Source organism: Tenrec ecaudatus, chromosome 2 (assembly GCF_050624435.1).
Source record: "Tenrec ecaudatus isolate mTenEca1 chromosome 2, mTenEca1.hap1, whole genome shotgun sequence".
NCBI classification, from domain to species: Eukaryota; Metazoa; Chordata; class Mammalia; order Afrosoricida; family Tenrecidae; genus Tenrec; species Tenrec ecaudatus.
In genome coordinates this window covers 197,982,201-198,125,993 of record NC_134531.1, presented here as the reverse complement: position 1 = coordinate 198,125,993, position 143,793 = coordinate 197,982,201, and the positions used below count along the sequence as shown (strand labels likewise).

Genomic DNA, 143,793 nt, shown 5'->3' with positions numbered 1-143,793 from the left:
ACACAGTCCCACAGTTACTTGCTACTGTTGTGGAATCGGCCACCCCAGTGAAAGTTGGTACCTTCCCAAAATGGGCTGGCACCCACAGGTTGACAACCGCTGCTCTCAATGAAGAGGAGTTTCTCTTCAGGTTTATTTCAGCACATTGTTAGATGCACAGTTCCTTTTGGTCTTGTTCATAGTGGCCATCAAGTGGTTTTCAGCTCATCGCAACTCTGTGCACAATATAATGAAACGAAGCCCCATCCTGTTCCATCCTCACAGTGGTCTTTGCTTGAGTTCATGGTTGCCACCACTTTGCTATTCCATCTTGTACAGGCTGCATCTCTTTGGTTTCCCTTGTACTCTACCAAATATTCTGCCTCCTTCTAGGGCAGCGGTTTTCAACCTTGTTAAAGGCAAGACCCTTTCATAAAATTCCTCTTTTACTGGTGACCCCCAATCGTGAAATTATATTCATTGCTATGTCATAACGGTTATTTTGCTACTGTTATGCACAGGGCCACCCCAGTGAGAGGGTTGTTCGACCACCCAAAGAGGTCTGGCCCAAAGGTTAAGAACCGCTGCTCTGAACTAATAGGAGTTTCTCTTAATGTCTTCTCCAGCATATTGTTAGAAGCACTATCCGCTGTTTTTTGCCCTTTGTTCTGATGAGTGGTTTTGACTCTTAGCAACTCTCTGCCCAATATAATGAGAGGTTGCCTCTGCTAGGGCCATCCTCACTGTGGGGCATTTACTTCCACTCATTGTTGCAGCCACTGTGCTAATCCACCTTCTTGGACCTTCCTCTCCTCTGCTTACTTCTACTGGAAATAGATTTCATTCTGCTTTTAGGGCAGGGGTTCTCAACCTTGCTACTGCCACAAACCTCTTATGCCATTCCTCACATTGAGGGTATCCCCAAATCCTAAAATTGTTTTCATTGCTATTTCATCACTGTAATTTTGCTACTGTGGTGAATTTGGCCACCCATGTGTAAGGTGGTCCCTTCTCCCAAAGGGTTTGGAACGCACAGGTTGAGAACCGCTGCTCTAAATGAAGGGAAGATTTCTCTTAAGACATAGTTCAGCACATGGTTAGATGCACAATTCCTGTCCTTCCTGTTGTCGGGTGCCCTCGAATGGTCTTCGGGTAATAGCAACCGTGTGCACAACATAATGGAACGAAGCACCATCCTGTTCCCTCATCACAGTGGGTCCTTTGCTTGTGCTCATTGTTGCAGGCATGAGGCAATTCCATCTTTTCAGGGCTGCCTCTCTTATGCAGCCATTCAATTGTAACAACATGTCTTTCTTTCTCTAGGGCAGCAGTTCTCAACCTGCTTAATGCTACGACTTTCATAACTTATGTGGTGGTGAGCACACAGTCCCACAGTTACTTGCTACTGTTGTGGACTGGGCCACCCCAGTGAAAGTTGGTACCTTCCCAAAATGGGCTGGCACCCACAGGTTGACAACCGCTGCTCTCAATGAAGAGGAGTTTCCCTTCAGGTCTATTTCAGCACATTGTTAGATGCACAGTTCCTTTTGGTCTTGTTCATAGTGGCCATCAAGTGGTTTTCAGCTCATCGCAACTCTGTGCACAATATAATGAAACGAAGCCCCATCCTGTTCCATCCTCACAGTGGTCTTTGCTTGAGTTCATGGTTGCCACCACTTTGCTATTCCATCTTATACAGGCTGCATCTCTTTGGTTTCCTTTCTACTCTACCAAATATTCTGCCTCCTTCTAGGGCAGCGGTTTTCAACCTTGTTAAAGGCACGACCCTTTCATAAAATTCCTCTTTTACTGGTGACCCCCAATCGTGAAATTATATTCATTGCTATGTCATAACGGTAATTTTGCTACTGTTACGCACAGGGCCACCCCAGTGAGAGGGTTGTTCGACCACCCAAAGAGGTCTGGCCCAAAGGTTAAGAACCGCTGCTCTGAACTAATAGGAGTTTCTCTTAATGTCTTCTCCAGCATATTGTTAGAAGCACTATCCGCTGTTTTTTGCCCTTTGTTCTGATGAGTGGTTTTGACTCTTAGCAATTCTCTGCCCAATATAATGAGAGGTTGCCTCTGCTAGGGCCATCCTCACTGTGGGGCATTTACTTCCACTCATTGTTGCAGCCACTGTGCTAATCCACCTTCTTGGGCCTTCCTCTCCTCTGCTTACTTCTACTGGAAATAGATTTCATTCTGCTTTTAGGGCAGGGGTTCTCAACCTTGCTACTGCCACAAACCTTTTATGCCATTCCTCACATTGAGGGTATCCCCAAATCCTAAAATTGTTTTCATTGCTATTTCATCACTGTAATTTTGCTACTGTGGTGAATTTGGCCACCCATGTGTAAGGTGGTCCCTTCTCCCAAAGGGTTTGGAACGCACAGGTTGAGAACCGCTGCTCTAAATGAAGGGAAGATTTCTCTTAAGACATAATTCAGCTCATGATTAGATGCACAATTCCTGTCCTTCCTGTTGTCGGGTGCCCTCGAATGGTCTTCGGGTAATAGCAACCGTGTGCACAACATAATGGAACGAAGCACCATCCTGTTCCCTCATCACAGTGGGTCCTTTGCTTGTGCTCATTGTTGCAGGCATGAGGCAATTCCATCTTTTCAGGGCTGCCTCTCTTATGCAGCCATTCAATTGTAACAACATGTCTTTCTTTCTCTAGGGCAGCAGTTCTCAACCTGCTTAATGCCACGACTTTCATAACTTATGTGGTGGTGAGCACACAGTCCCACAGTTACTTGCTACTGTTGTGGAATGGGCCACCCCAGTGAAAGTTGGTACCTTCCCAAAATGGGCTGGCACCCACAGGTTGACAACCGCAGCTCTCAATGAAGAGGAGTTTCTCTTCAGGTCTATTTCAGCACATTGTTAGATGCACAGTTCCTTTTGGTCTTGTTCATAGTGGCCATCAAGTGGTTTTCAGCTCATCGCAACTCTGTGCACAATATAATGAAACGAAGCCCCATCCTATTCCATCCTCACAGTGGTCTTTGCTTGAGTTCATGGTTGCCACAACTTTGCTATTCCATCTTGTGCGGGCTGCATCTCTTTGGTTTCCCTTGTACTCTACCAAATATTCTGCCTCCTTCTAGGGCAGCGGTTTTCAACCTTGTTAAAGGCACGACCCTTTCATAAAATTCCTCTTTTACTGGTGACCCCCAATCGTGAAATTATATTCATTGCTATGTCATAACGGTAATTTTGCTACTGTTATGCACAGGGCCACCCCAGTGAGAGGGTTGTTCGACCACCCAAAGAGGTCTGGCCCAAAGGTTAAGAACCGCTGCTCTGAACTAATAGGAGTTTCTCTTAATGTCTTCTCCAGCATATTGTTAGAAGCACTCTCCGCTGTTTTTTGCCCTTTGTTCTGATGAGTGGTTTTGACTCTTAGCAATTCTCTGCCCAATATAATGAGAGGTTGCCTCTGCTAGGGCCATCCTCACTGTGGGGCATTTACTTCCACTCATTGTTGCAGCCACTGTGCTAATCCACCTTCTTGGGCCTTCCTCTCCTCTGCTTACTTCTACTGGAAATAGATTTCATTCTGCTTTTAGGGCAGGGGTTCTCAACCTTGCTACTGCCACAAACCTTTTATGCCATTCCTCACATTGAGGGTATCCCCAAATCCTAAAATTGTTTTCATTGCTATTTCATCACTGTAATTTTGCTACTGTGGTGAATTTGGCCACCCATGTGTAAGGTGGTCCCTTCTCCCAAAGGGTTTGGAACGCACAGGTTGAGAACCGCTGCTCTAAATGAAGGGAAGATTTCTCTTAAGACATAATTCAGCTCATGATTAGATGCACAATTCCTGTCCTTCCTGTTGTCGGGTGCCCTCGAATGGTCTTCGGGTAATAGCAACCGTGTGCACAACATAATGGAACGAAGCACCATCCTGTTCCCTCATCACAGTGGGTCCTTTGCTTGTGCTCATTGTTGCAGGCATGAGGCAATTCCATCTTTTCAGGGCTGCCTCTCTTATGCAGCCATTCAATTGTAACAACATGTCTTTCTTTCTCTAGGGCAGCAGTTCTCAACCTGCTTAATGCCACGACTTTCATAACTTATGTGGTGGTGAGCACACAGTCCCACAGTTACTTGCTACTGTTGTGGAATGGGCCACCCCAGTGAAAGTTGGTACCTTCCCAAAATGGGCTGGCACCCACAGGTTGACAACCGCAGCTCTCAATGAAGAGGAGTTTCTCTTCAGGTCTATTTCAGCACATTGTTAGATGCACAGTTCCTTTTGGTCTTGTTCATAGTGGCCATCAAGTGGTTTTCAGCTCATCGCAACTCTGTGCACAATATAATGAAACGAAGCCCCATCCTATTCCATCCTCACAGTGGTCTTTGCTTGAGTTCATGGTTGCCACAACTTTGCTATTCCATCTTGTGCGGGCTGCATCTCTTTGGTTTCCCTTGTACTCTACCAAATATTCTGCCTCCTTCTAGGGCAGCGGTTTTCAACCTTGTTAAAGGCACGACCCTTTCATAAAATTCCTCTTTTACTGGTGACCCCCAATCGTGAAATTATATTCATTGCTATGTCATAACGGTAATTTTGCTACTGTTATGCACAGGGCCACCCCAGTGAGAGGGTTGTTCGACCACCCAAAGAGGTCTGGCCCAAAGGTTAAGAACCGCTGCTCTGAACTAATAGGAGTTTCTCTTAATGTCTTCTCCAGCATATTGTTAGAAGCACTCTCCGCTGTTTTTTGCCCTTTGTTCTGATGAGTGGTTTTGACTCTTAGCAACTCTGCCCAATATAATGAGAGGTTGCCTCTGCTAGGGCCATCCTCACTGTGGGGCATTTACTTCCACTCATTGTTGCAGCCACTGTGCTAATCCACCTTCTTGGGCCTTCCTCTCCTCTGCTTACTTCTACTGGAAATAGATTTCATTCTGCTTTTAGGGCAGGGGTTCTCAACCTTGCTACTGCCACAAACCTCTTATGCCATTCCTCACATTGAGGGTATCCCCAAATCCTAAAATTGTTTTCATTGCTATTTCATCACTGTAATTTTGCTACTGTGGTGAATTTGGCCACCCATGTGTAAGGTGGTCCCTTCTCCCAAAGGGTTTGGAACGCACAGGTTGAGAACCGCTGCTCTAAATGAAGGGAAGATTTCTCTTAAGACATAGTTCAGCACATGGTTAGATGCACAATTCCTGTCCTTCCTGTTGTCCGGTGCCCTCGAATGGTCTTCGGGTAATAGCAACCGTGTGCACAACATAATGGAACGAAGCACCATCCTGTTCCCTCATCACAGTGGGTCCTTTGCTTGTGCTCATTGTTGCAGGCATGAGGCAATTCCATCTTTTCAGGACTGCCTCTCTTATGCAGCCATTCAATTGTAACAACATGTCTTTCTTTCTCTAGGGCAGCAGTTCTCAACCTGCTTAATGCCACGACTTTCATAACTTATGTGGTGGTGAGCACACAGTCCCACAGTTACTTGCTACTGTTGTGGACTGGGCCACCCCAGTGAAAGTTGGTACCTTCCCAAAATGGGCTGGCACCCACAGGTTGACAACCGCTGCTCTCAATGAAGAGGAGTTTCCCTTCAGGTCTATTTCAGCACATTGTTAGATGCACAGTTCCTTTTGGTCTTGTTCATAGTGGCCATCAAGTGGTTTTCAGCTCATCGCAACTCTGTGCACAATATAATGAAACGAAGCCCCATCCTGTTCCATCCTCACAGTGGTCTTTGCTTGAGTTCATGGTTGCCACCACTTTGCTATTCCATCTTATACAGGCTGCATCTCTTTGGTTTCCTTTCTACTCTACCAAATATTCTGCCTCCTTCTAGGGCAGCGGTTTTCAACCTTGTTAAAGGCACGACCCTTTCATAAAATTCCTCTTTTACTGGTGACCCCCAATCGTGAAATTATATTCATTGCTATGTCATAACGGTAATTTTGCTACTGTTATGCACAGGGCCACCCCAGTGAGAGGGTTGTTCGACCACCCAAAGAGGTCTGGCCCAAAGGTTAAGAACCGCTGCTCTGAACTAATAGGAGTTTCTCTTAATGTCTTCTCCAGCATATTGTTAGAAGCACTATCCGCTGTTTTTTGCCCTTTGTTCTGATGAGTGGTTTTGACTCTTAGCAATTCTCTGCCCAATATAATGAGAGGTTGCCTCTGCTAGGGCCATCCTCACTGTGGGGCATTTACTTCCACTCATTGTTGCAGCCACTGTGCTAATCCACCTTCTTGGGCCTTCCTCTCCTCTGCTTACTTCTACTGGAAATAGATTTCATTCTGCTTTTAGGGCAGGGGTTCTCAACCTTGCTACTGCCACAAACCTTTTATGCCATTCCTCACATTGAGGGTATCCCCAAATCCTAAAATTGTTTTCATTGCTATTTCATCACTGTAATTTTGCTACTGTGGTGAATTTGGCCACCCATGTGTAAGGTGGTCCCTTCTCCCAAAGGGTTTGGAACGCACAGGTTGAGAACCGCTGCTCTAAATGAAGGGAAGATTTCTCTTAAGACATAATTCAGCTCATGATTAGATGCACAATTCCTGTCCTTCCTGTTGTCGGGTGCCCTCGAATGGTCTTCGGGTAATAGCAACCGTGTGCACAACATAATGGAACGAAGCACCATCCTGTTCCCTCATCACAGTGGGTCCTTTGCTTGTGCTCATTGTTGCAGGCATGAGGCAATTCCATCTTTTCAGGGCTGCCTCTCTTATGCAGCCATTCAATTGTAACAACATGTCTTTCTTTCTCTAGGGCAGCAGTTCTCAACCTGCTTAATGCCACGACTTTCATAACTTATGTGGTGGTGAGCACACAGTCCCACAGTTACTTGCTACTGTTGTGGAATCGGCCACCCCAGTGAAAGTTGGTACCTTCCCAAAATGGGCTGGCACCCACAGGTTGACAACCGCTGCTCTCAATGAAGAGGAGTTTCTCTTCAGGTCTATTTCAGCACATTGTTAGATGCACAGTTCCTTTTGGTCTTGTTCATAGTGGCCATCAAGTGGTTTTCAGCTCATGGCAACTCTGTGCACAATATAATGAAACGAAGCCCCATCCTGTTCCATCCTCACAGTGGTCTTTGCTTGAGTTCATGGTTGCCACCACTTTGCTATTCCATCTTGTACAGGCTGCATCTCTTTGGTTTCCCCTGTACTCTACCAAATATTCTGCCTCCTTCTAGGGCAGCGGTTTTCAACCTTGATAAAGGCAAGACCCTTTCATAAAATTCCTCTTTTACTGGTGACCCCCAATCGTGAAATTATATTCATTGCTATGTCATAACGGTAATTTTGCTACTGTTATGCACAGGGCCACCCCAGTGAGAGGGTTGTTCGACCACCCAAAGAGGTCTGGCCCAAAGGTTAAGAACCGCTGCTCTGAACTAATAGGAGTTTCTCTTAATGTCTTCTCCAGCATATTGTTAGAAGCACTATCCGCTGTTTTTTGCCCTTTGTTCTGATGAGTGGTTTTGACTCTTAGCAACTCTCTGCCCAATATAATGAGAGGTTGCCTCTGCTAGGGCCATCCTCACTGTGGGGCATTTACTTCCACTCATTGTTGCAGCCACTGTGCTAATCCACCTTCTGGGCCTTCCTCTCCTCTGCTTACTTCTACTGGAAATAGATTTCATTCTGCTTTTAGGGCAGGGGTTCTCAACCTTGCTACTGCCACAAACCTTTTATGCCATTCCTCACATTGAGGGTATCCCCAAATCCTAAAATTGTTTTTATTGCTATTTCATCACTGTAATTTTGCTACTGTGGTGAATTTGGCCACCCATGTGTAAGGTGGTCCCTTCTCCCAAAGGGTTTGGAACGCACAGGTTGAGAACCGCTGCTCTAAATGAAGGGAAGATTTCTCTTAAGACATAGTTCAGCACATGGTTAGATGCACAATTCCTGTCCTTCCTGTTGTCGGGTGCCCTCGAATGGTCTTCGGGTAATAGCAACCGTGTGCACAACATAATGGAACGAAGCACCATCCTGTTCCCTCATCACAGTGGGTCCTTTGCTTGTGCTCATTGTTGCAGGCATGAGGCAATTCCATCTTTTCAGGGCTGCCTCTCTTATGCAGCCATTCAATTGTAACAACATGTCTTTCTTTCTCTAGGGCAGCAGTTCTCAACCTGCTTAATGCCACGACTTTTATAACTTATGTGGTTGTGAGCACACAGTCCCACAGTTACTTGCTACTGTTGTGGAATCGTCCACCCCAGTGAAAGTTGGTACCTTCCCAAAATGGGCTGACACCCACAGGTTGACAACCGCTGCTCTCAATGAAGAGGAGTTTCCCTTCAGGTCTATTTCAGCACATTGTTAGATGCACAGTTCCTTTTGGTCTTGTTCATAGTGGCCATCAAGTGGTTTTCAGCTCATCGCAACTCTGTGCACAATATAATGAAACGAAGCCCCATCCTATTCCATCCTCACAGTGGTCTTTGCTTGAGTTCATGGTTGCCACAACTTTGCTATTCCATCTTGTGCGGGCTGCATCTCTTTGGTTTCCCTTGTACTCTACCAAATATTCTGCCTCCTTCTAGGGCAGCGGTTTTCAACCTTGTTAAAGGCACGACCCTTTCATAAAATTCCTCTTTTACTGGTGACCCCCAATCGTGAAATTATATTCATTGCTATGTCATAACGGTAATTTTGCTACTGTTATGCACAGGGCCACCCCAGTGAGAGGGTTGTTCGACCACCCAAAGAGGTCTGGCCCAAAGGTTAAGAACCGCTGCTCTGAACTAATAGGAGTTTCTCTTAATGTCTTCTCCAGCATATTGTTAGAAGCACTATCCGCTGTTTTTTGCCCTTTGTTCTGATGAGTGGTTTTGACTCTTAGCAACTCTCTGCCCAATATAATGAGAGGTTGCCTCTGCTAGGGCCATCCTCACTGTGGGGCATTTACTTCAACTCATTGTTGCAGCCACTGTGCTAATCCACCTTCTGGGCCTTCCTCTCCTCTGCTTACTTCTACTGGAAATAGATTTCATTCTGCTTTTAGGGCAGGGGTTCTCAACCTTGCTACTGCCACAAACCTTTTATGCCATTCCTCACATTGAGGGTATCCCCAAATCCTAAAATTGTTTTCATTGCTATTTCATCACTGTAATTTTGCTACTGTGGTGAATTTGGCCACCCATGTGTAAGGTGGTCCCTTCTCCCAAAGGGTTTGGAACGCACAGGTTGAGAACCGCTGCTCTAAATGAAGGGAAGATTTCTCTTAAGACATATTTCAGCACATGGTTAGATGCACAATTCCTGTCCTTCCTGTTGTCGGGTGCCCTCGAATGGTCTTCGGGTAATAGCAACTGTGTGCACAACATAATGGAACGAAGCACCATCCTGTTCCCTCATCACAGTGGGTCCTTTGCTTGTGCTCATTGTTGCAGGCATGAGGCAATTCCATCTTTTCAGGGCTGCCTCTCTTATGCAGCCATTCAATTGTAACAACATGTCTTTCTTTCTCTAGGGCAGCAGTTCTCAACCTGCTTAGTGCCACGACTTTCATAACTTATGTGGTGGTGAGCACACAGTCCCACAGTTACTTGCTACTGTTGTGGAATCGGCCACCCCAGTGAAAGTTGGTACCTTCCCAAAATGGGCTGGCACCCACAGGTTGACAACCGCTGCTCTCAATGAAGAGGAGTTTCTCTTCAGGTCTATTTCAGCACATTGTTAGATGCACAGTTCCTTTTGGTCTTGTTCATAGTGGCCATCAAGTGGTTTTCAGCTCATCGCAACTCTGTGCACAATATAATGAAACGAAGCCCCATCCTGTTCCATCCTCACAGTGGTCTTTGCTTGAGTTCATGGTTGCCACCACTTTGCTATTCCATCTTATACAGGCTGCATCTCTTTGGTTTCCTTTCTACTCTACCAAATATTCTGCCTCCTTCTAGGGCAGCGGTTTTCAACCTTGTTAAAGGCACGACCCTTTCATAAAATTCCTCTTTTACTGGTGACCCCCAATCGTGAAATTATATTCATTGCTATGTCATAACGGTAATTTTGCTACTGTTATGCACAGGGCCACCCCAGTGAGAGGGTTGTTCGACCACCCAAAGAGGTCTGGCCCAAAGGTTAAGAACCGCTGCTCTGAACTAATAGGAGTTTCTCTTAATGTCTTCTCCAGCATATTGTTAGAAGCACTATCCGCTGTTTTTTGCCCTTTGTTCTGATGAGTGGTTTTGACTCTTAGCAACTCTCTGCCCAATATAATGAGAGGTTGCCTCTGCTAGGGCCATCCTCACTGTGGGGCATTTACTTCCACTCATTGTTGCAGCCACTGTGCTAATCCACCTTCTTGGGCCTTCCTCTCCTCTGCTTACTTCTACTGGAAATAGATTTCATTCTGCTTTTAGGGCAGGGGTTCTCAACCTTGCTACTGCCACAAACCTTTTATGCCATTCCTCACATTGAGGGTATCCCCAAATCCTAAAATTGTTTTCATTGCTATTTCATCACTGTAATTTTGCTACTGTGGTGAATTTGGCCACCCATGTGTAAGGTGGTCCCTTCTCCCAAAGGGTTTGGAACGCACAGGTTGAGAACCGCTGCTCTAAATGAAGGGAAGATTTCTCTTAAGACATATTTCAGCACATGGTTAGATGCACAATTCCTGTCCTTCCTGTTGTCGGGTGCCCTCGAATGGTCTTCGGGTAATAGCAACCGTGTGCACAACATAATGGAACGAAGCACCATCCTGTTCCCTCATCACAGTGGGTCCTTTGCTTGTGCTCATTGTTGCAGGCATGAGGCAATTCCATCTTTTCAGGGCTGCCTCTCTTATGCAGCCATTCAATTGTAACAACATGTCTTTCTTTCTCTAGGGCAGCAGTTCTCAACCTGCTTAATGCCACGACTTTCATAACTTATGTGGTGGTGAGCACACAGTCCCACAGTTACTTGCTACTGTTGTGGAATGGGCCACTCCAGTGAAAGTTGGTACCTTCCCAAAATGGGCTGGCACCCACAGGTTGACAACCGCAGCTCTCAATGAAGAGGAGTTTCTCTTCAGGTCTATTTCAGCACATTGTTAGATGCACAGTTCCTTTTGGTCTTGTTCATAGTGGCCATCAAGTGGTTTTCAGCTCATCGCAACTCTGTGCACAATATAATGAAACGAAGCCCCATCCTATTCCATCCTCACAGTGGTCTTTGCTTGAGTTCATGGTTGCCACAACTTTGCTATTCCATCTTGTGCGGGCTGCATCTCTTTGGTTTCCCTTGTACTCTACCAAATATTCTGCCTCCTTCTAGGGCAGCGGTTTTCAACCTTGTTAAAGGCACGACCCTTTCATAAAATTCCTCTTTTACTGGAGACCCCCAATCGTGAAATTATATTCATTGCTATGTCATAACGGTAATTTTGCTACTGTTATGCACAGGGCCACCCCAGTGAGAGGGTTGTTCGACCACCCAAAGAGGTCTGGCCCAAAGTTTAAGAACCGCTGCTCTGAACTAATAGGAGTTTCTCTTAATGTCTTCTCCAGCATATTGTTAGAAGCACTATCCGCTGTTTTTTGCCCTTTGTTCTGATGAGTGGTTTTGACTCTTAGCAACTCTCTGCCCAATATAATGAGAGGTTGCCTCTGCTAGGGCCATCCTCACTGTGGGGCATTTACTTCCACTCATTGTTGCAGCCACTGTGCTAATCCACCTTCTGGGCCTTCCTCTCCTCTGCTTACTTCTACTGGAAATAGATTTCATTCTGCTTTTAGGGCAGGGGTTCTCAACCTTGCTACTGCCACAAACCTTTTATGCCATTCCTCACATTGAGGGTATCCCCAAATCCTAAAATTGTTTTCATTGCTATTTCATCACTGTAATTTTGCTACTGTGGTGAATTTGGCCACCCATGTGTAAGGTGGTCCCTTCTCCCAAAGGGTTTGGAACGCACAGGTTGAGAACCGCTGCTCTAAATGAAGGGAAGATTTCTCTTAAGACATATTTCAGCACATGGTTAGATGCACAATTCCTGTCCTTCCTGTTGTCGGGTGCCCTCGAATGGTCTTCGGGTAATAGCAACCGTGTGCACAACATAATGGAACGAAGCACCATCCTGTTCCCTCATCACAGTGGGTCCTTTGCTTGTGCTCATTGTTGCAGGCATGAGGCAATTCCATCTTTTCAGGGCTGCCTCTCTTATGCAGCCATTCAATTGTAACAACATGTCTTTCTTTCTCTAGGGCAGCAGTTCTCAACCTGCTTAGTGCCACGACTTTCATAACTTATGTGGTGGTGAGCACACAGTCCCACAGTTACTTGCTACTGTTGTGGAATCGGCCACCCCAGTGAAAGTTGGTACCTTCCCAAAATGGGCTGGCACCCACAGGTTGACAACCGCTGCTCTCAATGAAGAGGAGTTTCTCTTCAGGTCTATTTCAGCACATTGTTAGATGCACAGTTCCTTTTGGTCTTGTTCATAGTGGCCATCAAGTGGTTTTCAGCTCATCGCAACTCTGTGCACAATATAATGAAACGAAGCCCCATCCTGTTCCATCCTCACAGTGGTCTTTGCTTGAGTTCATGGTTGCCACCACTTTGCTATTCCATCTTATACAGGCTGCATCTCTTTGGTTTCCTTTCTACTCTACCAAATATTCTGCCTCCTTCTAGGGCAGCGGTTTTCAACCTTGTTAAAGGCACGACCCTTTCATAAAATTCCTCTTTTACTGGTGACCCCCAATCGTGAAATTATATTCATTGCTATGTCATAACGGTAATTTTGCTACTGTTATGCACAGGGCCACCCCAGTGAGAGGGTTGTTCGACCACCCAAAGAGGTCTGGCCCAAAGGTTAAGAACCGCTGCTCTGAACTAATAGGAGTTTCTCTTAATGTCTTCTCCAGCATATTGTTAGAAGCACTATCCGCTGTTTTTTGCCCTTTGTTCTGATGAGTGGTTTTGACTCTTAGCAACTCTCTGCCCAATATAATGAGAGGTTGCCTCTGCTAGGGCCATCCTCACTGTGGGGCATTTACTTCCACTCATTGTTGCAGCCACTGTGCTAATCCACCTTCTTGGGCCTTCCTCTCCTCTGCTTACTTCTACTGGAAATAGATTTCATTCTGCTTTTAGGGCAGGGGTTCTCAACCTTGCTACTGCCACAAACCTTTTATGCCATTCCTCACATTGAGGGTATCCCCAAATCCTAAAATTGTTTTCATTGCTATTTCATCACTGTAATTTTGCTACTGTGGTGAATTTGGCCACCCATGTGTAAGGTGGTCCCTTCTCCCAAAGGGTTTGGAACGCACAGGTTGAGAACCGCTGCTCTAAATGAAGGGAAGATTTCTCTTAAGACATATTTCAGCACATGGTTAGATGCACAATTCCTGTCCTTCCTGTTGTCGGGTGCCCTCGAATGGTCTTCGGGTAATAGCAACTGTGTGCACAACATAATGGAACGAAGCACCATCCTGTTCCCTCATCACAGTGGGTCCTTTGCTTGTGCTCATTGTTGCAGGCATGAGGCAATTCCATCTTTTCAGGGCTGCCTCTCTTATGCAGCCATTCAATTGTAACAACATGTCTTTCTTTCTCTAGGGCAGCAGTTCTCAACCTGCTTAGTGCCACGACTTTCATAACTTATGTGGTGGTGAGCACACAGTCCCACAGTTACTTGCTACTGTTGTGGAATCGGCCACCCCAGTGAAAGTTGGTACCTTCCCAAAATGGGCTGGCACCCACAGGTTGACAACCGCTGCTCTCAATGAAGAGGAGTTTCTCTTCAGGTCTATTTCAGCACATTGTTAGATGCACAGTTCCTTTTGGTCTTGTTCATAGTGGCCATCAAGTGGTTTTCAGCTCATCGCAACTCTGTGCACAATATAATGAAACGAAGCCCCATCCTGTTCCATCCTCACAGTGGTCTTTGCTTGAGTTCATGGTTGCCACCACTTTGCTATTCCATCTTATACAGGCTGCATCTCTTTGGTTTCCTTTCTACTCTACCAAATATTCTGCCTCCTTCTAGGGCAGCGGTTTTCAACCTTGTTAAAGGCACGACCCTTTCATAATATTCCTCTTTTACTGGTGACCCCCAATCGTGAAATTATATTCATTGCTATGTCATAACGGTAATTTTGCTACTGTTATGCACAGGGCCACCCCAGTGAGAGGGTTGTTCGACCACCCAAAGAGGTCTGGCCCAAAGGTTAAGAACCGCTGCTCTGAACTAATAGGAGTTTCTCTTAATGTCTTCTCCAGCATATTGTTAGAAGCACTATCCGCTGTTTTTTGCCCTTTGTTCTGATGAGTGGTTTTGACTCTTAGCAACTCTCTGCCCAATATAATGAGAGGTTGCCTCTGCTAGGGCCATCCTCACTGTGGGGCATTTACTTCCACTCATTGTTGCAGCCACTGTGCTAATCCACCTTCTTGGGCCTTCCTCTCCTCTGCTTACTTCTACTGGAAATAGATTTCATTCTGCTTTTAGGGCAGGGGTTCTCAACCTTGCTACTGCCACAAACCTTTTATGCCATTCCTCACATTGAGGGTATCCCCAAATCCTAAAATTGTTTTCATTGCTATTTCATCACTGTAATTTTGCTACTGTGGTGAATTTGGCCACCCATGTGTAAGGTGGTCCCTTCTCCCAAAGGGTTTGGAACGCACAGGTTGAGAACCGCTGCTCTAAATGAAGGGAAGATTTCTCTTAAGACATATTTCAGCACATGGTTAGATGCACAATTCCTGTCCTTCCTGTTGTCGGGTGCCCTCGAATGGTCTTCGGGTAATAGCAACCGTGTGCACAACATAATGGAACGAAGCACCATCCTGTTCCCTCATCACAGTGGGTCCTTTGCTTGTGCTCATTGTTGCAGGCATGAGGCAATTCCATCTTTTCAGGGCTGCCTCTCTTATGCAGCCATTCAATTGTAACAACATGTCTTTCTTTCTCTAGGGCAGCAGTTCTCAACCTGCTTAGTGCCACGACTTTCATAACTTATGTGGTGGTGAGCACACAGTCCCACAGTTACTTGCTACTGTTGTGGAATCGGCCACCCCAGTGAAAGTTGGTACCTTCCCAAAATGGGCTGGCACCCACAGGTTGACAACCGCTGCTCTCAATGAAGAGGAGTTTCTCTTCAGGTCTATTTCAGCACATTGTTAGATGCACAGTTCCTTTTGGTCTTGTTCATAGTGGCCATCAAGTGGTTTTCAGCTCATCGCAACTCTGTGCACAATATAATGAAACGAAGCCCCATCCTGTTCCATCCTCACAGTGGTCTTTGCTTGAGTTCATGGTTGCCACCACTTTGCTATTCCATCTTATACAGGCTGCATCTCTTTGGTTTCCTTTCTACTCTACCAAATATTCTGCCTCCTTCTAGGGCAGCGGTTTTCAACCTTGTTAAAGGCACGACCCTTTCATAAAATTCCTCTTTTACTGGTGACCCCCAATCGTGAAATTATATTCATTGCTATGTCATAACGGTAATTTTGCTACTGTTATGCACAGGGCCACCCCAGTGAGAGGGTTGTTCGACCACCCAAAGAGGTCTGGCCCAAAGGTTAAGAACCGCTGCTCTGAACTAATAGGAGTTTCTCTTAATGTCTTCTCCAGCATATTGTTAGAAGCACTATCCGCTGTTTTTTGCCCTTTGTTCTGATGAGTGGTTTTGACTCTTAGCAACTCTCTGCCCAATATAATGAGAGGTTGCCTCTGCTAGGGCCATCCTCACTGTGGGGCATTTACTTCCACTCATTGTTGCAGCCACTGTGCTAATCCACCTTCTTGGGCCTTCCTCTCCTCTGCTTACTTCTACTGGAAATAGATTTCATTCTGCTTTTAGGGCAGGGGTTCTCAACCTTGCTACTGCCACAAACCTTTTATGCCATTCCTCACATTGAGGGTATCCCCAAATCCTAAAATTGTTTTCATTGCTATTTCATCACTGTAATTTTGCTACTGTGGTGAATTTGGCCACCCATGTGTAAGGTGGTCCCTTCTCCCAAAGGGTTTGGAACGCACAGGTTGAGAACCGCTGCTCTAAATGAAGGGAAGATTTCTCTTAAGACATAATTCAGCTCATGATTAGATGCACAATTCCTGTCCTTCCTGTTGTCGGGTGCCCTCGAATGGTCTTCGGGTAATAGCAACCGTGTGCACAACATAATGGAACGAAGCACCATCCTGTTCCCTCATCACAGTGGGTCCTTTGCTTGTGCTCATTGTTGCAGGCATGAGGCAATTCCATCTTTTCAGGGCTGCCTCTCTTATGCAGCCATTCAATTGTAACAACATGTCTTTCTTTCTCTAGGGCAGCAGTTCTCAACCTGCTTAATGCCACGACTTTCATAACTTATGTGGTGGTGAGCACACAGTCCCACAGTTACTTGCTACTGTTGTGGAATGGGCCACTCCAGTGAAAGTTGGTACCTTCCCAAAATGGGCTGGCACCCACAGGTTGACAACCGCAGCTCTCAATGAAGAGGAGTTTCTCTTGAGGTCTATTTCAGCACATTGTTAGATGCACAGTTCCTTTTGGTCTTGTTCATAGTGGCCATCAAGTGGTTTTCAGCTCATCGCAACTCTGTGCACAATATAATGAAACGAAGCCCCATCCTATTCCATCCTCACAGTGGTCTTTGCTTGAGTTCATGGTTGCCACAACTTTGCTATTCCATCTTGTGCGGGCTGCATCTCTTTGGTTTCCCTTGTACTCTACCAAATATTCTGCCTCCTTCTAGGGCAGCGGTTTTTAACCTTGTTAAAGGCACGACCCTTTCATAAAATTCCTCTTTTACTGGTGACCCCCAATCGTGAAATTATATTCATTGCTATGTCATAACGGTAATTTTGCTACTGTTATGCACAGGGCCACCCCAGTGAGAGGGTTGTTCGACCACCCAAAGAGGTCTGGCCCAAAGGTTAAGAACCGCTGCTCTGAACTAATAGGAGTTTCTCTTAATGTCTTCTCCAGCATATTGTTAGAAGCACTATCCGCTGTTTTTTGCCCTTTGTTCTGATGAGTGGTTTTGACTCTTAGCAACTCTCTGCCCAATATAATGAGAGGTTGCCTCTGCTAGGGCCATCCTCACTGTGGGGCATTTACTTCCACTCATTGTTGCAGCCACTGTGCTAATCCACCTTCTTGGACCTTCCTCTCCTCTGCTTACTTCTACTGGAAATAGATTTCATTCTGCTTTTAGGGCAGGGGTACTCAACCTTGCTACTGCCACAAACCTTTTATGCCATTCCTCACATTGAGGGTATCCCCAAATCCTAAAATTGTTTTCATTGCTATTTCATCACTGTAATTTTGCTACTGTGGTGAATTTGGCCACCCATGTGTAAGGTGGTCCCTTCTCCCAAAGGGTTTGGAACGCACAGGTTGAGAACCGCTGCTCTAAATGAAGGGAAGATTTCTCTTAAGACATAGTTCAGCACATGGTTAGATGCACAATTCCTGTCCTTCCTGTTGTCGGGTGCCCTCGAATGGTCTTCGGGTAATAGCAACTGTGTGCACAACATAATGGAACGAAGCACCATCCTGTTCCCTCATCACAGTGGGTCCTTTGCTTGTGCTCATTGTTGCAGGCATGAGGCAATTCCATCTTTGCAGGGCTGCCTCTCTTATGCAGCCATTCAATTGTAACAACATGTCTTTCTTTCTCTAGGGCAGCAGTTCTCAACCTGCTTAATGCCACGACTTTTATAACTTATGTGGTGGTGAGCACACAGTCCCACAGTTACTTGCTACTGTTGTGGAATCGGCCACCCCAGTGAAAGTTGGTACCTTCCCAAAATGGGCTGGCACCCACAGGTTGACAACCGCTGCTCTCAATGAAGAGGAGTTTCTCTTCAGGTTTATTTCAGCACATTGTTAGATGCACAGTTCCTTTTGGTCTTGTTCATAGTGGCCATCAAGTGGTTTTCAGCTCATCGCAACTCTGTGCACAATATAATGAAACGAAGCCCCATCCTGTTCCATCCTCACAGTGGTCTTTGCTTGAGTTCATGGTTGCCACCACTTTGCTATTCCATCTTGTACAGGCTGCATCTCTTTGGTTTCCCTTGAACTCTACCAAATATTCTGCCTCCTTCTAGGGCAGCGGTTTTCAACCTTGTTAAAGGCAAGACCCTTTCATAAAATTCCTCTTTTACTGGTGACCCCCAATCGTGAAATTATATTCATTGCTATGTCATAACGGTAATTTTGCTACTGTTATGCACAGGGCCACCCCAGTGAGAGGGTTGTTCGACCACCCAAAGAGGTCTGGCCCAAAGGTTAAGAACCGCTGCTCTGAACTAATAGGAGTTTCTCTTAATGTCTTCTCCAGCATATTGTTAGAAGCACTATCCGCTGTTTTTTGCCCTTTGTTCTGATGAGTGGTTTTGACTCTTAGCAACTCTCTGCCCAATATAATGAGAGGTTGCCTCTGCTAGGGCCATCCTCACTGTGGGGCATTTACTTCCACTCATTGTTGCAGCCACTGTGCTAATCCACCTTCTTGGACCTTCCTCTCCTCTGCTTACTTCTACTGGAAATAGATTTCATTCTGCTTTTAGGGCAGGGGTTCTCAACCTTGCTACTGCCACAAACCTCTTATGCCATTCCTCACATTGAGGGTATCCCCAAATCCTAAAATTGTTTTCATTGCTATTTCATCACTGTAATTTTGCTACTGTGGTGAATTTGGCCACCCATGTGTAAGGTGGTCCCTTCTCCCAAAGGGTTTGGAACGCACAGGTTGAGAACCGCTGCTCTAAATGAAGGGAAGATTTCTCTTAAGACATAGTTCAGCACATGGTTAGATGCACAATTCCTGTCCTTCCTGTTGTCGGGTGCCCTCGAATGGTCTTCGGGTAATAGCAACCGTGTGCACAACATAATGGAACGAAGCACCATCCTGTTCCCTCATCACAGTGGGTCCTTTGCTTGTGCTCATTGTTGCAGGCATTTGGCAATTCCATCTTTTCACGGCTGCCTCTCTTATGCAGCCATTCAATTGTAACAACATGTCTTTCTTTCTCTAGGGCAGCAGTTCTCAACCTGCTTAATGCCACGACTTTCATAACTTATGTGGTGGTGAGCACACAGTCCCACAGTTACTTGCTACTGTTGTGGAATCGGCCACCCCAGTGAAAGTTGGTACCTTCCCAAAATGGGCTGGCACCCACAGGTTGACAACCGCTGCTCTCAATGAAGAGGAGTTTCCCTTCAGGTCTATTTCAGCACATTGTTAGATGCACAGTTCCTTTTGGTCTTGTTCATAGTTGCCATCAAGTGGTTTTCAGCTCATCGCAACTCTGTGCACAATATAATGAAACGAAGCCCCATCCTGTTCCATCCTCACAGTGGTCTTTGCTTGAGTTCATGGTTGCCACCACTTTGCTATTCCATCTTGTACAGGCTGCATCTCTTTGGTTTCCTTTCTACTCTACCAAATATTCTGCCTCCATCTAGGGCAGCGGTTTTCAACCTTGTTAAAGGCACGACCCTTTCATAAAATTCCTCTTTTACTGGTGACCCCCAATCGTGAAATTATATTCATTGCTATGTCATAACGGTAATTTTGCTACTGTTATGCACAGGGCCACCCCAGTGAGAGGGTTGTTCGACCACCCAAAGAGGTCTGGCCCAAAGGTTAAGAACCGCTGCTCTGAACTAATAGGAGTTTCTCTTAATGTCTTCTCCAGCATATTGTTAGAAGCACTATCCGCTGTTTTTTGCCCTTTGTTCTGATGAGTGGTTTTGACTCTTAGCAACTCTCTGCCCAATATAATGAGAGGTTGCCTCTGCTAGGGCCATCCTCACTGTGGGGCATTTACTTCCACTCATTGTTGCAGCCACTGTGCTAATCCACCTTCTTGGGCCTTCCTCTCCTCTGCTTACTTCTACTGGAAATAGATTTCATTCTGCTTTTAGGGCAGGGGTTCTCAACCTTGCTACTGCCACAAACCTTTTATGCCATTCCTCACATTGAGGGTATCCCCAAATCCTAAAATTGTTTTCATTGCTATTTCATCACTGTAATTTTGCTACTGTGGTGAATTTGGCCACCCATGTGTAAGGTGGTCCCTTCTCCCAAAGGGTTTGGAACGCACAGGTTGAGAACCGCTGCTCTAAATGAAGGGAAGATTTCTCTTAAGACATAATTCAGCTCATGATTAGATGCACAATTCCTGTCCTTCCTGTTGTCGGGTGCCCTCGAATGGTCTTCGGGTAATAGCAACCGTGTGCACAACATAATGGAACGAAGCACCATCCTGTTCCCTCATCACAGTGGGTCCTTTGCTTGTGCTCATTGTTGCAGGCATGAGGCAATTCCATCTTTTCAGGGCTGCCTCTCTTATGCAGCCATTCAATTGTAACAACATGTCTTTCTTTCTCTAGGGCAGCAGTTCTCAACCTGCTTAATGCCACGACTTTCATAACTTATGTGGTGGTGAGCACACAGTCCCACAGTTACTTGCTACTGTTGTGGAATGGGCCACCCCAGTGAAAGTTGGTACCTTCCCAAAATGGGCTGGCACCCACAGGTTGACAACCGCAGCTCTCAATGAAGAGGAGTTTCTCTTCAGGTCTATTTCAGCACATTGTTAGATGCACAGTTCCTTTTGGTCTTGTTCATAGTGGCCATCAAGTGGTTTTCAGCTCATCGCAACTCTGTGCACAATATAATGAAACGAAGCCCCATCCTATTCCATCCTCACAGTGGTCTTTGCTTGAGTTCATGGTTGCCACAACTTTGCTATTCCATCTTGTGCGGGCTGCATCTCTTTGGTTTCCCTTCTACTCTACCAAATATTCTGCCTCCTTCTAGGGCAGCGGTTTTCAACCTTGTTAAAGGCACGACCCTTTCATAAAATTCCTCTTTTACTGGTGACCCCCAATCGTGAAATTATATTCATTGCTATGTCAATACGGTAATTTTGCTACTGTTATGCACAGGGCCACCCCAGTGAGAGGGTTGTTCGACCACCCAAAGAGGTCTGGCCCAAAGGTTAAGAACCGCTGCTCTGAACTAATAGGAGTTTCTCTTAATGTCTTCTCCAGCATATTGTTAGAAGCACTATCCGCTGTTTTTTGCCCTTTGTTCTGATGAGTGGTTTTGACTCTTAGCAACTCTCTGCCCAATATAATGAGAGGTTGCCTCTGCTAGGGCCATCCTCACTGTGGGGCATTTACTTCCACTCATTGTTGCAGCCACTGTGCTAATCCACCTTCTTGGACTTTCCTCTCCTCTGCTTACTTCTACTGGAAATAGATTTCATTCTGCTTTTAGGGCAGGGGTTCTCAACCTTGCTACTGCCACAAACCTTTTATGCCATTCCTCACATTGAGGGTATCCCCAAATCCTAAAATTGTTTTCATTGCTATTTCATCACTGTAATTTTGCTACTGTGGTGAATTTGGCCACCCATGTGTATGGTGGTCCCTTCTCCCAAAGGGTTTGGAACGCACAGGTTGAGAACCGCTGCTCTAAATGAAGGGATGATTTCTCTTAAGACATAGTTCAGCACATGGTTAGATGCACAATTCCTGTCCTTCCTGTTGTCGGGTGCCCTCGAATGGTCTTCGGGTAATTGCAACCGTGTGCACAACATAATGGAACGAAGCACCATCCTGTTCCCTCATCACAGTGGGTCCTTTGCTTGTGCTCATTGTTGCAGGCATGAGGCAATTCCAGCTTTTCAGGGCTGCCTCTCTTATGCAGCCATTCAATTGTAACAACATGTCTTTCTTTCTCTAGGGCAGCAGTTCTCAACCTGCTTAATGCCACGACTTTCATAACTTATGTGGTGGTGATCACACAGTCCCACAGTTACTTGCTACTGTTGTGGAATGGGCCACCCCAGTGAAAGTTGGTACCTTCCCAAAATGGGCTGGCACCCACAGGTTGACAACCGCTGCTCTCAATGAAGAGGAGTTTCCCTTCAGGTCTATTTCAGCACATTGTTAGATGCACAGTTCCTTTTGGTCTTGTTCATAGTTGCCATCAAGTGGTTTTCAGCTCATCGCAACTCTGTGCACAATATAATGAAACGAAGCCCCATCCTGTTCCATCCTCACAGTGGTCTTTGCTTGAGTTCATGGTTGCCACCACTTTGCTATTCCATCTTATACAGGCTGCATCTCTTTGGTTTCCTTTCTACTCTACCAAATATTCTGCCTCCTTCTAGGGCAGCGGTTTTCAACCTTGTTAAAGGCACGACCCTTTCATAAAATTCCTCTTTTACTGGTGACCCCCAATCGTGAAATTATATTCATTGCTATGTCATAACGGTAATTTTGCTACTGTTATGCACAGGGCCACCCCAGTGAGAGGGATGTTCGACCACCCAAAGAGGTCTGGCCCAAAGGTTAAGAACCGCTGCTCTGAACTAATAGGAGTTTCTCTTAATGTCTTCTCCAGCATATTGTTAGAAGCACTATCCGCTGTTTTTTGCCCTTTGTTCTGATGAGTGGTTTTGACTCTTAGCAACTCTCTGCCCAATATAATGAGAGGTTGCCTCTGCTAGGGCCATCCTCAATGTGGGGCATTTACTTCCACTCATTGTTGCAGCCACTGTGCTAATCCACCTCTTGGGCCTTCCTCTCCTCTGCTTACTTCTACTGGAAATAGATTTCATTCTGCTTTTAGGGCAGGGGTTCTCAACCTTGCTACTGCCACAAACCTTTTATGCCATTCCTCACATTGAGGGTATCCCCAAATCCTAAAATTGTTTTCATTGCTATTTCATCACTGTAATTTTGCTACTGTGGTGAATTTGGCCACCCATGTGTAAGGTGGTCCCTTCTCCCAAAGGGTTTGGAACGCACAGGTTGAGAACCGCTGCTCTAAATGAAGGGAAGATTTCTCTTAAGACATAATTCAGCTCATGATTAGATGCACAATTCCTGTCCTTCCTGTTGTCGGGTGCCCTCGAATGGTCTTCGGGTAATAGCAACCGTGTGCACAACATAATGGAACGAAGCACCATCCTGTTCCCTCATCACAGTGGGTCCTTTGCTTGTGCTCATTGTTGCAGGCATGAGGCAATTCCATCTTTTCAGGGCTGCCTCTCTTATGCAGCCATTCAATTGTAACAACATGTCTTTCTTTCTCTAGGGCAGCAGTTCTCAACCTGCTTAATGCCACGACTTTCATAACTTATGTGGTGGTGAGCACACAGTCCCACAGTTACTTGCTACTGTTGTGGAATCGGCCACCCCAGTGAAAGTTGGTACCTTCCCAAAATGGGCTGGCACCCACAGGTTGACAACCGCAGCTCTCAATGAAGAGGAGTTTCTCTTCAGGTCTATTTCAGCACATTGTTAGATGCACAGTTCCTTTTGGTCTTGTTCATAGTGGCCATCAAGTGGTTTTCAGCTCATCGCAACTCTGTGCACAATATAATGAAACGAAGCCCCATCCTATTCCATCCTCACAGTGGTCTTTGCTTGAGTTCATGGTTGCCACAACTTTGCTATTCCATCTAGTGCGGGCTGCATCTCTTTGGTTTCCCTTGTACTCTACCAAATATTCTGCCTCCTTCTAGGGCAGCGGTTTTCAACCTTGTTAAAGGCACGACCCTTTCATAAAATTCCTCTTTTACTGGTGACCCCCAATCGTGAAATTATATTCATTGCTATGTCATAACGGTAATTTTGCTACTGTTATGCACAGGGCCACCCCAGTGAGAGGGTTGTTCGACCACCCAAAGAGGTCTGGCCCAAAGGTTAAGAACCGCTGCTCTGAACTAATAGGAGTTTCTCTTAATGTCTTCTCCAGCATATTGTTAGAAGCACTCTCCGCTGTTTTTTGCCCTTTGTTCTGATGAGTGGTTTTGACTCTTAGCAACTCTCTGCCCAATATAATGAGAGGTTGCCTCTGCTAGGGCCATCCTCACTGTGGGGCATTTACTTCCACTCATTGTTGCAGCCACTGTGCTAATCCACCTTCTTGGACCTTCCTCTCCTCTGCTTACTTCTACTGGAAATAGATTTCATTCTGCTTTTAGGGCAGGGGTACTCAACCTTGCTACTGCCACAAACCTTTTATGCCATTCCTCACATTGAGGGTATCCCCAAATCCTAAAATTGTTTTCATTGCTATTTCATCACTGTAATTTTGCTACTGTGGTGAATTTGGCCACCCATGTGTAAGGTGGTCTCTCCTCCCAAAGGGTTTGGAACGCACAGGTTGAGAACCGCTGCTCTAAATGAAGGGAAGATTTCTCTTAAGACATAGTTCAGCACATGGTTAGATGCACAATTCCTGTCCTTCCTGTTGTCGGGTGCCCTCGAATGGTCTTCGGGTAATAGCAACCGTGTGCACAACATAATGGAACGAAGCACCATCCTGTTCCCTCATCACAGTGGGTCCTTTGCTTGTGCTCATTGTTGCAGGCATGAGGCAATTCCATCTTTTCAGGGCTGCCTCTCTTATGCAGCCATTCAATTGTAACAACATGTCTTTCTTTCTCTAGGGCAGCAGTTCTCAACCTGCTTAATGCCACGACTTTTATAACTTATGTGGTGGTGAGCACACAGTTACTTGCTACTGTTGTGGAATCGGCCACCCCAGTGAAAGTTGGTACCTTCCCAAAATGGGCTGGCACCCACAGGTTGACAACCGCTGCTCTCAATGAAGAGGAGTTTCTCTTCAGGTCTATTTCAGCACATTGTTAGATGCACAGTTCCTTTTGGTCTTGTTCATAGTGGCCATCAAGTGGTTTTCAGCTCATCGCAACTCTGTGCACAATATAATGAAACGAAGCCCCATCCTATTCCATCCTCACAGTGGTCTTTGCTTGAGTTCATGGTTGCCACAACTTTGCTATTCCATCTAGTGCGGGCTGCATCTCTTTGGTTTCCCTTGTACTCTACCAAATATTCTGCCTCCTTCTAGGGCAGCGGTTTTCAACCTTGTTAAAGGCACGACCCTTTCATAAAATTCCTCTTTTACTGGTGACCCCCAATCGTGAAATTATATTCATTGCTATGTCATAACGGTAATTTTGCTACTGTTATGCACAGGGCCACCCCAGTGAGAGGGTTGTTCGACCACCCAAAGAGGTCTGGCCCAAAGGTTAAGAACCGCTGCTCTGAACTAATAGGAGTTTCTCTTAATGTCTTCTCCAGCATATTGTTAGAAGCACTCTCCGCTGTTTTTTGCCCTTTGTTCTGATGAGTGGTTTTGACTCTTAGCAACTCTCTGCCCAATATAATGAGAGGTTGCCTCTGCTAGGGCCATCCTCACTGTGGGGCATTTACTTCCACTCATTGTTGCAGCCACTGTGCTAATCCACCTTCTTGGACCTTCCTCTCCTCTGCTTACTTCTACTGGAAATAGATTTCATTCTGCTTTTAGGGCAGGGGTACTCAACCTTGCTACTGCCACAAACCTTTTATGCCATTCCTCACATTGAGGGTATCCCCAAATCCTAAAATTGTTTTCATTGCTATTTCATCACTGTAATTTTGCTACTGTGGTGAATTTGGCCACCCATGTGTAAGGTGGTCTCTCCTCCCAAAGGGTTTGGAACGCACAGGTTGAGAACCGCTGCTCTAAATGAAGGGAAGATTTCTCTTAAGACATAGTTCAGCACATGGTTAGATGCACAATTCCTGTCCTTCCTGTTGTCGGGTGCCCTCGAATGGTCTTCGGGTAATAGCAACTGTGTGCACAACATAATGGAACGAAGCACCATCCTGTTCCCTCATCACAGTGGGTCCTTTGCTTGTGCTCATTGTTGCAGGCATGAGGCAATTCCATCTTTGCAGGGCTGCCTCTCTTATGCAGCCATTCAATTGTAACAACATGTCTTTCTTTCTCTAGGGCAGCAGTTCTCAACCTGCTTAATGCCACGACTTTTATAACTTATGTGGTGGTGAGCACACAGTTACTTGCTACTGTTGTGGAATCGGCCACCCCAGTGAAAGTTGGTACCTTCCCAAAATGGGCTGGCACCCACAGGTTGACAACCGCTGCTCTCAATGAAGAGGAGTTTCTCTTCAGGTCTATTTCAGCACATTGTTAGATGCACAGTTCCTTTTGGTCTTGTTCATAGTGGCCATCAAGTGGTTTTCAGCTCATCGCAACTCTGTGCACAATATAATGAAACGAAGCCCCATCCTGTTCCATCCTCACAGTGGTCTTTGCTTGAGTTCATGGTTGCCACCACTTTGCTATTCCATCTTGTACAGGCTGCATCTCTTTGGTTTCCCTTGTACTCTACCAAATATTCTGCCTCCTTCTAGGGCAGCGGTTTTCAACCTTGTTAAAGGCAAGACCCTTTCATAAAATTCCTCTTTTACTGGTGACCCCCAATCGTGAAATTATATTCATTGCTATGTCATAACGGTTATTTTGCTACTGTTATGCACAGGGCCACCCCAGTGAGAGGGTTGTTCGACCACCCAAAGAGGTCTGGCCCAAAGGTTAAGAACCGCTGCTCTGAACTAATAGGAGTTTCTCTTAATGTCTTCTCCAGCATATTGTTAGAAGCACTATCCGCTGTTTTTTGCCCTTTGTTCTGATGAGTGGTTTTGACTCTTAGCAACTCTCTGCCCAATATAATGAGAGGTTGCCTCTGCTAGGGCCATCCTCACTGTGGGGCATTTACTTCCACTCATTGTTGCAGCCACTGTGCTAATCCACCTTCTTGGACCTTCCTCTCCTCTGCTTACTTCTACTGGAAATAGATTTCATTCTGCTTTTAGGGCAGGGGTTCTCAACCTTGCTACTGCCACAAACCTTTTATGCCATTCCTCACATTGAGGGTATCCCCAAATCCTAAAATTGTTTTCATTGCTATTTCATCACTGTAATTTTGCTACTGTGGTGAATTTGGCCACCCATGTGTAAGGTGGTCCCTTCTCCCAAAGGGTTTGGAACGCACAGGTTGAGAACCGCTGCTCTAAATGAAGGGAAGATTTCTCTTAAGACATAGTTCAGCACATGGTTAGATGCACAATTCCTGTCCTTCCTGTTGTCGGGTGCCCTCGAATGGTCTTCGGGTAATAGCAACCGTGTGCACAACATAATGGAACGAAGCACCATCCTGTTCCCTCATCACAGTGGGTCCTTTGCTTGTGCTCATTGTTGCAGGCATGAGGCAATTCCATCTTTTCAGGGCTGCCTCTCTTATGCAGCCATTCAATTGTAACAACATGTCTTTCTTTCTCTAGGGCAGCAGTTCTCAACCTGCTTAATGCCACGACTTTTATAACTTATGTGGTGGTGAGCACACAGTCCCACAGTTACTTGCTACTGTTGTGGAATCGGCCACCCCAGTGAAAGTTGGTACCTTCCCAAAATGGGCTGGCACCCACAGGTTGACCACCGCTGCTCTCAATGAAGAGGAGTTTCTCTTCAGGTCTATTTCAGCACATTGTTAGATGCACAGTTCCTTTTGGTCTTGTTCATAGTGGCCATCAAGTGGTTTTCAGCTCATCGCAACTCTGTGCACAATATAATGAAACGAAGCCCCATCCTGTTCCATCCTCACAGTGGTCTTTGCTTGAGTTCATGGTTGCCACCACTTTGCTATTCCATCTTGTACAGGCTGCATCTCTTTGGTTTCCCTTGTACTCTACCAAATATTCTGCCTCCTTCTAGGGCAGCGGTTTTCAACCTTGTTAAAGGCACGACCCTTTCATAAAATTCCTCTTTTACTGGTGACCCCCAATCGTGAAATTATATTCATTGCTATGTCATAACGGTAATTTTGCTACTGTTATGCACAGGGCCACCCCAGTGAGAGGGTTGTTCGACCACCCAAAGAGGTCTGGCCCAAAGGTTAAGAACCGCTGCTCTGAACTAATAGGAGTTTCTCTTAATGTCTTCTCCAGCATATTGTTAGAAGCACTATCCGCTGTTTTTTGCCCTTTGTTCTGATGAGTGGTTTTGACTCTTAGCAACTCTCTGCCCAATATAATGAGAGGTTGCCTCTGCTAGGGCCATCCTCACTGTGGGGCATTTACTTCCACTCATTGTTGCAGCCACTGTGCTAATCCACCTTCTTGGGCCTTCCTCTCCTCTGCTTACTTCTACTGGAAATAGATTTCATTCTGCTTTTAGGGCAGGGGTTCTCAACCTTGCTACTGCCACAAACCTTTTATGCCATTCCTCACATTGAGGGTATCCCCAAATCCTAAAATTGTTTTTATTGCTATTTCATCACTGTAATTTTGCTACTGTGGTGAATTTGGCCACCCATGTGTAAGGTGGTCCCTTCTCCCAAAGGGTTTGGAACGCACAGGTTGAGAACCGCTGCTCTAAATGAAGGGAAGATTTCTCTTAAGACATAGTTCAGCACATGGTTAGATGCACAATTCCTGTCCTTCCTGTTGTCGGGTGCCCTCGAATGGTCTTCGGGTAATAGCAACCGTGTGCACAACATAATGGAACGAAGCACCATCCTGTTCCCTCATCACAGTGGGTCCTTTGCTTGTGCTCATTGTTGCAGGCATGAGGCAATTCCATCTTTTCAGGGCTGCCTCTCTTATGCAGCCATTCAATTGTAACAACATGTCTTTCTTTCTCTAGGGCAGCAGTTCTCAACCTGCTTAATGCCACGACTTTCATAACTTATGTGGTGGTGAGCACACAGTCCCACAGTTGCTTGCTACTGTTGTGGAATGGGCCACCCCAGTGAAAGTTGGTACCTTCCCAAAATGGGCTGGCACCCACAGGTTGACAACCGCTGCTCTCAATGAAGAGGAGTTTCTCTTCAGGTCTATTTCAGCACATTGTTAGATGCACAGTTCCTTTTGGTCTTGTTCATAGTGGCCATCAAGTGGTTTTCAGCTCATCGCAACTCTGTGCACAATATAATGAAACGAAGCCCCATCCTATTCCATCCTCACAGTGGTCTTTGCTTGAGTTCATGGTTGCCACAACTTTGCTATTCCATCTTGTGCGGGCTGCATCTCTTTGGTTTCCCTTCTACTCTACCAAATATTCTGCCTCCTTCTAGGGCAGCGGTTTTCAACCTTGTTAAAGGCACGACCCTTTCATAAAATTCCTCTTTTACTGGTGACCCCCAATCGTGAAATTATATTCATTGCTATGTCATAACGGTAATTTTGCTACTGTTATGCACAGGGCCACCCCAGTGAGAGGGTTGTTCGACCACCCAAAGAGGTCTGGCCCAAAGGTTAAGAACCGCTGCTCTGAACTAATAGGAGTTTCTCTTAATGTCTTCTCCAGCATGTTGTTAGAAGCACTATCCGCTGTTTTTTGCCCTTTGTTCTGATGAGTGGTTTTGACTCTTAGCAACTCTCTGCCCAATATAATGAGAGGTTGCCTCTGCTAGGGCCATCCTCACTGTGGGGCATTTACTTCCACTCATTGTTGCAGCCACTGTGCTAATCCACCTTCTTGGACCTTCCTCTCCTCTGCTTACTTCTACTGGAAATAGATTTCATTCTGCTTTTAGGGCAGGGGTTCTACCTTGCTACTGCCACAAACCTTTTATGCCATTCCTCACATTGAGGGTATCCCCAAATCCTAAAATTGTTTTCATTGCTATTTCATCACTGTAATTTTGCTACTGTGGTGAATTTGGCCACCCATGTGTAAGGTGGTCCCTTCTCCCAAAGGGTTTGGAACGCACAGGTTGAGAACCGCTGCTCTAAATGAAGGGAAGATTTCTCTTAAGACATAGTTCAGCACATGGTTAGATACACAATTCCTGTCCTTCCTGTTGTCGGGTGCGCTCGAATGGTCTTCGGGTAATAGCAACCGTGTGCACAACATAATGGAACGAAGCACCATCCTGTTCCCTCATCACAGTGGGTCCTTTGCTTGTGCTCATTGTTGCAGGCATGAGGCAATTCCATCTTTTCAGGGCTGCCTCTCTTATGCAGCCATTCAATTGTAACAACATGTCTTTCTTTCTCTAGGGCAGCAGTTCTCAACCTGCTTAATGCCACGACTTTTATAACTTATGTGGTGGTGAGCACACAGTCCCACAGTTACTTGCTACTGTTGTGGAATCGGCCACCCCAGTGAAAGTTGGTACCTTCCCAAAATGGGCTGGCACCCACAGGTTGACAACCGCTGCTCTCAATGAAGAGGAGTTTCTCTTCAGGTCTATTTCAGCACATTGTTAGATGCACAGTTCCTTTTGGTCTTGTTCATAGTGGCCATCAAGTGGTTTTCAGCTCATCGCAACTGTGTGCACAATATAATGAAACGAAGCCCCATCCTGTTCGATCCTCACAGTGGTCTTTGCTTGAGTTCATGGTTGCCACCACTTTGCTATTCCATCTTGTACAGGCTGCATCTCTTTGGTTTCCCTTGTACTCTACCAAATATTCTGCCTCCTTCTAGGGCAGCGGTTTTCAACCTTGTTAAAGGCAAGACCCTTTCATAAAATTCCTCTTTTACTGGTGACCCCCAATCGTGAAATTATATTCATTGCTATGTCATAACGGTTATTTTGCTACTGTTATGCACAGGGCCACCCCAGTGAGAGGGTTGTTCGACCACCCAAAGAGGTCTGGCCCAAAGGTTAAGAACCGCTGCTCTGAACTAATAGGAGTTTCTCTTAATGTCTTCTCCAGCATATTGTTAGAAGCACTATCCGCTGTTTTTTGCCCTTTGTTCTGATGAGTGGTTTTGACTCTTAGCAACTCTCTGCCCAATATAATGAGAGGTTGCCTCTGCTAGGGCCATCCTCACTGTGGGGCATTTACTTCCACTCATTGTTGCAGCCACTGTGCTAATCCACCTTCTTGGACCTTCCTCTCCTCTGCTTACTTCTACTGGAAATAGATTTCATTCTGCTTTTAGGGCAGGGGGGGGTTCTAAACCTTGCTACTGCCACAAACCTTTTATGCCGTTCCTCACATTGAGGGTATCCCCAAATCCTAAAATTGTTTTTATTGCTATTTCATCACTGTAATTTTGCTACTGTGGTGAATTTGGCCACCCATGTGTAAGGTGGTCCCTTCTCCCAAAGGGTTTGGAACGCACAGGTTGAGAACCGCTGCTCTAAATGAAGGGAAGATTTCTCTTAAGACATAGTTCAGCACATGGTTAGATGCACAATTCCTGTCCTTCCTGTTGTCGGGTGCCCTCGAATGGTCTTCGGGTAATAGCAACCGTGTGCACAACATAATGGAACGAAGCACCATCCTGTTCCCTCATCACAGTGGGTCCTTTGCTTGTGCTCATTGTTGCAGGCATGAGGCAATTCCATCTTTGCAGGGCTGCCTCTCTTATGCAGCCATTCAATTGTAACAACATGTCTTTCTTTCTCTAGGGCAGCAGTTCTCAACCTGCTTAATGCCACGACTTTCATAACTTATGTGGTGGTGAGCACACAGTCCCACAGTTGCTTGCTACTGTTGTGGAATGGGCCACCCCAGTGAAAGTTGGTACCTTCCCAAAATGGGCTGGCACCCACAGGTTGACAACCGCTGCTCTCAATGAAGAGGAGTTTCTCTTCAGGTCTATTTCAGCACATTGTTAGATGCACAGTTCCTTTTGGTCTTGTTCATAGTGGCCATCAAGTGGTTTTCAGCTCATCGCAACTCTGTGCACAATATAATGAAACGAAGCCCCATCCTGTTCCATCCTCACAGTGGTCTTTGCTTGAGTTCATGGTTGCCACCACTTTGCTATTCCATCTTGTACAGGCTGCATCTCTTTGGTTTCCCTTGTACTCTACCAAATATTCTGCCTCCTTCTAGGGCAGGGGTTTTCAACCTTGTTAAAGGCAAGAACCTTTCATAAAATTCCTCTTTTACTGGTGACCCCCAATCGTGAAATTATATTCATTGCTATGTCATAACGGTAATTTTGCTACTGTTATGCACAGGGCCACCCCAGTGAGAGGGTTGTTCGACCACCCAAAGAGGTCTGGCCCAAAGGTTAAGAACCGCTGCTCTGAACTAATAGGAGTTTCTCTTAATGTCTTCTCCAGCATATTGTTAGAAGCACTATCCGCTGTTTTTTGCCCTTTGTTCTGATGAGTGGTTTTGACTCTTAGCAACTCTCTGCCCAATATAATGAGAGGTTGCCTCTGCTAGGGCCATCCTCACTGTGGGGCATTTACTTCCACTCATTGTTGCAGCCACTGTGCTAATCCACCTTCTTGGACCTTCCTCTCCTCCGCTTACTTCTACTGGAAATAGATTTCATTCTGCTTTTAGGGCAGGGGTTCTACCTTGCTACTGCCACAAACCTTTTATGCCATTCCTCACATTGAGGGTATCCCCAAATCCTAAAATTGTTTTTATTGCTATTTCATCACTGTAATTTTGCTACTGTGGTGAATTTGGCCACCCATGTGTAAGGTGGTCCCTTCTCCCAAAGGGTTTGGAACGCACAGGTTGAGAACCGCTGCTCTAAATGAAGGGAAGATTTCTCTGAAGACATAGTTCAGCACATGGTTAGATGCACAATTCCTGTCCTTCCTGTTGTCGGGTGCCCTCGAATGGTCTTCGGGTAATAGCAACCGTGTGCACAACATAATGGAACGAAGCACCATCCTGTTCCCTCATCACAGTGGTCCTTTGCTTGTGCTCATTGTTGCAGGCATGAGGCAATTCCATCTTTTCAGGGCTGCCTCTCTTATGCAGCCATTCAATTGTAACAACATGTCTTTCTTTCTCTAGGGCAGCAGTTCTCAACCTGCTTAATGCCACGACTTTCATAACTTATGTGGTGGTGAGCACACAGTCCCACAGTTGCTTGCTACTGTTGTGGAATGGGCCACCCCAGTGAAAGTTGGTACCTTCCCAAAATGGGCTGGCACCCACAGGTTGACAACCGCTGCTCTCAATGAAGAGGAGTTTCTCTTCAGGTCTATTTCAGCACATTGTTAGATGCACAGTTCCTTTTGGTCTTGTTCATAGTGGCCATCAAGTGGTTTTCAGCTCATCGCAACTCTGTGCACAATATAATGTAACGAAGCCCCATCCTGTTCCATCCTCACAGTGGTCTTTGCTTGAGTTCATGGTTGCCACCTCTTTGCTATTCCATCTTGTACAGGCTGCATCTCTTTGGTTTCCCCTGTACTCTACCAAATATTCTGCCTCCTTCTAGGGCAGCGGTTTTCAACCTTGTTAAAGGCAAGACCCTTTCATAAAATTCCTCTTTTACTGGTGACCCCCAATCGTGAAATTATATTCATTGCTATGTCATAACGGTAATTTTGCTACTGTTATGCACAGGGCCACCCCAGTGAGAGGGTTGTTCGACCACCCAAAGAGGTCTGGCCCAAAGGTTAAGAACCGCTGCTCTGAACTAATAGGAGTTTCTCTTAATGTCTTCTCCAGCATATTGTTAGAAGCACTATCCGCTGTTTTTTGCCCTTTGTTCTGATGAGTGGTTTTGACTCTTAGCAACTCTCTGCCCAATATAATGAGAGGTTGCCTCTGCTAGGGCCATCCTCACTGTGGGGCATTTACTTCCACTCATTGTTGCAGCCACTGTGCTAATCCACCTTCTTGGACCTTCCTCTCCTCTGCTTACTTCTACTGGAAATAGATTTCATTCTGCTTTTAGGGCAGGGGTTCTCAACCTTGCTACTGCCACAAACCTTTTATGCCATTCCTCACATTGAGGGTATCCCCAAATCCTAAAATTGTTTTTATTGCTATTTCATCACTGTAATTTTGCTACTGTGGTGAATTTGGCCACCCATGTGTAAGGTGGTCCCTTCTCCCAAAGGGTTTGGAACGCACAGGTTGAGAACCGCTGCTCTAAATGAAGGGAAGATTTCTCTTAAGACATAGTTCAGCACATGGTTAGATGCACAATTCCTGTCCTTCCTGTTGTCGGGTGCCCTCGAATGGTCTTCGGGTAATAGCAACCGTGTGCACAACATAATGGAACGAAGCACCATCCTGTTCCCTCATCACAGTGGGTCCTTTGCTTGTGCTCATTGTTGCAGGCATGAGGCAATTCCATCTTTTCAGGGCTGCCTCTCTTATGCAGCCATTCAATTGTAACAACATGTCTTTCTTTCTCTAGGGCAGCAGTTCTCAACCTGCTTAATGCCACGACTTTCATAACTTATGTGGTGGTGAGCACACAGTCCCACAGTTACTTGCTACTGTTGTGGACTGGGCCACCCCAGTGAAAGTTGGTACCTTCCCAAAATGGGCTGGCACCCACAGGTTGACAACCGCTGCTCTCAATGAAGAGGAGTTTCCCTTCAGGTCTATTTCAGCACATTGTTAGATGCACAGTTCCTTTTGGTCTTGTTCATAGTTGCCATCAAGTGGTTTTCAGCTCATCGCAACTCTGTGCACAATATAATGAAACGAAGCCCCATCCTGTTCGATCCTCACAGTGGTCTTTGCTTGAGTTCATGGTTGCCACCACTTTGCTATTCCATCTTACACAGGCTTCATCTCTTTGGTTTCCTTTCTACTCTACCAAATATTCTGCCTCCTTCTAGGGCAGCGGTTTTCAACCTTGTTAAAGGCACGACCCTTTCATAAAATTCCTCTTTTACTGGTGACCCCCAATCGTGAAATTATATTCATTGCTATGTCATAACGGTAATTTTGCTACTGTTATGCACAGGGCCACCCCAGTGAGAGGGTTGTTCGACCACCCAAAGAGGTCTGGCCCAAAGGTTAAGAACCGCTGCTCTGAACTAATAGCAGTTTCTCTTAATGTCTTCTCCAGCATATTGTTAGAAGCACTCTCCGCTGTTTTTTGCCCTTTGTTCTGATGAGTGGTTTTGACTCTTAGCAACTCTCTGCCCAATATAATGAGAGGTTGCCTCTGCTAGGGCCATCCTCACTGTGGGGCATTTACTTCCACTCATTGTTGCAGCCACTGTGCTAATCCACCTTCTTGGACCTTCCTCTCCTCTGCTTACTTCTACTGGAAATAGATTTCATTCTGCTTTTAGGGCAGGGGTTCTACCTTGCTACTGCCACAAACCTTTTATGCCATTCCTCACATTGAGGGTATCCCCAAATCCTAAAATTGTTTTCATTGCTATTTCATCACTGTAATTTTGCTACTGTGGTGAATTTGGCCACCCATGTGTAAGGTGGTCCCTTCTCCCAAAGGGTTTGGAACGCACAGGTTGAGAACCGCTGCTCTAAATGAAGGGAAGATTTCTCTTAAGACATAGTTCAGCACATGGTTAGATGCACAATTCCTGTCCTTCCTGTTTTCGGGTGCCCTCGAATGGTCTTCGGGTAATAGCAACCGTGTGCACAACATAATGGAACGAAGCACCATCCTGTTCCCTCATCACAGTGGGTCCTTTGCTTGTGCTCATTGTTGCAGGCATGAGGCAATTCCAACTTTTCAGGGCTGCCTCTCTTATGCAGCCATTCAATTGTAACAACATGTCTTTCTTTCTCTAGGGCAGCAGTTCTCAACCTGCTTAATGCCACGACTTTTATAACTTATGTGGTGGTGAGCACACAGTCCCACAGTTACTTGCTACTGTTGTGGAATGGGCCACCCCAGTGAAAGTTGGTACCTTCCCAAAATGGGCTGGCACCCACAGGTTGACAACCGCTGCTCTCAATGAAGAGGAGTTTCTCTTCAGGTCTATTTCAGCACATTGTTAGATGCACAGTTCCTTTTGGTCTTGTTCATAGTGGCCATCAAGTGGTTTTCAGCTCATCGCAACTCTGTGCACAATATAATGAAACGAAGCCCCATCCTGTTCCATCCTCACAGTGGTCTTTGCTTGAGTTCATGGTTGCCACCACTTTGCTATTCCATCTTGTACAGGCTGCATCTCTTTGGTTTCCCTTGTACTCTACCAAATATTCTGCCTCCTTCTAGGGCAGCGGTTTTCAACCTTGTTAAAGGCAAGACCCTTTCATAAAATTCCTCTTTTACTGGTGACCCCCAATCGTGAAATTATATTCATTGCTATGTCATAACGGTTATTTTGCTACTGTTATGCACAGGGCCACCCCAGTGAGAGGGTTGTTCGACCACCCAAAGAGGTCTGGCCCAAAGGTTAAGAACCGCTGCTCTGAACTAATAGGAGTTTCTCTTAATGTCTTCTCCAGCATATTGTTAGAAGCACTATCCGCTGTTTTTTGCCCTTTGTTCTGATGAGTGGTTTTGACTCTTAGCAACTCTCTGCCCAATATAATGAGAGGTTGCCTCTGCTAGGGCCATCCTCACTGTGGGGCATTTACTTCCACTCATTGTTGCAGCCACTGTGCTAATCCACCTTCTTGGACCTTCCTCTCCTCTGCTTACTTCTACTGGAAATAGATTTCATTCTGCTTTTAGGGCAGGGGTTCTCAACCTTGCTACTGCCACAAACCTTTTATGCCATTCCTCACATTGAGGGTATCCCCAAATCCTAAAATTGTTTTTATTGCTATTTCATCACTGTAATTTTGCTACTGTGGTGAATTTGGCCACCCATGTGTAAGGTGGTCCCTTCTCCCAAAGGGTTTGGAACGCACAGGTTGAGAACCGCTGCTCTAAATGAAGGGAAGATTTCTCTTAAGACATAGTTCAGCACATGGTTAGATGCACAATTCCTGTCCTTCCTGTTGTCGGGTGCCCTCGAATGGTCTTCGGGTAATAGCAACCGTGTGCACAACATAATGGAACGAAGCACCATCCTGTTCCCTCATCACAGTGGGTCCTTTGCTTGTGCTCATTGTTGCAGGCATGAGGCAATTCCATCTTTTCAGGGCTGCCTCTCTTATGCAGCCATTCAATTGTAACAACATGTCTTTCTTTCTCTAGGGCAGCAGTTCTCAACCTGCTTAATGCCACGACTTTCATAACTTATGTGGTGGTGAGCACACAGTCCCACAGTTACTTGCTACTGTTGTGGACTGGGCCACCCCAGTGAAAGTTGGTACCTTCCCAAAATGGGCTGGCACCCACAGGTTGACAACCGCTGCTCTCAATGAAGAGGAGTTTCCCTTCAGGTCTATTTCAGCACATTGTTAGATGCACAGTTCCTTTTGGTCTTGTTCATAGTGGCCATCAAGTGGTTTTCAGCTCATCGCAACTCTGTGCACAATATAATGAAACGAAGCCCCATCCTGTTCCATCCTCACAGTGGTCTTTGCTTGAGTTCATGGTTGCCACCACTTTGCTATTCCATCTTATACAGGCTGCATCTCTTTGGTTTCCTTTCTACTCTACCAAATATTCTGCCTCCTTCTAGGGCAGCGGTTTTCAACCTTGTTAAAGGCACGACCCTTTCATAAAATTCCTCTTTTACTGGTGACCCCCAATCGTGAAATTATATTCATTGCTATGTCATAACGGTAATTTTGCTACTGTTATGCACAGGGCCACCCCAGTGAGAGGGTTGTTCGACCACCCAAAGAGGTCTGGCCCAAAGGTTAAGAACCGCTGCTCTGAACTAATAGGAGTTTCTCTTAATGTCTTCTCCAGCATATTGTTAGAAGCACTATCCGCTGTTTTTTGCCCTTTGTTCTGATGAGTGGTTTTGACTCTTAGCAACTCTCTGCCCAATATAATGAGAGGTTGCCTCTGCTAGGGCCATCCTCACTGTAGGGCATTTACTTCCACTCATTGTTGCAGCCACTGTGCTAATCCACCTTCTTGGGCCTTCCTCTCCTCTGCTTACTTCTACTGGAAATAGATTTCATTCTGCTTTTAGGGCAGGGGTTCTCAACCTTGCTACTGCCACAAACCTTTTATGCCATTCCTCACATTGAGGGTATCCCCAAATCCTAAAATTGTTTTCATTGCTATTTCATCACTGTAATTTTGCTACTGTGGTGAATTTGGCCACCCATGTGTAAGGTGGTCCCTTCTCCCAAAGGGTTTGGAACGCACAGGTTGAGAACCGCTGCTCTAAATGAAGGGAAGATTTCTCTTAAGACATAGTTCAGCACATGGTTAGATGCACAATTCCTGTCCTTCCTGTTGTCGGGTGCCCTCGAATGGTCTTCGGGTAATAGCAACCGTGTGCACAACATAATGGAACGAAGCACCATCCTGTTCCCTCATCACAGTGGGTCCTTTGCTTGTGCTCATTGTTGCAGGCATGAGGCAATTCCATCTTTTCAGGGCTGCCTCTCTTATGCAGCCATTCAATTGTAACAACATGTCTTTCTTTCTCTAGGGCAGCAGTTCTCAACCTGCTTAATGCCACGACTTTTATAACTTATGTGGTGGTGAGCACACAGTCCCACAGTTACTTGCTACTGTTGTGGAATCGGCCAGCCCAGTGAAAGTTGGTACCTTCCCAAAATGGGCTGGCACCCACAGGTTGACAACCGCTGCTCTCAATGAAGAGGAGTTTCTCTTCAGGTCTATTTCAGCACATTGTTAGATGCACAGTTCCTTTTGGTCTTGTTCATAGTGGCCATCAAGTGGTTTTCAGCTCATCGCAACTCTGTGCACAATATAATGAAACGAAGCCCCATCCTGTTCCATCCTCACAGTGGTCTTTGCTTGAGTTCATGGTTGCCACCACTTTGCTATTCCATCTTGTACAGGCTGCATCTCTTTGGTTTCCCTTGTACTCTACCAAATATTCTGCCGCCTCCTAGGGCAGCGGTTTTCAACCTTGTTAAAGGCAAGACCCTTTCATAAAATTCCTCTTTTACTGGTGACCCCCAATCGTGAAATTATATTCATTGCTATGTCATAACGGTAATTTTGCTACTGTTATGCACAGGGCCACCCCAGTGAGAGGGTTGTTCGACCACCCAAAGAGGTCTGGCCCAAAGGTTAAGAACCGCTGCTCTGAACTAATAGGAGTTTCTCTTAATGTCTTCTCCAGCATATTGTTAGAAGCACTATCCGCTGTTTTTTGCCCTTTGTTCTGATGAGTGGTTTTGACTCTTAGCAACTCTCTGCCCAATATAATGAGAGGTTGCCTCTGCTAGGGCCATCCTCACTGTGGGGCATTTACTTCCACTCATTGTTGCAGCCACTGTGCTAATCCACCTTCTTGGACCTTCCTCTCCTCTGCTTACTTCTACTGGAAATAGATTTCATTCTGCTTTTAGGGCAGGGGTTCTCAACCTTGCTACTGCCACAAACCTTTTATGCCATTCCTCACATTGAGGGTATCCCCAAATCCTAAAATTGTTTTTATTGCTATTTCATCACTGTAATTTTGCTACTGTGGTGAATTTGGCCACCCATGTGTAAGGTGGTCCCTTCTCCCAAAGGGTTTGGAACGCACAGGTTGAGAACCGCTGCTGTAAATGAAGGGAAGATTTCTCTTAAGACATAGTTCAGCACATGGTTAGATGCACAATTCCTGTCCTTCCTGTTGTCGGGTGCCCTCGAATGGTCTTCGGGTAATAGCAACCGTGTGCACAACATAATGGAACGAAGCACCATCCTGTTCCCTCATCACAGTGGGTCCTTTGCTTGTGCTCATTGTTGCAGGCATGAGGCAATTCCATCTTTTCAGGGCTGCCTCTCTTATGCAGCCATTCAATTGGAACAACATGTCTTTCTTTCTCTAGGGCAGCAGTTCTCAACCTGCTTAATGCCACGACTTTTATAACTTATGTGGTGGTGAGCACACAGTCCCACAGTTACTTGCTACTGTTGTGGAATCGGCCACCCCAGTGAAAGTTGGTACCTTCCCAAAATGGGCTGGCACCCACAGGTTGACAACCGCTGCTCTCAATGAAGAGGAGTTTCTCTTCAGGTCTATTTCAGCACATTGTTAGATGCACAGTTCCTTTTGGTCTTGTTCATAGTGGCCATCAAGTGGTTTTCAGCTCATCGCAACTCTGTGCACAATATAATGAAACGAAGCCCCATCCTGTTCCATCCTCACAGTGGTCTTTGCTTGAGTTCATGGTTGCCACCACTTTGCTATTCCATCTTGTACAGGCTGCATCTCTTTGGTTTCCCTTGTACTCTACCAAATATTCTGCCTCCTTCTAGGGCAGCGGTTTTCAACCTTGTTAAAGGCAAGACCCTTTCATAAAATTCCTCTTTTATTGGTGACCCCCAATCGTGAAATTATATTCATTGCTATGTCATAACGGTTATTTTGCTACTGTTATGCACAGGGCCACCCCAGTGAGAGGGTTGTTCGACCACCCAAAGAGGTCTGGCCCAAAGGTTAAGAACCGCTGCTCTGAACTAATAGGAGTTTCTCTTAATGTCTTCTCCAGCATATTGTTAGAAGCACTATCCGCTGTTTTTTGCCCTTTGTTCTGATGAGTGGTTTTGACTCTTAGCAACTCTCTACCCAATATAATGAGAGGTTGCCTCTGCTAGGGCCATCCTCACTGTGGGGCATTTACTTCCACTCATTGTTGCAGCCACTGTGCTAATCCACCTTCTTGGACCTTCCTCTCCTCTGCTTACTTCTACTGGAAATAGATTTCATTCTGCTTTTAGGGCAGGGGTTCTCAACCTTGCTACTGCCACAAACCTTTTATGCCATTCCTCACATTGAGGGTATCCCCAAATCCTAAAATTGTTTTTATTGCTATTTCATCACTGTAATTTTGCTACTGTGGTGAATTTGGCCACCCATGTGTAAGGTGGTCCCTTCTCCCAAAGGGTTTGGAACGCACAGGTTGAGAACCGCTGCTCTAAATGAAGGGAAGATTTCTCTTAAGACATAGTTCAGCACATGGTTAGATGCACAATTCCTGTCCTTCCTGTTGTCGGGTGCCCTCGAATGGTCTTCGGGTAATAGCAACCGTGTGCACAACATAATGGAACGAAGCACCATCCTGTTCCCTCATCACAGTGGGTCCTTTGCTTGTGCTCATTGTTGCAGGCATGAGGCAATTCCATCTTTTCAGGGCTGCCTCTCTTATGCAGCCATTCAATTGTAACAACATGTCTTTCTTTCTCTAGGGCAGCAGTTCTCAACCTGCTTAATGCCACGACTTTCATAACTTATGTGGTGGTGAGCACACAGTCCCACAGTTGCTTGCTACTGTTGTGGAATGGGCCACCCCAGTGAAAGTTGGTACCTTCCCAAAATGGGCTGGCACCCACAGGTTGACAACCGCTGCTCTCAATGAAGAGGAGTTTCTCTTCAGGTCTATTTCAGCACATTGTTAGATGCACAGTTCCTTTTGGTCTTGTTCATAGTGGCCATCAAGTGGTTTTCAGCTCATCGCAACTCTGTGCACAATATAATGAAACGAAGCCCCATCCTGTTCCATCCTCACAGTGGTCTTTGCTTGAGTTCATGTTTGCCACCACTTTGCTATTCCATCTTGTACGGGCTGCATCTCTTTGGTTTCCCCTGTACTCTACCAAATATTCTGCCTCCTTCTAGGGCATCGGTTTTCAACCTTGTTAAAGGCAAGACCCTTTCATAAAATTCCTCTTTTACTGGTGACCCCCAATCGTGAAATTATATTCATTGCTATGTCATAACGGTAATTTTGCTACTGTTATGCACAGGGCCACCCCAGTGAGAGGGTTTTTCGACCACCCAAAGAGGTCTGGCCCAAAGGTTAAGAACCGCTGCTCTGAACTAATAGGAGTTTCTCTTAATGTCTTCTCCAGCATATTGTTAGAAGCACTATCCGCTGTTTTTTGCCCTTTGTTCTGATGAGTGGTTTTGACTCTTAGCAACTCTCTGCCGAATATAATGAGAGGTTGCCTCTGCTAGGGCCATCCTCACTGTGGGGCATTTACTTCCACTCATTGTTGCAGCCACTGTGCTAATCCACCTTCTTGGACCTTCCTCTCCTCTGCTTACTTCTACTGGAAATAGATTTCATTCTGCTTTTAGGGCAGGGGTTCTCAACCTTGCTACTGCCACAAACCTTTTATGCCATTCCTCACATTGAGGGTATCCCCAAATCCTAAAATTGTTTTTATTGCTATTTCATCACTGTAATTTTGCTACTGTGGTGAATTTGGCCACCCATGTGTAAGGTGGTCCCTTCTCCCAAAGGGTTTGGAACGCACAGGTTGAGAACCGCTGCTGTAAATGAAGGGAAGATTTCTCTTAAGACATAGTTCAGCACATGGTTAGATGCACAATTCCTGTCCTTCCTGTTGTCGGGTGCCCTCGAATGGTCTTCGGGTAATAGCAACCGTGTGCACAACATAATGGAACGAAGCACCATCCTGTTCCCTCATCACAGTGGGTCCTTTGCTTGTGCTCATTGTTGCAGGCATGAGGCAATTCCATCTTTTCAGGGCTGCCTCTCTTATGCAGCCATTCAATTGGAACAACATGTCTTTCTTTCTCTAGGGCAGCAGTTCTCAACCTGCTTAATGCCACGACTTTCATAACTTATGTGGTGGTGAGCACACAGTCCCACAGTTACTTGCTACTGTTGTGGAATCGGCCACCCCAGTGAAAGTTGGTACCTTCCCAAAATGGGCTGGCACCCACAGGTTGACAACCGCTGCTCTCAATGAAGAGGAGTTTCCCTTCAGGTCTATTTCAGCATATTGTTAGATGCACAGTTCCTTTTGGTCTTGTTCATAGTGGCCATCAAGTCGTTTTCAGCTCATCGCAACTCTGTGCACAATATAATGAAACGAAGCCCCATCCTGTTCCATCCTCACAGTGGTCTTTGCTTGAGTTCATGGTTGCCACCACTTTGCTATTCCATCTTGTACGGGCTGCATCTCTTTGGTTTCCCCTGTACTCTACCAAATATTCTGCCTCCTTCTAGGGCATCGGTTTTCAACCTTGTTAAAGGCAAGACCCTTTCATAAAATTCCTCTTTTACTGGTGACCCCCAATCGTGAAATTATATTCATTGCTATGTCATAACGGTAATTTTGCTACTGTTATGCACAGGGCCACCCCAGTGAGAGGGTTTTTCGACCACCCAAAGAGGTCTGGCCCAAAGGTTAAGAACCGCTGCTCTGAACTAATAGGAGTTTCTCTTAATGTCTTCTCCAGCATATTGTTAGAAGCACTATCCGCTGTTTTTTGCCCTTTGTTCTGATGAGTGGTTTTGACTCTTAGCAACTCTCTGCTGAATATAATGAGAGGTTGCCTCTGCTAGGGCCATCCTCACTGTGGGGCATTTACTTCCACTCATTGTTGCAGCCACTGTGCTAATCCACCTTCTTGGACCTTCCTCTCCTCTGCTTACTTCTACTGGAAATAGATTTCATTCTGCTTTTAGGGCAGGGGTTCTCAACCTTGCTACTGCCACAAACCTTTTATGCCATTCCTCACATTGAGGGTATCCCCAAATCCTAAAATTGTTTTTATTGCTATTTCATCACTGTAATTTTGCTACTGTGGTGAATTTGGCCACCCATGTGTAAGGTGGTCCCTTCTCCCAAAGGGTTTGGAACGCACAGGTTGAGAACCGCTGCTGTAAATGAAGGGAAGATTTCTCTTAAGACATAGTTCAGCACATGGTTAGATGCACAATTCCTGTCCTTCCTGTTGTCGGGTGCCCTCGAATGGTCTTCGGGTAATAGCAACCGTGTGCACAACATAATGGAACGAAGCACCATCCTGTTCCCTCATCACAGTGGGTCCTTTGCTTGTGCTCATTGTTGCAGGCATGAGGCAATTCCATCTTTTCAGGGCTGCCTCTCTTATGCAGCCATTCAATTGTAACAACATGTCTTTCTTTCTCTAGGGCAGCAGTTCTCAACCTGCTTAATGCCACGACTTTCATAACTTATGTGGTGGTGAGCACACAGTCCCACAGTTACTTGCTACTGTTGTGGACTGGGCCACCCCAGTGAAAGTTGGTACCTTCCCAAAATGGGCTGGCACCCACAGGTTGACAACCGCTGCTGTCAATGAAGAGGAGTTTCCCTTCAGGTCTATTTCAGCACATTGTTAGATGCACAGTTCCTTTTGGTCTTGTTCATAGTGGCCATCAAGTCGTTTTCAGCTCATCGCAACTCTGTGCACAATATAATGAAACGAAGCCCCATCCTGTTCCATCCTCACAGTGGTCTTTGCTTGAGTTCATGGTTGCCACCACTTTGCTATTCCATCTTGTACGGGCTGCATCTCTTTGGTTTCCCCTGTACTCTACCAAATATTCTGCCTCCTTCTAGGGCAGCGGTTTTCAACCTTGTTAAAGGCAAGACCCTTTCATAAAATTCCTCTTTTATTGGTGACCCCCAATCGTGAAATTATATTCATTGCTATGTCATAACGGTAATTTTGCTACTGTTATGCACAGGGCCACCCCAGTGAGAGGGTTGTTCGACCACCCAAAGAGGTCTGGCCCAAAGGTTAAGAACCGCTGCTCTGAACTAATAGGAGTTTCTCTTAATGTCTTCTCCAGCATATTGTTAGAAGCACTCTCCGCTGTTTTTTGCCCTTTGTTCTGATGAGTGGTTTTGACTCTTAGCAACTCTCTGCCCAATATAATGAGAGGTTGCCTCTGCTAGGGCCATCCTCACTGTGGGGCATTTACTTCCACTCATTGTTGCAGCCACTGTGCTAATCCACCTTCTTGGACCTTCCTCTCCTCTGCTTACTTCTACTGGAAATAGATTTCATTCTGCTTTTAGGGCAGGGGTTCTACCTTGCTACTGCCACAAACCTTTTATACCATTCCTCACATTGAGGGTATCCCCAAATCCTAAAATTGTTTTCATTGCTATTTCATCACTGTAATTTTGCTACTGTGGTGAATTTGGCCACCCATGTGTAAGGTGGTCCCTTCTCCCAAAGGGTTTGGAACGCACAGGTTGAGAACCGCTGCTGTAAATGAAGGGAAGATTTCTCTTAAGACATAGTTCAGCACATGGTTAGATGCACAATTCCTGTCCTTCCTGTTGTCGGGTGCCCTCGAATGGTCTTCGGGTAATAGCAACCGTGTGCACAACATAATGGAACGAAGCACCATCCTGTTCCCTCATCACAGTGGGTCCTTTGCTTGTGCTCATTGTTGCAGGCATGAGGCAATTCCATCTTTTCAGGGCTGCCTCTCTTATGCAGCCATTCAATTGTAACAACATGTCTTTCTTTCTCTAGGGCAGCAGTTCTCAACCTGCTTAATGCCACGACTTTTATAACTTATGTGGTGGTGAGCACACAGTCTCACAGTTACTTGCTACTGTTGTGGAATCGGCCACCCCAGTGAAAGTTGGTACCTTCCCAAAATGGGCTGGCACCCACAGGTTGACAACCGCTGCTCTCAATGAAAAGGAGTTTCTCTTCAGGTCTATTTCAGCACATTGTTAGATGCACAGTTCCTTTTGGTCTTGTTCATAGTGGCCATCAAGTGGTTTTCAGCTCATCGCAACTCTGTGCACAATATAATGAAACGAAGGCCCATCCTATTCCATCCTCACAGTGGTCTTTGCTTGAGTTCATGGTTGCCACAACTTTGCTATTCCATCTTGTGCGGGCTGCATCTCTTTGGTTTCCCTTCTACTCTACCAAATATTCTGCCTCCTTCTAGGGCAGCGGTTTTCAACCTTGTTAAAGGCACGACCCTTTCATAAAATTCCTCTTTTACTGGTGACCCCCAATCGTGAAATTATATTCATTGCTATGTCATAACGGTAATTTTGCTACTGTTATGCACAGGGCCACCCCAGTGAGAGGGTTGTTCGACCACCCAAAGAGGTCTGGCCCAAAGGTTAAGAACCGCTGCTCTGAACTAATAGGAGTTTCTCTTAATGTCTTCTCCAGCATATTGTTAGAAGCACTCTCCGCTGTTTTTTGCCCTTTGTTCTGATGAGTGGTTTTGACTCTTAGCAACTCTCTGCCCAATATAATGAGAGGTTGCCTCTGCTAGGGCCATCCTCACTGTGGGGCATTTACTTCCACTCATTGTTGCAGCCACTGTGCTAATCCACCTTCTTGGACCTTCCTCTCCTCTGCTTACTTCTACTGGAAATAGATTTCATTCTGCTTTTAGGGCAGGGGTTCTACCTTGCTACTGCCACAAACCTTTTATGCCATTCCTCACATTGAGGGTATCCCCAAATCCTAAAATTGTTTTCATTGCTATTTCATCACTGTAATTTTGCTACTGTGGTGAATTTGGCCACCCATGTGTAAGGTGGTCCCTTCTCCCAAAGGGTTTGGAACGCACAGGTTGAGAACCGCTGCTGTAAATGAAGGGAAGATTTCTCTTAAGACATAGTTCAGCACATGGTTAGATGCACAATTCCTGTCCTTCCTGTTGTCGGGTGCCCTCGAATGGTCTTCGGGTAATAGCAACCGTGTGCACAACATAATGGAACGAAGCACCATCCTGTTCCCTCATCACAGTGGGTCCTTTGCTTGTGCTCATTGTTGCAGGCATGAGGCAATTCCATCTTTTCAGGGCTGCCTCTCTTATGCAGCCATTCAATTGTAACAACATGTCTTTCTTTCTCTAGGGCAGCAGTTCTCAACCTGCTTAATGCCACGACTTTTATAACTTATGTGGTGGTGAGCACACAGTCCCACAGTTACTTGCTACTGTTGTGGAATCGGCCACCCCAGTGAAAGTTGGTACCTTCCCAAAATGGGCTGGCACCCACAGGTTGACAACCGCTGCTCTCAATGAAGAGGAGTTTCTCTTCAGGTCTATTTCAGCACATTGTTAGATGCACAGTTCCTTTTGGTCTTGTTCATAGTTGCCATCAAGTGGTTTTCAGCTCATCGCAACTCTGTGCACAATATAATGAAACGAAGCCCCATCCTATTACATCCTCACAGTGGTCTTTGCTTGAGTTCATGGTTGCCACCACTTTGCTATTCCATCTTGTACGGGCTGCATCTCTTTGGTTTCCCTTGTACTCTACCAAATATTCTGCCTCCTTCTAGGGCAGCGGTTTTCAACCTTGTTAAAGGCAAGACCCTTTCATAAAATTCCTCTTTTACTGGTGACCCCCAATCGTGAAATTATATTCATTGCTATGTCTTAACGGTTATTTTGCTACTGTTATGCACAGGGCCACCCCAGTGAGAGGGTTGTTCGACCACCCAAAGAGGTCTGGCCCAAAGGTTAAGAACCGCTGCTCTGAACTAATAGGAGTTTCTCTTAATGTCTTCTCCAGCATATTGTTAGAAGCACTATCCGCTGTTTTTTGCCCTTTGTTCTGATGAGTGGTTTTGACTCTTAGCAACTCTCTGCCCAATATAATGAGAGGTTGCCTCTGCTAGGGCCATCCTCACTGTGGGGCATTTACTTCCACTCATTGTTGCAGCCACTGTGCTAATCCACCTTCTTGGACCTTCCTCTCCTCTGCTTACTTCTACTGGAAATAGATTTCATTCTGCTTTTAGGGCAGGGGTTCTACCTTGCTACTGCCACAAACCTTTTATGCCATTCCTCACATTGAGGGTATCCCCAAATCCTAAAATTGTTTTTATTGCTATTTCATCACTGTAATTTTGCTACTGTGGTGAATTTGGCCACCCATGTGTAAGGTGGTCCCTTCTCCCAAAGGGTTTGGAACGCACAGGTTTAGAACCGCTGCTCTAAATGAAGGGAAGATTTCTCTTAAGACATAGTTCAGCACATGGTTAGATGCACAATTCCTGTCCTTCCTGTTGTCGGGTGCCCTCGAATGGTCTTCGGGTAATAGCAACCGTGTGCACAACATAATGGAACGAAGCACCATCCTGTTCCCTCATCACAGTGGGTCCTTTGCTTGTGCTCATTGTTGCAGGCATGTGGCAATTCCAGCTTTTCAGGGCTGCCTCTCTTATGCAGCCATTCAATTGTAACAACATGTCTTTCTTTCTCTAGGGCAGCAGTTCTCAACCTGCTTAATGCCACGACTTTCATAACTTATGTGGTGGTGAGCACACAGTCCCACAGTTACTTGCTACTGTTGTGGACTGGGCCACCCCAGTGAAAGTTGGTACCTTCCCAAAATGGGCTGGCACCCACAGGTTGACAACCGCTGCTCTCAATGAAGAGGAGTTTCCCTTCAGGTCTATTTCAGCACATTGTTAGATGCACAGTTCCTTTTGGTCTTGTTCATAGTGGCCATCAAGTGGTTTTCAGCTCATCGCAACTCTGTGCACAATATAATGAAACGAAGCCCCATCCTATTCCATCCTCACAGTGGTCTTTGCTTGAGTTCATGGTTGCCACAACTTTGCTATTCCATCTTGTGCGGGCTGCATCTCTTTGGTTTCCCTTGTACTCTACCAAATATTCTGCCTCCTTCTAGGGCAGGGGTTTTCAACCTTGTTAAAGGCAAGACCCTTTCATAAAATTCCTCTTTTACTGGTGACCCCCAATCGTGAAATTATATTCATTGCTATGTCATAACGGTAATTTTGCTACTGTTATGCACAGGGCCACCCCAGTGAGAGGGTTGTTCGACCACCCAAAGAGGTCTGGCCCAAAGGTTAAGAACCGCTGCTCTGAACTAATAGGAGTTTCTCTTAATGTCTTCTCCAGCATATTGTTAGAAGCACTCTCCGCTGTTTTTTGCCCTTTGTTCTGATGAGTGGTTTTGACTCTTAGCAACTCTCTGCCCAATATAATGAGAGGTTGCCTCTGCTAGGGCCATCCTCACTGTGGGGCATTTACTTCCACTCATTGTTGCAGCCACTGTGCTAATCCACCTTCTTGGACCTTCCTCTCCTCTGCTTACTTCTACTGGAAATAGATTTCATTCTGCTTTTAGGGCAGGGGTTCTCAACCTTGCTACTGCCACAAACCTTTTATGCCATTCCTCACATTGAGGGTATCCCCAAATCCTAAAATTGTTTTCATTGCTATTTCATCACTGTAATTTTGCTACTGTGGTGAATTTGGCCACCCATGTGTAAAGTGGTCCCTTCTCCCAAAGGGTTTGGAACGCACAGGTTGAGAACCGCTGCTCTAAATGAAGGGAAGATTTCTCTTAAGACATAATTCAGCTCATGATTAGATGCACAATTCCTGTCCTTCCTGTTGTCGGGTGCCCTCGAATGGTCTTCGGGTAATAGCAACCGTGTGCACAACATAATGGAACGAAGCACCATCCTGTTCCCTCATCACAGTGGGTCCTTTGCTTGTGCTCATTGTTGCAGGCATGAGGCAATTCCATCTTTTCAGGGCTGCCTCTCTTATGCAGCCATTCAATTGTAACAACATGTCTTTCTTTCTCTAGGGCAGCAGTTCTCAACCTGCTTAATGCCACGACTTTCATAACTTATGTGGTGGTGAGCACACAGTCCCACAGTTGCTTGCTACTGTTGTGGAATGGGCCACCCCAGTGAAAGTTGGTACCTTCCCAAAATGGGCTGGCACCCACAGGTTGACAACCGCTGCTCTCAATGAAGAGGAGTTTCCCTTCAGGTCTATTTCAGCACATTGTTAGATGCACAGTTCCTTTTGGTCTTGTTCATAGTGGCCATCAAGTGGTTTTCAGCTCATCGCAACTCTGTGCACAATATAATGAAACGAAGCCCCATCCTATTCCATCCTCACAGTGGTCTTTGCTTGAGTTCATGGTTGCCACAACTTTGCTATTCCATCTTGTGCGGGCTGCATCTCTTTGGTTTCCCTTGTACTCTACCAAATATTCTGCCTCCTTCTAGGGCAGCGGTTTTCAACCTTGTTAAAGGCACGACCCTTTCATAAAATTCCTCTTTTACTGGTGACCCCCAATCGTGAAATTATATTCATTGCTATGTCATAACGGTAATTTTGCTACTGTTATGCACAGGGCCACCCCAGTGAGAGGGTTGTTCGACCACCCAAAGAGGTCTGGCCCAAAGGTTAAGAACCGCTGCTCTGAACTAATAGGAGTTTCTCTTAATGTCTTCTCCAGCATATTGTTAGAAGCACTCTCCGCTGTTTTTTGCCCTTTGTTCTGATGAGTGGTTTTGACTCTTAGCAACTCTCTGCCCAATATAATGAGAGGTTGCCTCTGCTAGGGCCATCCTCACTGTGGGGCATTTACTTCCACTCATTGTTGCAGCCACTGTGCTAATCCACCTTCTTGGACCTTCCTCTCCTCTGCTTACTTCTACTGGAAATAGATTTCATTCTGCTTTTAGGGCAGGGGTTCTCAACCTTGCTACTGCCACAAACCTTTTATGCCATTCCTCACATTGAGGGTATCCCCAAATCCTAAAATTGTTTTCATTGCTATTTCATCACTGTAATTTTGCTACTGTGGTGAATTTGGCCACCCATGTGTAAAGTGGTCCCTTCTCCCAAAGGGTTTGGAACGCACAGGTTGAGAACCGCTGCTCTAAATGAAGGGAAGATTTCTCTTAAGACATAATTCAGCTCATGATTAGATGCACAATTCCTGTCCTTCCTGTTGTCGGGTGCCCTCGAATGGTCTTCGGGTAATAGCAACCGTGTGCACAACATAATGGAACGAAGCACCATCCTGTTCCCTCATCACAGTGGGTCCTTTGCTTGTGCTCATTGTTGCAGGCATGAGGCAATTCCATCTTTTCAGGGCTGCCTCTCTTATGCAGCCATTCAATTGTAACAACATGTCTTTCTTTCTCTAGGGCAGCAGTTCTCAACCTGCTTAATGCCACGACTTTCATAACTTATGTGGTGGTGAGCACACAGTCCCACAGTTGCTTGCTACTGTTGTGGAATGGGCCACCCCAGTGAAAGTTGGTACCTTCCCAAAATGGGCTGGCACCCACAGGTTGACAACCGCTTCTCTCAATGAAGAGTAGTTTCTCTTCAGGTCAATTTCAGCACATTGTTAGATGCACAGTTCCTTTTGGTCTTGTTCATAGTGGCCATCAAGTGGTTTTCAGCTCATCGCAACTCTGTGCACAATATAATGAAACGAAGCCCCATCCTATTCCATCCTCACAGTGGTCTTTGCTTGAGTTCATGGTTGCCACAACTTTGCTATTCCATCTTGTGCGGGCTGCATCTCTTTGGTTTCCCTTCTACTCTACCAAATATTCTGCCTCCTTCTAGGGCAGCGGTTTTCAACCTTGTTAAAGGCACGACCCTTTCATAAAATTCCTCTTTTACTGGTGACCCCCAATCGTGAAATTATATTCATTGCTATGTCATAACGGTAATTTTGCTACTGTTATGCACAGGGCCACCCCAGTGAGAGGGTTGTTCGACCACCCAAAGAGGTCTGGCCCAAAGGTTAAGAACCGCTGCTCTGAACTAATAGGAGTTTCTCTTAATGTCTTCTCCAGCATATTGTTAGAAGCACTCTCCGCTGTTTTTTGCCCTTTGTTCTGATGAGTGGTTTTGACTCTTAGCAACTCTCTGCCCAATATAATGAGAGGTTGCCTCTGCTAGGGCCATCCTCACTGTGGGGCATTTGCTTCCACTCATTGTTGCAGCCACTGTGCTAATCCACCTTCTTGGACCTTCCTCTCCTCTGCTTACTTCTACTGGAAATTGATTTCATTCTGCTTTTAGGGCAGGGGTTCTACCTTGCTACTGCCACAAACCTTTTATGCCATTCCTCACATTGATGGTATCCCCAAATCCTAAAATTGTTTTCATTGCTATTTCATCACTGTAATTTTGCTACTGTGGTGAATTTGGCCACCCATGTGTAAGGTGGTCCCTTCTACCAAAGGGTTTGGAACGCACAGGTTGAGAACCGCTGCTCTAAATGAAGGGAAGATTTCTCTTAAGACATAGTTCAGCACATGGTTAGATGCACAATTCCTGTCCTTCCTGTTGTCGGGTGCCCTCGAATGGTCTTCGGGTAATAGCAACCGTGTGCACAACATAATGGAACGAAGCACCATCCTGTTCCCTCATCACAGTGGGTCCTTTGCTTGTGCTCATTGTTGCAGGCATGAGGCAATTCCATCTTTTCAGGGCTGCCTCTCTTATGCAGCCATTCAATTGTAACAACATGTCTTTCTTTCTCTAGGGCAGCAGTTCTCAACCTGCTTAATGCCACGACTTTTATAACTTATGTGGTGGTGAGCACACAGTCCCACAGTTACTTGCTACTGTTGTGGAATCGGCCACCCCAGTGAAAGTTGGTACCTTCCCAAAATGGGCTGGCACCCACAGGTTGACAACCGCTGCTCTCAATGAAGAGGAGTTTCTCTTCAGGTCTATTTCAGCACATTGTTAGATGCACAGTTCCTTTTGGTCTTGTTCATAGTGGCCATCAAGTGGTTTTCAGCTCATCGCAACTCTGTGCACAATATAATGAAACGAAGCCCCATCCTGTTCCATCCTCACAGTGGTCTTTGCTTGAGTTCATGGTTGCCACCACTTTGCTATTCCATCTTGTACGGGCTGCATCTCTTTGGTTTCCCTTGTACTCTACCAAATATTCTGCCTCCTTCTAGGGCAGCGGTTTTCAACCTTGTTAAAGGCAAGACCCTTTCATAAAATTCCTCTTTTACTGGTGACCCCCAATCGTGAAATTATATTCATTGCTATGTCATAACGGTTATTTTGCTACTGTTATGCACAGGGCCACCCCAGTGAGAGGGTTGTTCGACCACCCAAAGAGGTCTGGCCCAAAGGTTAAGAACCGCTGCTCTGAACTAATAGGAGTTTCTCTTAATGTCTTCTCCAGCATATTGTTAGAAGCACTCTCCGCTGTTTTTTGCCCTTTGTTCTGATGAGTGGTTTTGACTCTTAGCAACTCTCTGCCCAATATAATGAGAGGTTGCCTCTGCTAGGGCCATCATCACTGTGGGGCATTTACTTCCACTCATTGTTGCAGCCACTGTGCTAATCCACCTTCTTGGACCTTCCTCTCCTCTGCTTACTTCTACTGGAAATAGATTTCATTCTGCTTTTAGGGCAGGGGTTCTACCTTGCTACTGCCACAAACCTTTTATGCCATTCCTCACATTGAGGGTATCCCCAAATCCTAAAATTGTTTTCATTGCTATTTCATCACTGTAATTTTGCTACTGTGGTGAATTTGGCCACCCATGTGTAAGGTGGTCCCTTCTACCAAAGGGTTTGGAACGCACAGGTTGAGAACCGCTGCTCTAAATGAAGGGAAGATTTCTCTTAAGACATAGTTCAGCACATGGTTAGATGCACAATTCCTGTCCTTCCTGTTGTCGGGTGCCCTCGAATGGTCTTCGGGTAATAGCAACCGTGTGCACAACATAATGGAACGAAGCACCATCCTGTTCCCTCATCACAGTGGGTCCTTTGCTTGTGCTCATTGTTGCAGGCATGAGGCAATTCCATCTTTTCAGGGCTGCCTCTCTTATGCAGCCATTCAATTGTAACAACATGTCTTTCTTTCTCTAGGGCAGCAGTTCTCAACCTGCTTAATGCCACGACTTTCATAACTTATGTGGTGGTGAGCACACAGTCCCACAGTTACTTGCTACTGTTGTGGAATGGGCCACCCCAGTGAAAGTTGGTACCTTCCCAAAATGGGCTGGCACCCACAGGCTGACAACCGCTGCTCTCAATGAAGAGGAGTTTCTCTTCAGGTCTATTTCAGCACATTGTTAGATGCACAGTTCCTTTTGGTCTTGTTCATAGTGGCCATCAAGTGGTTTTCAGCTCATCGCAACTCTGTGCACAATATAATGAAACGAAGCCCCATCCTGTTCCATCCTCACAGTGGTCTTTGCTTGAGTTCATGGTTGCTACCACTTTGCTATTCCATCTTGTACAGGCTGCATCTCTTTGGTTTCCCTTGTACTCTACCAAATATTCTGCCTCCTTCTAGGGCTGTGGTTTCAACCGAGCTAATGCCACGGCCCTTTCATAAAATTCCTCATTTTGTGGTGATACCCAATCATGAAATTATATTCATTGCTATATCATATCTGTAATTTTGCTACTGTTATGTACTGGGCCACACCTGTGAAAGGGTCTTTCGACCACCCAAAGAAGGCTGGCCCAAAGGTTTAGAACCGCTGCTCTAAACTAATAGGAGCTTCTCTGATTATCTTCTTCAGCATATTGTTGGAAGCATAATCCCGTTGTTCTTTGCAGTTAGGTTCTGAGGAGTGGTGTTGACTCATAGAACTCTCTGCCCAATATAAATAAGGTTGCCCCTCCTTGGGCCATTCTCACTGTGGTGCATTTGCTTACACACATTATTGCAGCCGCAGTGCTAATCCATCATCTTGGCGGTGGCTCTCTTCTGCTGCCTTTATAATGTAACAAGATTTCTTTCTTCCTCTAAGACAATAGTTCAAAACCTTGCTCTTGCCACAAACCTTTCATACCATTCCTCATGATGTGCGGAAGCCCAACTCCTACAATTATATTCATTGCTACTTCATCACTGTAATTTCCCTACTGTGGTGAATTGGGCCACCCCTGTGGAAGGTGGTCCCTTCCCCAAAAGATTTTGGAACCCACAAGTTGAGAATGGCTGCTGTAAATGAAGAGAGGCGTTCTCTTTGGATATAGTTCAGCACATGGTTAGACGCGCCACTCCTGTAGTTATTGCTGTCAGGTGCCGTCGATTGGGTTTCAGCTCATCACAACTCTGTGCACAATATAATGAAACGAAGCCCCATCCTGTTCCATCCTCACAGTGGTCTTTGCTTGTGCTTATTTTGGCGCCACTATGCTTTTCCATCTTTACAGGGCTGCCTCTTTTTCAGCCTTTCTGCTGTAACAACGTTTCTTTCTTCCTCTAGCGCAGGGCTTCTCAACCTGCCTAATGCCATGAACCTTTCATACCTTTCCTCATGTATTGGTGAATCCCCAATCCTACAGTTATTTGCTACTATTGTGGAATGGGCCACCCCAGTGAAAGGTGGTACCTTCCCAAAATGGGCTGGCACCCACAGGTTGACAACCGCTGCTCTCAATGAAGAGGAGTTTCTCTTCAGTTTACTCAGCACATTGTTGGACACACAATTCCTGTTGGTCTATTTAATAGTTGATGTCGAGTGTGTTTTAGCTCATCTGAACTCTGCACGATATAATGAAACAAAGCCCCATCCTGTCCCATCCTCACAGTGGTCTTTGCTTGAGTTCATGCTTACAGCTACTGCGCTATTCCATCTTGAAGGGGCTGCATCTCTTTGCTTGCACTTCTACTATACCACCTTTTGTTCCTCCCTCTAGGGAAGTGGTTTTCAACCTTGCCAATGCCATGACCCTTTCATAAAATTCCTTGTTTGGTGGTGACTCCCAATCATGAAATTATATTCATTGCTATATCATAACTATAATTTTGCTACGGTTATGTACTGGGCCACCCCTGAGAAAGGGTCATTCGACCACCCAAAGAGGTCTGGCTCAAAGGTTAAGAACCGCTGCTCTAAACTAATAGGAGTTTCTCTGAATATCGTCTTCAGTGTATTATTAGAAGGACAATCCCGTTGTTTTTTGCAGTTAGGTTCCAACGAGCGTTTTTAACTCATAGCAACTCTCTGCCCAATATAAAGAAAGGTTGCCCCTCCATGGGTCATCCTCACTGTGGTGCATTTGCTTACACACATTGTTGCAGCCAATGCGCTAATCCATCTTCTTGGAGCTGCCTCTCTTCTGCTGCCTTTCTACTGGAACAAGATTTCTTTCTTCCTCTAGGGCACGGGTTCTCATCTTGCTACTCCCCCCAACCTTTTATACCAGTGCTCACGATGTGGGGAAGCTCAAATCCTACAATTATATTCATTGCAATTTCATCACTGTAATTTTTCTACTGTGGTGAATTGGGCCGCCTCTGTGGAAGGTGGTCCCTTTTCTAAAAGGTTTTGGAACCCACAAGTTGAGAACCGCTGCTGTGAATGAAGAGAGGAGTTCTCTTAGGATATAGTTCAGCACATGGTTAGACGCACCACTCCTGTAGTTATTGCTGTCAGGTGCCGTCGATTGGGTTTCAGCTCATCACAACTCTGTGCACAATATAATGAAACGAAGCCCCATCCTGTTCCCTCTATGATCTATCACCAAGATCATCCTTCCTCTTTGTTTCCAACTTTTGTATTCTAGTTGCCAATAATTATGTATGCATGTTTATTGTTTGATCATTTTCTAAGTGAAGATGGTCATATAATTCTTCATTTTCTTCATCACTGGTTTTGGTAGTTGATGCATAAAGGTGGATAGCAGATGTATTGACTGGATATCCTTGATGGTGTATAGAAATAATCCTACTAGAGGCTGCAATGTACTTCAAAATTGATCTTCAAATGTCTTTTTAACTATGAATTCAATACCGTTTTTCTGTATTGTATCATTCTCATTTAAAATGGCCAATATCAAACTGGACAACCCCTGAAAGAAGGGTCACGGTGAGAAGAGAAGTTATTCAGGGTGCAGTGTAGCAACAATGAAACATACAACTTTCCTCTAATTCTTAAATGCTTCATCCCCCATCCCTATCATGATCCCAATTCTACCTTAGAAATCTGGCTAGACCAGAGGATGTACACTGGTACAGGTAGGAACTGGAAACACAGGGAATCCGGGACAGATTAACTCTTCAGGATCATTTGTAAGAATGGTGATACTCCCGGAGGGTGGAGGGAAGGAAGGGGTAGAAAAGGGGAATCAAATTATAAGGATCTACATATACCCTCCTCTCTGGGGGATGGAAAACAGAAAAGTGCGTGAAGGGAGGCATCAGACAGTATAAGATATGACAAAATAATAATTTATAAATTATCAAGGGTTCATGAGGGAGGAGGTAGCGAGGAGGGAGGTGGGAAATGAGCTGATATCAAGGGCTCACGTAGAAAGAAAATGTTTTGAGAATGATGAAGGCTGCAAATGTGCTTGACATACAGTGTATGTATGGATGGATTGTGATAAGAGTTGTAGGAGCCCCCAATAAAATTATTCTTTTAAATAAATAAAATAAAATGGCCAATACCAGTTCGTTTCATCTCACTAATATCTGTTAGTGCCTACAAATTTATCAATCTTTATCCATTCCATTTTCCCAACAGTTTTATTGGCATAAAATACATCATACTATTCAATAGTTCAAAGATATCAAGAAAAGTTGTACAATCATCACCACAATCAGTTTTAGAACTTTTTTTTTACTGTACTCACGATTATTAGCACCCTATTTCCTCCCAACCTCCACTTCCAGTTACCGTCTCTATAGATTTACCTATCCTGGATTCATACACAGGAAAACATTAAAAAACAATCAAATAACAATAACAGTGTAAAAGAGATAAAAACCTCAAAGGAAGAAGAAGTCTTTTTTTAAGCTGGCTGGAATCATGGAGGCTGGCGCAGAGAAGAAGGTCCCTGCTGTTCCAGAGACCCTTAAGAAAAAGTGAAGGAATTTCTCAGAACTAAAGACCAAATGCCTAAGAAAGAAGTTTGCCCAAAAGATGCTTCAAAAGGCAAGGAGGAAGCTTATCTATGAGAATGGCTCACATGGCAAGGAAAGCTGGCAGCTTCTATGTGCTTGGAGAGCCCAAGCTGGCGTTTGTTCTCTGGATCAGAGATGTCAATGGTGTGAGCCCAAAGGTTCGAAAAGTGTTGCAGCTTCTTCATCTTCGCCAGATTTTCAATGGCACCTTTGTTAAGCTTAACAAGGCTTCAATTAACATGCTGAGGATTGTGGAACCATACATTGCATGGGGGTACCCAACCCGAAGTCAGTGGATTAACTCATGTACAAGCGTGGTGATGGCAAACTCAAGAAGCATATTGCCCTGACAGATAGCCCTCTGATTGCAAGGGCTCTTGGTCAATATGGCATCATCTGCATGGGATATCGGGTTCATGAGAGCTGCACTGTTGGAAAACACTTCAGAGAAGCAAGTAATCCAGTGTGGCCCTTCTAATTATCTTCTCCATGAGGTGAAGAAGGTGGAGATGCAGGCAACAGGGAAGACCAGCTCAACAGGCTGATTAGAAGGATGAACTTAGGTATCTGCTATATTGTTTTTGTAATCTGCTCTCTTAATAAAACAGTGGCTGCTTTCCAATGGGAAAAAAGAAAGCAGAAAATATTAAAAACTAGAACAAATTTCAATGGATCATAGGGAGAGCAAATAATAGGGTGTTGAATTTTAACCTAACTGCATCTGTAACAATCTACTTTTCAGTCCATGTAAACAAGGCTGTTCACATTCCTGCTCCAAGGCTTCACCAAGGCCTTCATTCACAATGACTCTCAATGTTCATCATTTCCAAGTTCCAATTATTCAATATTTGCTGTTTCTTTTCACCTTGAGTTATGCCCCATCAGCATGTGAAGATCCCAGACTCTACTTCCAAAGGTTTTACTCCATTCACTGGACCATGGTCAAATACACATTGAGATAGCAGCTCCTTCTCAGTCACATTTCTAGAGCCTTCCAACTAGAGGAGCCAGCATGTTGGCACTATCTCCAAGAAAGCTCCACTTTCATTCATTCGGCCTCCAGTATATGATAATATTTTGAAACTGTGCATATGGCTTACAGCAGCTACTTCTTCCAGAGTGGACTGCCAAGTCCTCCTTCATAGTCTCTTCTTGGCCTAGAAGTTCTGCTGAAACCTGTTCACTTTAGGTTATCCTGCTGGCTTGGAAATATCAGCGACATGGTTTACAGCATCACAAAAACACACATGTCAATAGTACAATAAACTGACAGAAATTATAGGTTTAAAGATAAGATATACTTAAGTTAATGATACATGTTTTCTTTTAATCAGGCTACTGAAATTTTTAATTATGTAGATTTTAAATATGTAGATTGGATTGTATTTCTATTGAAGAGAATTGGTCAAACTTACAAGCAGATTAGTGTGATATTTATATTGTCTTTGTTTCTCCCCTTGTGTTTTATTTTCTTTTTTCGTTATTTTTTTCTTTATCATTTTATTAGGGGCTCATACAACTCTTATCACAATCCAACATACATCCATTGTGTCAAGCACATTTAAACATACATTGCCATCATCATTCTCAAAACACCTGCCCTCAACCCAAGCCCTTGGTATCAGTTCCTCATTTTTCTCCTCCCTCCCTGCTTCCCCTCCCCACTGAACCCTTGATAGCTTATAAATTATTTTGTCATATCTTATACCATCGGATATCTCCCCTCACCTACTTCTCCTCTGTCTTTCCCCCAGGGAGGAAGCTATATGTAGACCCTGTAATCTGTTCGCCCTTTCTCCTTCACCTTCCTTCCACCACCACCCCCTTCCCTTGATATCGCCACTCTCACCACTGGTCCTGAGGGGTTCATCTGTTCTACATTCCCTGTATTTCCAGTTTCTATCTGTGCCAGCATACATCCTCTGGTCCAGCCGGATTTGGAAGGTAGAATTGGGTTCATGATATTGGGGGAAAGGAAGCATTCAAGAACTACAGGAAAACCGTATATTTCATCGTTGCTACACTGCACCCCGACTGGCTCATCTCCTCCCCGCAGCCCTTCAAGGGGATGTCCAATTTCCCACAGATGGGCCCTGGGTCTCTACTCCATACTCCCCCTCATTCACAATGCTATGATTTGGGGTTTTTTTGGTCTTTGATGCATAATACCTGATCCCTTCTACACCTTGTGATCTCACAGGCTGGTGTGCTTCTTCCATGTGGGCTTTGTTTTTGTACAATTAGATCACCCCTTGTTTATCTTCCATCCTATTGGATCCCAGATTCTGTACTTTTTGATAACCGGGCATCATCAGCTTTCAGCACCACTTTTGCTTATGTACCCACTTTGTCCTCAGCGATTGAGTCGGGACAAGCTGGTGTGCTTCTTCCAAGTGGGTTTTGTTGTTTCTCAGCTAGATGGCTGCTTCTTTATCTTCGGGTGTTTTTTTATTTCTATTAAACTAATAAAACATGAGAAAGAAATTCTTATTGTTGTTCCTGAAGTTTAGTCTGTGCTACTCATCAGGTCTCTTAAAAAATATTTCCTTTAAGGCATTTGGTAGGATAGTTGTGAAGTTAGGCATTTTAAAAGTGTGAGCTGGGAGGCTGGCCCCAGCACCATAAATTAAGTGGATTCCTGCCCCTCCCCCGAAAAGAATTTGTTCCAAAGGACGACATTGATTCTGCAGCTCCGGGAGATGGACATATCTGATCAGAGCACATGGGAGCAGATGAAGGGGCAGGAGGAGAGAGTGGAACACAGCCTGGCCCACCAGGCCGTGAGGATGATGTTCCTGAGTAGAGCAGCCAGTCCACAGAGAGAACAACATGGCTGGCCCCACTATGAGACATGATGCCCCTCAGTGACTAAGGGCGATTCAGGGGACAGCACGGGAGACACAGTGTGGGAATTGCACCTGACCTGATCCCACCACACCGAGGCAAAGCACTGGGGGAATGCAGCGGAACAGCAAGGGAATGGAGTGGCAAGGTCCCCAGGGAATGCTGAAAGTGGACTTTGGGGCCAGGGCGTGGTGCCCCAACAGACTGTACTGGAAAACGCTCCTAAGGGCCAGCAAACGATCCTTGAACGAACTACAAGCCTTTCTTTTGTGAAGTGTTTTGTTTTGTTCTTTGTCAGTGGTTTGTTTTGGTTGTTTTATTGTCTCGTCGTATACAGTTGCTTTGTTTTCCTCTGTCTTGTTTTCATGCATGTTAGTGTCTCCACAGGTCTGTCTGAATAGGACAGGCTGGATGAAGTATCTGGAGGAAAAATAACAGGACCGACAGTTCAGGGGGACTTGGGGTGGGGGAGTGGGGGGAGTAAGGAAGTGGTGTTAACAAACACAGGGACAAGGGAACATCATGGGACCCAAAAGGGTAGAGAGGGGGGAGTGGCAGGCCTGGTGGGAAATGATCAAGAGTAAGGTTGCTTAGAGAAGAGGTATACTCTAGCCCAGGTGGGGACGGAGCATGGTAGTAGGGCAGGAGGAAAGTCAAGGGAGATGGAGGAAAGAGCTAGGAGTCAAAGGGCATTTATGGAGGTCTAGACAAAGACATGTACATGCAAATATATATAGGAGGATGGGGAAATCTATGTGCCTATATAGGTTAAGTATTAAGGTGGCGGAAGGACCTTGGGCCTCTACTCAAAACACTCCCTCAATGCATGAATACTTTCTTTCATTAAATTGGAACTCTATGATGCTCACTCTCCCGACAGAACTGCTGAAGCCAAAGTGGGTGAACGAGTAAATGTGGTAAGGAAAGCTGATGGTGCCCGGCTATCAAAAGAGATAGTGACTGGGGTCTTAAAGGCTTGAAGATAAACAAGCGGCCATCTAGCTCAGAAGCAACAAAGCCCACATGGAAGAACACACCAGCCTGTGTGATCGCGTGGTCCCGAAGGGATCAGTTACCAGGCATCAAAGAACAAAAAAATCATATCATTGACTGCACACCTCCATGATAGGATCGCTGAAGACAAATGGGTGCATAAACAAATGTAGTGAAGAAAGCTGATGGTGCCCGGCTATCAAAAGAGATAGTGTCTGGGGTCTTAAAGGCTTGAAGTGAACAAGTGGCCATCTAGCTCAGAAGCAATAAAGCCCACATGGAAGAAGCACACCGGCCAGTGCGATCACGAGGTGCCAAAGGGACCAGGTATAAGGCATCATGCAAAAAAATATATGTGTGTATATGTATGTGTATATATGTGTGTGTATATGTATATCATATTGAATGAAGGGGGAAGTCCAGAGTGGAGACCCAAGGCCCAAGTGTCCGCCACTGGAGATCACCTCATACAGGGGCTTAGGAGAGGAGATGGGTCAATCAGGGTGCGAGGTAGTACCGATGAAGAACACAGCCTTCCCCCAGATCCTGGATGCTTCCTCCCCACAACTACCATGATCCGAATTCTACCTTGCAGGGCTGGATAGGGCAAAGGTTGCACACTGGTACATATTAGGGCTGGAGGCACAGGGAATACAGGATGGACGATACCTTCAGGACCGAGGGTGTGAGGGGCGATGCTGGGAGAGTGGAGGGTGAGTGGGTTGTAAAGGGGGAACTGATTACAAGGATTCACATGTGACCTCCCTGGGGGAGGGACGGCGGAGAAGGGGAAGGGAGACTCCGGATAGGTCAAGATATGACAAAATACCGATGTAGAAATTACCAAGGGCACATGAGGGAGGGGAGGGAGGGGGGAAAAAAAGGACCTGATGCAAAGGGCTTAAGTGGAGAGCAAATGCTTTGAGAATGATTGGGACAGGGAATGTATGGATGTTCTTTGTACAATTGATGTATGTATATGTATGGATTGTGATGAGTTGTATGAGTCCCTAATAAAATGTTAAAGAAAAGAGAAAAAAAAAAGAATGATTAGGGCAGGGAATGTACAGATGTGCTTTATACAATTGTATGTATATGTAGGGACTGTGATGAGAGTTGTATGAGCCCCTAATAAATTGTTAAAAGAAAAAAGGGAAAAGAACTATGACATAAATAAAGGTGGTAGAAATAAAAAAAAAGTGTGAGCATGTGGGGGTGGCATCTGACCTCTTCTAATTTCTAAAGAGGAGGCCAATTCTTATGCTGCTGAGATGGACCACCCTCCAAATGTCCTACCCAATTCCTACCAATTGTTCCACCAGCAGCACTCTCTAATTCAGCTGGTATGTTAGTCTGGGTAGATTAGAAAAACAAATCCATGGACACACATATGTGCATAAGAAAGAGGTTTTATATAAAATAGCAGTTTAATATTGAGAAAACATCCCAGCCCAGTCCAGATCAAGTCCATAAATTTGATATTAGTCCATATGTCCAATACAAATCTATAAATTTCTATTCAGACTCATGAAACATGCAATGAAACTGCAGGAAGATCAAGGCCAGTGGGTTCAAAATCAGTAGCTGAAGAAGCACCTCAGCACTGGCAGGGTCTCCACATGACTCTTCCAGTTCCCAGGGCAGCATCAGGGTAGGTCTATGTGGTTTCTCAGGGTTGTCTCACAAGAGAGAGAGTCTCTCCTGACTCCAAGGAGGACATACAGGAATTCCCAGAATCCTCCAGAGAAGACCATGCCGACACGGAGGACTCATTAGCTATAACCCGATTGACAGGCTAGACTCTACCCCTTCACTGTTTGAGAGGACTCAAATCCCAAATTGACACCAGATTATGCAACTACCACAGCTGGCTTCAGTAATTCCCTAGAAAGACCACATAGAATCACAGACAAGAATCATGATTGTGGCGCTTTTTAAGGATCTGAGTAGGCTACTAATGTTCAGGGTACAATCATTGAGAGAGAACAGCCTCTTAGGAGTCCCCAAAGGCAGACTTCTCTCTGTTCTTTGACCTCTAAGTCATATGGCCCATTGGTTTCTGCTCTGCTGGGTCAATGTTTAGAAAGTTATTTTTAGGGCAGCCAATTAATGTCCAAAGGAAATGCCTCTCCACCATAAGCCTCACCCTGAAAGTAATGAGCTCTAGCTCAAGGATCAGCACACCTATCTCTTCCAATTAAGTGCCTGGAGGCACCTCACTTTGTAAGTCAACCCAAAGGCTGCCAGCGCTACTTATTCTGAGGGCTAATTTGCAGTACTAGTTCTTGGTTCTGCGCCTTCCACTCCTCTGTTGCTCCTCTGGTACCACAGCCATCTTCTAGATCAAGAAGACAAGTGTATGCCTTCAGACGTGAATTAATCCAAAAGCAGTAAATGGGGCTTGTGCCTACAGAGCAAAATGAATCCAAGATCACCAAGCCATGTGGTGGGCCACATATGACTCTCAGGATCTGCAAGCAATATGTCAGGCTTGTGACTCACATCCAAAATAAGCCAGATGCAAGATCCAGGCACAGCAAAAAACAAGTTTTTCCAAAGCCCCTACCATACCTAAAAGCCTAGGCTCCTTTTCTGATGCCCTAGGACACTTTGCAGTGTGAGGACCAAAGTCTGAGGAACATTGTGGGGCACAGCACAGAGCACACTTACTTGCAAGCCACCAAGGGGGTCAGGACTGGGGGGGTGGAGCTTTGTTTGCACTTAATCAGATAATTCAATTTGGCTTATTGGCCTTTATCCTTCACAGAGAAAAAGGACACAGCCTCAGCCCTTGGGTTAGAGTCCAGGCAGTGAGACCTCACCAGCATTCCTACCAAAGCATCTAATTTTATTGGAAGAAGGTTATACCTTAGAGTAAATCTCTTCATGGGGGATTGCTATGTTTCAAATACCAAACTATTGAGAAGTCTAGTGCAGCCAAGTTGACACAAAACCTGAACTATCACACTGCTCAACCCAAGTACAGAACATTGTCGTCACTGCAGAAAGTTCTTGTTCACGGTGCTTGTGTAAAAGAAGACTGTGCACAGGGCTTAAGACACTTGAAAAACGACCAGAGGTATCCTAGAGACTGCTGAGTCTAACAAAAAAAAAAATGAAGAGGCGATAATGGTTGTAACTATAAACGTGAAAGGAATAAGACTTGCAACTCCTGAAAAAGAGCAATGGGGTCTAATAGTTTCACACTCAGATAAAGGCAGAAGGCCTCCTGCTTATACTAACTTATAATGAACGTGTGCGTGTATCTCGGGCACGTTACTACGGGCTGAGATGTGAATGACGCAGCAAGGGCACCAGGGCCATGTCCTCTTTGAGTCCAACTCCAGGTTTACTGTAGGGTCTATTACAAGGTATTCTGAAGTGTCAAAAGCTCCAGATTCACTGGAGTATAGGGTAGAAAGATATTTCTGTAGCCTCTCCTTAGATGCTTGCACTCAGGGAGAGGGTCAGCCACATAAGACCTCTTTATTTCCAGAAGCTGGAGGAAATCATGAGAAATGGGGAAATAGGCAAACAGACTGGGTGCCTTTTTCCATTCTCCTATGTCTGCGAACCGCTGACCGAGCTGGAGCCGATAGACTTTGTCCAGTCACATGGGCTCTGAAACACTGGCATCTCATTGGCCAGGTTTCCAGAGGGAGGGAGGAAGGAACACTGCCTGCGCATGCGCAGCCCCTTCAAGTAGTCCAGGAAACACTGTATCTTGGGATCACTGGGCCAGGTACAGCTCTTTCGTGCTCTTGTCTGCTGGTGGAAACCACCATTGCCTGCATTCCCAGCCTGCAACTCACCCTCCCTTTAGGAAAATGTGCCAATGTGTCAGAAGCCCATAGCATACCTGCAAGCCTAGGCCCCTTTTCTGAGGCCCGAGGTCTCTATATGTGAGGAAAATGGTGGGGCACAGCACTCATTTGCATAGGAGGATGGCCATGGGGTACCTAGGTATGCTCTTTATCAGAGAATTCAGTTCAGGTCATTGACTTTTATCTTTCACAGAGAAAGGAGACGCAACCTCAGCCATGTGCCTTCGAGCTCTGAGGAGACTCCTCTTGGCCTGCAGTCTTGCTTTGATGCCATTCTTTGCAGGTGAGAGTCCAGACGGTGAAACCGTGTCTGCTTTCCTACCTCACCCCATCTGCCTGCCTTCCCTTGTCATGCTGTTCTGAGGAAAATTCACAGACTACTGACCAGGGTTGGGGACAGAGTTGTTCAGAGTAGTCTCTTACTTACTGCTAGGCCTGGGGCAAGTTACCAAGCCCATTTATGCCTCAGTTTCCATTTTGGAGAACTTAGAGTCTTGGTTCCTGCTTCTCAGTGGTATAATGTGGAAAAGTGAGATCATTAAAGGCTGGCATAATGTATAACAATGGCAGAAAGGGTGGCATTTAATGAGCTCTCATTAAATGGTAGCTTAAGGGAAGAAGAAAGAAAATGTTCACCACTAGAATCTAAATCATGGGTCTTTTTCCAGGTAGTTCTATTTTTCCCAAGATAATGCTGACCATTACGAGATACTTATTTTGTGAACAAGCGTGAACCATTCTTATTTGCTTACTAGATGCAGGATGTACTGGAATTGTTCATGGGAAGGACTAATTCAGTTAATATTACCCGATATTTTTAAAGGTTTCCTCTATTATCGCCAGGGTGTCCTGGGTCACCTACCAAGCTAACTTCCACTACTAGGACAGTTGATTAATTCAGTGGCCGGGGGCTTTGACTATTATGCACACTCCTTCACACTGTCCCTTATGCTCTCATCTTCTCAATGGTCATCTTTACTTTGATCAACAGGGAAAGGACTGACTGAAAGTTGGCCCAAAGATCTGTCCCCCTCCCCTCCCCTCTCTTCTTTATACTCATGGGTGAACTATAACAACACAAACAGTTACCAGTCTGTGAGCATTCATTATGATCCAGTTCAGGCTTGTTGATAAGAAAGACCAGGATAATTTTACATTAAATGACAAATCTTTCTTGATTACACAGAAAAGCTTGCAGAAAGCCGCTCGCTTCGTTTCTTTGGGGACCGCCCTTAGGTAAACTGTGCGAGTTGATCGTGTCGCTTCACGAGTCTTCAAGTCCTTTTCTCGAGTCCCCAGTCCCTACCTTCCGCGCTCTCTCACGCCTTGCCTCCGAAGAGCAAAGCCAGCCTCATTGAATCTTTCCTATCCGAATTTATTTCCAATGAGAATCATTCTTTCTCTTGTTCTGAATGAAGGAGGACAGGGTTATTATGTTACCCAAGGTGCTCTGCATTTTAATGGAAACCAAAGCTTAGAACGTTTCAAAATCAGTGTTTTGACACATGTACTGAGTATCAAGCATAAGCAACTGTATTAGCTGTGTATTTGGTTGAGTTTTCATATGGCACATATTCTGTATTTCCTTCTAATTCAGTTACAATTGGCTGTTAGTAGACCCAGATGGGCATAAGAGGGGTGAGGAGTGGTTGAGGGCAACTCAACCAGGGTGATCATTTGTTTCCTTCTTTTGTATGTGTGATTTGTAGTGATGTTTGCTGGAATAGTTTCTATTACCATCCCCCCCCCCCAACCCGGGTCAAAAGTAGACTTTCGAGTCCTCCTATTCCTCTTCGCCCATTTACTTATGTTTCATTTTATAGCTTTTAGAAAAAATAAAGAATGACCATTGTATGAAATTCTTTTCTTTAATGTGAATCTGACAGATTATCTGACATTGCTTTTGTATTACTCTAGCCCTCCTGCTCAAATTCCTGGAGGCAACCAGTAGCAGTTTCTTGTGTGCATTTTTGTGATCTTTGTATTTATGATTATATCCAAATATGTCTTTTTCTCCCCAAAGCTAGAATTTTATACCCTGTATTCTACTGCTTGCTTTTCCCCCCTAAGGTGCATCATGAGGAGTTGTTAATATAATGGTCTATAGAACACCACATTCTGTGTACGACTAGTCCACCCCTTGACATACATCTGCCAGACTCAATGTAACTATGGATATGTAAGCAATTACTAGTTTTTGCTTACAATAAAAATGCTGCAATGAATAATATTTACAAATGCAACCGTATATATAGGAAAATCAGCAGGACATTGTCAGAGTGCAAAGAAAATAACTCTTCAGATTGATAGGCACTCAAAATACAACTGAGGAAGAGCTGCCTTCTTGAAGTAGAGGTAACCACAATGTCGTGGATGGAATGAAGCTGGCGGGAGCCTCTGAAGCTTTCATTTGCTGATGGGGCACAACTCAAAATGAGAAGAAGCAGTTGTAATCATCTATTAATCATTGGAACTTGGAATATACAAACATGAATTTCAGAAAGTTGGAAATCACCAAAAATTAAATAGAACACATAAACTCCAATATGCTAGGCATTAATGACCTGAAATGGGCTGATATTAGCCATTTTTAGTTAAAAATCATAAGCTTTACTGTGTCGGAAATGACAGATTCAAGCATTGCATTCATTTTGATGTAGTTTAAGATCTGACTTGCTGTTTGTGATACAATAATATCTATCCCTGTGTTAGTCTAGGTACCTTAGAGAAACACATCCACAGAAACTCATCTGTATAAGAGAGAGTTTTATATAAAGGGTAAATGTACATTAAGAAAATATCCCAACCCAGTACTGTCTAAACCCATACGTCAGTGAATGTGTAAGCATCTCAGTGCTGGCAAGGGGTCTCCACACCAGTGCTCCAGCACCCAGGGCTGCATTGGGATGTTTTGCAGGAAGGGAGCCTTGCCAGCTAAAGCAGGGAACTGGCTAAAGCAGCTGTACCCTGGTCTGACCCTCAGAAAGCAAAAGACCCGAGAACTAGAGAAGCGAGGCTCACTGAGACATTTATCTCTACATCCTTCAATTAACCCCACATACTTTTACTGGCCAGCTTGGCGCAATAAACTTTATGTCAATCCCCATACAAGGAAACCCAATCAATAACGCAACTTTGAATAATACAACTATTATTCAAGTTTATGCACCAGCCACTAAAACTAGAGATGATAAAATTGAGGGATTTTCTTCTATATGAAATTGATAAAGCAAGCAACCAAGATGCACTGATAAGGAGCAACAGCCCACATGGAAGAAGTACACCAGCCAGGCAATAATGAGGTGTCATTGGGACTGGGTAACGGGCATCAGAAGACCCATAACAAACAAAAATAACATTTTTGAGAATGAGGGGAGTCGGCGCAGATACCCGAAGCCCATCTGTAGACAATGCGACATCCTTCCCCAGATGGGTCATAAAGGGTGCAGTAAAGCACCAACGAATCATACACTATTCCTCTACTTCCTTGAGGCTTTCACACCCTCACAGTCATGGCCCAGCGCTGCCTCTCACTCTGGACTAGACCAAAGCTTGTGCACAGATACAGATAAGACAGAAGAGCTCACAACACACACCAGGAACAGGAAGGGGCATAGTGATACCAGAAGGGCAGGGGGAAGATAGGGAGAAGGTAGATTTGCTTACTATTTCCAAATATCCAGCTGATTTTCTGTCTTTTTTTTAAAGTTTCCTGGGAGTTCAAGATAAGTGACTTAGAGGAGAAGGATGTTGAGGAATTCAGCTCCAATGGCCTCAAGTGCCCAACATGCATCGCAGTTCGAGGGAGAAAGTGTAACACCGAACTCAAATGGTGTGCAGAAGATAAAATAAAATGTCTTGAATTCTCTGGCATCTTAAACACAGGTATTTTTCTAGCATTCTGGGATATAGAACAAGTGATGTTCTCACAAGCTTCTGGATAGGGTTGAAGAGAAACCAAATTTTATCAAAATATCTAGGAAATAAGGAAACGGCCATGGCCTAGCCTTGGAAATATGATCGCTTCCCTTTCTTCTGGTCATTCGTTCATATATAGATGTATGCGCACATTCATTGGCAGACTGCTAGCTTTGAGAAAATTGGTCCAACACATTTGATGAACCTTAATCTTCTCCAGACTTTGGTTAATTTTTAAATACAGATAATTTAGTGATTTTTCCCCTTGAAGTTTTTTGTTTGTTTCAAAGTAAATATTTTGAATAAATTTAAATTTTCTTCAAAAAGGATGATCATGCATACTTTGCTGTATTTGCTTTAAAAAATCCAATACAAACCTCTAAATGAGTAACTGAGGAGTGAACTAGAAATGATAATACTCTGTAGCACAAGGGGCTGTGTCCCAGGTAGGTTGGGTTGGTTTCCAGAGCTCTTCATCATCTCACCTGCTCCCTTTGACTCTAGAAAGGTCAGCCTCGTCCAGTTTCTCATCAGTGGAGTCATTGCAGGAGCTAGTCAGGTCAGGAGACCTCTGGTGTGCTTAATTTCTGCTTTTGCAGCATGTATGACAGAATACGATGACTTGTTTTAAAGAGTCCTGATAACATGAGTATGACACTGAAAGAACAGAGGTCCTGCCACATGAACCAGCCTACATGAAGGCACTATGAAAAAGAATACATTCAACCAAGAGATTCGTGTTTTCTAATGTACATGACTGTTTCTTAAAATATACCTCACACCAAGGAACAAAGTAAATTAGATCTGTGTCCTTAAAATCAAAAACACAGATGCACCAACTCTGAGTATCAGTACGACGCAGGATGATCCTAACAAATCCACAAAATAACTAAAAAGAGGAATACATTCTTATTACCATGATCACAAATATCTATAAATCATAGTGCTAGGACCCTAAGTGATAGCATAGGTTGGGGGAAAAGTTTACTTAAAAGTTTAGGAAAAAAAAGTTCCAGCATTTATTTGACATTGCTTATAAAGGGATTTTAAATTTGGTGGTCTAGTATTTACTTGCCTTTTCCAGAGAGAGTCCTATTTTTGGATGACTCATACTCTTGACTACGGCATGGTTCATATCCTACTATAGACTAGCAGTAAATGGAAGGGTTATAAGAGGAAAAGATTGGAGAATCTCATCTATGCTTCCCTCCCCCTCCCCAGGTACTGACAACATCATAATTGAAATAAAGAGATGCATTAAAGCAGATCTATGCAAAGAGTCAATAACTTCTTATATGGGTATTCCAGCTGCTACACAGAGTATAAATTGCAGACCAGCCAGCACAAGTGGAGCCAAGATGCAAACTAAAAGTCCGATCTTCTTTGTTCTCTTCCTGGAAAAGTTACTTCACTGAGTTCTGGAAAGGGCCCAGCCATCTCTTATTTATGAATTAAATGTGTATTTTTTGTTTATGCATTCTTTCATGTCTATTTATTTCTCCATAAACAACCCACTACCATCAAATCAATTCCAGTTCATGTAGATCCTATATGGGATCTCTGAGACATTAAATCTTTAGGAATAGGTAGCCTCCTCTTGTTCCCTCAGGACAACTGATGGGTTTGAACTGTTGCCTTTGAGAATGTTAACAGCCCAACAACTAAGCCACAGTGCCACCACAGTCCTAATTTTATCGCGATATTAAGTGCTCTCCAGCAACCCTGTGTTACTAGGACAAACACTGTCTCGTTTTTTATAATATAATTGTTTCAATAATGTAAGCATTGTTATGTTTGAGGCAATCGTTGCAGTCACTGTATCAATTCAAATCGTTGAGGGTTTTCTTTTTTTCCCATGACCCTTTACAGAGAATGCTGTATCCAAAGTACTTGAAGTCTCCAGCCTTGCTTCTAAGAAGCATCTGGCTGTACTTCGTACAACTGGCAATTTCTTTCCACATTAAATTAGGCTTACCTTTTGTGTACCATGTCAAGTGGACCAGAGTTATAGTCAATCAGTCATCATGGTGTACTTACCATTGAAATGTTCCTAAGCTATATGGGGATTGAGGACATACACAGGAAAAACTAATAAAAGAAGCAGGAATAACATATTTAAAACTGCTCAAGTCGACAGATGGATGGTTTGAACAGAGGGTTGGAAAAGAAGGGTATAGATTTGATTAGTAGTTTTACATATTTGATGAATTGGGGGGGGGGGAGTTATTTTCATCAAGAAAATTGGTGAGGGGTGGTGAATCACAGCTGAAGTTAATGGCAAGGAAAGTGGTAAAGAAAAGGGGATCTATGAGCCCCTAATAAAACAATTTAAAAAAAGAATTCTGAAAGGAGGAATCTGAAAACCTAAAAAAAAAGGGGGGGGAATCAGTAAATGTGTGAGCTTCACTGGAACAGTTATGGAAGATGTCACACATGGGTGAATACAGGGACTTTATGGAGCGTGGAAGTTAAAACATTCACTCTTTAGTGGTGTATTTGACCTTAAATTTATGTCCTCTGAGTTTGTGGAAGGCTATACCTCATAGTAGATCCCTAAATCTATTTAGGAGTCTCCACACCAATTCAGACTCCACCAAATTCCATCTGATCATTCACTAGCCATATGAATAGCTTTCTATCAATTGTCTTTCAGTTTTTCATTCTGTGGTGGCTGGAGAGTCACTGTGATACTAGAAACTTTGTTATTTGTCTTACAAATACCAACAGAGTCCCCCAAAGTGAACAGGTTTCACCAGAGATTCCAGACTAAGAATAGACTACAAAGAAAAAAATAGGCTGTCAGTTTCAGAGGAAATAGCCACCGAAAACCTTAAGGATTGTGACAAAGCATTGTCAGATACTAAAAACTTTATAAATATAAGCAGAGCATTTTCATAGATAGCACCAGAAGATAAGCCGTTCAGGTCCATAGGGACTCAAAATATAAGCTTCCTTTTCAAAGTAGAATCCAACATCATGATATGGATGAAGTCAAGCTTTCAGGAGTAAAGGTTTGGGGCACATCAGTTATTGAGGAGGCACAACTCAAAATGAGAAGAAGCTACTGCAAACGTCTATTCAGAATATAAGACTATTCAAGCAGAAGAGTTCAGAATGTAGGAAGTATGAAGGAGGAAAATTGGAAGTCATAAAGATTGATACCCTAAATGTGAATGAGCTGCAATAGATTGATGTTGGCCATTTTCAATGAGAAAAATCATTTCCTATGCTGGGGATGACAGGTTCTAACAGAATAGCATTGCATTCATCACCAAAAAGGACATTTCAAGATCTATCTTGAAGTTCAATGCTGTCTCTCATAGGATGGTATCTATCTACATATCAAGAAATCCAGTCAATCTGACTCTTTTTCAAATTAAGGCAACAACCACTAAATAAAGGTAGTGATGAAAAAACTGAAGAATTTTGGCAACATCTTCAGTCAGAAATGGACCAAACATGCAATCAAAATACATTGATAATTATTAGCAATTGGAATGCAAAAGTTGGAAACAAAGAGGAAGAAATAGTAGTTAGAAAAATGTGACCTTGATCATAGAAATTAAAATCAAGAGCATTTGATAGAATTTTGCAAAACCAACAATCTCTTCATCATAAACACCTTTCAGAATAAGAGACGACTATACACATGGACTCCTGCAGATGGAATGTACAGAAATCAAATTGACTGTGGGACAAGACGATGGAGAAGCTCAATATTAGCAGCTAAAACCAGACTACTGGCCTATTATAGAACAGACCATCAATTGCTCATTTGTAAGTTCAAATTGAGGTTGAAGAAAATTAAAACAAGTCCATGAAAGCCAAAATATAACCTTGATTCTATCCCACCTGAATTTCAAAGCATCTCTAGAACAGATTTGACCCATTCAACACAAATGTCAAAAAACTTGATGAGCTATGGGATGACACCAAGAACATCATACATGAAGAAAGCAAAAGATTGACACTTATACAAGATGGTTGCCAGATAACAAGCAAAGGAAGAACTCCTCAGTAACTCCCAGAGATGGCCCACTAGGAGGGAAATCTTGAACTACTGGCAAGAATTGAAACATAAAACTAAGAAACCCAATTTCCTTCAAGTGGTAGAATGGCAACGCCAGATGACAGACTACCTTTCACCTTTGGCCAGTGACACAAACCCCTTCTGTGAACCAGGCTCCTCCCAGCATAGGCAATTTTTCTGGGGCCCTGGGGCAACCCAACCAGGGAAACTTCTTACCTCATTGGCTTCTGGGAGATATCTCTACATGGGCAGCTTGGTAAAGACATAATCAGTAGCCAGTTTAACTTTTCATTTATATTTTTGGAATATTTTCTCATTTTTGATTTCTCTTACTTCCTCCATGTTGCTAGCTTTGGCCTCTGGTGCCCTCCCCACACTCTAGCCACGACTGCACAGCACACATGATCACAAAGTAACGCCATCAAAGAACAGGTTTTGCAACCACAAGACTATTTTAGCTTCTATTTTATTTTCTTCAGTTTTGGGATATTCTTTTAAAACACTCATAATAATTTTGAAGTTCTCTCTCACTTCCTCTTGCTGGGCTCAGCTCTGGTGCAGCCCCAACCACCTGAGACGACCCTGCCTCCCAGGCAAGAGTAGGCAGTTCTTAAGGTACTGACACACCCATGCCAACGAAGGCATTCTTTTCTTTTCTCCGCTCTCTGAGTTCACTAACACACTCATAATCATGTTGCTATAGGAACATCAATTAGCTGCCACACCTAGGGCCCTTTTTTTGTCTCTTGTCTTTCTGCAATTCTACTGAATATCTCTTTCTATTCTCTCTTCTCTTATGACATATATTTCCATGGAGCTTATTAATTCTGATTACCCCTCGTAAAAACATTTCCCCATTATATAAGCAAGTTTATCAAACTATCTAGATATCCATTTATTATTGTTATCATTACTTTTATTTTATTTCACCCTTCTTCCCCCATGCCTTCCCCACTTACCTAGCTCTCTTCCCTCTTTCTCCATTTCACCACCATATATTTTTCAGTTCCTATTATACTTATACCATGTCACTAAACAAAGCCAGCTACGTCTATGTGACTCAGTGTGTTACACACAACTGATAGTTGTACCAAAATGCTCAGGAAATAATACTCAACAACAATAAACCTAAAAATCTAGAAAACCAAACACAAACAACTAAAAATTACCCAAAATCAAAGGAGAATTCTGAATAAGAGGCCATGAAATTAACAGATACAGAATGCAGAAGAATGATGTTCAGGCCCTATCAAGAGATGTGGGGAGCAATCAAGAGAACAATGAATTAAATTGAAAACTAAAATCTTAAACCAATAGGAATCCCAGGAGATAAACAATGAGATAACAGAATTAAACAGCATGGTAAAAAATCTGAGGAATAGAATAGAAGAAAGAAAAATTAATCAATGATCTTGAAAACAATCATTCTCACTATAATTGACAAAAACAATAATCAACAACAAATACAAGGAACCATAAAAAGTCTGGGAGTGATATAGGACACTATCAAAAGAAACAATCCCCATCTCATAACAAGAAGAAATACAAAGATGTACAGAGAAAATTATATGAGAAATCATATAATCCAAACATCATAAAGGAAGATAAAATTAACTATTCAAGAAGTTGAGTGTGTTAGCCTGGGTACTTTAGAGAAACAAATCCACAAAAAATCTTATGTATAAGAGAGAGTTTTATGTAAAGGATAAGTGCACATCAAGAAAATATCCCAACCCAGTTGTGCCCAAACCCACAAGCCCAACATTAGCCCATATGTCTGACACCGATCTACAAAGTCCTCCTCAATCTCACAAAACACACACAATGATGCTGACTGCAGGAGGAAAGCCGAATCAGTGAACATGTAAGCCTCTCAGCTCTGGCAGGGGTCTCCACATGGCTGCTTCAGCACCCAGAGCTGCATTGGGGTAGGTCCATGTGGCTTCTCTTCAGGAATATCTTGCAGGAAGTGAACCTTGGCAGCTGAAGCAGGGAACTGGCTAGGGCAGCTGCACCCCGGTCTGTCCATCACAAAGCAAGAGACCCAAAAACTCAAAAGGCTAGGCTTACCAAGTCATTTATACCCCTGCCCTTTAATTAACCCTACATGTGTTTATCAGTCAGGTTGGCACAATAAAATAACTACCTCACTGAGAAAACTGCAAATAGGATAGGTCCCACAAGGAAAATAATCACAATAGATCAGAGTCAAGCTATCCAATTTCAAGGAAAAAGAGAAAATTTTGAGGGCAGCTAGAGAAAAATGCACACTCACAAAGGGAAACCCACAGGGATTAAGTCAGCCTTCTCAGGCTGAGTCGAATGACGATGAAGAAACTATGAAGGAAAGAAGACAGTGGAATGACATATACAAAACTCTGAAAGAAAAAAACTGCAACCCAAGAATAATATATCTAATATAATACTGTGTCCAATGTTATATCTAATACTCCTTCAAATACAAGTGGCAAATAAAGGTATTTCCAGACATCAAAAAATTCAAGGAATTTTTAAAAACAAGGCTAGCATTACAATAAATTTAACTGAGTCGTTATTGAGAGAGAGATTGCACACCAATAGACAAATCTGAAAGCATCATAGAAGAAAACACCAAACAGAATCCAAAATTATTAAAGCAGCGCTCAAAACAACACAGAAATAGAGGAGGAACAAAGACACAACCCAAAGAAGGAAAAGGAAACTAAACACAAACAGCAAATGACAGCAACCAGTCCACATCTATCAGTAATGCCAGTGAATGCCAATGAGCTAAATGCATCAATAAAAGGACAGAGTAGCAGACTTGATTAGAACAAAACCCATCTATATGATGCCTACAAAAGACACACTTTAAACTCAAAGACAAAAATAGACTAAAAATCAAAGGATGATGACAAATCTACCAAGCCAACGGCAACCATGAAATTTCAGAAGTATCAATATTAATCTCTGTTAAAATAGATTTCAAGATGAATAGCATAATGAGAGACAAGAATGGACACAATATAATGATTAAAGGAAAAATACATCTAGAGCAGTGGTTCTCAACCTTCCTAATGCCACGACCCTTTAATACAGTTCCTCGTGTTGTGGTGACCCCGCAACCATAAAATTATTTTTGTTGCTACTTTATAACTTTATGAATCGTGTGACCCCTGTGAAAGTATCATTTGACCCCCAGAGGGGTCACAACACACAGGTTAAGAACCGCTGATCTAGAGTGGTTTAATATTAATAAACATGTGCATATCCAATGCAAGACCTTCAAAATACATCAATCAAATTCTCACAGAGTTGAGAATAGAAATAAACAGCTTGAAAATAATAGTATGCGATCTCAACATATCACTCTCAAAGAGAGAAAGATCTTCAGGAAAGATATTCAATAAAGAAAGAGAAAAATTAAACCATACAATCAACAAGTTTGATTTCCTATACAGATGTGAGTACTACACCCAACAACGATGCAATATATATTCTTCTCCAGAACACATGGTGCATACTCTAGAATAGATTGATTGTAGGCCATGCAAAACTTTGTAAAAAGTGAGATCCTACAATCCATTTTCTCAGATACAATGCTATAAAACTAGAAATAAGAGAAACATGAAGACAAGCACATGGAAACTGAGCAACACAATACTTTAAAAGAATGGGGTAATATATCACCACTATTATTCAACATTACTCATAATCACCCTGTTATTCAACTGGAAATCTTAGCCAGAACTATTAGAGAACAAAAAGAAATAAAGGGAGTACAATTGGGCAAAGGAGAAGTGAAGGGTGTCCAATTTCCAGATGGTATGATTTAATAGAGAGAATCTCAAGGACTCCACAAAAAGACTGTTGGAAACAATTGAGATATTTAGTAAAGTAGCAGAACGAAAGATTAGTGAGCAGAAATCAATAGGATTCCTATATACCAGAGAAGAAAACTCCAAAAACGACATCAAGAAAATAATGCATTTACAATAGTTATACAAAAGATGAAATATTTGGGAATAAACCTAACCAAAGAAACAAAAGAGCTGGAAAAGTAAACTACAGAACAGTAATACAAGAAATCAAAAGAGAACTACACAAATGGCAGAATATTTCATGGATAGGAGGATTTACTATTTTGAAAATGTCACTACTACTAAAAGCAGTCTACAAATACAATGAAATCTTAATCCAAATCCCAGCATCATTTTTAAAGAAATGGACACACTAATTAGCAACTTCATATAGAGAGGAAAGAGACCCAGGATAAGCAATGGACTTATCAAATTGAAGAACAAAACAGGAGGTCTTGCACTACCTGACCTCAAAACCTATTATACAGGCACAGTTGTCAAAACATCCTGGTACTTTTATAATGGTAGAGACCAATGTTAGAGAGCAATGGAATGGGATAGAAAACCCAGAAATAAAAGTATCCACCCACAGACAACTTATTTTTGACAAAGGATTGAAAAACATTAAATGGGTGGGGGCAGTGGGGAGAGAGAGGGGAAAAATGAGAAGCTGATGCCAGGGGCTTAAGTGGAGAGTAAATGTTTTGAGAATGACAAGGGCAAAGAATATACAAATATGCTTTATGAAATTGATATATGTATGAATTGTGATGAGTTGTATGAGCCCCTAATAGAATGATTTTTTTAAACCATTAAATCTTATAAAATGTAAAAAAAATGAAATGGTATTGGAAATTTTGAATAAAACAGGACCCATACCTCACTCATGCACAAAAACAAGCACAAAATGGATCAGAGACCTAAATGTAAACCCCAGAGTTTTCAGGGTCATCAATGAGAAATGGGGGACAAACGTGAGGGCCCCATTGCAGAGCATACACAGACTACCAGATATAATAAAGAAAGCTGTCATGTAGTAGAAGACAAAATAGATGACTGGAACCTACCAAATTAAAACACTTAAGCACATCAAAGGATTTCATCAAAAGAATAAAATGAGAGCCCACAGAGTGGGAAAATATCTTTAGCAATGACATATGGACAAAGCACTACTAGTTACTAAAATGTACAGAATTCTTCAACACCTCAATAAGAACTAAACAAACACCCCACTTAGAAGGTGGGCAAAAGACCTAAATAAACAATTCACAAGGATGGCATTCAAATAGCTAACAAACACACGAGGAAATGCTCACAATCATGAGCCATCAAGATATGCAAATCAAAACATTGATGAAATATCATCTTACACCCACAACCATAGCCCAATTTTAAAAAACAGAGAACAGCAAAGCCAGAAAGGGTTTGGAGAGACTGGAACTCTTATACACTGCTGGTGACCTTGTAATATGTCAAACCATTGTGGAAAGTGATTCGGTGATACCGAAAACAACTGGCAATAAAAATACCAAATAACCCAGCAATACCTTTGCTGGGCATTTAAGAGACAGAGCATGAACAGATGCATGTTCTCCCTTGTTCACTGCAGTACAGTTCACAATAGCTGAGAACAGTAAAAGATTGGATTTTTTTAAAACTCTGGTACATACACACAATGAAATATTATGCACACCTAAAAAGCAGCAATGAAACAACTCATGACATGGAGGGACCTAGAAATCATTATGCTGAAATCATTATGTCAATCATAAGGGACAAATATTATATGAGTTCACTATTATAAGGAAAAATACCAAAAGCAGGCTTCTGCTCCCAGGTCATGAAATCGGCTAACCTGGTCTGCCAAGCAACTGGGAGAGGGCCTGCTGATCCCCCCACGAAGCGTACATCACTCCCTTTGTATGTACACATTAAAAACCACTTTTGTCAGAGGAGACCTCACATCAGCTGAGGTCAGCTCTTCAAGATCAGGGGTGTGCGAGATGACCATTTATTTGCTGCCATACGAAATTGTGCCAAGATCACCCCAAATCAACAGTCATTCCTACCAAAGTGATAAGCAAACCTTACTGGAAATTCAAGTCAAGATGGTGGAAGGGGTGCTTGCTGGTGTCAGAGAAAGCAAGTGCATTTCTATCGGTGGAAAAATGCGGGGAGGGGGAAGGACCAACATCTCATCAGGAAAAAATCCTTACCAATACTTATCTAGAACCCAATGGAAGAACACTCTTACTATTATGTTCCTAATTCAATACTTTTGGCCCAGTTCCTATCCAGCCTTTGATGACCTAGGGTTTGTGATATAAACTACTGGAACTTTAGATCCTGTTTTCAAGGCACTCAACATCTTTCATAGGCCGCACCACAGGGGCTACACGTGGAACCACCCCCCCCCCCAATATGAATTGGGTTTCACCTCAAACTCACCAGCAGCCATTGTACTTAGGGCTGAAACACCCTAATGTGAGAAGAAACAGATGACTGCTATCCCAAGGGTATAGAACTGGTGGTCATTGGACTTTGGCTTGGCTCTCTTGCCATAAGGGTGTCCATTAAATAGGGGCAACAATTACCATATACTTACTGGTTTTTTAATAATTAAATCATTTTATTGGGGGGTTGTACAACTCTTATCACAATCCACACATAGATCCATTGTGTCAAGCACTTTTGTACATTTGCTTCCCTCATCATTCTCAAAACATTTGCTTTCTACTTGAGCCCTTGGTATCAACTCCTCATTTCCCCCCTCCCTCCTCGCATCCCCAACCCCCATGAACCCTTGATAATTTATAAATTATTATTATTTTGTCATATCTTACACTGTCCAATGTCTCCCTTCACCCACTTCTCTGCTGTCTGTCCCCCAGGAAGGAGGTTATATGTAGATCCTTGTAATCTGTTTCCCCTTTCTCCCTCACCTTCCCTCCACCCTCACAGTATCACCACTCTCACCACTGGTCCTGAGGGGTTGATCTGTCCTGGATTCCCTGAGTTTCCAGTTCCTATCTGTACCAGTGTACATCGTCCAGTTCAGCCGGATTTGTAAGGTAGAATTGGGATCATGATAGTTGGGTGGGGAGCATTCAAAAACTAGAGGAAAACTGTATGTTTCATCATTGCTACCCTGCACCCTGACTAGCTTGTCTCCTCCCTGCAACCCTTTCATAAGAGGATGTCCAATTGCCCACAGATGTGCCCTGGATCCCCACTCTACACTCCCCCTCATTCACAATGCTATGATTTTTTTGGGGGGGGGTCTTTAATGCCTGATACCTGATCCCTTCGACACCTCGTGATCTCATAAGCTGGTGTGATTCTTCTATGTGGGCTTTGTTTTTTCTCAGCTAGATGGCTGCCTGTTTATCTTCAAGCTTTAAGATCCCAGATGCTATATCTTTTAATAGCTGGGCACCATCAGCTTTCTTCACCACATTGGCTTATGCATCCATTTTGTCTTGTCAATGTGAGAAGGGGTTGAGTCTAGCCTGTCAATCAGGTCACAGCTTTATGACCTCATTTGAAGACATGACAAAGATAAATAACCTACAGAGACACTCACTCTGCCTGCGTGACACTCCTGCTGACAAGCCAAATGGAGCTAGGTTGATGGCAGCCAGAACCTCAGAGCTAGAGGAGCCACGTGGAGACCCACACCGGAGCTGAGATGCTTCTACCACCACTGGATCCACAAAACTTTCCACACACGGGCCTATATTCTTGCACTCAGTGTCATTGCATGTGTTGTGTGAGTCTGAAGAATTTACAGACTGGTTTTGAACATATGGGCTAATATTGGACTTATGGGCTTGATCTGGACTGGGCTGATATGTTTTCTTAATATATATTTACTCTTTTATATAAATTCATTTCTTATCCATATTTGAGTGTCTGTGAGTTTGTAACAAAGTTATGTTAATGGAGGTGATCCAATGGAAATTAGGAGCTCAATATCCCAAACTTCCCAGTTCTCTGCCCAGATGTTCCCATCCCAAGTTACATTGTTCCTAGTCAATGCCCTCACTTTTAGTTCAGAAATTCAATTGGCATTGTAATTCAATCACTCTTCAACACAGCAAGGCAATAGGGTAAGTGATGATGCTATATGGTGAGAATGCAATTGATGACATGAAACAAAATGTGTGGGAGTTGTTGAATGGAAAACTGATGAGTTCTGTAAGCTTTCACTCAATTCAAAGCAAAACGTTTTTGAAAATCCTTGATGGCAACATATGTACAGGTGTGCTTATTACAATTGAATGATGGATTGTCATAAGATTTGTAAGAGCCCCCCCCCAAGAAAACGATTAATTAAAAGAGGGGAAAATCTCCTACAATAGTGAAAATTTTTTAACTGAAAAAGAAATCACAGCTATGAAAAAGGACTCTGATTTTCAGCCCAGCTCTGTTACTACAAGAAAGACAGCTTTCCTCAAGGCACAAGTGGCTACTTTGAGGTCTGAGATGCACTACTAGATGCTTCAGACTCATCTCGTGTATTTTTGGCCTCAGTAGTAAAATCGGTAATTCCTCCCAGAAGCCATGGTCTTTGAACTGAATATGGAAAGCAAGATTTGGGTGCTAGATGTGCTTAGTCTAACTGGCTGTCATTGCTTGCAGACTCTCAGCTGACAAAACAAAGAGCTTAATGTGTGTATACCAATAGGTATGTGTTTCTACATGTAACCATTTATAGCTATAATAAACTAAACAGGAATTCAAAGTGATGTCTCCAACTTTTTATAAATTTTTTATTTTATTTTATTGGGGACTCTAATCACAATCCATACATCCATCCAGTGTCAAACACATCTGTACATATGTTGTCATCATCTTTTTCAAAACATTTTCTTTCTACTTGAGGCCCTGGCATCAGCTCATTTCCCCCTCTCCCTCGCAAACCCTCCCTCTCTCATGCCCCCATGATAATTTCAACTTTAATCCATTACTTCTGTGAGAGGATGTCCAATTGTCTACAGATGGACTTTTGGTCTCCACTTCGACCCCCATCATTCACATCCATATAATTATTTGTTTGGGGTCTTCTGATGCCTGATACCTGATCCCAACAACATCTCATGATCCATAGACTGGTGTGCTGCTTCTGTGTAGCCTTTGTCACTTTCCTGCTAGATGGGCACTTGTTTAACTTTAAGTCTTTAAGACCCCAGATGCTATGTCTTTTAATAGCTGGGCACCATTAGCTTTTCTCATTACATTTGCCTATGCAACCATTTTTTCATCCGTGATCCTGTTGGGAAGGTAAGCATATCACAGAATGCCAGGTTAGTAGAACAAAGTGTTCTTGCTTTGTAGGAGTACTTGAGTAGAGATCCGATGTCCATTTGCTACCTTAATACTTAATATTTACATATATCTATATAGACCTATATCTCTATCATTATATATTAACATATTTATATATGTACATGCCTATATTTATACTTCTATAAATGTCTTTTGCTTCCTAGTTCTTTCCTCTATTTCCTTTTACTTTTCTTCTAGCCCACTATCACGTTCAGCCTTCATTCAGCTTTCAGTGATTCCTCTTGGCTACATTGCACTTGATCCTACCCCACTAGACATTCTATGCGCTCCTTGCCATAGGTTTTAGATCTCTTGTTGTTCCCTTGTCCCTTGATTTATGGCTCCCTACTCCTTCTTCCCTGTCTCATTTTCTACCATGTCCCCCTGGAGTCATTGACACCACTGTTTTCTCCTCAGGGTTGTTTATCCTGCCTATCTCATATGGATAGACATGAGGGGGGTGAGGGGAAAGCCAAAAAAAAAGCCTATAAATAATTCCTGGTCTGTCTGTTGACCCTTATGAATGTTTCCTAATCAGTTCTGGTGAGGTGTCAAACCATGCCCACCAATTCCAAAGTCTACTTTTGGGATTACTTGGGGACTTCATTGCTTTTTTCGCCTTGCTGTTCTGTTGTGATCCCTTTGTGTTTCATCTCTGCACTGTGTCTCCAGTACTGTCCCCCATAGCACTGTGGGTCAGTGTGGGGACATCATTTCTCATGGTAGGACCAGCTCTACGGTCCTCAAAGCACAACAGGGCTTTTTAATTTAAATAAAGTTCAATTTATCTTTTTCCCCCCCTGTCCTAGACTCTGATGTTGGTGCTGTATTAAAAACTCATCAAAAGTCTTACAGATTTGTTTTTTGCATTTAGATCTATCATACATTCTGAGCTAACTTTTGTGTAATGTTCCAGGTGTATCCGTGTTCACTTTTTTCTCTATGTACGTCCAGTTAACCCAGCACCATTGATTGACAAGACTAACCATTCTCTGTTTAACGGCTTTTCCTCTTTTGTTGAAGACTGGTTAACTATTATTGTGTGGTTCTACTTTTGGTCTTTGTATTCTATCCCATTGTTCTATTTTTTCATAAGCTACACATTGTCTTGATTGCTGTAGGCATATAATACACTTGAAGTCAAGTGTAATGTCAGTCCTCCAAATTTGTTCTTCTTTTGTATTGTATTGACTGTTCCAGGCCTTTTATCTTTTCATATAAACTTTTCTGTTTAAGTAAAATTGTTTGTGTTTTTAGTAATCGTCAACGTGATGAATTAGGCTTCCACTTGACAATTTCCATACAAACGGTCCAGTGATTGTGGTTACATTTTAAAATGTGTCAACATTTTCTTTAAGTTCTGGCTGTTCCATTTCTGTTCCCTAGGACTCCTGCCCCCTTTTTTTCTTAGCATTGCCTCAAAGTAAATGTTGGCCTTTTGATATCAGATAGATGGGTTTCAGTAGTGCACTGGTATCTTAGGGGTTATGCATTGGGCTATTAACTGAATGTCCAATAGTTTGAAACCACCAGTTGCTCCTTGGGGGAAATATGAGGCTTTCTACTACTGTGAAGAGTTACAGTGTTGGAAACTCTGGGGGCAGCTCTACCCTGTCTCCTACAGTCACTGAGTAATATCCTTTTTTCCGTATACCAAGTTGTTGTTTTGAACCAATTTGTTACTTTGCTGAAAGGTAATCTCAGGAGATGGTTTCTGATGAAGATTTAAAAGCTATCTCAGGGTGACCATATGCAGGGGTACCTCTGACCTCACTGGTCCTGCATGCCTGGCATTTTCTAAGAATTTGAGTCTTAGCCCTCTTTCTCTCTGGGACCACGAATAGTGACCGTAGTCATAATGGTCAGTAGTCATTGCGGGGCACCATGAAGTTATTTTGGTCTCAGAGCAGATGAGGCAATGGCTTGTGCAGGTCTATACAAACTTTAGAATAGGTTTATTGATATCCAGAAATTAGTTTGCTCAGATTTTAATTGGGAATAAGTTGAGACTATAGATGAATTTGGGAGGAATTGAAATCTTACTAATATTGTGTGTTCCAATTATGAACATGGAATATCTCTTTATTTAGGTTTCTTTTAAATAAAAATACAATATTTGAGGAAAAAACACAAAATCAATTTCTTTCCTAACCCTGGATCTTTATAGTAGCAAATCAGATGACTATCTGTTATTTAAAACAGACACACACGTTGATAGTTCCCATGAAAGTAATTCTGTTGTGTGCACTGTAATAGGTTCTGGAAAAGATTTGACCTTTCCACTAGTACGTAAATCCTACATTTACCTAGACAGTAACTGCATTAATGGACCCTTGCAGGTGTGGCAGGGGAGGTTGAGAGAAACGTGGAGCTAATGACGAGTACACAAATGAAGAAATGTTCTACAACTATGGTGGAGATTGTACAACTCTTCTTGATGTAATTGAACTATGTGAATTATGTGCCAATAAAACTTTTTTTTTAAGTTTTTACTCATTTTATTGGGGTCTCATACAACTCTTATCACAAGCCATACATCCATCCATTGTGTCAAGCACATTTGTACATTTGTTGCCATCATCATTCTCAGAACACTTGTTTTCTACTTGAGCCCTTGGTATCAGCTCATTTTTCTCCCTCCCTCCCTGTTCCCCCTCCCTCATGAACCCATAATTTATAAATTATTATTTTGTCATATCTTATATTGTCCGACGTCTCCCTTCACCCACTTTTCTGTTATCCGTCCCACAGGGAGGGGATTATATGTAGAGCCTTATAATCGGTTCCTCCTTTCTACCCCAGCTTCTCTCAATCCTCCCGGTATCACCACTCTCACCACTGGTCCTGAATTAAAAGAAAGGAGAGGAAGGTGAGGGAGAAAGAGGGAATCGATCACAATGATCTACACATAGCCCCTCTCTGGGGGACGGACAACAGAAAAGTGGGTGAAGAAAGACAATGAACAGTGTAAGACATGAAAAAAATAATCATTTATAAATTATCAAGGGTTCATGAGATTGGGGGGGTGAGAGAATGAGGAGCTGAAACCAAGGGTTCAAGTATAAAGCAGATGTTTTGAGAATGATGACAACAAATGTACAAATGTGCTTGATACAATGAATGGATGGATGGATGTGATGTTATATGAGCCCCCAATAAAATTTTTTTATTAAAAGAAAAATTAAAAGTGACCAGTCTTAGGAGCCCTATGTTCCATTAGCTAAATCTGTACATTTTTATAGGTGTAGATTATTTTTATCAATGGTTCTCGAATTCTAGCATCCACTAGAGCTGCAGTTCTCAACCTGTGGGTCGCGACCCCTTTGGGGATCAAACGACCCTTTCACAGGGGTGGCTTGATTCTTAACAGTAGCAAAATTACTGTTATGAAGTAGCAACGAAAATGTTATGGTTGGGGAGTCACTACAGCATGAGGAGCTGTAATAAAGGATCCCAGCATTAGCAAGTTTGACAGCCACTGCTCTAGTCACTTGAAGGAAGAGCTTGTGAAGCACAGGTGCTGGGTCCTGCCCCAGGGCTTCTAGTATAATTTGTCCATCAAGGTCTGAGACTGCATTTCTAACAAATTCCCACATGATGTGCATATTCACTGTTGTCAGGAGACCCAACTTTAGGAACCGCTATTCAAGAAGGATCCTCTCTGGCCCTGGGTCTCTCTCTGAATGTCGCCTCCCCTCAAACCCAAATCTACCATGTAGCATAAATGAGAAATAAGCTTTTCTTCTGTCTTCATTTCCCTTGGATTTTGATGCTCAAAATTGAAAGGTAAGGTTCCACCAAAAAGCATCAATTTCTCACAGTGCATACGTCCTCAAGAAAACCTGGTTTTGATTGGAGAGGGCCTTGTCCTCCTTTCCCTTGTGCCAGACAGTGCAGCGCGGGACTCCCTTGGGTCATCATCCACCTGGTAATCAGTGGCTGTTTTCAAGGAAATTTACCTAAAGTCAATCTTTTCTCCTGTGGCATCCTGAGTCGTGCTTTACTCATGGAATCTGGCTATCACTCTTGGAGAGAGGGTGAGATGTGTCTGAAATAAGATGTCTCAGTGATTTACCTGACATCAGACTTAGGTGATGTCTATGCTGGCCATAAACTTATGGTACTCAGCAGCTGGTGAAATGCAAGCAATTCTATGAATTTCCCTAGAGCTAGGAACTGTAAGATTGATCTAGATAAGAGACAACTATAAACCTTGCCTGGGCTAGGTCCAGGCACCTCTGAGAACCCATTTCTGCTATTGTCAGTCGTGGATGTTTTTCTCTCTCTGTTACATCTCTCATACGTCCCTCCCTCCAGTGGAACTCTTCTATCTTCATCTCTCACTTCTGATCCACTTCTTTCAAATTCAACCTTTTGGTCCCTCTAATTAAGAGTTGTCCCTATTCTGCCACATTCTGAATGTCCCTTTTAAAATCATTCAATGCAGAAGGAATACAAGATCTGATGGCCCGGGTAGACTGAGAATCTGGTTGCATTTTTGTTAAATTTCATTTAGCTTTTGTTGGTGTCATGATGATAAATTTATAGACAGTAACTTAAGAGATTATCCTAACTCTTCAAACTCGTAAGTTTTCAAGTGCTCCAATTGGGCATCCACTAGTCCTTATTACTCAAATGAAAATTGTCTGATGGGGAGAAACGTACTTGTGTCAGAAGCTTTTAAAATCTTGTCCAAATTGGACTGTGGGGAATCAGATTAAATAGGCAGACCTCAAACGATGGGAGAACCACCTGTGGGGTATAGAAAAGTAGGCTTCTGAGCTCTCTTTTCAAAGAGAGCAAAATTCTGAAATCAGAGAATACCCAGGTTGGAACAAGATATGTGTTTATGTGCATGAGCCAGCTTCTGAGAGCCAATCCAAGCTCCATGAGCCTCTTGCCGGTTAGACCTACACATCATCCCCATCCACTCTCCCGTCTTCAATGCCCCCTTGCCTTTCAAGTTCTCATGGGAAATCCCGCTCCACAGTTAGAGAGGGGCTGGCCCTGATACAATTGAAATGCCTTCTGTTAGGTATGGAAAGGACTTGACACCTGTGTTAGCACAGAAATCACAATTTTAGCTAAGAAATTAGGGCCTTATAAGAAGCAAGTGAGATAAAGCAACCTATGAGGAAGGAGAGCATTCGTGGTCTTTCTTCCTCGCTCATCGTTGGACGGTTAGTTGTTAGGTGCCACGGAGTCCGTTCGCACTCACAGCAACCCTGTGAACAACACAATGCGGCACTGCCCACTCGTGCACCATCCTCACCATGGTTCACTGTGGCAGCCACTGTGGCCATCTTGTCAAGGGCTGCCCTCTTTCTCACTGCCCCACTTTACCAATCATTTTGTGCGTTAGATAACTTTAGAGGTTATCTGCCAAGTCTGGTCTCTTCTTTGTTGCACACTAACATACAGAGGTGCAGAGAATTAGCCCACTCACGAATAGTCCTTGGGCCAGAGGTAGATCAAGAGCAGTCTTAGAGCAATGCGGCCCAGCGTTCTGGCCCTCTGCCCAATCAACATTTCCTGAATGCATAGGAGAGTGATTAGACATCCTGGCCCACTTGGCACAATGTCAGTGCATGCCTGCCATTCTCAAGAATGTCTGAGTTTACACCATAATCAGATACGGTCACTTTACTGATATGTCTTACACTGTTAAATGTTGAATAGACCTTCTTCCAAGAGACTTAGGACCAAGAGAGGGTCTGCATCTCCCAAGTCAGTTCTGCTATAAAGCAAGAGCCATGAAGGAACTCAACGTAAAAAACAAACACCATTGCCATCAAGTCAATGGCACTTAGTGATGCTGTAGGACACAGAACTGCCCCTCATCCCTGTAAGACCCGGGAGGACTGTCCCTAAGTTTCTGAGACCTTGCCTGTGAATGCGAGTAGCGAGTCCGATCTTTCTCCGTGAGGGAACTAGGGCCTGATTAATTTAGACTAGGTCACTATGAATCAGGCTTGACTCAATGGCAGTGAGTTTTCTTTTTAGGGTTTTGTGTGTGTGTGTGTGTGTGTGTGTGTGTGTGTGAGAGAGAGGCGGGGGGGGGGGGGACACACCACTCTGGAAGAGCCCTGTTCAGTGGGTTGTGCGTGTGTGCGTGTGTGCATGTGTTTGAGAGAGAGAGAGAGAGGCGGGGGGGGGGGACACACCACTCTGGAAGAGCCCTGCTGTTCAGTGGGTTGTGCATGGCGTTTCTAAAAAGGCGAGTTTGAACCCACCAGCTGCTCTTCAAAAGAAAGGTGGGGCAGAATGCCCCCCCCGCCCCCCCCCCCCATGATTCACAGCCTGGGAAACTCTGTGGGGTGGTTCGATCACGTCCACAGCATCTCCATGAATTGGAATAAACTTAGTGACAGCTGGTTTGGAGAGCTGGGAACGAGCATTTGGTTAAGTCCAGTGAGCCAAGCCTTAAATCACAGGCAAGTTGAAACTTATTTCACGGAGAACATAAATATGTCACTTTTCCCAGATACTTGGAAATTTCACAACAGTGAAGCAAGAGAGTAGAGAAGCTACACAGGGAGGCCTGAGTGCAGAAAGGATTGGCATTGGGGAGGCTTCCTGTCACTTCCTTCCCAGACTGAAACCACATCTCAGATCGGGGACAACCATGATTCTGCTGGTGTAGTAACATGAGCTGCTGAGAGGTGAGCAGTTCAACACCCCCTCACCGCCCCCCACTCCCCAGGAGAAAAGACTATCTAGTCCCATAAAGTTACAGCCTAGACACTCACAGGGGCAGTTCGACACTGCCCATGGGGTCACTGAGTCAGAATCCACTCAGTGGCAGTGAATTCAGTCTGCCCCCTGGAAGCTGTTTCCTTAGCTCCCTCCCTCCCCTGGATGAGCCGGAGCTCAGCAATTTCTGCTATGCGAGCGTCTGCTGCCCCCTGCCGACAAAATTGAGCCATTGCAGAAAGCCCAATCTCTGAGGTTCCACTTTGCCCCTACCCACCAGGCCCTTGGAGAGGCTTGATTGCCTTGTTGAAATGGGAGGGGCCAGGGAAACAGTGCAGTGCAGTGCCAACTGTTCCCTGCAGCCTCCTGCTCGTCCCCACATGCAGCACCCTTCAGCGCACCCAGCATGCCTCCACTCAGCCTGGGGCTGCCCGGCCTCTCCCTTCTTGCCCTACTCTCATAACTCCCACTTGTCCTTCAGCTTTGGGCTGATGATGAATCTGGAAAGGCCTTCCCTGACTGCGTCATCCTCACTTCTGACAAGGACGGTAAACATTACTGTTACATAAACTATTTTATTTAAATAAAACCAGCAGCAGAGCCTCTCCCCCACACACCCATCCACGCATGCACACGCGCACACCCCAGTCCTTGGTCCCCTTCCCCTCCACTCAATGGTCACCTCAAACTTGGGGGTTCTCATCATGACCACTCTCTCTCATCCAGAGGGCGGAGCACACTAAGGCAGGCGGTGCCCTCCATGAGGAACAGGACAGGCAGACAGAGGCTGTCCTTCGCAGGGCTTGCGGACCACGCTCCTGGGTCCCCAGGACCTCCCCAAGCACCCTCATCCTGGCATGGCTTCTTCCTCCAACAGCAAAGCATCTCCCTGTACAGACCCCTCCCTGCATCCCAGGAGGCAGGAGGCTGGGCAGCAATGCTCAGACACTCCCCAAGGAAGCCTGGGGTTGGAGCTGTTTGGTTTGGGGGAAGAGCCCAGGAGGGCAATGAAGCACCAGATTCCCTACTCACCTCTCCTCCCCGCCCTGGCCTCAAGCCGGAGGAGGGTGCTGACACTCGTTTCAGCAGCCTGGACCCAGAACTCGTAAACCTGACTCCCCAGCAGGGAGGTGAGCACTGGGAAGGGTGGGGGCCTCCATTATCAGGACTTCACACACCCTCCCCAACATGGATCCGAGAGATCCAATAGCACCTTTGCATTCTGAAGGGACCCAGCCTGGCTGGGGAAACACCATGAGCAGAGAGCCGGCTTGGAGTTGGTGTTCCCTACAATGATAATGAGGTTGGGTCTCCTCTTCCCTAAGTCACCCTGTGAGAGCCGCTTGGGGGCGCATCTACTAGAACCACGCCATTATGAGGGGCAAGCACTTAACGGAAGGGGCCGTGGCTTCAAGAGAGGTGCAGTCTGTCTGACAGGTTTTCTCCGGGCAGTCTGGGGCATGGGGTTTCCAAGAGGACAGTAGTGTTGTCAGAGTAGGACCGAAGTGAGGGGCGCTTCTCGGTCAGCTTAGGTTGCAGGCCGGGAGAGCAGGACTCCAGCCCATTCCACCTGCTTCTCGGAGGGGCTTCCCTGTGCCCAGCCAGCGGAAAGCCACAAAAGTGGAGAGAAGGGACAGACAGAAAGAGGAGTGCAAGGTCACAGGCAAAGAGGGACCAGCAGCTGAGAGCGCCAGTGGAAAGTGAGACTTTTGGAGGTAAGGCAAGGTGAGAGGCGCCACCTGGAGAGAGGCTGTGAGGCAGCCAGGGCAGGCCAGGGCTCCAGAGCCAGCCTCTCAAAGGGAAGCACTGGAGAAGGTGGCCTGGGAGGAGAGTGGGCCTGATGTGCCCTCCACCCCAGTAGGACTGTTCACTGAAGACACCAACTATAGGCTGACACTGCGCTGGTGGCGGCCCCCTCGGGCCCCGCTGTCACTCCCCCGGCGCCTGTCACTCCTGGGTCCCAGCTCCTGGTCATCCAGGCTGGCGTGGTCCGAGAGGCCCCGTAGGTGCTCCACCGAGTCACACTTCTGCAGGTCTGAGGCAACGGTGCGCAGGCTCAGCAAGCTCAGTGTGTCTGTGTCAGGGGCAGGGCCAGGCCCCAAGCTGCCCCCCTCCTCCAACACTCCACCCTCAGCCCCCTCAATTCCACTGTCCCCATCTTCGGCCTCAGGCCCAGCCTCGGCACCCACAGGGGAGGATCGACGTGGCCCTGGGGGGTGAGGGGGCAGACCCCTGCGCCGGGCATGAATCTGCTCGCTGATCTGCTCCAGGTTCCGCAGGGCAACTGAGTATCGGGTCTTGGCCTGGGCCACCTGCTGCTCCAGCTCTGTCACCTTAGCCTTGTGTTCCTGCCAAGGACAAGACATTGTCAGGTGACCTCTAGAGCTACCCCGGCCCCTTCAAATGAGCCTCTCCCAGTACCAGCTAGGATCCCTGACCTCACCCTCAGCAGTCACTGTAAAGCACCCATTCTTCTCTCCCCCGGTGCCCACTCCACCAGGTCCTAGGACATACAGATCCCATCAAAGCTGTCATGTGCCCCACCTGACCTCAACCTTTCCTCCCAGGGCCTCCTCCCCTCCCCGGCTACTGCTGTTCCTCCTTTCCCTATAGAGTGTGAGGCAAAAATTAACCTTACCTAAAGAATTTGGCCTTTATCTTCAGTTCCTAGGAGGTAGCCTTTAAACACTAGGAATCCCCCAAGTATGCTAATGAGATCATTCAGGGTGACAACCTGATTAGGAGTGGCAGCAGCAGGACCCCACTGAGCAGAGGGGGTGGGCGGTAGGAACAGTTCAACCTAGCTGTCAACGAGTCAATCCATCATGCCTAGATCATGAAAACTGGGCGTTATCAGGTGCATGTCCCTGATTAACAGCACAGGATGTGACAGAAGGGTGAGGCCCTTACTCTACAGGGAGAAGCCTCACAGAGGCCCATGTGCCTCTTCTCTGGGCTGGGCCTGATGTACATCCTTTTACGAGAATCAAACCATGACTGCAAGAGTAGGGCAGCCCTGAGTCCTGTGAGTCGCTCTAGCAAAGCTCCCACCTGAGGCAGCACTCCGGCTGGACAGGAGCAAGGGTGAACCGAGAGACCCCCACGCTGGTGGCTGGCATCTGAAGTCCTGGGTGGACTTGGCGGCCTCAAGTGCCCTGACCCTGTACGCTCTACCCTGGCTCTGGTCGGCGCTCTGGTCGAAGTGTGCAGTCAGTGCTCTCCTGCTCTCCGCAGACCGATTCTCACCTTCGCTCACCATCACCCCCTCCTCCTGGGGTGCCACCTGAGCCTAAGTGCTACCACCATTCCTTATCATGAGCCTTGTACACCCCAGCCCACCAGAACAGTGGCCCCATAAAACAGGCAGACCTGTGGCTCCCTTCTGCCCTGCCTAGCCCCTTCTTGCCCTCTGGCTGTCCAGTCTTCCACTCTGCCCCACTCAGCTACCTCCAGGATCTGGCTGAACTGGGCCTTGAGCTCAAAGTAAGGGCGACTCTTGCCGATGGCCCGCCGGAGGGTCTTCTGCAGGGCCTGGACCCGAGCCTCAGCCTGTTGACACAGCCGCGTCACCCGCTGGTGCTCCCGCTCGCCACGCAGCCGCTCCTCCTCCGCCTCGTTCACCTGCATCCAGAAGGAAAGGGGTGGGATGGGAGCACACATCAGTGGGTTCAGCCATGTTCTGTTCCCCTCCTTTTGACCATCCTGCCCATCTAAAGGCTGCACAAGGGGAAACCGGACCAGCAACATCCTCTGTGAATCGCCTGCTATGGCAGCGCCCAGAGAGCCCAATGCACTCTTGGCGTGACCTCATGATGCCTGAGGGTGTCCGGGGCAACAGTGAGCCCATGCGCATCGTAAGATGTTTATTCCATATGTAGATACCTGTGGCCCACTTTCCAGGCCTTCAGTGGCTGCATCTCAGTCACACGCCTCTTCCCTACTGTGCTCACATGCAGGCTCTGTCTGAGTGAACTACGTACCTGCAGGACTGCACATTCAGCTTTGCTTTTTGTAAAAGAGGGGTCTGTATAAATGTCCTTTGCCTCCTGGTTCTTTCCTCTATTTCCTTTTACTTTCCTCTTGTCCCACCACCATGTTTGGCCTTCATTCGGGTTTAGTAATTCCTTGCTGCTACATTGATTGATTGCCCTTGATTGAATCCCATTAGGTATCCTACGTACTTCTCTTATCAAGGGTTCAGGAGGGGAGGGAAGGGAAGAAATGGGGAGCTGATATCAAGGGCTCAAGTGGGAAGAAAATGCTATAAAAATGATGACGGTGGCATACGTGCAAATGTACTTGGTACACTGAATGTATGGATTGTGGTAAGAGCCCCCAATAAAAGTATTTATTGTATTTTTTAAGTATTTAATAATACAAAAAATTTTAAGAGGGATCTGGGCCTTTCCAAGCACCCACAGGCACTTTGGGAGCGCTCGGCTGTGTGGAAGCCCTCAGTGCCAGGGGTTGGAGACTGACGAGCATGGAAAGGAGGCCTCTGTATGCAACGACATCTCTCAGTAAGGGATTCTCCAGTTTCCACATTTCAAGTGTACACAGGGCTGAGCCACATCTGAGCAGGGAGCAGGCCAGGGCTCCCACTTCCTCATCACATAGAACCAGGACAGGATGCCTACGCGTGCCCCATCAGGAGCAAATGGGCACCCAGAGCCCCCACCCTGACCTACAAAAAATAACTTCAAAAACTCCCACAGGAGCTCCAGGGAGAAACAATACTGGCGACAGACGAAAACGCAAGGCTACTATGCTAACATCACATTCAGGGAAAAAAGACTGACAGTCTTCTCATTAAGAACAAGAACAAGACAAGGATGCGCCCTCACTACAGCCATGCGGGCAGACTAGAAGATAACTAAAAGTAAAGAGAAAGCAAGAGTTCTTTTTGCAGATGACAAACCCGCAGAGTCTATAAGCTATTAGACCTAGTAACTGAATTCAACAAAGTGTCAGGGTACAAGGTCAACACAAAAGTCAGTTACACTTCTCTATATCAGCCATGAGCAAGTCAAGACATTATCTTACCACAATTCCCCCCACAAAATCCCTACACTATTCTTTGCAAAAAGGGAAAGGCAATGCTAAAATTTATAAAAGGGCTTTTGGTGGGAAAACTGAAAAACATACTCTGGTTCAATCTGCTGCTTTGAGGGTGCCCAATGATTGGTGGCCTGGGAATACGATATATTTGCCATTTTCATGCTCTCTTTGCTTTTTCATGCTATTTCTTAGTCTGGCAGACCTGGCTCTGCCTTTGTGAATGAGCATTAAGAATTTTGCCCTATCACCAACCCTCATTGTATATATAAACAGTGTCCAGTTAGTCACCTAAGTCTTGGATGTGTACAGGTCAATAATACATGTATTTTACCTAAACAAACTGTCCTAACACATGGAGATCTTCCTTCTGTAAATAGTATTTTAAATTCAACCCAGTGCTCCAAGATGTGAATGCAACATGGCGGCGTGGAGTAGGGAACCAGTGGAGAGGTCTGGGGGGCCGGCCCCAATCCCAACTACTAAGTGGACACCTGCACCTCACCCCCAGAAGAATGTTATTTCAAAAGACAGCATTGAATCTGCAGCTGGGAGAGGGACATATCTGATTGGAGTGCACCAGTGCTGATGAAGGGTGAGGAGGAGAGAGTGGAGCCCATCCTGGCCCATCAGGCCTTGAGGATGATGTTCCCAATTAGAGCAGCCAGTCCAGAGAGGACCACATGGCCGGCCCCACTATGCAACACGACGTCCCTCACTGACCCATAGCCCTACAGGGGACAACACTGGAGACAGTGTGGGAATTGCATTGATCTGATCCCGCCACACTAAGGCAAAACACTAAGGGGGTGCAACAGAACAGCAAGGGAATGGAGCAAAGTCCCCAAGGAATGCTGAAGGTGGGCTTTGGGGCCAGGGCATGGTGCCCCAACAGACTGGACTGGAAAACACTCCTAAAGGCCAACACACAATCCTTGAACTAACTACAAGCTTTTCTTGTTGTGTTTTGTGTCATCGGTTTGTTGTGGTTGTTTTGTTGTATATTGTTGCTTGGTTTTACTCTGTCTTGTTTCTGTGCATGTTATTATCTCCACAGGTCTGTCTAAATAAGATAGGCTGGATGAACAATCTGGAGGAGAAAACAACAGGACTGACAGTTCCGGGGGGACATGGGAAAGGGGGAGGTGGGGCGAAAAGGTAGTGGTATTAACAAACCCAGGGACAAGGGAACAACAAGTGATCCAAATTGGTGGTGAGGAGGGTCTGGGAGGCCTGGTAGGGCATGATCAAGGAGTACTTTCTTCTATTAAATTGGCATCCTATGAAGCTCACCTTCCCGACAAAACCGCTGAAAACAAAGTGGGTGAATAAGCAAATGTGGTAAAGAAAGCTGATGGTGCCCGGGTATCAGAAAATATAGCATGTGGGGTCTTAAAGACTTGAAGGTAAACAAGCAGCCATCTAGCTCAGAAGCAACAAAGCCCACATAGAAGAAGCACACCAGCCTGTGCAATCACGAGGTGTGAAGGGATCAGGTATCAGGCAACATCAGAACAAAAAATCTTACCACAGTGAATGAAGGGAGGAATGCGGAGTGCAGATCCAAAGCCCATTTGTAGGCCATTGGACATCCCTTTGCAGAGGGGTCTCAGGGAGGAGATGAGCCAGACAGGGTGTGATGTAACAACGATAAAAAATACAACAGATGTGCTCTATACAATTGATGTATGTATATGTATGGATTGTGATAAGAGTTGTATGAGCCTCTAATAAAATGTTAAAAAAAATACAATGGACATTAATCTTGAAAAAAGAAATATACAACTTTCCTCTAGTTCCTAAATGCTTCCTCCCCCCCTCCACTATCATGATCCCAATTCTACCTTGCAAGTCTAGCTAGATCAGAGGATGGACACTGGTACAGATAGGAAGCAGAAACACAGGGAATCCAGGGCGGATGATCCCTTCAGGACCAGTGGTGTGAGGGGCGATACTGGGAAGGTAGAGGGGGGGTGGGTTGGAAAGGGGTACCCGATTACAAGGATCTACATGTGACCTCCTCCCTGGGGGACGGACAACAGAAAAGCAAGTGAAGGGAGATGTCGGACAGGGCAAGATATGACAAAATAATACTTTATCAATTGTCAAGGGTTCATGGAGGGGGGAGCAAGGAGGGAGGGGAAAAAATGAGGACCTGATCCCAGGGACCTAAGTGGAGAGCAAATGTTTTGAGAATGATGAGGGCAATGAATGCACAAATGTGCTTTACAAAATTGATGTATGTGTGGATTATGATAAGAGTTGTATGAGCCCCTAATAAAACGATTTAAAAAAAATTTTTTAACACTGGCTAAATTAATGATACAATCAACAATTACCATATGCCCCATGGGGATGATTGTATAATGTTCCCCAATAAAAGAATACTGATGTCTCTGAAGTCATCCAGGGACATATGTAAACTATAAATATAAGAATGGATTTTGACCTGGCACTTAATCGTAGCTCCGAATCTCAAGACAATGAGTTCTTATGACGCGGTTCTGAGACACTTGCCCTCGTGAAGGGATCACTGAAGTATGGGTGCTATAGCAATGCGTGGTGAGGAAATTAGATGGTGCCCAAATTGGAAAGAGTAACAGTTGGCATCTTCGAAGGCTTATCTTAAAGCAAGCAGCCATCTAGCTGAGATGTCAGCTAAATCCACATGGAAAAAGCACACCAGCCTAGGTGATCCACGAATGATAAATAGTAAAACCCAAGACAAAAGGAAGGAACAGTATTAGAGCTTTAATTCTGGCCCCTCAGTTTGAAAACTCCATGGATCACAGTGAAAGCCCAAAATCCCTTGGTAGGGTCCCCTCTGACCATGGACCAGGGATGTGAAGAGCTATCAAACAGAATGCAGTAGAAAGTGGAGTAACATAGAGGTAGTTACGTTAACATGCGACACCCTATCATTTGTTCTCCCTTTTAAATTTGTTCTAGTTTTTATTTTTTTCAGCTGTCTTTTCAATCAAGGTTTTCCTGTTTTATTTTGTTATTGTTGGTTTTTTTGTTCTTTTAGTTTTTGTATGTTCTTCTTTATGGAAAATCCAGGAGAGATAAATCTATAGAGATAGCGACTGGATTAGTAGCTCCTTAGGTTTATGAGAAGGGAGGTATGGAGGAAATGGGGAGCTAATAATGAGAACAAGAAAGAAAAAAATGTTCTTCACTTGAGTGTGACAAGGATTGCATAAATTTTTAACTATTGAAACTATTGAATTAGAGAATATGTGAATTATATGTCAATAAAGCTTTAAAATGTTTATATAATCATAATTAGGAGTGGGAGGGTGGAGGGAGTTTTGTTTGGAGGACACTGAGTTTATTTCAGTGGTGATGAAATATTTTGGACCAGAATAGCAAGAATGGTGGCAAAACATGAAATATGTAATCATCGCTGAATTGTAAATGTAGAAGCTGGGTTGACAAATGCTTTGGTATGTATGTTTTCAGCACAATTTTTAAAAAATCATAAAAATAAAAGAACACGCAGAGTTCAAAAGCAGGGAAGGGTTCTCAAAACAGCCACTGAGCAGTCAAACTAAACATAATGAAACCCGAGTGCTGAATCCAGAGCAGCACGAAGGAATGGAGATTGGTGCTAAGTCCCACACCTGGAGCGCAGTCAGGAAACGTATTTTCAGTTGGAGGAAAATGGAGCATGGGACGCCCTGGAGGCCAAACAGTTCAGAGCACAAGGAACAGGTTTTTCGAGAGACAGACTCACAGTTGACAGAATCAGAGCTGCGGGGGCCAGAGTGAAAAAGGAGGGAAGAAAGGGAAGCAAGGGAGTCGGCAGAAAGAGCACAAGGAGACCTGGGGGCAGCTGCACCAGCTCACCTTGCAGGTGGCGTGATTGAGCATCTCCTGCCAAGTGGGGTCCAGCCGGTTCTTGTCAGCCATGACGCCTTGCTCAGCCACGAACACCATCTCCCGTGCAGCGTTGTGCATGCTCACAGCCCGCTCGTACCGCAGTGCAGCCTTCTGGGTCTCCTGCTGCGCCTGCGGGGAGAGAGCTGTCAAGACCAGAGACCCCTCAGAGGGCCCAGCACCCAGGAACTAGGACAAAAGGAGGGTGAAAGCTGTGCTGAAGATCCAGGCCAAGGAAGCACCATCGCAATGCCAGCGCAAAGAATGTATGTCACATGACCCCAATTAGAAGAGAAACAAGACCCACTCTGATGCATTCCAGAAAAACTCTTGAAACCAGAGACCGAGAGAATTCTGAAAATCCCAAGGAAGAACTTCAATATAACCTGGATCTTCCTTAAAAATCAGTGTGGCCAATTGATGTATGTATGGATTGTGATGAGTTGTATGAGCCCCCAATAAAATGATTTGAAAAAAATCAGTGTGGCTTTTTCCCCAGAAACTATAGCTTCCAAAAGATAATTTACTAAGGATAGATGTACAATACTGAACCAAAACAACTGCCAACCACACACCCTTTTCCCAGAAGTTACCATTCAAAAATGTGGAGGAAAACAAGATATTCCCAAACAGAAGCTCTGGAAATTTGCCATTACCAGGCAAGCTCTGCAAGCATCCTTCCTCAAGGGAATACTCTAAATGGATGGGCAAGAACATTGAAAAATAAGTACTGCAGGGGGGAAAAAAATCATGATGAAGGTAAAAGGAGTTACTGGAAGGAATACAAGAGTTACAGGAAAGAGGCAAATATTTTGAGATGAGGTTGTTTTAAAAAATCATGGAAAAATAAAATCAAAAGACAAAATAATTTGTCCACAAACTTTTTGAAGGGTCTTCTATATAGTCTTTCAATAACAATACTCCATACGTAAGTGGACACCTTGCTAGACATATAAGCTAGAATGGCATGGAAAGGAGAACAGGAATATATATATATATACACACACACACACACACACACACACATACATACACAGGCTTGTTAGAGGATACCTCTAAATATGCGCAAGGGAGTTCCAAAAAGTTCACGGGAAAATGGAATTCAAAAATAACGGAATTTTCCCATGAACATTTGGAGCTCCTTTGTGCTTACCAAAGTTACAACTCTATCAATATACACAACAGAGTCTTCATGGGTCAACTTTATGAAAACTTCTTAGATCTAACCAAGCACCTGGAGAGAATAAGTCAATCTGAGTCAGTGCTCAGGACTAGTCTCAGGGGTCGGCTGGCACAGCATGGTTCACAATGACCCGGTTCTACACCCACCTTGGCGAGTGACAACTGGGGTTTTAAAAGCGTGTGACCAGCCATCTAAAGTGCAAGCATTAGCCTTTCCCCATCTGAGACAAGAAAATAAAGAAACTCTCCAACGTCAGTCTAAAGAGCTCCTGGACAACATGAACCTTAGCCTCCACAAGCTTGAGACCAGAGGAACTAGGTGGTACCCAGCTTTCACTACCAACCATTCTGAAAAAGACCACGGAAAGTCCCAGAGAGAGTGTAAGGAAAGGGTGGGATGAGATGCACAATCATTAAAAAGATGAAGCTCCCTGACCAGATGCAGAGAGCTAGGCCCTCCCAGGCCTTTTGTCACTCTTCATATCTGGAAGCACTCACCCTGACTCAAATGTCAGCCCAACCATCAAGCGTTTGATGTGAGAGGGGCAGCATGGACCCAAGGGCAACGCAGAGAAAAGGAACGAGAGGAGGAGACAGGGGGGCAGGAAACACAGGGAGGGTATTGTGCCTTGTATGTGTATAAATTATGGAAAACTTATCTGCTCTCTAGACCTTTACCAAAATCACAATAAGAAGTTATTAAAGAGGCGTATAGAGCTAAGTGAAAGATATGTCAGGAAGTAATCACTTTTTATTTGATTTGCCTATTTAATAACACTGTCTCTAATTGTGTAGCAATTGAAAAAAAAGCCAGGCAAACTAGAAAATAAAGGACAGAGGTCCCCCTGCCCTAGTACTAGCACACTGAGACACCCTTTATACCTCGAACCAAGCCTATTCTGAGATCACCTTTTAGTGAGATTGCAAAGTGGCACACCAAATAAAAGATGCTACCCATTAGATCAGTACCCAGCTTAAAAATCACTGGTTAAGACTTTCTCAAAAGTAGAAAATTAGAAAGAGGCAGGGAAGCTTGGGGAGTGGAAAGGGAACAATCAGAACACAATTAAAGGGAATGTTGACACACCTGAGCCATACAACTAATGTCACGAAACCATTTATATGGAAATTGTCAAACAAGTATTTAACCTGATAAATCCTTCACCTAAAACTCCCTAAGATGTCATTAAAAAGAGAGGAGAAAACCCCATGGAGCACAATCTGTCGTGTATGGGTCAGCGTGAGTCTTAGCCGAATCCAAGCAACTGTTATTTTTCGTTGCTTTTTTGGTAATATGACAAAGTGCGGCAATGATGTCTGTGGTAAAGTCTAGCCTCCGTGCCGCTTTCAACACTGACAGTGCGCCTCATGTGCAGCAACGCCTCTCAGTCAAGGAGGCCTGCAGGTTGGCATGATGCTCAACTGGCTTCAGCAGCTCTCCCAGCCTAAAACGAACTAGGACAAAATGCCTGGAGACCTACATCTGAAAATCAGTCAATTAAAACCCCGTGGAGATGGCTCAGGATTCCACAGCACTTTGGTCCCTGTGCAGGCACCACCACAAGGAGGGACCAACTTACTACAACGACAATGTAAGAAAGTCTTAAGCGGCTTAAAAATGGTAGCATGACAACTGTCCATCAACAGATGAGTGGATAAGCAAGTGCACTATATCCACGCAACGACCTACCATCCACACAGAGCTATTATGTCCTGAGACCCACTTCAATATGGATAAGTGTTGAAAACCTTGAGTGAAATAAATACATCACAAATGGACATGTATTGTTCCTTGGCAATCATATGAAATATCTAGTATTTTCAAACCCTTGTGGTGTAGTGGGTTATACACTGGGCTGCTAAACACAAGGTCGGAGTTCTAATCCACAAGCCGCTCCTCAGGAGAAAGAGGAGGCTTTCTACTCCTGTCAAGATTCACAGTCTTGGAAACCCACAGGGGCAATTCTACCCTGCCCTGTCAGGTCTGTGTGACTCAGAATCGACTCAACAGCAGGGGGGTTTTGGCATCTAGTATTTGCACACACACAGAGGCCAAAGCTAATTAGTGGTCACAACGACCTGGTAGGAAAAACATGAAAGGAAGTTGTTTCCAAGTCACTGCATTTCTGTTAAAGGTGAAACTAAATTTGAAAGACGGAAGCAGGTGTTAGTGACAGTTACACAATACTGTGAACACAAAGTCACCTAGTTGGACACGTAAAGGGTAGACATGGAAGATGTTTATACATATTTTTCCCACAATAAAAAGGATGGGATGGATACTGACATGGAACCGTGTCATTCATGCGAAGTAAAATAAGGCAGCAAAGCAGCATATATGGTCTGATCCCATTTTGGCAGAACATGTATGGAAATGTGTTTAAGGGGCAGTTATCTGGGTCTGGGCAGGCTCTGGAGTAAATTTAGTCTCATTTTGTTTCCATATGGTCTTCACCGATGAATGTACAGGACACACACAAAGAACACAGTAGGGGGGCTGGGAGTGCTCGCAAGCACAGCACGGAAGGAACAGATACAAAAAAGGGAAAGGCGAAGCTGGGAAGAGAATTAAGAGAGAAAAGAAATGGGGAAAAGATTAGAATCATAGGACGTTGGAGCTGGCAGTATCAGACCTATCATTAAACCTTGGTTTCTCACACACAGAAGATGCATGATAAACATCAGCTCAGCTGACCCAAACCCTTCCAAGCCCAACCCCTGCCACTCCATCAAGGACGAGCCCAAATGCCCCAGTCGTAAAGGAATCTCCTCGGTCCACAGAGCACATCCAGCCCAAAGATGGCTCCGCCCCCAGCACTGGGCCCTTTGGGCTGGGGTTCCATCTCACCTCTGTGCAGAGAAAGAGAAGTCCAGGGCCCCACTCTGTGTTCACCCCTCCCAGAAGGCAGTCTGCAGGGCCGTACCTCCTTAGCCAGCCTTCGAGCCTCATAGTAGGGTCGGGCCTTCTCAATACAGCTCCCCAGGTGGGAGCCCTGCGTGTTGAGCTTCCTGGCCGACTCCTGCAGTATCCTTCGATAGGTGGTCCGGGCCTCCTGGCAAAGAGAGAGGGGGGCAATGGGCAGAGTGAAGGCACAGGCATGGGTCCTGGCCCCGTCCTTCTGCCACAGTGTCAAACACAAGAGGGAGACAGACCAACCCAGGAAAAGGAGGAAAGGGACCGGCACTCACATCCAGCTGCAGTTCCACCTGGTTGATCTCCTCACTGGCCTGGTTCAGATGCTCCAGCTCCTCCTGCCACAGAAGGTGGAGAGTAAGAGCAGTCAGGGGGGACAAAGCCTCCCCAGGAACTGCAGGCGCCAGAGAACTGTGCGCACGGGGAGAAGGCCTCGGCCCCATCAGAGGAAGAGGAGGAATGAGAGAGAAGAGTTGAAATAAAGTGCACAGTCCATGGTGACAACCTGCTAGTGAGAGACCTAGTCCATGGCCTTGTGTCATCTTCAATTCTGAATCCTGACTGCATGTTGAAACCCTCTTTGGAAAGATGAGAAAGCTAACTAGGATTCAGAAGGGCAACTCTTTCAGCAGACCAACCTTCCAGCGCACGAGCTAGGTACAGTACCCCAACAGCACAACCCGGGCCAGGGCACAGCCAGCACACATCTGCTGAGCATTTACCTTAACTCAGCACCACAACACACTTAACCAATAGTGCTGGGATTGGGAGACGTGGAGAGGTACGTGTGAATATGCGAGGGGGCCGCAGGGTTACCTCCCTGAGCAGAAGCCCAGGTGGGATGCCCGGAACATTTGCTCCCAGATCAGGCCTAACATTTGCTCCCAGATCAGGCTCCCAGATCAGAAAAGCACCCAGGAAAGGGGCTGGAGAACCAGAGGGAGCAGGTGGTCCAGGTAGACTGCCTGGCCAATGCAAAGCTTACTGTGACCGAGGCATACGGGAGGGGCCACCAGGCATCAGGGAGAACCGGAGTCTGGTGGTATCGAGTCTGCTTCGAGTATTCCAGGTGGGAAATAGCAATAAGGAGTAGGGAAGAGAGAGCGGCCCCCGAGAAATTCAGATCAGGAAATCCTGAGGGGCTGTGGACAATCAGGGTCAAGAGGGACCTGCGCAGGATCTAAGAGCTCGCTCTTGGTCTGCTCAGGCAGTGGGGTGATGGTCACCCCAGGTCCCCCACTCCTGTAGGTAGAAGGGGGAGACTGGAGAGAAGTCCCTGGATGTGCTGGTTTGAGTGCCGTCATGACACTGGCATTGGAATTGGGCAAGGAAAGACAAGGGAACCAGCCCAGGCCACCCCTGCCAGGAAAAAATGACTAGGCCAAGTGTGGGAAACAAAGATTTCTCCCAGGTTGTCTCCCCCAAATATATGCCAACTTCGCTGCTTGCTACTGGTGGCAGATGACTGTGCACTTGGAGGTCAACAAAAGCAGGTCAGGGGTTATTCTCTTTAAGGGTTATCAGCCATCCAGAGCAAGCAAACACCAGTTTATCCTACAATAAGTAGGGCCCACTCCCTTCTGATAAGGATTGCAGTAGATTGTTTCCCTGGAGCCCAGGGAGGTCAAGCCCACTCAAGGGTGACCAAGGTTATGCCACCATCAGGAATCTAGGGTCCGCCCTTGTCACATGCATACCTTTAGTCCCTCCCCTTCCTGTCATGTGTACACCCCTAGCTCATCCCCTTCCTGCTATGCTCATGCCCATTGCATATCCCCCTCCTACTGCTTGTATTGCCTATTGTACAGCCCTGTGAGTGTGGTTGCCTGTAATCACACCCCCTAAGTAGATATAAGCCTTGGTAAGCAATAAATCTGACCACCCCCCTCGCTCTCCTGCCCTCGCCCCACGCTATGCGTGGACCTGGCTGGTAAGACCACGGCCATCTAGGAGGTGAGCATGCAACCATGAATGTACCTGATTTCATTATTTTAATCTCTATCTCTCTTGTTCTCTGACTTTATTATAATCTGCATATATATACATATATTTTTTTAACCGTACAACTGCGCCTATTGAACCTGCAGTTAGTTGTGGGGGTCTGGCCTTTCCCCCACAGCTAAGCTCCTTGGAAGCAGAGCTCCTCTATGCCCAGGGCCCTACCTGGAAAAAAGGCCTGGGTCTCAGTAGTGACCTCCACCTCCTTGAGCCCACAGGGTCTTCAGACGGACCACTGCCTAGAGAGAGAATGCGCAATGGTCTCTCATACATGTGGCTCATGATACGGAAAACAACCTCAACAGGCACTTTCAACTATCCGGTGAGATGGTCAGACTAAGATGCATAATTCCCCCACTAATCGTTCTATTTCTATACCTCTCCATAGTGCAACAAAGATTCCAGTCAGCGGGTAAGGGCATGGGAAAACACGTGACGGGCATTAATCACAGTGGAAGAACACACAGAGGTAAACAAACCCACTGTGCATGCCACAACAAGACAGACCCTGCTGCAGGACAGCCGCAATCTGGCTCTGGGCTTCTCTGAACAAAACTATCCAAGAGAAATACAGTGCAAGTGATGGGTGAACTGTACATTTTTTTCTACTAGTAACCACACTTAAATCAATGGGATATATTGTAATGATATGTTTCATCTAAGCCAATACAATCAAATTATTATTTTGAGCTGCAATCAACAGGAAAAATTATCCACACCTTTTACATTGTTTAAACTACATCTGAGACTCAGGGTATATTTATATTTGCAGCAAACTGCAAACTGCATGTGTCATGGGCTCCCTACTGGACCGTGCCGGTCTGTCTGCTAGTTGATGTGTCCTGGCAGACTGGTACATCACACAACCCAGAGTCCACTCAAACAAAAACAGGCCCACTTGTCCAACAGGGCACAACTACTCTGAACTCAAAAGAAGCACACAAAGCTCAGAAAAGCGTAGAGGTGGCCCAGGTCGCAGCACCAACTCCATGCGGAAGGACGCAACTTTGAATTTCAGACCATTCTTAAACAGGACCATCAATATCAGTGGATAAGATCACTGGACAGGAAATTCAGGAAAGGTACTTCCTTAGGCAGAATGAGACTTAAGGGGCTGCCAAGCAAATGCACAGCGTCCTGTGGTTTACCTTGACCCAAAAGGTGCTTCAGACTACCAAGGAGAGGAAGTGACTCTGTGCCTTCAGCAGACCCTCCAGAAGATGCTCTTCCTCAGCCTATTTGCATCTCAGAGATGAAAAACAATGGGCGAATTGACCAAAGCAAAGCAGGTCATTGGTAACTTTAGCTGGGTCCAGAGTTAGGACCTCAGCTCCCAATTTTCTGCCATTGTGCTACCACTCTCTGAGGACTAAGGTCAGCCCTAGGTGGACGCCGTAAAGACGACAAGGAGTGATGTCGCTTAAGAGAACTACACATTCTGTGATGCTCACCTTCCCTAACACGATCGCTGAAGACAAAAAGGGTGCACAGCAAATGTGAAGAAAGCTGATGGTGCCGGGCTCTCAAAAGATATAGCGACTGGGGTCTTAAAGGCTTGAAGATAAACAAGCAACCATCTAGCAAAGTCCACATGGAAGAAGCACAATCAGCCTGTATGATCATGAGGTGTCAGGTATGGGATCATGATGGGATCAGGTATGAGGCATCAAAGACCCAGAACAAAAAATCGTATCTATGGGAAGGTGAAGTAGAGACCCCAAGCCCATCTGTTGACAATTGGACATCCCCTTACAGAAGGGTCACAAGGAAGAGACAAGGCAGCCAGGGTGTGTCAGGGGAAGCCAGCCCCTAACACATCATTATGGGTCTGGTAGGTGCAATTGTATAGCAATAATAAGTAAAGATCATAGTAAAGTTATGGAGAGCATGAGATAGAAGTATTGAAATAAATGGGAGTCAGACACGTTTCATGGTAGCATGCTCACCTCTGCCCCGCATGATGGTCCACGTGGAGGGAGAGAGAGAGAGTGTTTAATGGTAGCCCTGGCCCCTTTTATATTCTCTGGGGACATGCAAGCCCCCTAATTACAGGTGAGGACATATGTCACGGGAAGGGGCTGTACTATAGGCAATACAGTAATGGGAAGGGGTGGTCTAGGGACATACACGCAATAGGAAGGGGAGGGACTGGGGTTATAGATGTGACAAGATGGGCAGATCCTAGATTCAAGATGGCGACCTAACCTCGATCATCCTTGGACGGGTTTGACCTCTCTGGGGTCTCCTACAAAGAAACAGACAACTACTATCCTTATCAGAAGGGAGTGGGCCCTATTTGTTGTGGGACAAACAGTGGTAACTACTTGCTCTAGATGGCTGATAGCTCTCAGGGAGAATAACCCCTGACCTACTTCTGATGACCTCCAAGTATAGTCATTCCCAAGCAGCTGTCTGGCATAGATTTGGGAGAGACAGCTTGGGAGAAATCCTTCTGTATCCCACAAGGGTGCAGTAGAGCACCAATGAAACATACAACTTGCTTCTAGTTCTTTAATGCTTCCTCCCACCCATTTCATGATGCCAATTCTACCTTACAAATCCAGCTAGACTAGAACATGTACACTGGTACAGATAAGAGCTGGAAACACAGGGAATTCAGGCAGATAAACGACTCAGGACCAATAATTACAGTAGCGATACCAGGAGGGGAAGGTGGGGAGAGAAAGGAGAAACCCATCACAATGATCTACGTATAACCCACTCCTAGGGGGATGGACAACAGAAAAGTGAGTGAAGAGAGACAGCCGTCAGTATAAGACACGAAAAAATAATAATAATTTATAAATTATCAAGGGTTCTTGGGGGGGTGGTGAGCTGATACCAAGGGCTCAAGCAGAAAGAAAATGTTTTGAAAATGATGACGGTAACATGTATACAAATGTGCTTGACACTGATATATGGATAGTGATAAGACCTTTAAGAGCCCCTGATAAAATGATTTTTAAAAGAGAGAACTACAAAAAAGAGAGCGGAACTACAACCCTGGTAGAGAAGCGATCAGCTCAGGAATGCCATAAACACTGGTGAGGTCAGAGGAAGAGAAGGAAGCCAGCAGAGGGCCCTGTACGAACACCCTATGTGGTAAACTGAGGGAATGGATGAGAACGTAATCCAGCTAAATCTTCCATGCTCCTAATTACAGGTCTGGAACGCAGACTCTGGTGAGGGAAGACTCTCACGGCTATGATGGAAATAAATCTTAATATACAGTCTCATTATTGGACACAGTACCACCAAGAACCCCTCACAAAGAACTGTCAAAAAGGAGCTACCATATAAGATGAATCACTTCTGTCTGGCTACTTCACAACGCCTAAAGGTGATCTGTAAGTAAAAGCAATCAGCTTCTATAGCCAACCCACTACAAAATGTGGCAAACTCTGTTTTGACATCTCTTGCTGATACTGATCAGAGGTTACTCCTCCTGGGGAGGGCTCAGGGGGGTTGAGGTCAACTAACACTAAGTAGGTCATGGCACTGACTCATCTTATTGCTTGTTTATGTTACCTGCTTATATTACCTGTTATGGCTGATGTTAGCTGTATGGCAGGCATGCCTTATGAAAGATCGGTAAGCCCCATTATCTATACCCATTGGAAAATAACATCCTCTCTCAGTCCTGGCATGGGACAAGGAGCACCTGTGCCCCACTGCCTGTCTTTAGTATTTTCCACAATCACAAAGTCAATCCTAAGGACCCATTCCATTGTTGGAAACCCCCTCACCCCAACAATCCTAGGAAGCACCACCCTAGGATGTTCGTATGGGCAAACCAAGGTCCACTGCTGGATCCCCACTCCTTCTGCCAGTCCAAATTGCTCTCATTCCCACGCTCCTAATGCTGACAAATTCATCAAAGAAATGAATGGTCAAGCATAAGCCATTTCCAAGGAAAAAACATGATTTACAGTGCTTTTGCTATTGGCAAGGATCCCTAGCGGTTAGTGAGCTACAAGTTGGACTGCTAACTACAAGGTCAGCAGTTCAAACCCGCAAGTCACTCAGCGAGAGAAAGATGAGACGTTCTGTTCCCATGAGGATGCACAGCCTCGGGAAGCCACAGGGACAGTCGCTCGCTCCACAGGGCACTGGGAGTCAGAATGGACTCAATGGCCCTTTTGTTAAGTTTGCTATTGGCCTAGGGTCAGGGCAGCCATTGTCTTTCTATATGGGACTCAAAACCCTCGTCCACCTCAATGTAATTAAAGAGCCTTTTGATGATGAAAAACATCAACTTCCAGGAAGGCTAGTACGTCTGCCCCCCAGAGTCACAAAATTCTTTCCAAGAAAACAACCAGAGGGGAGATGAAGAGTGGGCCAGCAGGGGTAGCAGGGGCAGAGACGAGCAGGCTGGAGAAGACCCAGGGCAATGCTGGGCATATACATTCCATTTGGCTAGCTCCTCTAGATACTCCTGTCACTAAGCAAAATGGAATTCGGTGTCAGCACACATCATTCGTCAGAAAGTAACGAATGCCAAGAAGGGTGACCTTCCCAGAACACACTGGGCACATTCCCAGGATGCCAGTCCACTGAGTCACTTAGGCTATAAATGCTCTTGCCCCACCTAGTGAAGAAGATCAAAGGATTCAAATCGATTGTCAGAAGAGGGGGAAGGGTGGTATGGAGTCCAAGAACTTATAAATAAAAGAAATCCGATGCCGGCCCGCTGGTGTCAGCCCGACCCTTCTGGATAAGCACACAGAAGCTGCAGGTAAGACTTGACAATAACCTGAGGGTATTAAAATGTCTAGGAGAAAATTAAAAATGGCTGAGTAACAAGACAGATGCTCCTTCTTTCCTCTGCAACCTCTCAGAAACTGATACAACTCACGACACCAAGTGCCGTTAGTGGCCGTCCACTGTAGATCAGCTGCCGGCTTGCTTTCTTAAGCTTCCAGAGGGTATCTCACAGGCAATGTCGGCAGAGAGGCCTGCTGAACAAGGAACTGCACTCCTACTTCCCAAAGTGGAATCTTAAGGGCAACTTCTTCTGGGAGCTTCAGGAAACCCTGGAGCAGGGCCCGGGTCACTGAGATATTCCTGGTAGGTAGACTCAGAGCTGGCTGCAAGTTACCATCACTTCACATCCTACCCAGACCAGGAGAATACATGTGTCTGGAAACTGCTTTGGAATCGATGTCTCTAGAGCATCCTGAGAAAGTCAGATCAATCTATCGGTGAAGATCGACCACATGCATTGAAAAACAAATGAAAATGAACACAAATTCAAAATAATGAAACATATTCAAGGCAACATGATCCTGGGTACTATCAAACTAAAAAAGACCTCAAAAGACATACAACCCAACAGTCTTCTTAGGCAGAACAGGGGTCCAAACCAGAAGTGCTAAATGCCATCTGGCCACCTCCCTGGAGACATCTCCTCACACTAGGCTCCCTCTCCCATATGTGAAAAGGAAAGCTAATCACTACAAGAGGACTGCTACATTCCTGCTGAGGCAAGACCTCTGGCCTTGTCACCATGTGTCATTACATGCAGAGAGAGCCAACAGAACTGTCTGTGATAATAAAGGTGCTCGATTTTCTGCGCTGCTGATACAACATGGTATACAACATGGTGCTGACACACCTGCATTTTGTACCTCATTTCACTTTTTTTTTTAATTGAAGTAGCCACATGCAGATAAAAAAGGAACCCTGGAGGCAGGGTTACATATTAGACTGCTAACCACAAGATCAGCAATTCAACATCACCAGCCAATCTGGGGGAGAAAGATGAAGCATTCTACTCCCATAAAGAGCTATAGTCTCAAGAAATCGCAGGGGCAGCTCTAACCTGTCTTAAGGGGATCAGAATCAACTCAATGGTGGTGTGTTTGGTTTTCAGTTTTATGTGGATAATGGCTACCTGAATGGGCAGTGCACACCAGAGCGACCATAACACTTTTGCCTGCATCAGCGGAGCACTGGAAAAGTACTTAAGAGCAGGAGACGCTGAGCAAAGACACTGCTAAGGATTCTGTCCTCTGGACCAGGGCAAAGAATATTGTTGGGAGAAGCAGGAAATGAGTTGCACGGTCCTCTTCCCCGGGGACATGATGGAGGGCTCCTTCCTAAGTGCTACCTGCACACTTTCACCCAGGATGGAGCAAAAGATTTCCTGAAAGGAACAAACTTTAGGATTCTAGTCAGTGCACAGCTGGAAGCGGTCATGCAAATCAGCTTAACTCTAACCCTGATGAGGAAATTGAGTCTTAAGGAAGTTATGGGACTGGCTTTACAAATCACAAACCATGGAGCTGTTTTCAGTACAACTTGCTTTCTCAGTGGATGACAAATCTGTGGAATTAGCAGGAAAAAATGTAGTTGCTCTCAATGCAATCTCCTTGAGGCTTAGCAGAAATAAATCTCTGACTCATGCCAGAAAGAAAAGGATTGACATAGCTCTATTCTAAGTGCAGAGATAGTTCACGAGGCACCGGCACACACACATCCTGAGAAAACCCACCGAAAGGGCAGGGATGATGCCAGGACCAGCTTTACTTTGTGCTCCACTTGCTGGAGCGATCCAGTAAAGGTTTGATGACACAGAAACGCAAGCATCCACAGTCTCAAAGGCTCTTGCTGAGCTACACAGAAGGATGAGTCACTTCCACATTAAAAGCTTGGAGCTGCTACGGGACCAAACGGCAGACTCAGACCCCAAACACCCTGGAGCAGCCTGGCCCATACGTGCCCAACCAACTTTCCCACAGAGACCTTCCAGGACAAGGCCCCAAGACACTGCACCCCTGCTGTGCACTTACTCCACACTCTGCACCACCTTCTCACCACAGTGCCTGGGTTCCCTTTGCAAAGATCAGCCTGTCCCACACAACCAGACTGTAAACACTCCAGGATGGTAAACCAGTTCTTCCGTTCCTTTGGTATACCCACCCAGCATCTTGAGAGCAAAAGGGTAGTGTCAAAGACTACCATAGATACAGATCTCTTGAACACATGGGATTTCCTAATAGACCAAAATTTGATCCAATTGTGACCTGAAAGGCCTCCTCCTGTGTGAAAGTCCTTGGGAAGCACTGATGAGAAGGAAAAAGGAAAGATGAAAGGAAAAGGAGAAAGATCTGATCACTCAGCATCCAGCGCCCTTGCAGGGCTCATTCATTCTCTCACATTCCACTTGCACAGCATCTCTGAGCTAATAGGCCCCTCTCGTTACATGGAAATAACAGCACTTCTAAAATGGACACGTATTCCCTCCACTGACCCAAATGCACCTGGGTGGATGTGGTGCTAATGTGTTCCTTTGACTCTCTTGGGTGGCCTTCAGCAGCATACCCTGGGCACTCACCAGCACTCTAGCCATCCAACTCTTTTGCCACTTGTCACACTACATTGCAATGATTTGTTGACAACTGGTTGTTTTTTTTCTGTTCTGTTCTAACACACGGAGAGGGGGCAAGTTTAAGCCCTCAGTCATCTGACAGCTCTTATGAAGGTGAGATTCTGGGCTCTCTTTCTCTCCCCTAGGTCCTTCTCCTCACCTGTATTCTAGGATCCAGTTCTTCCTCCTCTCTTGGGGACAATTTGGTCTCACTGCTGGTGCTTCCGCCTCCTCCAGGTTCCTCTGCAACTGGATTCCTAGGGACTTCATCCTCAACCACCTCAGGCCTTAGCTCCCCTTGTGGAGTCCCCCGTCGACCTGGAACCTGCCTGCACTCAGCCATGTTGACAGGGAGAGGGCAGAGCCCTACGCACAAGAAAGGACTGGCATGCTGGGGCCAGGGCCCCAGTTTGGGGCTTCTTGGGCTCTGGGCAGCAAGGGAGAAAGGTGTCGCTTGTTACAAGTCAGAAAAACGTGGAGTCACAGGAAGGACCTCACACATAGAAGCTGAGATGCAAACTGTCGGTGGAGATCCTAGAGAGATGGACTAGTCTGGGCAAAAGTCCTTCCCTTGCCGTGATGGGGAGCCCACCAGGGGAAATCCGGAGCAAAGGCTCCACCGAAGAGGGCAACGGGGGTCTGGATCCCGGGCGGAGGTCTACAAGGAGGAGCACCATTCGGGAGTGGGGAGGCAGGCGCCTCCAGGCTGTCGTGGCAGCTGGAGAATGAAGGAAGGCTAGGCCCGGGCAGAGGCAGACAGATGACCGTCTCTAGGGAGCTGTAGGGAGAACAAAGGCCAAGGATATGGTCAAGCCAGCATCTGCATGTAGGCACCGGCTCTTCTAGCCTCTCGGCCGAGCTCTCCATCCACGCCTCCGTATGCAGACCCGTCCCATCTCAATTCTTCCCCCATCCCTCCAGAACTTTAGGTCCAGCTCTTCCCCTACTCCAGTTCCTCCCCCTCCAACGCCTTCCAGACTCGCCGTCCAGCTCCGGGGCTCTTTCCACGCCGCTTCCCCTCCGCCCACTCCACTGCATCCTCGCCCCTCTTTGCAATTCACCTTGGAACCCCCCCCGCCCCGCCCCGGTCCTTCGTCTCTGTCCAGCGGCCCCGAGAGGCTCACTCTCCGGTCTCCCAGTTTCACGCAACCCCAAGAGACCCAGCCCCCAACCAGCCCACACATTCCGGTGCAAAAGTCACCCGAAACAGCTTTATCTCAGTTTACCTTCCCGGGAGCTGAGCTCTCCGGCTGCAAACAATCTTCGCCCTCCCTCCCCGCAACAAGCTGATCCAATCAAGTGCGACGGGTAAGTGGAAGCGGAAATACGTCATCGTTTACCAGCCTCCTCCGGGCCCACCGCCCCTCCCAGCCACTCCCGACGGGAAAGCCGGGCCTCAACACCCGCCCCCGCCCCACCCCGACCCCCACCTGCGTTTCCGTACAGGATGGCGCCCTCCGAGGTTCAGGGGTGCCTCGCGGCCCCAACTCAATTCTCCAGCAAGCCTAGAAGGAGTTCTTTTCATGAGCCCGTTTGAATGCAAAACCGAGAGGGATATGTGGCGTTGCGAGTCTCTGGCGAGTAGGAAGGTGCTACAGAGGGAATGAGAGCCCCGTCGGATGCGGCCATCTTGTGTACGGAGCTCTGCCCGCCCGCACGTAACTTCCGGCCTCGCCGAAGAGCGCCCCGTGGCGCGGGACGGCCGCCGGACCGGGAGGGACTCGCCGCCCTCCGGTGTTAGCACGCAAGGTCGTCTTCCAGAAACGACTTTTCCTACGCACGAAGGCGGCGGCACGCCTCCTGGAACTGGCAGGACTCGTCGTCGGCTATGAGGGTCACCTGCCCCTGGAGGCCCGCTCGAGCCGCCTCCTTTCTCACGGCGCAGGCCGCTGCCTCTCCCCGAGCGCAGGCGCGCGGGCCGAAAGTCGTTTGTCCGGGGTCACTAATTACACTCTGAATTGGAAACGTGGTCAGCACGAACTGAAGGCGTACACACAGTGCTCGAAGACGAGGAGTTTCTGTTGGTTGCATGGCCTGTGTGTCGTTACCTGACTGGGTCGCCATTTCTTCCTGTCCCCACGCGAGGACCGAAGTCAGTGATTTCCGAGTTGTAGGTTTTATTTGTACAAAATCCCTAGCTTCCCATAGCCAACTCAAGGTTTGCCCTGAAGGTCGAACGGGCAAAGGAAATGAATCCTTCCTTTGGATCCCGACCCTCTATCCCATGACCCTGAATGAAATCATTGGTTTTTAATTCAGGAGACAAAACTTACTGCCACGGAGTTGATTCCAACTCATTGGATCCCCGGTGGTTTTGGGCGTTCCGCGTTAGGCTGCTAACCACCGGTTTAAACCACCAACTCAAGAAGGAGAAAGATAGGCTTTTTACGCTCCATGGAGGGTTGCCGCCATCCCAGAAACCCACAGGGGCAGTTCTCTGTCCTTTAAGGTCGCTATGAAATTAAGGAATGGAAACCATTGCTTCTGAAGAGTAGGTTTATTTAAAGACACTAATTCGTAAGACTCGATTTTTTTTTTTCAAATTCTAGAACTAACTTTTCTCCCTCTAGTGAGCCAGCAGGGCCCTTTTTCATCCCATCTTAACGACAGCACCGATGAGTAATAAGACCTTAATTTTTAGTACCTTCCTTTTACCTATAAAATGCCATACAAAAACTATAAAAATTATATACACAAGTCATGAACATAATTTGTTTGATCTCTACTAGTCACTTGTTTGGGAGAACTAAAACTTCACAGTAATGACCCTGCTATACTCACCATCTTCTGTTTACCCAAGCCTGAGTTCTCCAGCATTTCTTTGGCACTACCAGGTAACACCTACCATTGTTCTACAGGTGATACATCTCTCTTTCCTTGTTCATCAGTAGTCATGAACTCTGAGTGATAGCCTATATTTTCACACATGGATCTGGTGAGGAAAAAAACATCAATATAAAAAATGCCAAAACTGTAATGTCTTCACTGGCCTGAGACAATATTATTTAATCATACATAAAATATATTATCCCCTAACAGTGTTTCTGATAGACTTATAGACTGTTGTGGGGAGATAGATATAAAAATGGGTAAATCTCTGAGCCTGTTTAACCTCCACTGCCATCAAGTCAACTCCAAATCAGTGAGACCAAGCCTTACTATCATTCGTTCTAAGAAGGATTCTGGTCGAACCTCTTCTAAGACAGACTTCTTTGTTCTGTCAGGCCATGGTATATTCAATATTCCTCACCACCATAATTCAAATGCACCAATTCTTGAGTCTTAATTCAATGTCCAACTTTCACATGCATGTAAGGAAATGTAAAATACCACCACAGCTTTAGAAAGCAAATGTTTTGAGAATGATGATGGCAACATGTACAAATGTGCTTGACACAATGGATGGATGGATGGATAGATTGTGATAGCGGTATGAGTCCCCAATAAAATGATTTTTTTAAGAAACCACAGATTAAGTCAGGCATACTTTAGTCCTCAAAGTAATAGCCTTGCTCTTCAATACTTAAAGTGGTTTTGTGCAGATTTACCCAATGCAATGCGTCCTTTGATGTTTTGACTGCTAAGCATTGATTGTGGATACAGCAAGATGAAATCCTTGACAACTTCAATCTTTCCTCTGTATACTGTGATGTTATTTACTAGTCCAGGCCTTTCTTTACATTGAGTTGTAATCCATATGGAAGGCTACAATCCTTGATCTGCATCAGCAATTATTCAAGTCCTTCTCTTTCAGCAAGCCAGGTTGTATCATTTGTGCATCAAAGGTTGTTAATAATTAGTCCAGCTTTTCTGATTACTTGCCCAGCATACAGATTGAGAGGGCACGATCTTGACATAAACCTTACTTGATCTGAAGCTGTGCAGTATTCTCTTATACTGTTTATATAATAACCTTGATCCATGTACAGGATCCACATACACATTGGCACAATTAAGTGTTCTGGGATTCCCATTATTCTCCAGGATATCCATAGTTTTCTATGATCCAAGCAGTCCAATGGCTGCTTGGTATTCTCTGTTTCCAGCCAAGATCCATCTGATATCAGTAATGCTATCCCTTGTTGGACATCCTCTTCTGAATGCAGCTTGAATTTGTGGCAGCTCCCTGTAAAAGTACTGCTGCAACCCTCGATGAATTTTGTTTGCATGGGGTATTGATATTGTTCTATAATTTCTGCATTTCTGTTGGATTACCTTTCTTTGGAACAGACACAAACATGGATCTCTTCTAGTCAGTTGAGATGTACCTGTCTTCAAAATTTCTTGGCAATCCTCAGGATTGTTCGTCCTGCCTATCTTATATAGATAGACATAGGGTGAAAGGAAGAAAAGAAAAAATATAATAAACCAAAACAGAACAAGAGAAGAAAAAACTAAACAATAGATCGTTCCAGGTCAGTCTGTGGACCTTAATATATGTTTTCTAATCAGTCTGCTGAGGTGCCAAGTCAGAAGTCTATTTTTAGGATTCCTTGGGGACTTGGTTACTTTGCTCCCCTTGCTGCCAAGTTGTACCCCAGCACCATTTATTTAAGAGACTCTTCTTTCCTCACCAAGTGGACTTAGTACCCATATATTAAAAAAATCAGCTGACTATTGATAAGGTTTATTTTTGGATTCCCAATTCTATTCTCATCATCTACATGTTTATTATTATACCACTGTCAGGATGCTTTAATTGTTGTAAATGTATAGTGTATTTTAAAATCCGAAAATGTAATTCCTTCTACTTTGTTTTATTTTTTCAACATTCTTAAAACTATTCAAGGCCATTTACCATTCCAAAAAATTGAACATTAGTTTTCCATTTCTGTGAAGAAGGCTGTTGGACTTTTGATTGAGTTTATGTTGAATCTTTGGTTAGTGTAAATATCTTGACTATCAATTTTGTATAGAAAGGAGAACCATTTGGGTCTATTATTTTTAATATCTATAGCATATTTATGATAAATATCCACATAATTTCTTCCATGACCTAAGTTTCTCTCACTACAGAGTATTTCTATTCCAATTATTATCCCCAGTTGGGATGATTCTATAAGAAAATTTTTTCTCTGTCAAAACAAGTGAAAAATTCTCCCTATATTTCTTTCATGATGTGAGGATCAACTTTTGTGGCCTTTCCAGTTATGATTTTATAATACCCACCAAATGACTGGGTGGGACTATGTGAATTAGATGCTGTGGCCTACCACAGGAATTGGACAGCTTGTTAATAATGCAAATATGAGGCATATGTATGGGAGAGGATGCAAATAAGATGTATGGAACCCTAACCTGGGGATTTGTTAATTTTGCCATTGGCTAAACTTAAAAGACAGTCACTCCCATAGCAGAGATTTGACTACCACTAAGAAGAAAAGATGGAAACAGAGCATATCCTTTGGATCCAGCATTCTGACCTTGGAGCCTCCTAAACCCACAAGACACAGTTGTAACTCCAGAGATAGTGGGAGATGATGGGAAGCAGTGGCAGCAATACAGCAGCAGAGTCAGGAGCATAGCAAAAGATGGTGTGGGCTTCCTGGTCCATGGAGTGAGAGAGCTGAGTCCCTTTTGGCCAAGGCTTGCTGGTAGATTGGGATGCTTCTGGGAAGCGCTAAAGAGCTTTCTAATTCTTTCCTGAACAGAGAAAATGCCATGCCAACCCAAGAAACCTGAGCGTCAGAAAGCTAGAAAGAGTCGTGTCTGTGGGTATGGCTAAGAAGAGACTGTAACGATGTAAGAACTGTATCCCACACCCTTTCAGATTCTGAATTTTAATGTTACTTTCCTAAGTAAACCCCATTAATTGTGAGTATTGCCCGTAAGTTCTGTGTGTCTACTGCAACAAATTACCAAAACCAGTAGAGCAGTAGCCAGTGCCAAAAGACGGATGGCTGGTGTCAGAAATGGCCAAAAGGTTGGAGAGAGGAGGTCAGGTGTCCTTTTCATGGCGTTTTTACAGTTCTCAACTGCTCTTCCCTGCATAGCTGCACATACGAATCTAGCCTTCTTAAATGTGTGCAGCCCTCGTTTACAGGTTCCTTTTTGACAATTGAAGTATTCTTTTTTTTTTTAACCTGGGATAAGATTTATTGATGTACAAATGATTAAAGAAGCAATACATGTAGAAAAAGCATTACATGAACGTCAACATCCATTTATGATACAAAACCATTATTTACAAAATAAAAACCTTCAGCAAATGAGGAATCGGACAGGCCCTCCTGAAGCATATAAAAGGGCAGGATGAAGCCGCCTACTCCTGTAAAGGTCTCAAGTCTCCGAAAGCCAATGGGACAGTGCTACCCTCCCCTATAGGATCACTGAGTCAGAATCAAACCAACGCCAGTGAGTGAGATCCAAACAGTGATTTCAAACCGCATGTATAAACCTGGGAAATACTATGCCGAGCAAAAAAGGCAAATACAAAAGGAGAAATAAGGTATGATTCCCACTTCAGTATCTAGACCGCCGAGAGACAGGAAGATTAGGGTGATGGGGTCTGGGAGTTCTTGATTAATGGCCACAGTTTCGATTTGGGAAGATGACTATTTTGGGAACAAAGAGTGGTGACAGTTGCATGTTTATGCCACGTGAAAGTGGCACATTCTATGTTACGTATATTTTGCGATTAAAAGTCAAACCAATCTAGCAAACATCATACTTAACAATAAAATCTAAGTCAGGAACCAGACAAGGCTGCCCCCATCACCCCTGCTTCAATTCATCCCAGAGCCCAGCACTGTTCACTCTTTCCTAGGTCGGCAAAGGGGCAGGGGATGAAGCCGGGGTGGGAAAGACTGGAAGTCAGATGATCCAGAGAGAACAAGATGGAAGAGAAAGTGCTGAGAGATGGCTGGTGTGATGTTCAAGGCTGGGACTGAGAGCTTCCTCAGTCTGCCAGGCCCCAGGCTGTCAGAGCCAGACACAGGAGCTTGGAGGGAGTGTGGCTAGGAGCTGTTAAGCATGTTACCGGGGCCAGGGATGGATTCCTGGGACCCTAGGTGGGCACCCCACCTCTCTCCCAGAGGGGACAGCTTCCTGTACCTATGGACATCTGCATACACCAGTGTAAAAAAGGGATTGACTTTATTAAATAAACAAAAAGGAACAGGCCAAGGACAGTCCCTCCCCGCCCCGGGCCCCACCCAGACCCACATCCACACATACAAACGGACACACAAAGACACTGAGTAAAAGACCGACAACTCAGGAGGCCGACTGACGAGCAGACGGGAGGCAGCACCCTCCGAGAGTTGGCTCGCACCCAAGGGTGGGCTGAGACCTGGACCAAGGGCAGCCTTTCTGAAGGATTATGTTTGAGCAGCTTGGAGATGAGGTCTTGGGCTCCGGTGGGCACAGAGGGAGGGAACTTCAGGTCCACCTTGATGATCAGACGGTAAGTCTCATTGTGGGAAGCGCTCTCAAAGGGCGGATTTCCCACGAGCAGCTCGTAGCAAAGGATGCCGATGCACCAAAGGTCCACCTTCTCATTGTGCGTGCGCCCTTCTATCATTTCGGGGGGAAGGTAGTCCAGGGTGCCACACATCCTCTTCCTCCTCAAGGAGGGGGCGTGCACCGACCAGCCGAAGTCAGCAATCTTGAGCTCTCCCCGGAGCCCCAAGAGCAGATTCTCGGGCTTGATGTCCCTGTGGATCACCTTCTTCCCTTGGCAGTATAACAAGGCATCTGCCAGCTCCTCCATGATCATGGCTGTTCACTGCTCGTCAAAAGTGCGGCTCTTCTGCAGTTCCTTGTAGAGCTCCCCACGCGCGCGGGGTGTACTCCAGAATCAAGTAGACCCTCCCCCGGTCATAGAAATAGTTGTAGAGACGCAGGATGTTGGGGTGCTGCAGATGGGCCTGGATTTCAATCTCCCTGCGCAGCTGGTGCTCCACGCCCTCTTTCTCTATCTGCGACTTGAAGAGCACCTTGAGCGCCACGATGAACTGGCTTTTCTTCTCCAGGGCCAAGTACACGTTTCCAAACTTGCCCTTGCCCAGCGGCCGGCCGATCTCAAAGTTGTCAATGGTGAAGGACCGCATTAAGAGACTGGGCGTCCCATTGCTATTCTCCGCCGTCTTCTTCTGACCAGGGGCAGCTGTGGGCAGGACATTGGAGCGGCTCATGAGGACAAGCCCAGATGAGGTAGCAGGATCCTTCTGAAAGACTCTCTGGGGCAGGGTGCTCAGGCCAGATTGAGCCGTCTGCCGGCGGCGTAGGGCCAGGGGTAGGCGTTCTCCTTCTGGGCCATCCTTAGAGGGGAGGGGGGCGGGGAGCTAGAGCTAGCCGCACAGCTGCTCGCCCGGCCTCCGCAAACGACCGACAATTGAAGTCTTCTTGTCCCTTCAATTATGTGACATATTTATCACCATCCAAGTTACTCCTCCAAGGAGGCCTAGTGGTGCAGTGGTTAAGTATTGATGGCTAATCAGAAGGTCAGCAGTTCAAGCCTACCAGCAGCTGCTCATGGCATAAAGACATGGCGGTCTGTTTTTGTAAAGGTTACAGCCTTAGAACCTCATGCGATGCTCCTACGATTTCCTATGGGATCAAATCAAACATAATGAGTTTGGTTTGTTTGTTTTTTTACTTCACAAGGAACCCTGCTGGCACAATAAAGTGCTCAGCTGCTAACAAAAAGGCTGGTGGTTCAGGCTCACCCACTGACTGCTTAGGGAAAAATCCAAGTTTGCCCTCCTTGAAGAGGACAGCCTAAAAAAACTTTTGTGGCAGTTCTATTCTGCCACATGGGGTCACAATGAGTGCAAATAAATGATACCTAGCAACAGCAATAGTCACTCCGATAGAAATGCCCAAGTGTGTTAGTGTTCTTTCAAAATGAGATCTGCACAAAGTCCTAACTAGAGCCATTTCTCTGAATTGGAGGACTTTGGAATTATCGTCAGCACCTCCTACAAAGTACAACCTTATCTGTGCATACCTACTTTACAAAAAGATACTGCATTGTGTCTCTCGTATTGTGTTTACAATACTTAAGGACTGTTTCCTCTTTCCCATTTCTCATCTTCATCCTCTCCTGGGTCAAGGCTGTATTAATCTGGTAGGCATGGATGATTCTGCCTTTGTGAATGAGTGCTATTGAAAGTTTTGCCCTATCACCAACCCTCATTGTTTGTGGAAATAGTGTCCAGTCACTATTTAATGTGTGAATTATATGATATTTGGAATGTGTCCAAATAAAATGTGTTTGTTTTAAAAAAAGTTTAGTATGCATGAGTTAGAAATTCATGCATTTTGATCTGAAGTTGACCTCTAATTTTATAATTTCCTTTCTTAGCAGTGTCTTAAATTCTATACCACTGGCTAAATAAACAACACCATCAATAGAATTATCTTATGCTTTATGGGGATAATTTATAATGTTCTCTAACATAAAATGCTAATGCTATCTCAAACATGAACCAGATACATATATAAACCATACATATATGGATGGATTTGAGGCTCACACTTAACTCTAGCCCCACTCTAAGCACAATTACTTCTTTTGACCTAGCCCTGCTTGATGCTCTCCCTCAGGAAGAGATCTTTAAAGATATGGGTGCGACAGCAAAGTGTGGGGAAGGAAGCAGATGGTGCCTGGCCACAAAGAATAGTGTGTGTGGTCTTAACGGCTTGTCTTCAAACAAGCAGCCATCTAAGTGAACCATCAACTAAGTCCACATGGAAGAAGCACATCAGCCTGTGTGATCCAAGGACTGTAAATAATGATATCCAAATCCGAAGGAGGGAATGGTCTCATAGTTTAAGGCTTTGGATGACAGTAGAAGCCCCAAATCCATTTGCAGGGTCCCTGGCCGGATTAAGCTTCCAGTGAAGCCTCTGTGAACATAGTCTAGGCATGTGAATAGCCATGCTATAAGGCAGAGCGTATTGTAAAGTCAGTTATGGCCGACAATAGGTTAAAATGTAACACTTTATGTGATCTCCCTTTTAAAACTTTTTATTTTTTGCTTTGCTTCAGATTCAGGTTTTTGTTTTGTCATAGTTTTTGTTTGCTTGCTTGCTTCCTGTTTGTGTTTTGTATGATTTCTATGAAATTCAGAATAGGTAGATCTGTAGGGACTGTAACTAGATTGATACTTGCCTAGGGGAGAAATGGGGAGCCAGCCATAAAGAGTACAGAAGAAAATGTTCTGAAGTTGATTGTAGTGATAATTGCACAAATCTTAATATGATTGAACGATTAAATTATATGATATGTGCACTATATACCAATTCAACTTTTTTTTAAGTAAAGAGTTTATTGTGGTAATGGGTGGCCTACCTAAGATTCCAAACGGCATTTCTGGAAAAGAACTCAAGCAGCACTGGAGGTTCAACATTTGGACAAGGAGATCAATCACCACGTCTTGAAGAGGCAAACAGCACTGTCCAGCAGCTTGTGCAAGGCTTCAGTTTCAGAAAATGCCCGTTGGCAAAGCTGCACTAGGATTCAAATATCAAATTCACTGCCATCAAATTGATTCCGGCTCATGAAACAAAATAGTACACACTAAAGAATCAAATTGCCATCAAGTCAATTCCGAGTCATAAAATAGTACACACTAAGTTGTATTAAATATTCAGTAAGTATGGATGGGCTGCTAGGGCCTGCGGTGCCAGCGGATTGGTCCTGCCAGGGAGCGCATACTCCAGCAGCTTCCAAGAAAGGCTCCTCATCCTGGAGGGTGCAGTTAGAAGACAAGTCTAGGTTTTAAGACGCCAACTGCCAGGCGCCTTCTCCTCTGATTGGACGAGACCAGACTGGGGCGGGAAGGAGGACAAAGGGAGCGGTATGGATTGGTTGATCCTGGTAAGGGGGCGGGCTTCAGGTGGGACAGAGGCGGGACCCGAGTTTCCCTGGCTCCTCCCGCCAGCCCCGCCCCTCCTCCGAGGACTCTGGCCCTGGCTGGCTGGACCGAGCAGTGAGTAGATCCTTGCATGGACTCTCGGTCCTCCTGGCAATCAGTGAGTGACGCGCCGCCGCGCGAGACCCGCCACTGGCCAACGGCGTAGAGGAGGAGACCTGGAGCGTGACCCTCTGTCCCGAGACTCCGGGCGCTGGGTGCCTCCTCCTCCCTGGCTCTCCCCGCTCTGCGGCCGCCTGCTCCCGCTCCCGGTGCCCTGGGGGGTCGGCGAGTCTGCCGAGTGGGAGCCGCGCGGTGTCTGAGGAGTCAGCCGGCAACCGGTGAGGGGCCGAGCTCGGCCAGCCGCCGGCGACGCGAGGGACGGGGACGGGAGGGCTGGGGGCGCGCAGGGCAGCGATTCTCCACCGTCGCTGGTCTTCCCTCCGCCCCCGCCAGGCTCGCGTCTGCCTCGGTCGGGAGCGCTGCCCCAGCAACCGGTGACGCGAAGGCACGGCACGGCGAGCTATTGGACGAAGCACGCCCCGCTGGGCTAGCTGCGGCCTCCTCCTCCCAGGACTTGCCCTCTGCTTGTCCTCCCCAGTCCTCCATGCTTGCAGGCCTCCTCTTCCTCCCCTCCCCCTGGTGACCTTCCAGGCTACCCAGCAACCCCAAGACACTGACGTCCGGAACTCTGGTGCCCCGAGAGGCTAGACGGAATTAAAGGGCACCGGGCAGTTTGGCCATGGCACCAGGCTCCTCTCTAGATGCTCCGCGATCCCCACTCCCCACCTTATTGTCGTTCCCCCCCCCCACGCTTGCCCTCTGCATGCCCTGGTGCCCTGGACCAAGGCTGAAGTGGTCCAAGATGGAAAGTGGTTCCCCCCGAAAGTCGGCCTAACAACTCCTGATGCAGTGCACTGGGATTGGCTGCGCTGCAGAGATTGGGAGCTCCCAATTATAAAACGAGGAACCAATGCCCCCTGCTTACTGTAGGACCTAGAGTCTAGGTAGTCACAGTGTTACAGCAGTGGAATATTGGAAGAAGGCCAACACTGCTCTAGCCATGCAAAGAATGATTCTTGCTGGCTCTGGGGAATTCGGAAAAGGGCTTAGTGAATGTCTTTGGGTAGGAGCTCTGCCCCTTATTCAGGATTTTCTCTAAGAGCTGCCCTGGGGGGAGTAAATCTTAAACATTCAGCAACAGTTCTCAGACTTACAAATATTCTGACCTTCCTCCTTGATCATAGAAGTCATTATTAAAGTTTTCCTTTTCTGAATTTTCCCAGGCAGAGGATCAGACATCCACAAGTTTCCTGTCCAACCGCACACAGGTAGTATTGGCAGAGCAAGATCTCTGGTTCCCCTACACAGGCTGCCATCCTGGTTGGGTAAACCAATGCATGTTCAGTGCTATATACAGTGGCTCAGGATATGAAGCATAAGTTGACTGCTCCTACAGAAACCTAACCAACTCCTGCCATCGGAGTTCTGGTATGCTCCTGGCCCCTTTGAGCTTCAGTTTTGCCCTTGATGCAAGGGACAGAGGGGATAGATGACTCGAGGTATGTTCTCGCGAGACCTACGTACACACTTACACACTTCCCAGATCCCATAGGAAAGTCCTTGTGAAGTCAAAACTCAGAAAAGAATGTCCTTGGAACCTGATCAGACTTGGGACGGGAGGGAGCTATCATTCCTATTTCCTCCAGCTCCTCAAACAAGTCAGCCTGAATCTGAAGTACTGGACCTGGCCTGTTGTGGAGGGAAAGGGAGCACAAAGTAGCCACTCTGTGTTCTGGGTTTCACTGACCTAGAAAAGGAGCTGAAGTCATTCTAAAAGGAGCGGGCACCTATTTCCTGTGACTTTTGCTGGTTAATTCAGGTTAAAGTTAGATATGTTCAGGGTGAGCCTTCCTGAGAAGGGGACATTTGAGCAGAGCCCTGAATGAAGAGGGGATAGGGCTTTCTGGATGGAAGGAACTGTTGCTGAAGAGATCCCAAAGCAGGCTTCAGAAGTCAAGTGAACCTTTCCACTTCTCCCCAACCACCCATCAGTGTGGGGAGTGGATAATTTGCTTCTATCCAGGTCTCCATTTTAGCCAAATAGGATTGTCAGAGTCCAAGAGAAAATAGTGATTCTCCATCCTATTTGAGGTGGGGATATGGATTGAAGATATTAGGAAAGACCTTCAGATTCACAGAAGAATCACCTCTTCTACTTCTAGCTACTCTTCCTCCTAAGACTGGGAGTTTCCCAGGCCATGATCCAAAGGAGTAACACAACCCCAGACCCCAAGCTTTGATCCCTCTGCCTCCTTAGGATTTTCCAGGGAGCCATACCAGGCTCGCTACACTTCATACTGCTGCCAGACTGGCTGGGACTCTGGGAAGGGTGGAAAGCTACCCTAGGGCTTTTCCTTCTGCCCCAAAGAGGAAGCTGAACATTTGGGGTACTACTAGCTTTACTAGTGTGCACTGACTTCCACAGTCAGCAGGATGTTCCCCGCCAGCCGCCTCCTGCCATACAGCTAGTACAAGGCAAATGCCCTACACAGACCACTCTCATGCCGTAGACTAGACAGATTTCATTCTCTCCCCAACAGAAACATAAAATTGGGTTGGCGGGGTTGGGCAGATGCCGTATGATGGAATACATAAGCACAAGGTTACTAAAGGTTACTCTCTGCCCATAACAGAGAGAAGGCTTAACTGTTAGGGAAAAGGCACTGGGAGTGAGGAGGCTAAGCAATGCCTAATCTCTTAATCAGAGGCTGTTTGGGACCCAAGGCCTTTATTTAGGTGACCCTCATGGGAGGTGTTCAGACAAATCTTTCTACTAACACTGCTCATCTGTAACTTGTGATCAACTAGTTATGGTATGAAATACCTGTGGTGTCTAATGAATAATAAAATAAGCTTACTTAGAACTTTAAATCTATTGTGAATGTTAAATATTTTCCCTTATCTTATTAGCTAAATAACAAGGTTCTTCCTAGAACCAAAGGGACTCTGGAGATTTCCAAGGGAGGGGAAATTATATGAGGGGGAAAATAAATCAAGACTGGGGAGGAGGGTAAACTATTGTGTAGAGGGGGTAGATATTGATAAGTAACTTAAACTATTTAAATACAATGATCTGAAATGTAAACTTACGTCTAATTTATAATTTTTTAAATCTTCAATAAAAAGGTGAGGTAGTCTTTATTAGATCATTTTAGGAATTGGAACTATACATGCACTATACTGGCACAAACGGAATCTTCTTTCTATTTTGTAGATAACTTTTTTTTCCAGCTTTTTGTCACTTTTATTCTTTTATTGTTTTATTAGGGGCTCATACAACTCTTATCACAATCCATACGTACATCAATTGTGTAAAGCACATTTGTACATTCATTGCCCTCATCATTCTCAAAACATTTGCTCTCCACTTAAGCCCCTAAAATAGTTTTTAAAATTTTTTTAGAAAAATTGAATGAAAAGATAATGGAGGTCTAAATACAGGCATGCACATATGTAAATATATTTTTATATAACGATAGAGAAATAGATCTATGTACTAGTAATTATATGTACATAGGTATTAAGGTAGCAGATGAACATTGAGCCTTGACTCAAGTACTCCCCCAATGCAAGAACATTTTGTTTTAATAATCCAGCATTCTGTGATGCTCACCTTCCTGACACAATCACTGAAGACAAAATGGGTGCATAAGCAAATGTGAAGAAAGCTGATGGTGCCTGGCTATCAAAAGAGATAGCATCTGGGATCTTAAAGGCTTGAAGATAAACAAGCTGAGAAGGAACCAAACCCACATGGTAGAAGTACACAAGCCTGTGCGATCATGGGGTGTCAATGGGATCAGGTATCTAAGACCCAGAACAAAATTATACCAATGTAAATGGGGACCGGCACACAGAGTAGAGACTCAAAGCCCATCTGTAGACAATTGGACATCCCCTTTACAGAAGAGTTACGAGGAAGAGACGAACCAGTCAGGGTACAGTATAGCACCGATGACACACGCAACTTTCCGCTAGTTCTTTAATGGTTCCTCCCCGCCACTATCATGACCTCAGTTCCATCTTACAAAGCTGAATAGACCAGAACATGTACTACACTGCTACAGATAAGAGCCCCAACAAAGGGAATCCAGGATAGATAAACCCCTCTGGACCAATAATGAGAATGGAGATACCAGGAGGCTAAGGAGAAGGTGGGTGGAGAAAGGGGGAATTGATCACAAGGATCAACATTTAACCCCCTCCCAGAGGGATGAACAATAGAAAAGTGGGTGAAGGGAAAGAGCGAACAATGTAAGATATGAAAATAATTTATAATTTATCAAGGGTGCATGAAGGAAGGAAGGGGGGCGGGAGGAAAATGAGCTGATAGCAAGGGCTCAAGTAGAAAGAAAATGCTTTGAAAATGATGATGGGAACATATGTACAAATGTGCTTGACACAATGGATAAATGAATGTATGGATTGAGATGAGAGTTGTAAGAGCCCCAATAAAAGTATTTAATACATTTTTAACACATTAAAAAATGAATTTTCCATGACATTTTTGAAAACCCCACATGATTTATAAATATTAAATTATGGAATGATACTAAGATACTTTATTAGGATTTTTCACTAATTCACACTTCATTTCAGCCTTCCTTCCTTATCTTTATTTTCCAAAATTGAGAATGTAACAACTTCAAATGTCTTAGACAGTTAGATGGTCATTAGGAATTGTTCTTAAGCAGAGTAATAAAATATTTTATAACAAAATATTACCATTATGTTTTTCAGGTCCCCTCCCTGGGCACAGACCTTTCTCCTGGCACAAGCTCCAACATGGGGTGAGGTACAGAAGAGACTTGAAGGGTGTACCCTGGCATTCAAGGACCTGTACCCTAGATCAGGCTTTATTATTCCACATCCATAACAGGAAGAAATGGTATCATTATTTATATACCATTTATGTATGGCTATTCGTATGTGTGTGTTGTACTTTCCAGCAATAGGCTGGGAGATGGGCACACTAAGAAATATTGTCTGAGAGGTGCCATGTTTTCGGGCCCCCACCCCCACCCCCAGGTGAAGTACTCAGTGGAGCTGTGAGCATTGCTCTCCAGCAAAAACCTCTGACTCTCCGGGGATTTTGTATAGCCATTTGGTGCCACAGTCCAGTGCTCCCACGTTCCACTAGGACCGGCAGTGCGAGTGTCCTGCTGGCCAGGCTCTCCGGAGGAACTAGGGACTTAACAGGTCTGCAGAAGGGATTCGGCTCTGCTACCCAGTGCTGCTTAAACAGCGGGCTCCTTGAACAAGGTGTCTAGGACGGAAAGCACTCCGGACAAAGAGAATGGGGCAGGAGGCGGGTGGCTTCTTAGATGAAACAAGAATGAGCACAATGGTAGATAGATGAAGGTAAATGATTAATTCATGACAGTCATTGCTAGTTTTTTTGTTTTTGCTTAATCAAAACTGCCCATTAAAAACAAAATCATTCTTTCTATAATGCTTTCCTTCATTGATCTGCCCCTGCCTGTGTTCTTTGCTCAGTGTGAATGCATATTTTCCTTCTTACTTCACCCCTCAGGGCACAGCAAATCACACTTCTGAGGTTTGAGAAGAAAACCGTGGTGTGGTGGCCGCTCCTGCCCAGGGTGGAGGGGAGCAGAAGCCCCAGCCCTCATCCCTGCAGGTTTGTGGTTCCCAAGGATGTTTTTCAGCTGACCCGACTGCATCCAAAAGATGAAGACCCGATCTGTGGGGTGTTTTAACTAAAGCTCTAAGTATTTATAATGGATTTCCATCTGCTAATGAGAAAAAAACCGACTGCTGGCCATTTTTTGTTATGTTTCTTCTCCCTGATGTCGGGTGACCTAGTCTTTATTACCCCGTTGATTGTACTGGGACAGATTGTACTTGTGGTGCCTGGAGGGAAACCACCAGGGCAAGAAGGGCCATATGTGTGCTCTTATTTGAGTGCATGAGCAGTTCTGTCCAGTAGGCTATAGGCTGACCCTGCTTCCAGACAGCTGCCTGGGACAACTTGCCAAAGAGATTGTGTAAATACAGGAATCAACAGGCTAGAACACAGTTGGTCCCATAAAGGAGCTTTTCTCCTAGCCCAGTTCCCAGATCCTTGGAGCTGGGACAACAGAAAGTGAATTATGTTCAGCAAACAACCTGGATACCTTGAGAATTCCTAGTGAATGCTCCTTTTCCTATAAATTGAAACGTTTTTCTTAAAATCACCTTTTGATAGTATTCTTTGTGAATTATCCATGTTCTCTTTTCACCCTGTTCCCCTTCTCCTGAGTTGCTTTCTCAGCACTGAACTAAGGAACTCTGAGGTGAGGTATCGGTGTAGGGGTAATTACGGGTTACTATCTAAAGCCAAGGAGCAATGTTTGGGGGGTTCATCTTATTCTCCCTTGCCAGCCTCCAACCCCTTCCAATACCCCTTCCAGTAACGTCAGGGTCTGGCTGCCTAGCCTGTGCATACTTCATCTCACTGCCCTCCTTGCCCTTCAGCCAGGGCCTGAAAGTAACTCAGAATAACTGGGTCTTGTTGGAGGGTGTAGGCGTGGTCCCAACAGAGGGGCTTTCCTGTAACACCATTTCTGCTTGCTCGTTTCCTAATGTACCCCAGGTAATGTACCCCAGGCCAGGATCTCGGGCCTAAGGAAAGAAAACAGACTGAGCAATCCTCCCCCAGCAGTGTCAATGGCTCCAGCGGCTGGACTCAAACCGTTCTCTAGGACAACCTAGACCACTGCTTTTGCCCTTCAGGGCGACGCAAGAACACTCCCACCCTCCTCCGGGGTTTCGGAAACCTCTCTTGGCTCTCCTTGGAGATAGGAGCTGGAAGAAACGGAACTAGCACTAGCAGAATGTCCCCCTCCCCCGTGTGTTGCTGGAGCCTATGGTGATCTTCTCGCAGCAGGGCTCAAGGGCAGGGGGAACCTGGCAGCTTCCTGCCGCTGAAACCACCAAAGTGCCTGCCCATGGACGAAGGAGCCCAGGAATCCAGGAGCAGCTTTTGAGACCTCTCCTCATCCCTCTGTGATCACCCCCTTTCTGGGCTATAAGACTGACAACTTCCAGCAGCAAAGGCAGGCGGCAACCTTTGGAGCTTGAGCTGCAAGCTTCTCGGCCAGGCCGGCCCCTAGACGGCACCCCGTGGGCATCAAGTCCTCACCATGTTTGCCGCGTCAGGACTCCTGGCCGGGAGGCCATACACGTGCAGCGAGTGTGACAAGAGTTTCCGCTACAGCTGCGTGCTCAGGCGGCACGAGCGTGCCCATGGAGGCAGCAGTCGCTTCCGTTGCCTGGAGTGCGGGGAGCTTTGTGCCCAGGCCGCGGACCTCCGGGCACACAGGCGGGCTCACGCTGGAGAGACGCTTTACATCTGCAGCGAGTGTGGCCAAAGCTTCCGCCATAGCGGCCTTCTTGATCTACACCAAGGCACGCACCGGCGGCGGAGGCGCGCCTGCCCCTGCCGGGCCTGCGGCCACCTCTTCCCTCATCCGCTAGCGCTGCTGTTGCACCGGCGTCGCCGGCACCCGCCCGAGCAGCCGCGGAGGTGCCCGCTGTGCGCGCGCGCCTTTCGCCAAAGCGCCCTGCACTTCCACCAGGCACGGGCGCACTCACTAGAGGCACCTGTGGTGCCCCGAGGCCGGCCACAGCCCTGCACACAGTGCCCACGAGCCTTCCGCAGCGGCGCGGGCCTGCGGAGCCACGCGCGCGTCCACGCACCCGGTGACCCCCGGAGCCCGCAGCCCCGCGCTCTGAGCTGTCGCGTGTGTGGCAAGAGCTTCGCCAAGAGCTCCACGCTGACTCGACACCTGCAAACGCACTCGGAGGAGAAGCCCTTCAAATGCCTGGAGTGTGGCAAGGGTTTCTCGGAGAGTGCCACGTTGGTGCGCCATCAGCGGACACACACGGGCGAGAAGCCATATGCTTGTGGCGACTGTGGCCGCCGCTTCAGTGAGAGTTCCACGCTGCTCCGCCACCGGCGCAGCCACCAGGGAGAGCGGCCGCACGCGTGCGCCACGTGTGGCAAGGGCTTCGGGCAGCGCTCCGACCTGGTCGTCCATCAGCGCATCCACACGGGCGAGAGGCCTTTCCCGTGTCCCGAGTGCGGCCGTCGCTTCAGCGACCGCTCCGACCTCACCAAGCACCGGCGCACGCACACGGGCGAGAAGCCCTACCACTGCGAGCAGTGTGGCAAGCGCTTCACGTGCGTGTCCAACCTCAATGTGCATCGGCGCAACCATGCGGGCTACAAGCCCCACAAGTGCCCCGAGTGCGGCAAGGCCTTCAGCGTTGGCTCCAAACTGGCGCTGCACCGCAAGACACACCTGGGGGAACGGCCTGCCCAGTGCGCCGAGTGCGGCAAGTGCTTCAGCCACAGCCGCTCACTGTCGCAGCACCAGCGGGCCCACACCCGCGCCCGCGCAGCTGCTGCTGCCACCAAGGTGGCCACGGAGTTCAACGCCACCAATACTCCCCTTGTTCTCACCGGGCAGGTTGGACAGTAGAATGCAGGCTTCCTTGGTCCCAGTGAGGGGAAACCAGCTCAGAGGTTTCTGCCCAGGGTTGGAGAGAGCTGGACAACCCCCTACAACGTTTGGGCACGTGCTGACCAGGGCTCGCTACCCTTCCTTCCGTTCTCTGGTTGCGTTTCACCTGGCTTTTCTCGGGGTTCTTTTCCTTTTTGACTTTTCCTTGCCCGGCTTCTTTCCCTCTGGGGTGTAGGTGCAGGAAATCAGGGAAAACCTCCTGAGAGAGGGCCCAGGATAGGTCATTCATTGCTGTGTGCTTTGGTGTTTCCTTCCCGTTTTCCCTAGCCCCATCTCCTTTTTGCAGCCTTCATGGCTCTTTCCCCCGAGTTCTTTGGCTGCCGACTGTCTGGCTAATGAGCACCGATTGTAGCTCCAGAATCAGATTCCACTACCCGGAGCTTATCTTGCCTCTTGGTTCCACATGGCTGCTGCTTCCCCCTCAGTTTCTGAGTCAGGTGGGGTGTTAGGGTGGGAATCTGAAGATGAGGTATGCTCACTTTAGTGAGGGTCATCCCAGCCAGAAGTACCCAGCCTGGCAGAGGTGGCCTACCAGTGGAAATGTGGGCAGGGGCCCTTCCCAATGGCTCCCCACCTCCCCTGGGCCCGGCCTCATTGTGTCCAAACAGAGATGGCTCTCTCCTGATAATGTTCTCCAGCCAGGTTTGGGAAACTGGGCCCAAACCATTAAGCCCACCGGCTGGACATTACCAAGTACAGCATCCGATTATTAGTTCCACACCAAGCTTTGAGCCACGATTTCTGTTCACGGTAATACAGGGGACACAATGTGGGAGGGCAGGATGCAAAAATCCCCTGAAGTGGCTAGTGACTTTTTGGCTAGTGAAATAAAGAATTATTTGTTTGGGTTCCTGGCGCCAAGAGCCTCCTTTGTGAAACCTGAGGCTGATGGTCTTTGCAGATTGTGCAGTGGTTTATAAGCTAGCTCATTTGGCAATCCCAACGCCTCTCCTCCCTTCCCAGGATAGCTCAGTGATCTCCTTACACCAAGACCCTTAATTTCCACACTGGAAGATAAGCGTCTTTAAGGTTTACAGGTGAGTGTTCTCAGTGGCGACCACTAATGTAGCCAGAGTGGCATACCTCTCTTCCTGTTCCACCCTGGAAAGACAATTCGCTAGACTGTCGGTCTGCCCTACTTCCATGGCAAGAGTGAGGTTGGCATTTGGGGGGAGAGGGCTACAAAGTGCCAAACAGTCCCTAAAGCAAGCTGAAGCCTTCAGAGTGAGTGGTGGCAGGAGGCCTGCAGGGAGGGGACCAGGGCCACGCACCTACATGCCAATCCAGCAGTCTACCAAACCCGCTTTCAGAGGAAGTAGGATTCCTGTGGGTCAGGGGCCAAAACATTTACTCTGTCCACACACACTCACGGAAAATACTCTTTATTCTGTGCTGTAGAGATTTTAAGTAGTCCAGCTCCCCTACTTCCTCAGGTGTGCTCCCGGGGCTAGCCCTAGTCCCTGGGGCCTCAGGTATGAGTGCTTTTCTGGACCACTCGCCGTGCTCCTTTCTACGGCCTGAGGTCTGGCTTCCCAAAGGCTACATGGAGGAGCTCATTCCTGAGGCTGCACGGTTAGATGGATCCTGAGGAGACTGGGAAAATCTGGCCCCTAGTGGCATGGCTCCTGGTGCCTCAGTGGACCCCAGGGCCCCAGGGACACAGATACTGGGACAGGGCTCCAAAGGACTGGGTGACTCCTGTGGGCCCGGGAGTGGGGCTGGGTGGCTTTTGCTGCAGTGGGCTGCAACACTGTCTGCCTTTTCAAAACGTTTGCCACAGAACTCACAGGGGAAGAGCAGGGCAGCCGCTGTCTCTGCGTGCTTGCGCCTATGCCAGTTCAGGGAGGCCTTCTGGCGGCAGGTGAACCCACAGATTTCACACCTGGAACCAAGGGCAGACAAGGAAGAAAGGGGCCTTAGCCCACTTTGACTTCCCCAAAGGTTCCTGCTCCCCCAGGGCCCGGGTGCCCTGCCTGTCTCCCTGCCACCCCCAGGCCCACTGCCCAGCACTCACTGCAGGGGTTTCTCCCCAGTGTGGATCCGTCGGTGGATGACAAGGTTGCTGCTGGTGCGGAACGACCGAGCACAGAACTCACAGATGTAGTCCCGGGTGTCTGCAGGCACACGGGGATTCCCCTCAGCATCTGTCTCCAGGATGCAGCCCCTCCTACGATCACCCACCCACCGTCCCCATAGGAAGCAACAGTGTTGGGGTCAGGAGGCCTGAGTTCTAATTATGTGTTGTCCTTCGGCAATTCCCTGAACCTCCTTTTACTTCACCAGTCATGACAATCGAATGCAGGACACTGTCTAACTGACTTGGTTACCATTATTACCCTTAGCATCACCCATACCACAGAACTCTCATCCGAAGTACATTACTTTTCATCTGCACACCTAAGCTAGCTCTTTACCAAATGATAGATAAGCTGGATCCTTGGGTGGGCAGAAGGTGCCAAGAGGAAGCCTGAAGACAGAGATGGGAATTAGGATGAAATCGAAGCCCTGAAGGCTTGTCTGGCACTTAGAATCTTCTTCCCATTCAGGCCTCCATATTTCTTGTCTCCCTATTTCCCACATCACTCCCCAGAGTGCCTCACATCTGTCATCAGCCAAATCCCCTCTCCCTTATCTTGTCCAAGACTGTACACTTCTCTGCTGGTTCAAACACCTCCTGCCCATTAACCAAGGTCACGGCTGCTTCAGCTCTCAAGTGTCTCCTAAACCCCACAAACCTCTGGGCAAGTGGCAGAGGTCACACCGTGCTTCTCACAGCCCCTTAGACCTCCCTGTAGATCCTCATCCCTGATGAGGGCCATCAGACCACACGGTGCCTCATAGTCTGCCACAGCCTTTCACCTTCATCTTAATCATGCCACACAACTCCGGCTTTAGGTCCTCTCCTCCGCTCCAATTCCCGGGTGTTGTCTTTCCTAACCACTAATGAACCCACACCCTACCCAGCAACAGCCACTGCTCCCCGGTCACAGGGATTGTGTAGTGCACCATCGCACCAGCTTAGACACTGCAATTTGAGGCATTTCAGTTCCAGCAAGGGCCTCCCACTTTGTCCAACTATGATAATCTTGTAATAGCTAGGCTGCTCGTCCATGGGCCCCAACATGTCCCCACTGTCCTTCAACATCTTCCTGTCCCCCAAACCCTTCTCATCCTGTTCCATTTACAGGGCCCGTCTCTGTGGCTGTTCTTTCATGTGCAACAGTTCCTCTGACCTCGGTTGTATCTGCTTGGTCAAACCCAACTCGGAATAAGCACAACCCTTGGTCAGCCCTGTTTGTGTGTAAAGGGCGTGGGTGCACATCCCACAACTCTGCCACCAACGCCCTTACATTTACAAATGCAAGTCCACAAGACTCTACATTCCCGGTCAATTTACTTCCCCACACTCCGGAATCTATATGCTCGCCCTCCACAAGTCTCCAATACACCCATGCCACCATCTTCACGTAGTTGATCTATTATTTTTTTGATCCAGAAAATAAAACACCAGGAAAGAACACCCATATCTTCCCGTCATCAAATCCATCTACATGAACACCCAACTCTTCTGAGGTCATCCTCTACTGAAAGCCAGCCCTTTTCATCAACTCAAGGAGACAACCGACCACATGGTACCTTCAGCAAGCTATTCCTCTCTAGAGGGCCATCCCCATCTCTGGTCGGGTCTCACAGTCCTCCAGCTGAGACTCCATTTCTGTTCATCTTCTTAACAAAACTCCAAATTGTATCCATACTTGCCGTCTCTATTTCTTCACTTCCAGCCCAGCTGGAACCTGTTCCCTCCCAGCTTTCATCTTGTCGAAGTAAAGGATGGCTTCGACATTGCCCCCTCTGGTGGACTGGTCTCATCTTAATCCAATAGCGCAGATACAGTTCACACCTCTCTCCTTCTGTGAATGTTGTATTAGTCACCACACTCTGTGGCTGCCCTTCCTACCCACTATTGATGGGTGGCTGCACTCATGTCTCTTCTCTAGTTGCGCTCATTCCCTACACGGGTTCCAGACCTTCACTGATCACATGTGCAGGGCACTCGTTTATAGTCTGTGTTTGGTTTTGCCTGATAGCTCTTCAGAACTCAATTCACATACTCAGTTACCCACCGGGTATCTACCTTTGGAAATCTAACTAGCATGTCCCAAATCAAAGGTCCTTCTCCCCAAGCCTATTTCTCTCTCCTTTTATTAGTCAGTGTCATCATCTTCTGCCTAGTAGCTCAGACAGCAATCCTCTGAGTCAAGCCTTGTCCTCCTTCCCCTCATATCTATAGCCGATCCATCCAATCTGGTAGCAGCCAACACCTTCACACGCCAGTAAGCCTCCAATTTCTTACCGGCGGGACTGCTACTGAGTCTGAGCTCATCTTGCACAGGGATATTTCTGTCGTTACCTTGACTGCCCTTGGCCACCCTGCAGTCTAGTCTCCACACAGCTGTCACAGTCACACACACCCCCTCCCCCCCTTCTCCACCACTTTTAAAAAAATTTTTATTTCATAGGGCCCCTTGTCAAAGTCCATCAGAACCTTACTGGTCACATAGAGATGGGTGGACCCACTGAAACCGTGCCCCTTAATCACCCTGCAGGTCAGCAAGTACTCGTTTACCTGGCTAAATGACCACTCATATGACAGGTCTATACAGGAATAATAACACTAAGGAGGTAGAATAATCCACCACTGGAGACTTAAAACGGCAGTATCCGCCCCAGGGCAGAGTTCAGAAGGGTTAGGAAAGAAGAAGGAAGGGAAATAAAAAGAAAGTGGGATAAGGGATGTCTCTTTGTGGGATTGCAGTTACTGAGCTGAAACAGCATGTGTGCACTGTTGAATAGAAGGTGGATCTGTTTGGTAAAGCTTCGTCCAAATTCACAATAAACAGGAAAAGTTAATGAATAAACATCTTTAAAAAAAAGTCGGTCAGTTTCCTCTATTGCGGAAGCCCTGCCGATAGTGCCCACCTCACTCAGAGGAGAAGCCAAGCCATCTCCACAGTGATCTCGGAGGCCCCCATGACCCGTCTGACCTCAGTCATCCATCCTAACCCCAGCGGCCTCCTCCCTTCTTCCCAAACACACCACGCAGATCCCACCGAGGGGTCTTTCCCCAGCTCTTCCCGCAGACCTTAGGTCTTTGCTCAACTTTCCCTTTCGACGTGAGCACATTCAACGGCCTTACCCTGCGTTTAAGTTTCTCCCTGGCACGTGCCCACCATGATGGACAGCTCAGGAAGGTGAAGGACTGTTTGTTAATTGCTGTGGTCCCAGTCCCAGCACCTAGACAGTCTGAAGCAGGTGCTCACCGCGCGGCAAGTGAAGGCTGAATAAGGGAACACGTCTAGGACCCCACAGAGGATACCGAAGGGGTGGCAGTTTTACCGCTTACCACTGTGCAACTTCACGTGCTCCTTCAGATGTTTCTTAAAGTTGAAAGCCTTCCCGCAGGCTGGCTCTGGGCAGGAGAAGGACTTCTGGTGGATATGCTGGTACTTCTTGTGGTGCTGGAGAAGGAAGCAGGTGCCGAGGGAGAAGATGGAGAAGGAAAGCTACCTCCCCCAGGGCTGAAATCCAGAGCTTACCAGCAGGTTGGCTCCTCTGCCCGCTCCCATCCTGTACTACCTGTGCCCCCGCAGGTCTCCCTGCCACAGGCAGTCCATGCCCTCCTGGCCCAGGCCTCATCTTTACCATGAGCACTCTAGTCCCACTGGCCTTTCGCCCTTCTCTGCTCTCAACGTCCATGATCTCCCTGCCCTACTATACCCTAATCTTACAGTGTGCAGTGCACTTCTCCAAGTGATGCTCCTGGCCTACCGAGGCATGTGTTTGCTACCTGCCAAGGTGGCAAAGGAGAGCACTGCAGATTATTGTTCACGGGATTATTGTTTTCAGTATCAGTCCCAGGGAACAAAAATATCTCCCAGACACCCTAGTTCTCATTTCAAGCTCATGACAAGCATACTGTTAAAGGATTTCCCCCCTAAGTCTGCTTTAGAAACATATACATGCATTCAACCAAGTACACTTTTAATGGTTCCTCAACCATAACTGCCCAATAAGAAAAGTGTTTACATTTTTAACTGATCTATTTTCACACCTTGGCTCACTAAATAGCATAAGCTTTCTTCTCCATTATACATTTTTTTCACAATTAAGCCAATGGGGTCTGCTTCTGTCACCTAGCAGGGTCAGGAAATGTTTGATCTGCCCCAGCTTACTGACAGTCAGGAACCACAGGGTCACCTCCCTCCCCCTTTCTCATGGTTCCCCCTCTCTAGATCTCCCTATAAGCATTTCCCCACTCCCATCCACACACACCTTGTCATTCCCACTTCTGGGGTGGCACCAACAGCTAACCGCAGAACTACCCCATCAAGGGCTCTGGGCAGATATGGAGCTTGGTCCTCATACCTCTCAGGCAGTGAAGTTTTGAACAATATCATCTCCCAGTCCTTCCCATTCTATGACCATCCACTTGGCAAACATGGTAAAGCTGCCTGAAGGTGACACTCTCGAGCCAGGTTGTCAAGCTCAGAATCCCTGTACTCCCAGAGACTAGATGAGGAGCCAGGGCAATGTGCTTTACTTTGTCATGTGCCTTAGTTTCCTCACCTGGAAAGTAGGAATAGTAACAGTACCTACTCATAAGGAGGTTCCTGGGTGGCACTAATGGTTTTGTGCTCAATCTCTCTCTCTCCCCTCTCCTCTCTCTCCTCTCTTTCTCTCTCTCTCTACTATGGACCCAATATCGACTCATAGCAACAAGGTAGAACTGCCCCTTGTGGTTTCCAAGACGGTAACTATTTACAGGAGTACGACAGAGCGGCTGGTGGTTTCAAATTGCTGACCATGCAGATTGCAGCCTTATGCATAACCACTGTGCTACCGGGGCTCTTTTTGTGCTCAACTACTAAGCTTCAAGGTTGGTGGTTTGAACCCACCCTGTACCAACTTGGAAAAAAGGCCTGGTGACCTGCTTCTGTAAAAGATTAGAAAAATGGATGAAGGGTGATATCAGACAGTGTGAGATATGACAAAATAATAACAATTTATAAATTATCAAGGTTCATGAAGAAGGGGGGAGAGGGGAAGGAGGGGACAATTGAGCTGATACCAAGGGCTCAAGTAGAAAGCAAAGGTTTTGAGAATGATGATGGCAACGAATATACAAATGTGCTTGATACGATGGATGGATGGATTGTGATAAGAGTTGTATGGAGCCCCAATAAAATGATTTTTTTACAAAAGAATGAAAAAAAAAAAGAATACAGCCAAGAAAAGTCTGTGGCGTAGATACTCCAAGGGGATGCATGTTACATGGTTCGTGATCCCTAGTGGACTAGAAGCGCTTGCTACAGGCTACTGTCCGATCTGCATGTACGTCTCTGAAATTACAGGCCATAAGCAGTAGTGGGCAGTGGCTCTGTGCAATTGCAGCTGGGTGACCGCCCTTCCCTCACACACCTATCAGTTTGTTTAAAATAACCACTTGATTATCAACTTCAGAAAAGCTTTGGAGATCTACCTCATCTCTTTTCTTTCTGGCTCTAACTCCCTCTAGATAGTCAACTTCTCTTCCCGAGTTTCTCTTTCAGCATCTATCTTCTCTCCCCCGCACCCAGTGGACACGCACAACCCAGCCTGTGGCCCTCACATTCAAATACTGCCGATTAGAGAAGATCTTTCCACAGCCAGGGAAGTCACAAGGCAGAAGCTCTTTTTTGGCAGCTTTCCTGCGGGAAGAAAACAGGGAGGAATAGGAAGTCTTATCTGCTCTCCTCTGCCTCGTCCCTCTTTTCAGAATTTCCTCTTTTCCAGTCCTACCTGATTCTCTTGGGGCCAATCTGGGCAGTGTCATCATCCCAGGCTGGGGCTGGTGTCGATTTGGCCTGACTCCTGGGGCTATGGGCAATAAAGAGGGGAACAGAATGCTCGAAGAAGGCCCATGTCTCAGGACTCCCTGGTCCTGTCTTAGTCAAAACATTACCTGGCTGGGGGCTCAGTCTCCTGCACTGGCGAAGGGGTCCCACTAAGCTCCGTCTGGGTCCTTATTCCTGCAGTCAACGGAAGTCCAGAGTCCAATGAGGACACTGAAGAAGACGGTGCAGCTGGAGCAGTGGGGAGATCTGAAGGGGTAGGTGGCACTTCCTCCTCTTTAAGGGTGTGTTTGAGAGAGGCAGGAGGTGGGCCAGGGGATCTGGGGACATCAGGCTCACTGCTAAAAGGAGAACAAAGAGAAAGGCATTATTTAACCAAACCTTCAAACCAGCCCCAACCTCACCTCAATGGTGGTCTCTAAATCTCTACTTCACAACAACCTGGTTCCTAGCCCCAGCTTGTATGTCCACACTTAACTTTAACCCCTAGATTTTACCCTATTCTAGTTCGCAGGTCAAAGCCTCCAGTCTTTTGTTTTCCCCCAAAGCCCACTTTGCCTCCCAACTCCCTTCACGCTACCCATCCCTCGTGTGTGCAAAGCTCTGGCTTCTTCACTCAGCTTCCGCCTCCCTCCTCCCGTTCTCTTCAGTATCCCTCCTCAGCCCCCACTTGCTCATCTGGGGAGGAGCTGTAAGTCCATGGGCTGGCATCGCTGAGCATCTCCTCTTCATCGTCGTCCTCCTCCTCTCTCTCGTCCTCTCCTGGGGGCAGGGAAGTCTCTGGTAGTGGTCCTACCCCGCTGCAGGCCAAGGAGGCAAAGCTGAGGGCCTGCTCCCTCACTTCCTTTGTCCACCCAGGTCTAGCCTGCCCTCCTCTAAAACCTCACCTGGGAAACCTGGCCTCCTGAGTCCTCTCACCATCCTCAGATTCCAAACCTGTTGGCATAGGCAGGGTCAAAGGTGAAGGACTTCTAGGCTCAAGGAACGAGGGCAGGTAGAGAGTTCTAAGTAGTGGGGGACTCTTAAGAAGGAGAAAGGTCTTGAAGGGGCAGAGACTACCTGAGGAGGAATGGGAATTTTATTTTATAATCTATTCACCCAACTAAAATACGAAAGTATTAAAAGGTACATGGTGAAGTCTCCTTTCTAGATCTATGAATCAGAGAATGAACTGAACTGCAAACCTAACCATGTCCAGGAACGACTGTGTCCTGTGCCAAGAATCTGGAAGATGTGGTTGGGGCCTGCCTACCATGCCCATATGTTTTGATCGAGTACTCAATAGAGGTTTCCTAATCAAAAGTGGGGCTATGTAGAACAAAATTAAAATTTCCTATGGAACCCACACTTACTCAGCCCAGTGAAGCCGGACAGCCTTCCAGTTCTATTGCCCTAAGAGAATTAGTGCCTTGAGATCACCTTTAAACCTTGACACGTGACCTTGCTTTTCTCTTGGCACTTCTTTAAAAACTGATCTCTATGACACCAAACTGCAACAGTAGCATAAAATCTAAGTAAGAAGTTTAGAAGGCAGCGAGTCTAATTTGATGCTGATGATATAATTTGGAAAGGGCAAGAATGATAATTCAATGTGAAAAATGTAAGAAACATCACAGCATGGAGAAATTACTGAATGGGTGCATGTTTTGTTCTGCATACACTGCCACACACACACACATTTTTTGATAGCTCTTTTTGCCAACACTGTTCCCCAACCATAGAGTTCACCCCACCAGCAGCCTGCTTTCTTAAATGTCCTTCGAGGGTGATCTTATTTATTCACAAGTACATACAGATACATATTCTTTTCACCTTTTTATTTTCCACAAATGGTATCATTTCATGCATCCTATTCTGAGTATGATTTTTTTTAATACCTAACTATATATTTGGGGATCTATTCCTTATCAGCACAATTGTTAAATTAAATCCTGACCTAATTTTAATTCAAAGTAAAAGATGTTTAAAAGGAAGGTAAGTCTTAGCAACCTGTAGCTGCAGAAGATGGGAAATCTTGCTCACTCCTGGCCTCTGAGCACCAGCTTCTCAGGGTAGAGCGCCGAGGAGGGTCTGGACTGGATGCCTTTGGAGGTTCAGAGCCCAAAGAAGGGTCCCAGGAGAAGGTGTGGCCTGCGGAGCACTCCCACACGAGTCCCCCACCATGGCCTCCAGGCCCTCGCAGCCCAGGCACCAGACTGCACTCTCGGCTGTGAGCATGACACAGGAGCACAAGGTACTGCAGGCCCTTGGGGGAAGAGGGCTCAGGGCCTGGAGGGATGGGGGAGGCAGTCAGGCCCAGCTGGGGGAGTCCCTACACTCACTGGGGACACTCTTCCCACCCAGTCCTCTTGTCCCTCTAGCTCCCTGAGCACCCTAGTCACCCGCCCCCCTCCACCAGTTTATTATTCCTTATCACCTAGAAGACACAAAGGTCCTGAGATATTGCTCCTTTCGCCACATGAAGCCCACCATCTTCTCCTGGGCTCTGTACCTGCCCACCCTCCTAGCTCATCTTGGACTTCCAGAACCACCCACCTGGGGGAGGGGGGTGCAACTGGGCCACACTACTCTCCATTGCCTCTCTTCCTCACAGGCTCCTAAGCTCTAACCAGCCTCTACCTCCACACACTACTTTTCTTCCTTCTTGCCCCACCCCCCAGCCAGCCCTTGCCTACCTGCACAGAGTACGCAGCCTGAAGAAATGTACCTGCCAGCAGGAGAAGAGACAGGTCAGATGGGGGCCTAATTGGCCAAACGCCCTCAACCACAGGCACTCACACATGTAAGGGGTCAGCCCTGGGGGCCTCCATTTCCTGGAGACCACAGGAAATAGACCACAGGGGGCTTGTCCAGGAACCTGGGAAGTCCTTAACACACTGGCCCTCCTGCAGGAGGGAAAAATCTTCAGTCCTGAGGTGCAGCTGGACAGAACTTGGCCCTGGGTGCCCGCCCAAGGGGCCTTGTCCTTCCCCCAGCCCCTAACCGGTCCAGCAGGAACTTGGCGAGCTGCGAGTGCAAGGAGAAGCCCAACCGCTCCTTCAGGAGGCACCACTGCTCCATGTGGCCACCCAGGCGTATGCGACACTTGCTGCGGCGGGCATCCAGCTGTCGCCGCTTCTCCCGCCGTCTGCGGGACAAGTCCGCTGGAGAAGAAGCCATGTTGCACGGCCTAGAGGGAGGGTGGAAAATACAGCTATAGGGGTAACTGGTCCGAAGGGAGCGGATACCTAAGCTCCACCCTGCCTCTGCAGGCCTCAGTCTCCAAACCGGGGAAATGGGAAAGGGCTAAAATGTTTAAATAGCAGGAGCTGCAGTTGTGGAAGTGCAGTGCTTTGGAAGGGGTGTGGTGGGCTGGAAGGTGCAGGGTAAAGTCAAAGCTACGACAAAGTCCTGAGGCCCGAGCCTCCTGAATTGTAGAAACAGTAGCTGAGAGAGAGGGATTTGCGTCTCTCACTGAGGGCAGTGGGTGAGTGCAGGTTAACGGGGGCGGGAGTGTGTGGCGGGGAGCTCAAGACCTTCCTTCTGGGGAGAATCCATTTGCTGGTTTGTGTAAACCACGGGCGGCAGGGGGAGGATTCGTGTCCTGGGGTGCACAGGCACGCTTCCAAAGTTGGGCCACATGGGGTAGAGAAGGTAGGGATCTGGGAAGAGCTCCACCCCCCCCCACACCCCCGCCCACCTCTGGTCACTCCGCTTAATGCTCCTAAAGGGCCACGCCATGCCAAATTCTCAGGTGGCCTGGAATCTCCGCGGCGCTGCCACCCCCACTCCACTCTTACCTGTGCGCCCCCCTCCCCCGCCCTCATCCCGACTGCGGCTGCGCCCTCGGTGGCCTCGTGCACGGGCCCAGAGTGAATGGAGAATAGGGGGCCCACCTCGTGCGCTCGGCCGCAGTTTCTCTTTTAAGAGGAAACCGTCCCCAGCGGTTAGGCGGTTCCAGCCGGAAGTGGGTCGGGGCTATGGGGAGCGTTGAGGCCGAGGGCTCTGCGCCTGCGTAGTGGCCATCCTGCGCAATGCCTGCTGGGAATCGTGGTTTCACCCAGTGCCCTGGGAGTAATTCTTCCGTAGCTTCATTGTTGAGCACTTGCGCCTGGCAAGCAAAGACTTGTAGGTCAGCGAAAAGAGAATCAATGGACAAACCGCTTCCTATGCAGAGACCTAACTCCTCGGACTTTGCTAACTCTTTAATTGCCAGCAGCAAACAAAGAAGTGCTGTAGACTCAGCCTTCTTAAAATAGAAGCTTCCCAGCACCTAAGACCCCCTACTGCCTGCCCATTCTCTGTCCCCATTACAATCCCTCCAAAAATTTGCCTCCTCTGTGAACTCTTTCCCACCCCAGTAAGACAATCCCAAATCAGGACTTCCAACATGACATGGCGGCTACGCTCAAGTCTGAGGCGAAAAGTGTTTTTGAATCAAAATTAACTTCTATAATGAGAATGCAGCCTGTCATTTCTATAACTCTGAATCTTGAAAATAAATTGGTGACTAAATAATTTCAAAAACCAGTGTGATCTTGCTTGCTGAGGAACACATTCTGCTCAGAAAAGCCAGGTCCGAAACAGTTCTCAGAAGAGATGCTTACTCAAGATAAACTCTAAAATTGTGAATGTCTTCCATACAGTCGTGCCAAAAGGAATCTCGTGATTGGGGTTAGATGTATCTAAATTTAATATGATAATTTAATAAATACTGGTGGGCTACCTTGGGCTTCTAACTGAAAGATGGAGTGTTCAAGCCCACCCGCTGACCAGATGGAGAAAGAGGAAGCCATCTGCTCTCAGAAAGATGGACAGTCTGGGAGGCCTTTTATCCGATTGTGAAGGGAAAATTAACGTGCTGGCAGTTAGTTTTTTTTTGTTTTGAAACATAAAAAAAAGCAACTTTAGAAAAGTATACAAACAAACAAAAGCCACACACACAAAAGAAAAGTATATAATCTCATCAATACTGTAACTATTATCTAAATTTCAACCAATTGCTTGGTTTTACTAAATATCCTGGTATGTCAGAACTGTCCCTTTTTTTAATCACTTTATTCTGAATTCCATTTACTCTTTGATTCCAAACTTGAAAATTTCCCTGCCCTTCAATGAAAGCTCTCTACATAGCTGAAAACCCAGGAAATAAAAACACCAGCATATAGACAACTGATTTTTGATAAGGGCCCAAAAAAGATCAGCTGGGAAGAAGATGCCCTCTTGTGCTGGAAAAAATGGATACCTACTTGCAGAAAAAGAAGCAAGACCCATACCTCACCCCATGCAAAATAATAAACTCAAGGTAGATCACAGACCTTGAAGTAAAACCCCAAATTATTAGGGCCATTAATGAGGGAATTGGACAAACCTGAGAACCTTGGTGCACGGAATACATAGGCTATTAGAAATATGGAAGGATACAAATACAGAGGAATCACAAACTGACAAGTGAAAGTATTCACCAAGAGAGTAATAAGAGAGCCCACAGACTGGGAAAACATCTTTAGCAGTGACACATCAGACAAAGGCATTATTACTAAAATCTACAATACTTTGAAAGTTTACAATAAGAAAAAAAACTAACTGCCTGCTAAGGAGGTAGGACAAGAGGAAAGTTAAAGGAATAGAGGAAACAACTAGGAGGCAAAGGACATTTATAGAG

At 45.9% G+C, this 143,793-nt stretch overlaps 3 protein-coding genes and 1 pseudogene across 8 annotated transcripts; 1 reads left to right on the top strand and 3 right to left on the bottom strand.

Moving 5' to 3' along the window:
* Positions 1-88,972: 88,972 nt before the first annotated feature.
* On the bottom strand, positions 88,973-112,123 carry SH3BP5L (SH3 binding domain protein 5 like). 2 transcript variants are annotated; one of them, XM_075542139.1, is made up of 7 exons: positions 112,037-112,123; positions 110,971-111,588; positions 101,719-101,781; positions 101,454-101,582; positions 97,318-97,479; positions 91,861-92,034; positions 88,973-90,761 (listed from the first exon to the last, which is right to left on the bottom strand). In XM_075542139.1, exons 2-7 carry the CDS (start codon positions 111,151-111,153, stop codon positions 90,297-90,299), a joined length of 1,176 nt encoding a protein of 391 aa, XP_075398254.1. In that variant the 5' UTR covers positions 111,154-111,588; positions 112,037-112,123; the 3' UTR covers positions 88,973-90,296. The 2 variants fall into 2 exon arrangements, with proteins under 2 accessions (XP_075398254.1, XP_075398255.1); XM_075542140.1 differs by lacking the exon at positions 112,037-112,123 and adding an exon at positions 112,012-112,035.
* A 460-nt stretch (positions 112,124-112,583) lies between these two features.
* Positions 112,584-119,070, bottom strand: LOC142440329 (aurora kinase B pseudogene; annotated as a pseudogene).
* Positions 119,071-121,720: 2,650 nt separating this feature from the next.
* On the top strand, positions 121,721-131,104 carry ZNF672 (zinc finger protein 672). 2 transcript variants are annotated; one of them, XM_075542138.1, is made up of 5 exons: positions 121,721-122,010; positions 122,956-123,000; positions 126,473-126,522; positions 127,266-127,370; positions 128,325-131,104. In XM_075542138.1, the coding sequence occupies exon 5, from the start codon at positions 128,875-128,877 to the stop codon at positions 130,213-130,215; it is 1,341 nt and encodes a 446-aa protein (XP_075398253.1). In that variant the 5' UTR covers positions 121,721-122,010; positions 122,956-123,000; positions 126,473-126,522; positions 127,266-127,370; positions 128,325-128,874; the 3' UTR covers positions 130,216-131,104. The 2 variants fall into 2 exon arrangements, with proteins under 2 accessions (XP_075398253.1, XP_075398252.1); XM_075542137.1 differs by having other exon boundaries at positions 126,473-126,620.
* Positions 131,105-131,614: 510 nt separating this feature from the next.
* ZNF692 (zinc finger protein 692) lies at positions 131,615-142,235 on the bottom strand. 4 transcript variants are annotated; one of them, XM_075542132.1, is made up of 12 exons: positions 142,025-142,235; positions 141,133-141,318; positions 140,825-140,856; positions 140,139-140,417; positions 139,037-139,085; positions 138,824-138,949; positions 138,260-138,490; positions 138,097-138,174; positions 137,927-138,005; positions 135,662-135,776; positions 132,272-132,371; positions 131,615-132,139 (listed from the first exon to the last, which is right to left on the bottom strand). In XM_075542132.1, exons 2-12 carry the CDS (start codon positions 141,306-141,308, stop codon positions 131,797-131,799), a joined length of 1,608 nt encoding a protein of 535 aa, XP_075398247.1. In that variant the 5' UTR covers positions 141,309-141,318; positions 142,025-142,235; the 3' UTR covers positions 131,615-131,796. The 4 variants fall into 4 exon arrangements, with proteins under 4 accessions (XP_075398247.1, XP_075398248.1, XP_075398251.1 ...); XM_075542133.1 differs by lacking the exon at positions 140,139-140,417; XM_075542136.1 differs by lacking the exons at positions 140,139-140,417; positions 142,025-142,235 and having other exon boundaries at positions 138,824-138,911; positions 141,133-141,223.
* Between the last annotated feature and the right edge of the window lie 1,558 nt (positions 142,236-143,793).

What these genes read in the sequence shown, in the direction of transcription:
- SH3BP5L (XM_075542139.1), bottom strand. Translation starts at nt 111,153, where the DNA reads ATGGCTGAGTGCAGGCAGGTTCCAGGTCGACGGGGGACTCCACAAGGG. An exon ending in AACTGGATCCTAGAATACAG is followed by an intron (nt 101,782 to 110,970) that starts GTGAGGAGAAGG and finishes CTTCTGTGGCAG; the next exon opens with GAGGAGCTGGAGCATCTGAA. An exon ending in CTCGAAGGCTGGCTAAGGAG is followed by an intron (nt 97,480 to 101,453) that starts GTACGGCCCTGC and finishes CTCTCCCCGCAG; the next exon opens with GCGCAGCAGGAGACCCAGAA.
- ZNF672 (XM_075542138.1), top strand. Translation starts at nt 128,875, where the DNA reads ATGTTTGCCGCGTCAGGACTCCTGGCCGGGAGGCCATACACGTGCAGC.
- ZNF692 (XM_075542132.1), bottom strand. Translation starts at nt 141,308, where the DNA reads ATGGCTTCTTCTCCAGCGGACTTGTCCCGCAGACGGCGGGAGAAGCGG. An exon ending in GCCAAGTTCCTGCTGGACCG is followed by an intron (nt 140,857 to 141,132) that starts GTTAGGGGCTGG and finishes TCCTGCTGGCAG; the next exon opens with GTACATTTCTTCAGGCTGCG. An exon ending in GAGACTGAGCCCCCAGCCAG is followed by an intron (nt 138,175 to 138,259) that starts GTAATGTTTTGA and finishes TATTGCCCATAG; the next exon opens with CCCCAGGAGTCAGGCCAAAT.